Genomic DNA, 144,179 nt, shown 5'->3' on the forward strand with positions numbered 1-144,179 from the left:
GGGTAGAGTTATTGATAGCCATCTTGATGCTTGTGAATTGAAATGGCAACTTAGATTAAACGCTTACCACTACCCTGGGTTGAATGAATTTATATCTTTAAAACCCTTATTAAAACTTTTGACAGGCTGATGCTAATTTCATTTATATGGATTTTTATAAGCCAGTAACATTCTATATACATGTTTTAAATTTCCATTTTCATACACATATTTATTCATAACATATGGTTTTTTGGATGTTTAATGTACACACTTAGCTATATATACTATTTCAGTAGAACATGAATTTCACTTGTTTCATCTGAAGTTATATACATATCTTGTTTTTCATTGATATATTAATTTTTATTTATATTTTCATATTTTTATGTTCATTTTTTATTTTCCGTATATTTATTTTTATTTTTATTTTCAGATCTAATTAGATATATGTTGATTATTTGTTCGTATATGTGTGTATGTGGGTTATGTAATTGGGTAATTGATTAATTGGTTTTATCTTAATCATGTGGGGGGTGTGTGTATATATATGTATTCCATCACACTCTGATTAAGTCATTTGGACGAAACCTAGGTCAGTAGTGGTGGCATCCTGTGTAACTGTTGCAATAAAGTACTTTTTGAGAGCTGAGTCTTCGTGGATTATACTGCATTTCCTACTGTAGTGTTAAGTTACAGGAGAGCTAGGAAATTGTTTGGTAGGTTGTATAGTTTTAGTAACTTGAGGCACTGTAAAATAGTTGCTAAACAAAAGTAGCAAGCAACTGGCTGTACTGTAATTGTCCACTGTATGCCATAGTCCACTACTTTGCTTGGAAATGTTCATATCTGATGTTAGTAGTCTTCCCATTCATCACTGATGGGTGGAACCGAGTCGACCTAATACCACGCTCGCATACACCAAAAACTCTCGAGCTAAACTGCTACCTACAATGCCCTTCTGCCAGTTATCTCTGATCTCATTTGCTGCACAGCCATATAGCAGCATTTCACCAAGCTCTCCAGCTAAGTGTCATATTTTTTTTTTACAAATTTTGCTCCAAACTCTACCCTATTTCTTCATTTAGCTCTACCCTTCGGGTATTTCGTATACCATCATTGGTAATGCCCTCTGCAACCCTTGTGGTATCGATTGATACCATCGTTATCCCTTTTTCTACTTTTCTATACTTTCTATCAGTAATTTGTTTGGTGCTTTTTTGTGTGTTGGATATGTCTGATAAAAAAAGGGACTTCGGGGTTCAAGCATTGCACTTTCTGCAATGGCAAACTCCCCAACAGCAACTTGCATGATTGTGCCTATTGTCTGGGGCTTTCTCACCTCCCTGAAACCTCCTTGCCATATTTGTCTGAGTTTGTCAGTGGACGCTGAATGAGAGAGAGAAAAAAAAAAACGTATCTTGAAAGGCCTGTTATCCTCACCTTTCTCAGTGGTCTTTTCTGTGTCTGAGGTCTCAAGCCCTCCAGTGAAGGACAAAAAGTCCATATTCTGACCCCTCTTCACCAGCTGGTGATAAGGGTAAGTCCCACAAACACAAGGCCTAAAAGTCTTCTATGGAACACACGATTACTTCCTATGCTCCGAATATTCCGGTTGCTTCTATTCCGAGCTCCGCTCCAGTTGCTTCTGTGGACATTGCAATAACTTCGATGTAGGCGCCATCTATGGCACCAGCCTTAACTACAGTAACGACTGCGGCTCCAACCTTATTGACTTAGTCTCGACAGACTTCACCTCTCACCACACAGAAGTCTGTTCCAGCGATCCCCTTGGAGCCGTTGACTTCTACTCTGTTTTTTTCGGCACAGTCCTTTCTCAGCACCGTTATTTCATATATTGCCTGTTTCCAAGTTAGAATCTTTGGTACTGACAATTCAAATACCACGGATCCAGTACTCCCCTTCATTGGAACCATTCTTAGGCTAGGCTTATAGCCCTTTTTTGGACTGGCCTGACTCCCCTTCCAGAGTGTTTGTAAGGTCCACCAAGTCGGTCTGAATTTGATGTACGCCTGCTGGACCAGCTGTTGACAGCCAGAGGGATAAACATTCCTAAATCTCATCCCACTTTGGGGGTTTGGGTCTAATGCTCCCAGGACTCCTCTTATTCTCCTTCCTTGGATCCATCGGTTCCGAGGTCCATAGCTCCGACATCCTTGGTGGGAACCCTTTCATCGGCACAGACAGTGACATTTTCTGAGGCTCAGAGGCCTCCCCCTACAGAACCGTCCCTTCCTCAGTCTCATGGTTGGGGGGGGTGGAACCCTCTGTTCCCAGTACAGTTCCAAGTTTATCGGTTCCATCTTCGGATCTGGGAGCAACTCCCCCTAATCTTGCTTGAGGCTCCATCCCCGGGAGCAGGCTGCATGGAGTGGGATGTGACCCCAGTTCCGAGATTCTTACTTGGTTCTGGGATCCCATTCCTCTTCGGGCTGGCCAGCTTTCCGGGTGATGGAGAGGGTGCTTGCTTCTGGAAGCACTCCTACATCAGATCTTCCTCCTGCTCCCACTGAGCTACAGCTACCACGGGCCACCTCCCTAAGACACCGAGAGCACAAGCCTGAGGAAATCCCTGTCCAGGGTAATTTCCCTTCAGAGTCTTCAGACATTTCCACTGAAGAGCCCCCTTGGAAGAAGGCATGTAAGAGGAAATACCTTGACTCTCCAGAGGAGTCTGTCACAGAGGGATACAGACTACGATGGTGAAGGGTCCCCATGGTTGCCCCCTGACTGTCTCCTTAGGAGACATCTTGGAAATATTAAAACAGAGGGGTGGCTGGAAGTCCTCCAATCCTTTGGAGGAGTCCGTCTTCCTGCAGGCTTTCTGCTGTCTGCCTTCTACTTCTTTGGTGACCCCACCTGCCGACGAGTTAGTCCAGCTAGTTGTGCAGTGTACGTTGAAGAACCTTGATTCTATTGAGGCCATTCCCCAGAGACTGGACAAGATTCTTTCTCCACCAGAGGAGCATCCCCACTAGTCTAGAAGCTTGCTAGGTGCTGTGTGATGGTGGCAGCAGCCACAAAAATGGACCTTGCAGAGGAAATTCCTACTGTTCACCCAACCAACAGAGTCCCGAGCTGTGGACAGACTAGGAAAGTGAGTTTTTGCTTCAGCGACCTTTGCAGTCAGGTCTCTGAATTACTTGGCACATTTTACGAGGCTCCAAAGGGATCTGATCTCCGAACTTTCTGGAGCCCTCGCGGGTCAAGTTTGGCGGGGCACGTGACAAGGTTGCTTCTCAACTTGCCACCCTTGAGTATCTCCAACTCGTCCATGAGGTTGCTCTCCCATGCAACTGAAGAGGTGGCTAGAGCTGCAGGTGTAGGCATAGCCATTAGACGCCATGCCTGGATGTGCATCTGTGACCTTGTGGACTCCCAAGTCCTCCTTTTTGAATGCCCCTATCACACCATCCGCCTCGTTTCCTTTTAAAGTAAAGGAGACACTGGCCAGGTGCAAACAGGACAGAAAGACCTTGGCTGCCATTTGCCTACATTTTTCCAAACCTCAACGTTTTTTTTCCAGGAACCAGAGGAGTGGGAAAATATGGCACAACAAAATCTCAAGGCCCTTTCCGCAATGCACGTGGTGGGGATTCCCCCAGAGGCAAAGGGGTTCCAATGGTGGAAGATACCCCTTTAGGGGCAGAGGGGGTCCCCAAAACCAAGACTCCAGGTATTCTTTCTCCAGACTATCTTAACGCTTCTGAAGCGTTGCCAGATTGCTTTCCTCTGGAAGCAGTCGGGGCTTGTTTTTCCCTGCACCAAACTGCCTGGCACTGTATTACAAACTGTCGGTGGGTGCAGAGAATCTACAGAGGCTATTACATCCCTTTATTTTGCCCAAAACCTTCAAAGTATTTTCCCGATTTTCCACCCAGTCAAAGGGAAGAAGTGGCTTCAGAGAAGAAAGCTGTCCAACCAGTCCCCCCAGACCAATGCGGATCTGGTTTTTACTCGTTCTTTTTGGTGCCAAAAAAGACTGGGGACTAGAGACCCATTTTTGATCTCAGCCAACTAAACAAGTCAGTGGTTCAAACCAAATTCCGCATGGTCACTATACAATCCATTCTCCCTTTTCTACGGGAGGATGTTTGGATGTGCTCGATAGACCTCCGGGATGTGTATTATCACATCAAAATGGACAAATGCTCCAGGAGTCTCCTTCGCTTCTGGCTAGGAGCCCATTACCAGTTCAGAGCCCTGCCGTTCGGTCTCTCGACGGCCCCCAGAGTGTTCACGAAGTGCCTAGCAGTGGTGACAGATTATCTGAGACTTCAGGGATTCCAGGTGTTTCCATATTTAGACTATTGGCTCCTGTCTGTCCCCACCAAGTGCCTACTGACCATCACAGTCCATTGGGAAAAATCCAATCTTCATCCTACCCAGCAGTTGGAATTTATAGGAGTATTCAATACTCTAACAAGCCTGGTTTCTCTTCCACCTCACTGGCTTCAGATTACAGGTACGAGTGATACTCTATCAAAGAAAGGTGTCAGCAAGAGAAGTTCTCCAAGCTCTGGGGTCTATGGCTGCAGCCATTCTGATTGTTCCTCTGGCAAGATTACACATGACTTACAATGGGTGCTTTTGTCCCAGTGGTTGGCAAATCTTCACCCACTAAACTCAGATCCTCATTTCCTGCAGGCAAGATCTTTGGTGGATGAGGACTGACTAAATTATTTGGTGTCGCCCCTTCCAGGTCCCTCAACCCAATGCCACGGTGACCACGGACGTTTCTCTGATAGCGTGGGGGGGGGCCTTTCAGGGGAAGACAGTCCAAGGCATGTGGTCTGTCTTGGAGGCCAACTTGCATATCAGTGTTCTGGAGTTCAGAGCGGTGCTGTTGGCGTTGCAGGCACTACATCCGCTCCTTCCATCGGGAGCGATTGTGATCCATTCAGACAATGTCAGTAGTCTGGTACATAAACAAGGAAGACCAAATCCTACCCCCTGTGTCGAGAGGACATGAGAATTTGGCATTGGGCAATAGCTTCCAACTGCTTTCTTATAGCAACGCATATGCTGGGTAGCTCACACGTGATTGCGGACAGGCTGAGCAGATGCATCCTCCTTCCACACGAGTGGTTTCTCAATCCGAATGTGACGGCAGAAATTTTCAGCCGTTGGGGCCAGCCTTGCTGCCATCTTTTTGCTTCCCCCTCAAACAAATGCAGCAGCTTCTTTGCCCTTTCCCCCCCCAGAAGGGGGGGTCACCAAGAGATGCTGTGACTCACGATTGGCCCACGAGTCTCCTCTATGATTATCCTCCAATTCCCTTGATACTTCTATTTTTAAAGAAAGCAATTAGGTTGAGATGCAAGGTGGTCCTCATTGCCCCATTCTGGCCTCGACAAGTGTGGTTCCCCTTTCTCTGGCCTCACCTGTTACAACCTCCATGGATCCTGGACACTCATCAGGGCCTAATCTCTCACCCCCAAGGGTTGACTCCCCCAAGTCTGTCCACTCAAGCTGACAGCTTGTATTCTCCACTTCCGTTAGTTACCAGGCAGGAATCCCTCTCCTCACCTGTTCGCGATATTGTTCTGGCCTCCCATAAACCATCCACCAGAAAACTCTACAGAGATAAATGAAAAAGGTTCGCTCTCTGGTCTAAAAAAAAACAGATACTAGACCCCTCTCAGCTCCTGCATCTGTTATACTTCAGTACTTTTCTGAGTTTTTTGACAATGGACCTTCAGCTTCCACTATTCAAGTCCACTTGGCAACTATTTCCAATTTTCATAACTGTCGAAGGCGTTCCACTTACCTCCACCGGCATTTGCAAGACCTTTCTCAAAGGAGTTTTCAATAGCAGATCCTCAATCAGGCGGCCTGTAGAGACGTGAAATCTATCTCTGGTATTAGTCTCTCTCTACCCCCTTTTGAGCCTGTTGCAAAATGTGACCTTAAATTTCTTTCATGGAAATCCCTCTTTTTGGTAGCAGTCACATCAGCTAGACTGATATCGGAACTACACGCCTTATGCAGAGTCCGTATTTAATCTTTCATAAAGACAGCGTATCTCTCCATACTAATCCTTTTTTTCTCCATAAAGTAATTTCTGATTTCCTTGAAGTAATTTCTGGTTTCTCTGTCAACCAACCAGTCCATTGAGATCCCAGTGTTTCCCAAATTATTCTACTAAAGGAGGATAAGGTCTGCACTCATTGGATGTACATAGACAATTGTGTTTTTACTTAGGACTAAATCTTTCCACAAGTCAGATCAACATTTCATTTTCTTTTCTGAACCAAAAACGGGATGTGCCGTATTAAGTCACTTTATCAAAATGGCCTAGAGATTGTATTACTTTTTCATACTCACAAGCAAATAAACCTAAACCTGTTAATATCAAAGGTCGTTCAACGAGAGCCATTGCAACATCAGTTGCTTTTCACTCCAGAACTTCCATGGATGACATTTGCGCAGCAGCTATTTGGGCTAAACCTCATACTTTCATCAAACATTACAAGTTGGATTTGTTCTCCAGGGGAAGAGCGGCCTTCGGCTCAGTGGTTCTCAGAAATGTTCTTCCATAAGGGCCACACAGGTTTTCAAGTAGCTTGGGATTCTGTCCCATCAGAATTGGAAGATGAACATCAGGTAAAAAAGTTGTCTTACCATAATGTTCCATTTGTGTTCATCTTCCATTCATCACATCCCTCCCTCCATCCCCCACCAAAGGCTCCTGGTGGATCTTACGGGTCCTTGTGATGTTTTCAGGGTTTTTGCGCATAAATGGCCTCTGCTTTTACTTTTATATGTTGCATGCAAACTCTATCTGAAGTAACTGGGATAAGGGCATTGTGGGTAGCAGCTTAGCTTGAGTTTTTAGTGTATGCGAGCTTGGTATTAGGCCTACTCGGTTTCGAGGGCTTGGAACCGAACTCATCAGTATTAATGAAACAAGATCAACAGCGCAGATGGAACATGGTAAGACATAACTTCTTTTTTTCTTAGTTTTACTGGATTCGTCATTCTCTCTGCTACAGTAGTAGCCTTTGGCTTTATGCATTGTATCCTGCTTAGGATACAACAGCCAGCCAGCTTTGCAAAGCCCTGGCTGTCTCCCAATATATATTGAGTGTTGATTGGCTGGTCCCTTTGAAGGAAATCAGTCGAGTGTAGAGAATTTCATTACGTTCTTGCTGCCTCAAGTGGATGCATCTCTGAAGTTTTACATAAGCAACAGTCAGCTTCAAGCTTCATTTCTGAAAGAAAAGCTCTCCTAGGGGTGCCCTTCCTCACAGAAAATAGTCCTTTTAAGAAAATATAAATTTTCTGACTAAAAGTTGTATTCCCCTTTTATACAATGTCAGAATTTTCCCATCAGGGACTGCTGTTATCTGGCTTAGGGCTTTTAGGGGTTTTTTATTACTACTACTAGGAGCTAATTAAAAGCTGGAAGTTGTACTGGGGTACAAAACTTTCTAACAACTTACCTGTTGTATTTTGTCAGTGCACGTCCCTAAAAGGTTTTCATAGGTGTTTACTAGGTTAACGACCACAAGTCTTTTAAAACCTAGTCATGCATCCCAAATTGCTGACATGTTCTGCTGTCCTTTAAGTGTAAGCGGGGGCTTGGGAGATGCGTTTACAAGCAAGGGCCTTGGAGATGAACCATTTATAAGCTGCCTCTGTCCATCAGGAGCATAAGTGCCAAATTAGTGACACTTGAACTGGGTTAGGGATGAACTCTGTTTCATGTGGATGGTGACCTTGTTCCAGAGAAGTCATCTCTGGCATACATAACTGTCCAGATCTTTTTTCATATCACAGGCAAGGTTTAAGTCTTTAGAGCAGGTAATTGTGGTGCTGTTTGTTTTGCAGATATGCTGGAGGTCCATCAGGGTGTAATTAGACGATGCCTTGTATGCCATACAGATTCACTATACAATCTGGACATACTGAAATATTGAATTTCAGTATCTCAAGACTGTATAGTCAAAAGTGCAGTTAAGTGAAACTGCACTATATCAAATGCAGAAATGTCGAATCTGCTGATGTTCTTCATGTTTCACTGTTGCAGTCATTACATTTGGGTAATCCTGCTGGCAGGTGTCCCTCAGTCGGCCTGAATTCCAAAGTCCTGGGTCCTGCGTCGGCCCTTCCCTAACGTCAAGTCGTCAGGGGTATAAAAAAAGCAGCTGACGCCATTTTCTTTAGTCTTTCTTGCCACGCGGTGCCCGAAGCAGATGTTCATAGTGTTTCACTGCTGCAGTCATTACACTTGGGTTATCCCCACAGTCGGCCTTAATTCCAAAGTCTAAAGTCTTGGTCCGGTGTCGATTGCTGTTGCCTCTTCCCTGACGTCAGTGCACCAGGGTTATATAAGAAGCAGCCGACGCCATTTTCTTCAGTCTTTCTTGCCGCGTGGTGCCCAAAGCAAAAGCAGTTCGCAAGTGCCAGTCGGCAGACTCCTGAGATTTAAAATTCGATTTCAGAACCGAAGTCTTCAATAAAGCTAAGTACCCCGTTGGGAAACTTTTTCTTGCCTCAGACCGATGTCAGTAAAAGTTAATAATTGTATTTCTTGTGGGAAGCAAATACCTCATAAGGATTTTCATTCTTACTGTATTCCATGCCTAGGCCCAGATCACGACGTCATTATTTGTCGGTTTTGTGCTAGATTTAACAAACGCACTATTAAACGTCTGTTTGATTTTGCTTGCCATTACTTTGGCCGAAGGTTTAATTATACAATGCTGTCGGAACAACCGACGACTGGAATGCACAAAAACACAAAGATAAAGATAAGGAAAGGCATCCGAGGCCCAAAACTGACAAAAGCCTCTCCTAGGCCAGTCGCCGGTTGTCAGTGAGGTGCTTTCGCAGCCCCTGACACCCGCTACCTCAGAACCACAGGCCGCGACCGACTCCCACGTGGAGGTGCCTAGGCCTCTGGATACTCAGGGTGTTGGGCCAATGGAGGTTAACCCTTCAGATGGGTCCTGAGCTGCTGAGCAGGCATCGGCTTCTGAGGGTGTTTTCAGGCCTACTCAACTTACTATTGCAACTACAGCCAAGGCTAAACCTATATTAAAGATAAAAGCAAGTACAGCATTCACCTGGCAGGCCTCCATGCCTAAAAAACAGATGCTCAAAATGGCCGAAGACTTGATAACTCTGATCAGGGGTTCCCATCCCCCTCCTGATAAAAGGCCTAGGCAGGATACAGACTATGATTCCTCTGACCAGGTTTCAATATATTCTGATTCCTCTTCAGACCAGGGATATTCTTTACCCCCCTATGAGGATTCTGATGCTGAAGAATCAATTCCTTCAGCCTCTCCTCCTGAGTTTACTCTTTTGGGGAAACTTACCATGAGGGAGCATTTCCATTGGGAGGGCCAGGATTACTCAGAATCCAAGAAAAGGCTCAGACTTTCTTTTACTGCCTCAGCACAGGCCCCTTGCTATTCCGCCAGTGTTGGACATAGTGGATGATGTGTTCTTTGAATCTAGTTTAAATCCTGATTCTTTACCACCAGCTCCAGTCAAGCCAGACAGGTACTACAGAGTCCCTGACTCTCTCAAATTTCTTTATAAAAACCCTGTTGCTGACCCAGAAACTATTTCCCAGGGTCCCAAAGGGGTTAAGGCTTCCACGGCTAAGAATCCAGTTCCCTCGGATAGGGACTCAGGGCATTAGACAGATGGGGAAAGAAAGTTTACACCTCTGCAACTTTAGCAGTGAGGGCTCTAAATTGCCAGTTTCACATGCTTAAATATCAACAATACTTATTGTCTCAATTAAAACAGAAAATTAGTACAAATGCAGAACAACCTGACTATAAGGAAATGCAGGATTTATTGCATGCAGCTGAGAAAGTGGGAAAACATACTTTGCAATGTGTTTTTGATTCATTAGAAGCTTCTTGTAGAGCAGCAGTTACAGGATCTGTGATTCAAAGGCATGCTTGGTTAAAAGAACAAAGTTTACCAGATCACGTTAAGGCAAAATTATTGGATGCTCCTTTGCAGCAAGATAATTTATTTGGTATTAAGGCAGAAGAGGTATTAAAGAAAATGGAGAATAAGGCAAAATCTATGCAAACAGTGAAGGATTTCTTACAGCTACAGCCACCACGATTTAGCAGAAATTGGCCTACAAAGAATTGGTCCTTTCCAGTGTCAGACAGGCCACAAAGAGGCAGATATCAACCACAAGGCTCTTACAGACCACGACAGTGGGGTGCTTCAAACCCAAAAGGAGGTGAGGACAAGTCACAACCTTACAGGAAACGGTCCCAGTGACTTCCCCCTTCCAATGCCAAACTCTTCCCTTTTGGCAGCTCCCTTAGGGGAGAAACTAGCACATGTTAAGTTGTCAATCTCGCCTTCATTCTTGCTGGATGGGTTCGGAGCCGAACCTCGGCTCCGACTCGGCCAATACTAAAGCTCGAGAGCTAATTCCACCGGCTCGAGGCTCCCCTATATCCCACAATGCTAGGCGGTAACTACTCAGATCTCGTTTGCCGCTTAGCTGACGAGGTGCTTCTTCTACCGGCTCTGGCAGGTTAGTAAGTTTTTTAATTAGAAACTTCTATTTCAACCCCTAATTTTTTCCCTTTTACTATAGTTTTATTTGTAGTATTTCAGTAGTTTAAATCGGGTTTCCCTCTAGTGTCTAAAACCCCTTTTATTTCCTTCTTAACTTTTAGGCCTTTGGCCTATCCCTCTCCTTCCTCTTCCCCTAGTCCTTCAGTGTGACTGAATTTTTATATTTTGTTTAAGGGTGTGTTTGTGTGTTGTGCTTGTGTTTTTTCACACTAAGTTACGATGTCTAAAGACTCCAAGGTCTCAGGCTTCAAGAAGTGTGATTCGTGCTGTCAGAAAATGTCTCTGACAGACGGTCACACTTCTTGTGTATATTGCCTGGGACCTTTGCACCTGCAGGACTCATGTGCTGTATGTCATGCATTCAGCCCTAGAGTCCTGCAGGAACGCAAAAATAAATTGATTTTGCGTGGCTTGTTAAAGCCTGAAGGCTCCCCGACTCAGTCTGTGTCGGGGAAGACTTCTAAGACTTCCAGACCGTCGGCTCCAGTTTCCGAGCCGTCCCCTGGAAGCATTAGGTCGGCTTCGACATCGACTCCGGCTAGAGCCGATGTTTCCAAGTCTCATACTATCGCCTCGGCTCCGGCTGGAGCCGAGGTTGACAAGACTCAGCCAGCTCCTATAGGCTTATCGGAGCCACCTGCTAAGAAGAGGTCTAGGTCCCCTTCCATCGGCTCCATACATTCAGCACTGGGATCTCCTCTTTTATCAGAACGGAGCCATAGGTCTCACTCCTCTCGGTCCTCCAGGCTATCCGACCATGATTTACAAAGGGTGGTGAGTAGACTTCTCAAGTCCGAGGCACTGGCCCAAATGCTGCATAGCCCTACTCAACAGTCAGCGGCTATTTCCATCCCTGATTTTATTCCTCCTCCGACTCCATTGAGTTCGGAGCCGGGGCTCATTGGAGCCGTGGCTGTCGGTGCTTCGGAGCCGATACCTTCCCTTTCGGCTCCGTCGTCTGCTCCAATTTCCTCATTGGAGGGATCTCGGCGCCGAGCTTCTCTCTTCGGCTCCAAGGGGCGAGTGGCATCGGACCCCTGTCCGACCACGTTCTCCCTCTCGGAGCTTCGGCGCTGGTGAGTTCAGCTCCGACATCGGCCTCGGAGCCGTCTCTGTCAGTGCCGGGAGGGGTCCTTGTCTCCTCAGAGCGGGGACCTCCGGCCTTGCATGATAGGGGCGCCTTCAAGGTCATGCAGAGTGTGCTAGACCCAGTGTCTACCCCACAGTCGGCTCCGTCAGCTCCTCCCTCTTCAGTGCCTGCGGTGATTTCTACCCATCCCCTTGTATCAGACCGCAGAGAGTCAGCTCCACAGGTTTCCCCATTGGGAATTTCCTCCTCTTCTGAGGCCTCTCCTGATCCGGTAGGAGAACCCCTTTGGAAGAGACATTGCAAGAGGAAGCACATTGACTCCCCTGAGTCTATCACCTCTGACACTGACTTGGAGGAATCTGAAGGTTCCCCTCGATCCCCCTCTGAGGATGTCTCCTTTGCTGACATCCTTGAAATCCTGAAACAGAGGGGGAACTGGCGCGCCCTTAACCCTTCAGAGGACGAGTCAGTTTACCTTGAGGCGTTTGGCTCTCGCCCTTCCACCTCCTGGGTGTCCCCTCCCTTTGACCCCCTTATGGAAGTGGTGGCAAGGAAGGATTGGACGGCCCCTGATTCAGTGGAAACTACCCCAAGGAGGCCGTCAAAATTTATTACTGCCCCTAAGGACAAGGACTTTCTATCAAAAGGTGTCTCTGTTGATACCATGGTGGTGGCCGCAGCCACTAAGAAGGAGTTAGCCGATCCTTCGTTACCTGTCCATCCTCCTAATAAGGAGTCTAGGACCATGGACAGGTACGGTAAGCAGATGTTTTCCTCAGTGACCTTCTCAATGTGGTCGCTGAACTATTTGTGTCACTTCACCCGTCTCCAGAGAGATTTGCTCAAAGATATGGGTGAGGCTATACAGGATCCAACAGCTGAGGGGTTCCAAGACAAAATGAACTCCCAGTTGGCAACCCTGAATTCAATTAACTCCTCCATGCGGCTTATCTCATACGCTGCTGATGGGGCGAGTAGGGCCGCAAGCACAGGTGTAGCTTTACGGCGTCATGCCTGGATGTGGCTTTGCAATTTTGCGGACCCTTTCAAGGCGTCCTTCACCAATTCCCCCTTTGATGGCTCAACACTGTTTGGTCCTCAGGTGAAGGATACATTGACTAGGTGCGAGGTGGAAGGTAAGACTCTCTCTGCTGTGGGAGTCCGTTTTTCTACCCCTTCTAGACCTTATCCAAAGGGTCAGAGGGGAGGAAAAATGTGGTTCTGCAAGCCTCAGGGAGTCTCATCTGACGCACAAGGTCGATTCCCCTCTAGAGACAGAGGGGGGAATAACAATAGACACCGCCCTAAAGGCAGAGGAGGTCTGCAAAACCAGGGTAGCAGAGAAACTTTCTCTGATAAACCCTTTCAGCATCCCTGAGGAGCTGCCCAGCTGTCCACCTTCGGAGGCAGTCGGGGGAAGATTATCACTGTACCCAAAAGCCTGGCTTTCCCTCACCCAAGACAAATGGGTACAGTCAATCATATCCGAGGGTTGCAAAATTCCCTTTATTCACACCCCTTCCCAACCCAAAGGATCCCTTCCAGACGTTCCACCCAGTCTAAGGGAACAAGCAGCACTATCTAAGCTGCTATCAAAAAGAGCTATCCAATCAGTCCCAGCAGACCAGCAAGGATCCGGAATCTACTCCAAATTCTTTTTGGTGCCAAAAAAAACAGGGGACTGGAGACCTATACTGGATCTCAGCAAGTTAAACAATTATATCAAAAAAACAAAATTCCAGATGGTCACGCTACAGTCCATTCTACCCTTCTTGGGCCAGGACAATTGGATGTGCTCGATAGACCTTCAGGATGCGTACTACCACATCAAAATGCACAGACGCTCCAGGAGGTTTCTCCGCTTCAGGCTGGGAGCCAGTCACTACCAGTTCAGGGCCCTGCCCTTTGGTCTCACTACAGCCCCCCGAGTGTTTACCAAATGCATGGCAGTGGTCGCGGCTCACTTGAGACGTCAAGGATTCCAGGTGTTTCCATATTTAGACAACTGGCTCCTTACTGCCACCACCAGACATCAACTGCTTCTAGCCAGAGACTTCACCATCCAAACTTGCAAAGCTCTAGGCATTTCAATAAATTTAAAAAAATCTGCCTTGTCAATCTATTACGTTTATAGGCGCCACCTTAGACACACTCAATCTTTCCGCCAGACTTACAGAGCAAAGTGTGTTAGATATCTGCAAACAAGTTTACCTTCTACTACAAGGGTAGTCTTGAAGGTATTAGGACTCATGGCAGCTACTATCACCCTTCTCCCCTTAGCTTGTTTCCACATGAGGATCCTACAATGGATGCTGTTTACTCAATGGTCTTTCCAACAGCTCCCGATGTCTCACATCATATTAATAACTCAGTCATGCAAGAATCACCTGTCTTGGTGGGTCACATCACCTCAAGTTCTCCAAGGCAGACCTTTCGTTGTCGTCCCCCAGTCGCCACGGTGACAACGGATGCCTCCCTGATCGGGTGTGGAGGGGGGGGCATTATCAGGGCAGGACAGTCCAGGGAACGTGGCAACCTTTCGAGTACCCCTTGCACATAAATGTCTTAGAGATGAGAGCAGTGCTTTTAGCGTTGCAAGCCCTTCAGCACTCTCTTCCCACTGGGACTATTGCAATTCAGATGGACAACATGTCCGTAGTGTGGTACATCAACAAACAGGGCGGAACCAGATCCTACCCCTTATGTCGAGAGGCACTCAGACTTTGGCAGTGGGTGATTTCTTCTCAGTGTTTTCTGATAGCAACGCACATTCCCGGGAAGTCCAACGTGATTGCGGACAAGTTGAGCAGGGCCATTCTGATGCACCACGAGTGGTCTCTGAAGAAATCAGTGCTGGAAGAAGTCTTCAAAAGATGGGGCCAGCCTTGCTGCGATCTTTTTGCTACTCCCCAAAACAGCGTCACGACTTCTTCATTCTCTTCCCGTTACCAGGCCATCCCACCAGAGACGCTCTAGTCCACGATTGGCCCTGGGGACTTCTGTATGCTTTTCCCCCCTTTCCACTGATATCTCAATTAATTCAGAAAGCTATCGCCTTGAGAGTTACAGTGATCCTCATTGCCCCTTACTGGCCTCGACAGATATGGTTTCCATTCCTCCATCATTACCTATTGGAGCAGCCTTGGCATCTGGACCCGGTGCCAGATCTGTTGACCCACCAGTCGGGCCAGCTGCACCACTCCCTTCAGTCTCTCAACCTCACAGCGTGGTTTCTCCAATTCCTACCCTAGCCAGGCTTCCCTCAATCTCTCATTCGGTCAGGAACATCCTGATAGCCTCTCACAAATCTTCCACCAGGAAGATTTATAATAGTAAATAGAAACATTTTTCCTTCTGGGCAGCATCAAAGAATATAGACCCCTTCACTGCACCTATCCAGTCTATCCTAGACTTCCTGGCAGAGCTCTTCCATTTAGGCTCTTCTTCATCTACCATTAGAGTACAACTAGCTGCCATATCTAATTTTCATGTAGGAGTCTCAGACTCCAGTATCATGTCCCATAAGCTCTGCAAAGCCTTTTTAAGAGGTATTTTTTTGCTCAAGCCCCCAATCAGATATCCCCCACCTCAATGGGACTTGAATTTGGTTCTGGCATCCTTGATCCTCCCCCCCTTCGAACCAGCGGCTTCATGCCCTCTTAAGCTGCTCTCATGGAAAACACTTTTTTCTAGTAGCCATAACTTCAGCTAGAAGGGTATCTGAACTTCATGCTCTGTGCAGTCATCCTCCTTATTTAGTTTTCCACAAAGATAGGGTGTCCCTCCGGACTAATCCATCCTTCCTAAAGTTTCCTCTGAGACAAATCTGAACCAAACAATTGATCTCCCAGTATTTTCCCCTGACTATTCCAACAGGTCGGAACAAAAGTTACATTTTCTAGATGTTCGCCGCCAACTTAGATATTATTTAGACAGAGCTAAACAGTTCAGGAAATCTGATCAACTTTTCCTGTCTTATGCGGAAGGGAAATTGGGCCTTCCAGTTACTAAGGTGTCCCTCTCAAGATGGCTTACCTCTATAATTACCTTCATCTATGAAGTCAGACATCAAAAACTGCCTTCAAGACCTAGAGCTCATTCAACTAGGGCATTAGCTACATCTGTAGCTTTTCAGGACAGGCTGCCTATAGATTCCATTTGTGCAGCAGCCACTTGGGCTACTACTCATACCTTCATTTTACATTACAAATTGGATATGGCCTCCAGAAACTGTGCCAGCTTTGGTTCCACTGTTCTAAAGAGTCTGTTCTGATCAGCCACCCGGAATAAGGTGCTAGGGACGCAGTCCCATCCAGCAAGAATGAAGGCAAGATTGACAACTTAACATTAAGAAGTTATGTACCTACCATAACGCTCCATGTTAGTTGTCTTCTTCTAGCCTTCTTTCTTGCGTCCCACCCTCCTTCCCCCTAGCCTGGACAGACCGATAGGAAATGTTGAGATCTTCCTTTGGAGTCTCCTTCCCACATGTTCTACCACCTCTATTCCCCCTTTTATGTTTGTGTAGCTTACATTCAGGTTTATATAGAGGTGGGTTCTTTTTTCTCCATACTATGGAGACCAGAACTGCTTGGTTTAGCTATCAAACGAGATCTGAGTAGTTACCGCCTAGCATTGTGGGATATAGGGGAGCCTCGAGCCGGTGGAATTAGCTCTCGAGCTTTAGTATTGGCCGAGTCGGAGCCGAGGTTCGGCTCCGAACCCATCCAGCAAGAAAGAAGGCGAGAAGAAGACAACTAACATGGAACGTTATGGTAGGTACATAACTTCTTATTTTTTTCTCAAAACTGGCAAGCAATCACCCAAGACAAATGGGTGCTGAATATTGTGCCTCAAGGTTACAGGTTCCACTTTCACACTTCCAAGGCTAAAAAGAATGCCAGACCTGCCACAGAATCAATGGGCAGAGGCACAAAAACAAATACCACAGCAGGAAAAAGGACAAGGATTTTACTCTAGACTCTTCCTGGTACCCAGAAAGGACAAAGCCTGGAGACCCATTCTGTACCTTTTCACTCTAAACACTTACCTGGATGTTCCGAAATTCAAAATGCTGATACTACAACAGCTCCTTCCCATGTTGGGCAAGAAAGCTTGGCTTGTTACTTTGGACCTCAGAGGCATACCTTCATGTCCCTATCAGACAAAATTGCAGAAGATACCTCAGATTCATAGCTGATTCAATGCACTACCAATTCTCTGCACTGCCCTTTGGCTTATCTACTGCGCCCAGGGTCTTTACCAAGTGCCTGGCACCAGTAATTGCATTTTGCAGACAAAAAGGAATTCAAATATATCCATGTCTGGACGACTGCCTGATTCAAGCAGAGAGCAATGACATTCTTCTACAGCATCTGGGGTTCATAAAAAGATTAAGTTGCCTAGGGTACACAGTAAACGAAAAGAAATCAAAACTAGTGCCCTCACAAGAGATAATATTCCTGGGTGCCAGCTTAAATACAACAGCCCAGATGGCTTATCTCATGCCAGACAAACAAGGACAACTGACTCAGTATTTTCAATTGATGGCAGCAAAGTCCCAACTCCTTGCAAGAAAAATTCTGCAGGCCTTGGGATTCATGGCATCCTGCATACTACTAATTCCATACGCAAGACTGCATATGAGGAAATTATAATGGTACCTAAAAAGTGTTTGTCTCAACATTCTCACAGCTTGGAGACAGTAATACCACTAATTCCCTGCCTACAACAGGAGTTTCGATGGTGGGCACAGACATGTCACCTCAACAAGGGTCAGCCTTTCACTCTTCTCACAGCCAGGCAGACTTTAACAACAGACACCTCGGATTACGCCTGGGGGGGAGCACACATGGCAGGAAAATGTATTCAGGACAAATGGACCACAGACCAAATGCATCTTCACATCAATCAAAAAGAGATGTTGGCTGTACAAAATGCCCTTACAGCTTTCAGGGATCTTCTGCATCCAGGACAATTACTATTAAAGACAGACAACACCACTGTAATGTGGTACATAAACAAACAAGGGGGCAGTCATTCTTACCTCCTATGCAGACAAGCCATGACCTTGTGGAACACAGCTCTAACCTATCAAGTACATCTGCAAGCACAATTCCTGCCAGGAAAGAAAAACACTCTGGCAGACGACTTAAGCAGAAACATCATGGATCCTCACGAGTGGAAATTAAATCCACAAGTCTTCAGCATGATAATGCAAAAATGGGGGTGCCCGGATATAGATCTTTTTGCCTCACCACTAAATTACCAACTACAAAAATTCTGCACAAGGACTTATCACACACAAGCATAGAAAGTGGATGCTTTTTCGTTCGGCTGGAAAAGCCTAAATGTTTGCCTTCCCACCTCTGCCTCTCCTTACAAAGGTACTCCTAAAAGCCAGACAAGAAAAACCACAGATGATTTTGATTTCCCCAGACTGGCCACGCCAGCATTGGTACCCAATCTTAAAGAACTTAGCTCAAGGCCCACCTTGGATTTTGCCTCAAATTCCACACCTTCTGACTCAGCAAAACAATCAGATACTGCACAGTCAGCTCAAAACCTTAAACCTGGCTGCATGGCAGATTCATTAGCCCAAACGGACAACTTCTCTCTAAAGCTGTTATGTCATTTTGGAGGCCAGGAGGCCTAGCACCAGGAAATCTTATTCAGAAAAGTGAAAGAGATTCTGTGCCTGGAACCAGGCTCAAAACCTTGATCCTCTGGTCCCTAACATTTGTCAGATACTACAATACTTGACTGAGAATGCTGGACAAAGGATTATCCTTCTCATCCATTAAGATTCACGCTTCTGCCATCTCGGCTCATTACAACACAGATCCCCCTATTTTCTCTCACCCATTGCTAAAGCAGTACCTCAGAGGGGCTAAAAACATAAGACCGCCCCGGAGAGCACCAACTTGGGACCTCAATTTCGTTTTGGAAAAGCTCACTTTGCCTCCTTTTGAACTAGCCAATTCAGCAGAGTTAAAATATATTTCATGGAAAACTGCTCTGCTTCTGGCAATAACCTCAGCACGAAGAGCCTCAGAACTGCAGGCACTAATGGCAGTGGAGCCTTTCATCATTTTCCACCAAGACAGGGTTTCTTTAAGAACAAACCCTACCTTTATGCCTAAGGTGGTATCCGGTGTGGCTCCTAACCAAACTATTCACTTGCCAACATTTTATCCAAATCCCCAGAATAAAGTGGAGAAACTTCTACATTCCTTAGACATACACAGGCAATTGCGCTTCTACTTGGACAAAACAAAAGCTTTCAGAAAATCTGAACAATTGTTTGTATCATATGCTGCAGGATCACAGGGAAAGGCTATTTCAAAGCAGACCATTTCAAAGTGGATAGAACACTGTATCTGGTTCTGCTACACACAACATGGGAAACCTGTACCTAGTAATATTAGACCACATTCCACCAGGGCAACTGCCACTTCTACTGCCTACCTTAGAGGAGTACCTACCAAAGATATCTTGGAAGCTGCAACTTGGAGTTCAGTGCACACCTTTACCAAGCATTACCATTTGCCTCTTTATTCTAGATCCAGAGCTGGCTTTGCCACTGCAGTGTTGCAGGGCCTCAGCCACACCAAATCCACTATAGAGCCAGCCACCCAAACTCAGCTTTGGGATTCTACCCAAGTGTAATGACTGCAGCAGTGAAACACTATGAATATAGTACAGTTTTGTACCCACCATAAATGTAGATGTTAGAGTGTCTTCACTGCTGCAGTCCGGGTTACCCACCCGCCAGCCCCTCTTTGTTATCTGGGACTAACCTATACTACCTATGTGGTGTATTTGCTGGTTACTGAAGGTTTGATTTTTACCTTTTTTGTATGTTTTATTAGCAATATGTATTGCCTACCATTTTGGGGGGCATCTGACATCTGGGGCAAGAAAAACTGAAGAAAATGGTGTTGGCTGCTGCTTATTATACCCCTGGCGCACTGATGTCAGGGAAGAGGTGACAGCAACTGACGCCGGACCAAGACTTTGGAATTCAGGCCGACTGCGGGCCTGCCTGACGGCAGGGTAACCCAAGTGTAATGACTGCAGCAGTGAAGACACTCTAACATCTACATTTATGGTAGGTACAAAACTGTACTTTCACAAGTGCCAGTTGGCCGACTCCTGAGATTTTCGTGTTCGAGTTTCAGATCTGAAGTCTAAAGCTAAGTACCCCGTTGGGGAAACTTTTTTTTTTCTTGCTCCAGACCGATGTCAGAAAAAGTACATTTTATTTCTTGTGGAAAGCAAATACCTCATAAGACTTTCATTATTACTGTATCCCTTGCCTAGGCCCTGATCACAACGTTTCTGGTTGCCGGTTTTGTGCAAGATTTAACCAACGCACTATTAAGCTTCGGTATGATTTTGCTTTAGGCTATTTTGGACGCCAGTTTAATTATCCAGAAATGTCGGATAGCCATCTGACTACCGGAGGTCACAAAAAACGCAAAGAAAGAGAGAGACAACCGAGGCCCAAAACCGACGACGAAGCTTCTCCTAAGCCAGTCGCCCATTCGCCGGTCCCAGTGAGGCGCTTTCGCAGCCCCTGACACCCGCTACTTTAGAGTCGCAGGCCACTACCGACTCCCACGTGGAGTCTGCCATGCCGCTGTAAACTCAAGGTATTGGAGTCTCAAATGGGTCCAGAGCCACTGTGCAGGCACTGGCTTCTGAGAGTGTATTTAGACCTAAACATCTTTACATTAAACCACCTTCAGCTTCAAAGGCAAAGACTAAAGCACCTTCTAAAGCAAAGAAACTCAAGAGCCACGTGGACAGGCCTCTATGTCCAAAAAACAGATGTTCAAAATGGCCAAAGACTTGATTACCTTGATCAGGGGTTCCCATCCCCCTCCTGATAAGAGGCCTAGGCAAGAGACACTATGAATCTTCAGATCAGGTTTCCATTTCTTCTGATTAGGAATATTCTCTTCCCCCCCTCATGAGGATTCTGATGCTGAAGAATCTATTCCTTCAGCTTCTCCTCCAAAGGACTATTCTTTTGGGGAAACCTTGCATACCATGAGGGAGCATTTCCACTGGGAGAGCCAAGATTTTTCAGAATTTAAAAAGAGGCTCAGGGATTTCCTTTTACTACCTCAACACAGGCCTCTAGCCATTCCATTGTAGATGTGTGTTCGGAGTCTAGTTTTACCCCTGACTCCTTAGCTCCAGCTCCTGTTAAGCCTGACAGATATTACAGGGTTCCTGACTCTCATAAATTCATTTTAAAAACCCTGCTGCAGACCCAGAAACCATTTTACAGGGTCCCAAAGGAGTTGAGGCTTCCACTGCAAAAAACCCTACCCCCTCTGACAGAGATTCCAGGGCACTGGATAGATGGGGAAAAAAGGTTTACACATCAGCTACCTTGGCTATAAGGGCCTTAAACTGTCAGTTTTATATGCTCAAATATCAGCAACATGGCATTGCTTAAACAGAAAATGTCGTTAAACTCTGTGCAGAAAACAAGGAAATGCAGGATTTATTGCATGCAGCTGAACAAGTTGGAAAGCATACTTTGCAATGTGGCTTTGATTCTTTGGAGGCCTCCTGCGGGGCTGCAGTTACGGGTTCTGTAATTAGGAGGCATGCTTGGATAAAGGAACAAAATCTGCCTGATCATGTCAGTTAAATTATTAGATGCACCTTTACAGCATGATACATTGTTTGGTGTTAAGGCAGAAGAGGTGTTAAAGAAAATGGAGGACAAAGCTAAATCTATGCAAACTGTCAAAGATTTTTTTTACAAGTACAGCCACCTAGGTTTAGTAGACACTGGCCTACAAAAACAAAATTGGTTCTTTCCTGTGTCAGACCTCAAAGGGGCAGATCCAGACGCCCTAGATGCAGATCTCAGGCGCAAGGTTCATACAGGTCAAAGCAATGGGGTGCTTCTACCTCCAAAGTTGGAGAAGATAAATCCCAATCGTACAGGAAACAGTCCCAATGACTTCCCCCTGCCTGCACCAAGCACTTCTCTCCTGGCAGCACCCTTAGGGGGAAAATTAGCACTTTTTCTGGAAATTGGCACATTATAACCCAGAACAAATGGGTTCTAAATATCATGTCACAAGGCTACAAGTTCCATTTCCATACCCTGCCAAAGGCAAACGGCTGGCCAGATCTGCCAAAAAATCAATGGGCAAGAGGCACAAAAACAAGTCTCATCCCTCATGGACATGGGGGCCATTCAACAAGTACCAGAGCAAGAGCAGGGACAAGGATTTTACTCAAGACTGTTCTTCGTACCCAGAAAGGTCAAAGCCTGGAGACTAATACTTGACCTATCTATTCTGAACACATTCCTGGATATACCAAATTTCAAGATGTTGACTTAGCTTCTGCCCATGCTGAGCAAGAAAGCTTGGCTTGTGACTAGACCTAAAAGAGGCATACCTGCATGTCCCAATCAGATAATTATGCAGAAGATACCTCAGATTCAAGGCTGGCTCGATGCATTACCAATTCTCTGCACTGCCCTTTGGCTTATCTACTGCGCCCAGGGTCTTGCCTGGCACCAGTAATTGCATTCTGCAGACTGCCTGCAACAGGAGTTTCGATGGTGGGCAAAGGCTGGTCACCAAAACAAGGGACAGCCATTCACATTACCCCCAGCCAGGCAGACACTAACAACGGATGCATCATATTATGCCGGGGGGGGCCCACATGGCAGGAAGATGCATTCAGGGCACATGGTCCTCAAACCAAATGCATCTACATATCAATCAAAAAGAGATGCTAGCTGTTCAAAATGCCCTGACAGCCTCCAAGGACCTACTTCATCTGGGACAACTGATACAGACAACACCACAAGACCATGGCCATGTGGTATATAAACAAGCAGGGGGGTGCACATTCTTACCCCCTTTGCAGACTAGCCATGACTTTGTGGGACGCACAGCATTGACTTACCAAGTACATCTGCAGGCACAATTCCTGCCAGGAAGGAAAAATACTCTGGCAGATGAACTAAGCAGAAACTTCATGGATCCCCACGAGTGGCAGCTGGATGAACAAGTCTTCAGCATGATAACAAGGAAATGGGGATGCCCGGACATAAATCTATTTGCCTCCCCTCACAACTACCAACTGAAAAGATTCTGCAAAAAGGATCTATCACAGACGAGCATGGAAAGTGGACGCCCTATCAGTATATGCCTTTCCCCCACTGCCTCTCCTCCCCAGGGTACTCCTAAAGATCAGACAGGAGAAGCCAAAGATGATACTGATTGCCCCAGACTGGCCCCACCAGTACTGGTATCCAATCCTAAGGAACTTGTCTCAATGCCCAGCTTGGACCTTATCTCAAATACCTCATCTACTGTCCCTGCAAAACAATCCGATCCTGCACAGCCAACTCAGGACTTTAAACCTGGCAGCACGGTGGATAATGTAGTTATACAAAACACACCTCTCAGCAAAGCTGTGATGAATGTCATTTTGGAAGCCAGAAGGCCTAGTACTAGAAAATCTTATGCTGGAAAATGGAAGAGACATGCACAAGGAACTGATACAGCTGTCACAAATATTCCTCAGATTTTGCAATACTTAACTGAGATGCTGGACAAAGGCCTATCTTTTTCATCTATTAAAATTCATGCCTCTGCCATTTCAGCTTATTACAATACAGAGCCACCAATCTTTTCTCATCCCTTATTAAAGCAGTACCTCAGAGGAGCCAAAAATTTAAGGCCCCCAAGGAGATTACCAATACCTGCATGGGCCTCAACTATGTCTTGGAAAAACTCACCCTGCCTCCTTTTGAGCCAGCTGCTACTGCTGATATTAAGTTTTTATCTTGGAAAACAGCTCTGCTCCTAGCAATGACTACTGCAAGATGAGTCTCAGAGCTACAGGCACTCATGGCTGTGGAACCTATTATCATTTTTTATCCAGACAGGGTCTCTCTGAGGACAAACTCAACATTTATGCCTAAGGTGGTGTCCAGTGTTGGCTCTTAACCAAACTATTCATCTGCCAACTTTTTATCCAAATCCACAGAACAAGGGTGAGAGAATTCTGCATTCTTTGGACGTACACAGACAGCTTAGATTCTACTTGGACAGAACCAAAGTTTTCAGAAAAACAGAGCAATTACTAGTGACAAGCTGCAGGATCACAAGGAAAGGCCATCTCAAAGCAGACCATTTCAAAGTGGATAGGCTACTGCATTCGTTTCTGCTATTCACACCATGGCAAGCTAGTGCCTAAGGGTATTAGACCACATTCAACCAGAGCTGTGGCCACTTCAGCAGCCTTTCTCAGGGGAGAACCAACCAAGGACATTTTAGAGGCTGCTACTTGGAGTTCAGTGCACACCTTTACAAAGCACTATCATCTGCCACTCTACTCTAAATCCAGGGCAGGCTTTGCCAGTGCAGTTCTGCAGGGCCTCATAGCTGCTCCTAATGCTGTTTAGCTCCAGCCTCCCAACCATAGCTTTGGGACTCTACCCAAATCTAATGACTGCAACAGTGAAACACGAAGAACATAGTACAGTTGTGTACACTTACCATAAATGTAGATGTTCAAATGTATTCACTGTTGCAGTCCAGGTTACCCACCCGCCATCCCCCTTTTTCTTCTGATGGAACCTATCTTTCCTTCTCTGATTTATACAACCTATGTGCTGTATTTGCTTGTAGATGAAGGTAAAGTTTATATTGGTGCATGTATTTATATATATATATATATATATATATATATATATATATATATAAATTTTGGCTACCCTTTTAGTGGGCACCTGACATCTGGGGCAAGGAAAACTAAAGAAAATGGTGTCTGCTGCTGCTTTTATACCCCTGACGTCAGGGAAGGGGCAACAGCAGCTGACCCAGGACTTTGGAATTCAGGCCGACTGAGGGCAACCTGCCAGCAGGATTACCCAAATGTAATGACTGCAACAGTGAATACACTCTAACATCTACATTTATGGTAAGTGTACACAACTGTACTTTATGTTGTCTGATTCGTGTGGTGTGTGGATTCAGCTGGGGATTCGGGTAAGTGGTGATCTGAATTAGTTAACTTCATTTTATCTGCAGCCTGTGGGTATTTGGATTCGAGCCGGCAACTTTTCAAGCATCTGCTCCAAGCTCCTCTCCCTTACCCATAACCCATCACCATCTCCTACCTTCCCCCAGATCTCATTTGCCGCTTTGTGCATCGGCGTCGTGATCTCTGTAGCTCCAAGTGTTGGGTGTTAGTGACTTTGGTCAAACCTTTGTTTCGTGTGTGATCGTTTAGTTCCCTTTACCTCCCCCTTTTCGCTGTTCGGATTTATACAAAAAAAAAGTTTGCGGTAAAGTAGTACAGTAAGGCCTTCCCTACCACTTAGGTGTGTGTTAGAGAGTTGTTTTAAGTAGGTTGGCTGTGTTAATAGCATGGCTGATCAGCCAAAGCTTACTTTTAAAAAAATGCACAGTGTGTGGCCATAAGCTTTCACCAGCCGATGGCCAAACTCTTATTTGCCTGGGAGTTCCCCATCGTTCCATGCAGTGCAGCGTGTTTGCTGGGTTTAACCTCAGGGCCTTAAAAGAACAGAAGGCCAAACTGGTTGCAAAGGGCCTTCTACCAGTTTCCCCTTTGGCTGCATCGGACTTGGCTCATCCAGCAGTTGCTCAAACGCCCCCCCCCTCAGGCTGGGACTCAACCTCCGACTAAACCTGTCAAAGGGGAAGCTAAAGAAAAGGGCGAGGAATAAGGACAGAGAAAAGGGGATAGGCCTCGCAAGTGGTCTCCAGAGCGGAAGCCCTTCACTAGCCCCCCCCCCCCTTCCGAGGTGTGTAGACCTGCATCTCCTCGGCTCCACTCCCTGAGGTTCTCCCCGGAGCTGACGGAGCCCTTGGATCAGAGGCCTTCATCTAGGTCATCGCAACGACCAGCCAGATCAGAGTTGGTCACCTCCTCGTGCTCAACTGAGTCTATCGGACTTGGATATGGACAGGATGATGATTTATTCAGACCCAAATCCAAATGGGTGTCTTGCCAGGCCTCTCTCTCTGGAGGGGGACTTCCATGCCCTTCTTTCATCCAATTTCTACGTCCCCAATCCAGTCTGTGGTTTCTGGGTTTATAGATCCAAGGATCCTCTGAGCTGGGGGTTTGGCGCCGACTGTTCCTTCAACCTCAACGCCAGCGATTACCTTGAGTTCCTCTGATCAGACCAGTTCAGATCGGAGCAACCCTCTGGGTCAAGGAAGGGGAGTCTGATCCAAGGGGATTGAGGTGTCTTCGGCTCCGACTGTTGGATCCGAGCCATTCCTTCGGAACTCTGGCTACTCCTGCCTCTGCCCCAATCCTTATGGTGGACCTGGGGAGAGCTTCCTCCTTGTTGGGTGCCAAGGAGGTACGCTCTCCATCAGCGTTCATGGTGGAGAGGATTCTCTCCCAAGGATAGAGACCCCAGCCTATTTCCTTGGATTCCGTCCAGGCTACCTTGGATTCGGTTATGACTCCCTTCAGCTTGTCCTAGGGACAGCCTGTGCTAGAGGACCCTCAGGCGGTTCCCCTGGAGGAATCCCCAGTGGCTCACTAGCCCTCTTCAGTGAGTCCCACTGAAGAGGGTCCCCCGTAAGCACATGTGTAAAAGGAGGCACCTGGACTCCCTCAAGTCCTTGACAGAAGACACTGATTTAGATGGAGTAGGTTTCCCCAGGTCACTTCCCGAGGATGTCTCCTTTGGAGACATCATAGAGATCCTCCGGCAGAGGGTGGGTTGGTCAGCCCCAAAACCTTCTACAGATGAGTCAGTGTTCCTGGCGGCCTTTGGCACGTGCCCATCTACATCCTGGGTGTCCCCTCCTGTGGATCCCTTAGTGGATCTTATCACCACATGGGCATTGAAGGAGCATGACACCATGACGCCGATACCAAAACGCCCAGACAGGATTCTCTCTCCACCCACAGACAGACAGGCCTGGTACAAAGGATCCCCGGAGGATGCTATGGTGGTTGCAGCAGCCACCAAGAGGGAACTGGCACAGGAGAGTTCCTCGGTCTACCCTCCAGACAAGGAGTCCAGGGCAGTGGATCGATTTGGAAAGCAAGTGTTTTCTTCGTTTTTCCATTCGTGTGCTGAATTGCCACACTTCATACAACTGTAGCGAGACCTAGTCTCTGAGTTCGCTGAGTCGCCCCCAGAGTCTGTCACCGGAGGACAAGCGCCTGTTGACTTTCAAATCAGTATTGAACACGTCCATGCATCTCAATTCCCATGCCACGGAAGGAGCTGTGAGGGTGGCTGTGACCGGTGTGGCTGTGAGGCGATGCGCTTGGCTCAGACTGTCAATTCGTGGACCCTTCAAGGTGTCTTTCACAAATGCTCCCTCAGATGGTTCTTCCCTTTTTGGGAAGACAGTACGTGACACACTGGTCCAGAGCGAAAAGGGCGGGAAGACTTTGTCTGCCGTCAGAGTCCGCTTCTCTAGCCCTCGAAGATCCTTTTCTAGAGGGCAAAAGAAAATGTGGTTCTGAAAATCAGTTTTCCCAGGACTCTCAGGACAACTCATCCCCTAGATGCAGAGGGGGGACAAGACCGATGCCGCCCCAGAGGCAGAGGGGGGCCGAGGAACTTTAGGTCTAGGGAGACCTTCTCAGACAGGCACACACAGCAGCTCTGAGGGGTTGCCTGACTCTCCTATTCTGGAGACAGTTGGGGGATGATTATCATTGCACCCAACGGCTTGGGAGTCCATAACTGTGGACCGTTGGCTGCTTCAGATATCCAGAGGCTACACCATCCCATTCGTTACCCCTCCTGTCCAACCAAAGTGCCTCCCAGATGTCCCACCCGCTCAAAGGGAGGTGGCAGCACTAGAGATTTCCAAGCTGCTTCACAAACGAGCCATAGAACCGGTCCCCCCAGATCAGTCCGGATCAGACATTTACTCCAGGTTCCTTTTAGTGCCAAAATAGACAGGGAAACTCGGGGCCCATTTTGGACCTGCCAACCCTGAACTTGCTGTAGCCAAGCAGAAATTCCAGATGGTCACCCTGCAGTCCATTCTCTTCGAGAATGCGACTGGATGTGCTTGCTAGACTTCCAGGACGCTTACTACCGCATCAAGATTCGCAGGAGATTCTTTCGCTTCCGGCTGGGAGCCAATCGTTTCCAGTTCCAGAGCCCTACCCTTCAGTCAAACCACAGCCCCCAGGGTGTTTACCAAGGTAATGGTATTCGTAGCAGCTCACCTGAGGCTTCAGGGGATTCAGGTATTTCCTTACCTAGATGATTGGCTCCTCGCTGCTTCCACCAAGCATCTTCTTTGCATGGCCAGAGCCTCCTTCCTTCATCTTGTAATCCAGCTAAGGATTACTATCAAAGTTTCCAAGTCCCTCTTGGACCCAGTGCAGATCTTGGACTTTATTGGGGCAAGGCTGGACACCCTCCAATTGAAAGTCTTCCTAACTCTAAACAGGGTCCAGAGCCTGTGGGCCCATATATTAATGATCCTTGGCCCCAGGCTACCAAAGGCGGGTGACATTCTCTGAGCCCTAGGCTCTATGGCCACAGCAGTCTTGTTCCTTCCCTGTGCACATCTTCACATGAGTGTTCTTCAGTGGACTCTGGCAGTACAGTGGTCTTGGCTAAATCTCCCCATGGACTATCCAATTCAAATCAGCAAAACCTGCAGGGCGTCTCTTATCTGATGGTTCCAATCGCTGGAGATCTTAGAAGTACGGCCATTCATTTGACCCACAGCCCAAGCTACAGTGACCACTGATGCCTCCCAGCTCGGGTGGGGGGGCATTATTTGGGGAGGACAGTCCAAGGCACGTGGTCCCAGACAGAGACCAGATTGCATGTCTATGTTCTGGAGATGAGAGCAGTGCTTTTAGCGTTGCAAGCCTTTCGCACTTCTTCCCCCGGGGATGATTGCAGTTCAGACATGTTGGTTGTCTGGTACATCAACAGAGGGGGGAACCAGATCTTACCCTCTCTGTCGCAAGGCTGAGTGTGTGGGAGTGGGTGATATCCACCAGTCAATTTCTGATTGTAACGCACATCCCGGGATGCTCCAACATTTTAGGGCACAGATTGGTCGGGCTATTTTAATACCATACAAGTGGTCTCTGAAACAGTCGATAGCGGAGGAGATCTTCCCTGCATGAGGTCAGCCTTGCTGTGATCTCTTCGCATCTCCTTCCAATGCGAAGTGCAGCGAGTTCTTTGCTCTGATCCCCCCAGAGATGCTCTAGTCCATGCTTGGCCTCCCGGGTTACTGTATGCTTATCCCCCATTACCTCTCATTCTGAAGTTTCTTCAGAAAGCTTGCCAACTGGGGTGCAAAGTGATCCTCATTGCCCCATTCTGGCCTTGTCAGGTGTGGTTCCCCTTCCTTTGGTCTCATGTTCTAGCTCCTCCTTGAATTCTGGATCCTTTCCCAGATCTTGTCTCTCATCCCTCAGGCACTTGTCCGCCCAGCCTGGGCAGCCTCAAGCTGACTGCTTGGTTACTCCAGTTCCCTTGATTGCCAGGACTCCAGGACTTTCATCTTCAGTAAAAACTATTCTGGTGGCTTCCCACAAGGCTTCCACTAGCAAGATTTAGCTCAGCAAATGGAAACTATTCTCTATTTGGCTTCTCAGAGGAACTTGGATCCCTTTACAGCCCTTGTTCCTGCAGTGTTGGATTTTTTAGCCAATATATTCCAACAAGGGGCTAGTTCCTCCATGGTGAAAGTGCTACTGGCAGCCATCTCGAATTTCCATGTCGGCGAAAACATGAACGCTCTGGCCTTTTCAAGACTGTAAGGCCTTTCTTAAAAGCATCTTTCTTTTTCACCCATCAATTAAGGACTCTGTTCCTCCTTGAGACCTTATCTTGGTTGCTCCTCCCTTTGAACCTGCAGCATTAGTAGATTTGAAGTTCTTATCCTGGAAGACGGCCATCCCTAGTGGCCATTACGTCAGGTAGGAGGGTTTCTGAGATTCAAGCTTTGTCTGCCATGCCCCCTTACTTGATTTTCCATAAGGACAGGATTTTGCTCTGCACAAAACCCCTTCCTTCTTACCAAAAGTAGCTTCTGAATCAAACATTAACCAGACTATTAACCTGCCTGTTTTCTTTGCAAATTTTCAGAACAAGGGTAATATAAGCTGCATTTGCTAGATGTTCATAGACAGCTTTGTTTTTATTTACACAGAACAAAGCTCTTTCACAAGTCTGACCAGATATTCATAGTGTTTCACTGTTGCAGTCATTACTCTTGGGTTATCCTGCTGGCAGGCTACCTGCAGTCGGCCAGAATTCCAAAGTCTAGGTCCAGCGTCTGTTGCTGTCGCCTCTTCCTTGACGTCAGTGCGCCAGGGGTATAAAAGATACAGTCAATGCCATTTTCTTCAGTCTTTCTTGCCGCGCGGTGCCCGAAGCAAAATCAGTTCGCAAGTGCCAGTCGGCCTACTCCTGAGATTTTCAAAGCTGAATTTCAGAACCAAAGTCTTCATTAAAGCTAAGTACCTCTTTGGGGAAACTTTTTTCTTGCTCCATTCCAATGTCAGAAAAAGTTAACAATTGTATTTCTTGTGGGAAGCAAATACCTCATAAGGATTTTCACTCTTACAGTATTCCTTGCCTAGGCCCTGATCACAACGTTGCTAGCTGTTGGTTTTGTGCTAGATTCAACCAACGCACTATCAAGCGTCTGTTCGATTTTGCATTTCATTACTTTGGCCGAAGATTTAATTATATAATGCCGGCGGAACAGACGACAACCAGAGTTTACAAAAAACGCAAGGACAAGGATAGGCATCTGAGGTCCAAAACCGACGAAGCCTCTTCTAGGCCAGTCGCCGGTTCTCAGTGAGGTGCTTTCGCAGCCCCTGGCGCCCGCTACCTCAGAGCCACAAGCTGCTACCGACTCCCACGTGGAGCCGACTGGGCCTCTGGAAATTCAAGGTATTGGACACTCTGAAATCAATCCCTCAGATGGGTCCGGAGCCGCTGAGCAGGCATCTGCTTCTGAGGGTGTCTTCAGACCTACACAACTATATATTAAGCCATCCTCAGCTTCAAAGACATAAGACTAAAGCAGCTCTAAAGACAAAGAAACAAGTACAGCATTCTCCTATTCAGACTTCCATGCCTAAAAAACAGATGCACAAAATGGCTGAAGATTACTTTGATCAGGGGCTCCCATCCCCTCCTGATAAGAGGCCTAGGCAAGAGACAGACTATGATTCTTCTGATCAGGTATCTATTTCCTCCAATTCCTCTTCTGAACAGGATTACTCCATGCCTCCCTATGTGGATTCTGATGCTGAAGAATCCATTCCTTCAGCCTCTTCGCCTGAGGACTATTCCTTTGGGGAAACACTGCATACTATGAGGGAGCATTTCCACTGGGAGAGCCAAGAATATTCTGAGTCTAAGAAAAGGCTCAGAGACTTCCTGCTTTTTCCTCAGCATAGACCCCTTGCCATTCCTCCTGTTGTAGACATTGTAGATGTATTTTCAGAGTCCGGACTATCCTCTGACTCTTTACCCCCTGCACCTGCTAAACCAGACAGATACTACAGGGTCCCGGATTCTCATAAATTCCTGTATAAAAACCCCGCTGCTGACCCAGAAACTATATCTCGGGGTCCCAAGGGGGTTAAGGCTTCCACTGCAAAAAACCCTGTCCCCTCTGATAGGGATTCTAGGGCTCTAGACAGATGGGGAAAAAAGTATACACTTCTGCCACCCTGGCTGTAAGGGCTTTAAATTGTCAATTTCATATGCTTAAATATCAGCAATATTTAATGTCACTACTTAAACAGAAAATGTTGACAAATACTGAATGTTCAGAGAACAACGAATTGCAGGATTTATTGCATGCAACTGAACAAGTGGGAAAGCATACTTTGCAATGTGGTTATGATTCACTGGAGGCTTCCTGCAGGGCCGCTATTACAGGTTCTGTTATTAGAAGGCATGCTTGGTTAAAGGAACAAAATCTGCCTGATCATGTTAAAGCAAAATTATTAGATGCACCATTACAGCATGATACTTTGTTTGGTACTAAAGCAGAAGAGGTGTTGAAAAAAATAGAGGATAAAGCAAAATCCATGCAGACAGTCAAGGATTTCTTACAGGTACAGCCACCCAGGTTTAGCAGGAACTGGCCTTCTAAAAATTGGTCCTTTCCAGTCTCAGACAGACCACAAAGAGGCAGATACAGGTGTCCCAGAGGCAAATCTCAGCCCCAAGGCTCATATAGGCCTAAACAGTGGGGTGCTCCTACCTCCAAAAGCAGAGAAGATAAATCACAGCCTTACAGGAAACAGTCCCAATGACTTCCCTCTACCAGTTCCAAGCAGTTTTCTTTTGATGGCCCCCTTAGGGGGAAAACTAGCACTTTTTTCATCAAATTGGCAAAAGGTTACCCAAGACAAATGGGTTCTAAACAGTGCCCCAAGGCTACAGGTTCCATTTTCACACCCTACCAAGGTCAAAGGGCATGCCAGACCTGCCACATAATCAATGGGCAGAGGCACAAAAACAAATTGCAGCCCTCATGGACATGAGGGCCATTCAACAAGTACCACAACAAGAACAGGGACAAGGATTCTACTCCAGACTTTTTCTAGTACCCAGGAAAGACAAAACCTGGAGACCAGTTCTGGACCTATCTATACTAAATACGTTCCTGGAAGTTCCAAAATTCAAGATGTTGACTCTTCAGCAGCTACTGCCCATGCTGGGCAAGAGGGCTTGGCTAGTAACTTTGGCCCTAAAAGAGGCATACCTGCATGTTCCAATCAATCTTGCAGAAGATACCTCAGATTCATAGCTGGCTCAATGCATTACCAATTCTCTGCACTGCCCTTTGGCTTATCTACTGCGCCCAGGGTCTTTACAAAATGCCTGGCACCAGTAATTGCATTTTGCAGACAAAAAGGAATTCAAATTTATGCTTACTTGGATGACTGCCTAATTCAAGCAGAGAACAAAGACACTCTTCTAAAGCATCTGTCATTTGTAAAAGGATTACTAATTGGCCTAGGATAACACGGTACACGGAAATAAATCAAAACTAGTGCCCTCTCAAGAGATAATATTCCTGGGTGCAAGCTTAAATACAACTGCCGAGATGGCTTATCTCACGCCAGACAAGCAAAAACTGACTACTTCAAGAAATTGGCAACAACAACCCACTTATCTGCAAGGAAAATCCTGCAGGCCTTGGGTTTCATGGCATCCTGGATTCTACTAATTCCATATGCCAGACTGCATATGAGGAAACTACAATGGTATCTGAAAAGTGTTTGGACTCAGCATTGCCACAGCCTGGAGACAGGAATTGCACTCATTCCCTGCCTACAACAGGAGTTGCAATGGTGGGCAGAAGCCTGTCACCACAACAAGGGTCTGCCATTCAGTTTACCCACAGCCAGACAGACACTGACAACGGATGCATCAGATTATGCCTGGGGGGCCCATATGGCAGGAAAATGTATTCAGGGCACATGGCCTGCAAACCAGATGCATCTTCACATCAATCAAAAAGAGATGCTAGCTGTTCAAAATACTCTGACGGCTTTCAAGGACCTGCTTCATCCAGGACAATAACTGATAAAGACAGACAACACTACGGTCATGTGGTACATAAACAAGCAGGGAGGTACTCATTCCTACCCCCTCTGCAGACAAGCAGTGACCTTATGGGACACAGCATTGGCCTTTCAAGTTCACCTGCAAGCACAATTCCTGCCAGGAAAAACAAATGCTCTGACAGACAAACTAAGCAGAAACCTCATGGATCTCCACGAATGGAAACTGCATCCAGAAGTCCTCAGGATGATGATAAGGAAATGGGGATGCCAAGACATAGATCTAATTGCCTCCCCTCACAACTGTCAATTGCAGAGATTTTACACAAGGATTTACCACAAGCAAGCATGGAAAGTGGGACGCCCTATCATTCAGCTGGAAAAATCTAACAGTATATTCTTTTCCCCCACTACCTCTCCTTCCCAGAGTACTCTTAAAGGTCAGACAAGAGAAGCCAAAAATGATTGATTGCACCAGACTGGCCATGCCAGCACTGGTACCCAATCCTGAAGAGCTTGTCTCAAGGTCCAGCATGGATATTGCCTCAAACTTCTCATTTGCTGACCCAGCAAAACAATCAGATCCTGCACAGCCAGCTCAGGACCTTAAATCTGGCAGCATGGCGGATAATGTAGCCATTCTGAACACTCCTCTTTCAAAAGCTGTTATGGATGTCATCTTGGAGGCCAGTAGGCCCAGTACCAGGAAATCTTATGCAGAAAAATGGAAGAGATTATGTGCTTGGAACCAGTAACAAGGCCTTGACACGTCTGTACCAAACATTTCTCAGATTTTACAATACCTGACTGAGATGCTGAACAAAGGCCTTTCTTTCTCATCAATTAAGATTCATGCCTCTGCCATTTCTGCACATTACAATATGGAACCACCTATCTTTTCTCACCCTTTAATAAGGCAGTACCTCAGAGGGGCCAAAAATATTAGGCCTCCAAGGAGAGCACCAATTCCGGCCTGGGACCTCAATTTTGTTTTGGAAAAACTCACACTGCCTCCTTTCAAGCCAGCGTCAACAGCGGATATTAAATTTTTATCCTGGAAAACAGCTCTGCTCCTAGTCATTACCTCTGCAAGGTGAGTCTCAGAGTTACAAGCACTCATGGCTGTGGAACCTTTCATCATTTTTCATCCAGACAGGGTTTCTCTGAGGACAAACCCTACATTTATGCCTAAGGTGGTGTCCAGCGTGGCCCTCAATCAAACCATTCACTTGCCTACCTTTTAGCCAAATCCACAGAACAAGGGTGAGAAAATTCTGCATTCTTTGGGCATACACAGGCAGTTGCGCTTCTACTTGGACAGAACTAAAGCTTTCAGAAAGACTGAGCAACTTCCAGTGTCAATTGCTGCAGGATCACAAGGAAAGGCCATCTCAAAACAGACCATTTCTAAATGGATAGGCCATTGCATCCGTTTCTGCTATTCTCAACATGGCAAATCAGTGCCTAAGGGCATTAGGCCTCATTCCACCAGAGCAGCAGCCACTTCAGCAGCCTTCCTTAGGGGAGTACCAACCAAAGAAATCTTAGAGGCTGCAACTTGGAGTTCAGTGCACACCTTTACAAAGCACTACCACTTGCCTCTCTACTCTAAGTCCAGAGCAGGCTTCACCACTGCAGTTCTGCAGGGCCTCATAGCCTCTCCTAATCCTAGTTAGCCCAGCCACCCTTCCTCAGCTTTGGGATTCAACCCAAGCGTAATGACTGCATCAGTGAAACACGATGAACATAGTACAGTTGTGTACCTACCATAAATGTAGATGTTCGAGTGTATTCACAGTCAGGGAAGAGGCGACAGCAACCAACGCCGGACCTAGACTTTGGAATTCTGGCCGACTGCGAGTAGCCTGCCAGCAGGATAACCCAAGAGTAATGACTGCAACAGTGAATACACTCGAACATCTACATTTATAGTAGGTACACAACTGTAATTTATTTGTGTCCTCCTCTAAACCCTTTCTGGGCAAAGCCATCTCCAAGGTTTCCTTAGCTAGATGGATTACACAATATATTTTGCAAATTTATAAGGACAAAGGTCTGTCCCCACCTGGTCCTGTTAAAGCTCATTCTACTAGATCTATGGTGACTTCTGCTTTTTGGTCTAGGGTTTCACTGGATATTTGTGCGGCAGCAACTTGGGCAAGGTCACATACCTTCATTTCTCATAAGTTGGATTTGATCTCCAGAGGGAGAGCATCCTTCGGCTCTGCGGTGCTCAGGAATATCCTTCTATGAGGGCCTCCCAGGAGTTTTAGTAGCTGGGGAATCTTGTCCCACAGGTTGCAGATAAAATGAAGTTAACTACTTCAGATAAAGAAGTTATGTACTCACCATAACGTTCCATCTGAGTAGTTATACTTCATCTTTCTGCAACCATCTCACCCTCCTTCCCCCAAACCTGTTCAAGGTTTGTGATAACATTGAGCTGCTGATAGTAGCAAACTTGATCTGAGGGGAAGGTAGGAGATGGTGGTGGGTTATGGGTAAGGGGAGGAGCTCTGAGCAGATGCTTGAAAAGTTGCCTGCTCGGATCCGATATGGATCCGAATACCCACAGGTTGCAGAAAAATGATGTATAGCTACTCAAATGGAATGTTATGGTGAGTACATAACTTTTTATTTTTTGTAAGGGTATTTGGTAGGGATTTTTGTGTCTAGTGGTGGGTTTTGTGTTTTTGTGTTTAGTGTGACCTTTGAGTTAGTATATATTAGTAGAGGGGGTGGAGGGTGCAGTCCCCCACATGGGGCTTGCCCCCTACTTATAGGTAGGGTAAGTGTGTTTGTATGTTATGCATGTTTTGTTTCTTGTAGTGTAGCTAGGTGTCTGTGTGGTGGTGTGTGTATGGTCGCAGTTTTGATTTTCGTGGTTGTGGGTTTTCGGTTATGTGGATTTTCGGCTGTACAGTCTTGAGATACTGAAATTCGATATTTCAGTATTTCGAGTGTATATAGTGAATCCATGCATGCCAGACATAGATCTCCCTTCAGCAGCCTATAGGAGACAAAGTACGGGGTTTGGGCCTTGAGGTGGTGTGTGCAGGACATTTACTTACCCTCTGTATTCATTTGGGTGATGAACTGCTGTGGACATTCCAGTTAGATGCATTGTTACATACCAAAGGGGGGCATTGGACTCTATAATAGGACTGATGAATGCCAAATATAGTGGGACTACTTTTGGCCTAGATTTCATACCTTTGTTTTATAAGTTGCACAACATAGAATGATTTTCTCACTGCTGTAGACGTGGTTGTCAAAGGCTAGATTACTATCTGTGCATGTATCCCCAAGTCCCTGATTACTGGGCAACTGTCAGTATGATAGTTACAAGGGGTGGATGACTTCCCAAAGGATACTGTTATGCATTTCTTGGCATTTAGTTTTAGTCCATGGCTCTGACACCAGTTATTTGTCTGTCAGCCCTTCTTGTAGAATTTGTGTTGGTGGCAGATTCCATGACTGCTGCTAATTTGCAATCTTCTGCAAATTTAGTCAGTCAGAGGGCATTGACATTGGCCTTTACTTTAGAAAAGTATGTTTAAAAAAAAAAAGTCCCAGGACCTGTTCCTGAGGGACTCTGCTTGTGCCTGGCCACTTTATAGAGGTGGACTCCTTAATTCTAACTGCCTGGGTCCCATCTATGAGCCATCTGGCTATCATCAGGTGATACGGTTTATACCTAACCTCTTGAGTTTTTCAACAATGCCTGAGGAGTTTGTGTCGAATGCCTTGGCCTGGCTAAGGTAGGAAGTGTGAACAGTTTTGCTGTCATTCACTGCTTAGGTGACCTTCTCAAAGAAGTAAATCAGGTTGAGTTGGACATCATTGCTGGAAAGCAGTACTGGAAAGTCAAGTCAGGCTTAATTGGCTACAACATGGATACTTTGGTCCTGACAGTTCTTTCCCCACTGTACCTAAAAAGAAAAAAAACAGTCAATAGCCCTTGCTGCCAGCACAGGGACAGAGTGCTCTCAGCCATTAGCTGACTCTGACCAACTGTTGATCCTCAAAGCACTCATTTTCTGATGTAGCCCTTCAGCCACCATGGACCCAGGTGGTCAGGTCTTCTATGGCTGTTCCAGTGTCCAATCCGAGCATGGGAAGAACTATTTTTTGGTTAAGAAGATACTCTGGGAGGTGGTTCTTGGAGTGGCCAAAGAAAGACACTACTTTTCAAGTGTGAGATGACATCTTCTAGTTGTCTCCTTCCAGGGTTGTCCCTGCAAAGAAAACTGATGGTTTCTGTTCATAAATGAATTTTTACCTTGGTCAGGAAAATGTCTGTTTTGGAACTCAAACCCTTGCCAGATTGCAGTCTCAAAGAAATTTGTGAGGAAAGTTTGTCAGGGGATTCTGACATTGACAAAAGAGCCTCTCAACTTCTCTTGGAGACTCCCAGGCCCAGAGCTCTGATTCTGAAGAAAGTTGGTCCTCTCAACATCCCTTGGAGGAATTTTCCTTTTCACAGGCTATTTCCAGTATGAATGAGGTGCTATTGTGGGAACAAGTGAGCGCTCCCCCTGAACTGAGGCAATGTGTATTGCAAGTAGCTATGCATCATTCTACGTCCATATCCACTGCTTTGCCAGCCTTGGATGGTGTGTAATGCTGCCTGCAGTAACCCTGACTCTCAACCTTCAGTCCTCAAAAAAGGCAGACTTTATAAAAAAGTACTGCAAATTAAGAAATTCTTGATACAATGTCTTTTCCATCCATCTTGATCTGCGAGTTATCTGATCAGACTCTGATCCAATGCCAACATTCAAGTTTCAGTCCAAGAGGCAGAGCTCCTCTACCCAGAAATCCCTGGTTTAACAGCCTCTCCTTAGATCGTTTCAGACCATAGAGTTCAGATCATGGTCTGAGCTCCAACAAAAGGTGTATCCTTTTTGCAAACTTACTGTGCCTCCTTTACGTTTTTTTTTTTGTGTGCGCGCGCGTGTGGGGCAAGTTTAGCTAGTGTTAGAACTTTAGTTAGGGAGATTCTTTTTCCCCAGTAGGTAGGCGGAATTAGGTGTGTTCTGTTAAAGCTAAGTAAAAGCTTTCCTTTCCATTTCTGTATAGTGTTTTATATAGCAAGTGTTACTATTAGGGGTTTTTCTAGTAGTGTGGTTTAGTATTTGTTTCTCAACAGTTGATCAAAGTGTTACAATTTGTGGTAGTGTTGGAGGTAGCTGTTACTGAAGTTTTGTGGTGATTATTGTACTTTCATCACTCGTTTTTCAGATAAGATGGACAAAGCTTTAGGGTCCAAGAAGTACATTGCTTGTGGGCACAAATTGCCCCTACAGGATGCCCATGACAAGTATGTATTGTTTAGGCACTACACACTTCATTGTTGAGCATCAGGCTTGCTTTTTGTTTGGCGCCAGAGCTCTAACTGGAAGAAGAGTGAAACTGGTTATGAAGGACTTTATCTAGCCCTCAGCTTGCTGCTGCTTCCTCTCCCACTCTGAGTAAAATGCCAGATGCAAGAGAGGGAGAAAAAGGATAGTCTTAAGACTAAAGGGAAGAACACCAGTGCTCTTCCACTGAGGACCAGCTTGAGCCGAAAGTTCATTGACCTTCAGCACCTCTGATTCCATCCACTTCCTGTACCGATTCCCTGTTAGCACAGTCCTGGAGTCAGTCATCCAGCTCCCCTAATCTTAGCATTCCCAGCACTTTCCTGTCCAAGGACTCTTGCCTCTTCAGGCAGGCTTCATCCCCCCTTTTGCCTGATCACTCTAGCAGAATTTTCTTCAGGAACCTCAACCTCTTCCTCTCCTACTTGGGTTCTGGCCTTGCCATTCTGGAACTGAACATCAGGTCTGACTGAAAGATCTAAGCCCCTGTCTGTGTAATTTGACATCTGCTAGGTCTGTTGGGAGCCTTTTATGTCATTGCATCTAGAGCAGTGGATTATGTTCCTTTCTTCAGGCTGAGATGGACCTAGAGATCATGTTTGTCTCAAAGGCCCAAGTCTGTAGCTCTTTTAGCTCACTGTCTTGTTTCCTCTCCTGTTCCTATTGTTCTGGGGCTGTTGGGTCAGACTGTTCAGCAGCTCTCCCCTCTGCTGATGGCCTGACCACTTCCAACACTGACTTAGCCCTTGGCATACTCTATTCCATTACTGTCGAGGCTGACCTGAGTTTTGGGAGTAGTCTACTCCTCTGTTTCAGGTCTCAGTAGCTTGTCTCCAGTCTCTACATTGGGGAAGGCTGAGTGGAAACTGGGCACTCATGTCTCATTTGGGTCCAGAGTGTAACAAGTCTGGTTTTAGTGTTGATATTGTGGACAGGATCCTCTAGTTTGTAGATGGGAACCTCTGCAGCTGCATACGAGCTATCCTGATCCCTTTGCCTTTCTGCTGCCTTGGATACACATTAGTTGGCTACAGGTTACCCTATATGGAGTGCCCACCACACACACACCTATTCTTTCTCCACCCACTTCATTCCAGGAGGTGCATGAGAATAAGTGCATGAGGGAGCATTTGTATCCCCCGTGGAATTTCTCACTAAGGAAAATTACCTCTGTGAAGGGGAAGGCTCCCCATGACACGACATGAAGATGACTCCTTTGCTAATTTGATCAAATTATTGAAGCAGCATGGGGATGGACCACCAAAGTCCCTTCCTTTGAAGTTGGATTTTGTTGAGGCCTTCTGTGCAAGCTCATCCATGCCCTGGGTGGTCCTCCAGATGCCCTTTGAACCTGGTTTCTCTGAGGGTGTGGAGAGAACCTGACATGGTGGAATCCAATCCCCAGGAAACCTGATAAAATTTTATTCTCCCCAAAGACAGGCTCCACTGGAGCAAGGTTCTGGCAGATGCTGTTTGGGTTGCAGTGGCTTTGAAAAAGATCTCCAAATAGTTCCTCACTCCATCTGCCCAACAGAATATCTGGTGGTGGATTATTTGGGAAAGGGTACATACGCTTCAGCCACTTTTGTGTGAAAATATTTGTCATATTACCTTGCCCATTTGACAAAACTTCAGTGGAACCTTATGTCTGAAGTGTCAAAGGTCATTGAGAATCAGAAGCCCACAGATGTTCAGAAGACCTTTGAGGCTGTTGTTGATGATGCAGTCTGTTTTCACTAGGCTGTTCCGTAAGATGACCAATGGAATATTTTGGATGGCAAGCACAGGTATAACCATGTGCACTCATGCCAGGATGTGCTTATGTAATTTTGTTGACTGTTTCAGCTTGTCTTTGTAATGCTCCATTTGATGCATCCTCCCTTTTTGGCCCCAAAGGTAAGAGAGCTGTTCATTTGAAGTGAGCAGGGTGGAAAGATGCTATCTGCCATTGGAGATTTTTCTGCATCCAGAGGTCCATCTCTATGAACCAGAAGGGTGGAAAGTGTCCTCAAGTCACAGCAGCCTTCCTAAGGCTTCCCTAGTGACTGTCCTCATGGCAGAGGGAGAAACTACATTGGACGCGTAACAGGGCAAGTATGGACATCAGAACCAGGACTTCTGTTGAGTTTTTCTTGGGGAAGCCCTTTCAGAGCTCCATAAGGGTTGCCCAACTGATGCTGTCTGGATGCAGTTTAGGTATGTTTGGCTGTCCACCCAGAAGCTGTTTTGTACTAAAAAAAAAAAGAAACTAGTCAGACCCATTGGGATCCCAGTAGATTGAACTGATTTGTCAAAGTTCCAAATGGTGACTGTTCAGTTCATTCTACCTCTTCTGAGGAAGGACGACTGGATGTGCTTGGTGTAGATCTCAAGGATGCATACCATCACAAAGATAGCATGGTAGTCTAGGAGGTTTCTTTGCTTTCATGTGGAAGCCAGTCATCAGTTTTTTTCACTCTGCTTTTTGGCCACACCATCGTTCCTGCTTTTTCACTAAGTATATTTGCTCCAACTGTCTGTCTTTGGGTATAACAATAAATTATGAGAAATCCAGCGTGGAACTGGTTTGTGCTGGAATTTATTGGCTGCCATTCAGATAGGGCACAAAGATGGCCAAACTACCAGCCTTATGGCCAAATTCTCTTAATTTGCAGGATTTTACATCCTTCAGCTTTGCAAACCCCCGACGTCCTCAGTTCATAATTGCCTTGGGCATATGCCCAGCTCTGTTTGTCTGATTGCTTTGATCCTCAGTTCATCACCACCTTGGGCATATGGCTGGCTCTGTTTGTCTGATTGCTTTGATCAGGTTCTACATGCAGGTACTACAGTGGGCTCTGACACTGCAGCGGTCTTACCTGGCTTATTCTGAGAATTTTCCAGTTTCTCAAGGGTGTTGACTCGACATTCACTTGTGGCCAGACTCGCCTCTGGTCACAGCAAGTCAATATTTTTTTCAACATTCTCGAGCCACTGTGACCATGGATGCTTTCTTGCTGCAGGAAGACTGTCCAGGGCACCTGGCTTCAGTACAAGGCAAATCTTAACATTGGCATCTTGGGGATGAGTGTGATTCTAACATTTCAGGACTTTCAGGACCTTCTCCCCAAGGGTGATTGCCATCCAGACCAAAAATACATTGATGGTATGTCATCTGAACAAGCAGTGAGGAACCCTGTCCTATCCTCTGTTGAGAAGCCATAAGAGTTTAGCAATAGACAAATGTCCTTTCAATGATTTTTGTTTGCAGCACGTATCCTGGGGAAATCCATCATTCTGGTGGATAGAATGTGTCTCCAGAGATAGTGGTGCAGATTTTCAGCTGCTGGGTCACCTCTTGCTGCTATCTATTTGCTTCCCTGTCCAATACCCAGTGCAGCAGTTTGTGCTCTAATCCTGCCAGAAGGATAGTCACCAAGGAACGCTCTTCTGCATGCTTGGCCTCTGAGTTTACTTTTACACGTGTCCCCTGACTCCTTTGAAAAGCAGCATGTTGCAAAGCAACTTCATCCTCTCTGCCCTATTCTGGCAGGTTTGTTTCTCCTTCCTTTGACCTCCCATTTTACATTCACAGTGGGTTCCGGATGCTGTCCCAGGTCTGATTTCTCATTCATTTTCTCCTACTAACTGCATGGTTCTTTTAATTCCTGTGATGGTCAGGGATCCCAAACTCAAAGGGAGGGTGCTATTCATATCCTTTCTTCCTCCCAGAAGCCTTCAACCAGAAAGGTGTACAGTAGTAAGTGGAAGAAGTTTTCCATGTGGGCCTGTTCCAAGAGCTTAGATTGTTTTTCTGCTTCTTTGGATACCATCCTGGATTTTTTGGCTGTTTTTTTCACTTTGGTTTTAAGTACTCTAAGCACAGTTAGCTGCCATGTCCTCAATGGAAGGGAATACAACTTCCTTACAGTTGGCTACCCTACAATCAATATCTAATTTGTCCATGACGTTAATTTAACACGATGCAGAAGGTACCTCACATCCATTAGGAGACATACCTGAATGCGCAAGTCTTCTTTTGTCAATGCATCCTTTGACTGATCTTTGCTTTTTGGCCCCAAGGTGAAAGTCGCATATTCCAGGTGTGAACAAGAGGGCAAAGCTCTGCTGTAGGTGTACATTTTCTACTCCTCAAAGGTCTTTCTCTAGAAACCAGTGAGGCAGTTAGGAAAATATGGTTTAGAAAGTTCGAGACCTTTCCAGAAGTCACGTGGAGATGGTTCCCCTGGGGGGGGGGTGACTCAAATGGAAGATGCTGTCCTCGATGCAGAGGTGGTCTGCACAACCAGGAGACCAGAGATTTTTTCTCAGGACCAAACTGACCATCTGGAGGCAGGTTGTCTAGCCTGGCTGGATATTGCAAAAGTTTCATGGCTGTGGAGGAAAATATCGAGAGGTTCCCATCCCCTTCCATCTATTCAAAGGAGAATTGCCAAATATTGCACCCAATCAAAGGGAAGCATCTTTTCTCATAATCAAAAAGCTGCTAGAAAAAGTCATCAGAGGTCAACCCAGACCAGAGATAATCCAGAACATACTCAAGATTCTTCTTGATGCCAAAAAGACAGGGAACCCAAGGCCAATTTTGGATCTTGGCAAATTAAACCAGTCTGTGTAGTACACATGGTTCTGTACAAGGACAACTTGATGTGCTCAGTATTTCTTCAGGGTGCATACTATCGCATCAAAATGAACAGGTGCTCCAGAACATAACTTTGCTTCCAGCTGGGAGCCAATCATTGCCAGTTCAAAGCACTGCCTTTTAGTCTCGCCACAACCCCCAGGGTATTCAAGTGCATGGCAGTCGTAGCAGCTCACTTGATGCTGCTTGAATTCCATGTGTTTCCTTAGCTCTATGACCGTTTCCCGACTGCTCCAGCCAGGCATCAAGTTATTCAAGCTAAGGGATTTAGTTATGCCAGCTGTGCTCCCATCTGGGAATATCAGTTACTGCAAATCTTAACTCTCACAACTCAGAATCTGGAATTCATAGATGCTTGTCTGAATATAGCCCTCAAATAGCCTCTCTTCCTTTTTCCTTGACTAGACACCGTACAATCTAGGTCAAGAAAATAGTTCAGAATTCTTCTCTTCCAGCTAGATTGATACTTCAAGCCCTGGGTTCCATGGCAGCAGCAGTCACCCTTGTACTGCTGGCTAGGTTTCATATGAGAATCGTTCAGTGGACTGTGATCACTCAATGGTCTATTCTCTGACAGCTATTATCCATGCCAGTCAAAATCACTCGTGTACAACAATGACCTTCTTTGGTGGATCCAACTCCAGTCTGCTCTACGGAGGCTTTCCTTTTGTTCTCCCTCAACCGAAGGTCACAGTGGCCAGCAACACCTCTCAGCTGAGGTGGGGGAGCATTTCTTCAGAAGGATGGTCCAAGGCACATGGTCCCCCAAAGAGGCCAAGATGCATATCAATGTCCTGGGGATGAGAGCTGTTGTCCTAGCATTGCAAGCCTTTAAAGACACTCCTAACTGGGATTATTGTGATTCAGACCGACAATACATTAGTCTAGCACATCAAACAGGGGAGAACCAGATCTTATCCTCTCTGTCAAGAAGCTGAGAGTTTGACAGTTTCCTTCTTCCTCACATCCCCATTCCCCTACCCCCTTTAATTCCTTCTAGAGAGAGCAAAGCATATTCTAGGAACCTCTTTTCCTTGTTTGAGCTCCAGCTTCCTTCCTTTTATAATCTGTAATCTGTCTGTTATGTCTAGGGGCAGCAGACTTTATCTGAGGTATGTTAGTTTGGTGGGGTATTATGGGTAAGGGAAGGAGCTCAAGATTTCCAAGATCCTGTGATCTGGAAGAAGCGGCATTCAGATCCAAGTATCCGATCTGAACCCATCAGTTAAAGAATGAAAATGGACAACACAGATGGAATGTTATGGTGAGTACATCACTTTTTATTACATACCCAGTTTTCTCAGATTCTGTGTCTGGGTCACATTATCAGATCTCTGCATTACCCTTTGGAAAACCTGCAGCTCCAAGGGTATTTGCAAAAGTGTCTTATGTCCAGTGATAGCTCATTGCAAATCATTCACACGTCATTATTTACAAGAATTGTCTTCTCAATGTCTTTTCTCAGGTGTCAAGAGCCCTTAACATGGGATTCTTCTCTCCCTAACGATCGAGGGTCCATACATGAATGTTCAAAAATCCCCCTTGACTCCATCACACAGGGTTATATTTCTGGGATTGCCTTCTAAACACTTCTCAGCAAAAGGCTTATCTTACAGAGAAAAAGGTTGATTTGTATCTAAACTTTCCAGAGCTTCCGCAATGTCAGACTTCGAGATATCTCAGGATTTTAGGGTTCATGGTTTCTATGATTGTCATAATTCCTCTTGCCAGGATGCACATGAACCCAACGTTCTCATCCTGTGGAATTTCAGATTCCAATTTTAGGTTTTGTCACAAAGGAACTGGACTGGTGGAGACGTATGGCTCAAAATCCACTTCTCCCCTTTCCTTCTGTCCGGAGTCTGTAACTACAGAAGCCTCAAACTTTGGAGAGCAGTTTATATGGGGCAAAGCTGCAAGGCCAGTGAAACTTAAGACAGACCAAAGTACATAAATATCAGTGATGTTGACTGATCCATGCCATAGGATCTGTAAAGGTCATTACAAACAGCACAGTGATGTGATAAAGAAACTGGGGCACCCAGTCTTTCTGTGCAACTTGGCTTGGGAGGTAGTTCTACAGCACCCCTTCACCCTCCATGCACCTTGCTTTCTGTCGGAGCAAACTGGAATGGCAGATGAGCTGAATAAGACCAAGACAGACCCTCTTGAATGGCAGTTGAATGAGTGGTCTTCCAAGAATTGATCCATTTGTGGGGTACCCCTTAAATAGATCTGATATTGTCAATTTTGTTTTTATCTTCTCCCATGTGGGTTTGGATCCTGGCCCTCTGATCTGACTCTGCCATTAGCAAGCTCATGACAACCAAAAAGCTCTTAGTTACACCTCCCCCTTACCCACAATGCATCTCTCCCTATTACCTCAGATCTCTTTTGCTGCTCTGCGAAGATGTAGTCATTCCAGCTAGCTCTTGGTATCGGGTTGTGATTTTTCTTCAAATTTCTTAAAACTCTCGCATACCTTTGTATATTTTGATAATGCAAGTCTTCTCTGTCCCTTTCCTAACTGTTGCTGTGTTCCAGTGTTGCTCACTACTATATTTAACTTACTTTTACTTCCTTTTCTTTCCTGCCAGTAACTGTTTTTGCATAGGTTACTTCCTCCCTTTTTACCCTTGGGTATTTCTTGCCTACTGTTAGTTGGGTTTTCTTTTCCCTCTGGCTGTTTAAAAAAACAATTTCCTCTGTTTTCTTCTTGAGTGGTCTGTGTGTGTTGTGCCTCTTGTCCTCTGTTATGGTGGAGAAACAGGAAAAGCCAGCTAGTTTCAAGAAATGAAGTGCAGGCGTAAGATCCCATTTAGTGACTCACACTCCTTTTGTATATTGTCTTGGGCCTCTGCAGTTACAGGAGGACTGTGTGATAGGTCACCCTTTCAATAACAGAGCCTTAATAGACAGAAGGAACAAACTCGTTTCAAGGGGGATGTTGCCTCCAGCCTTTGACAAAGCCATTTCTGGAGCAATTTCTACCTATAAAACAAAATCGGCTCATTCTAGCCCTGCTTCATTCTTGTCCTCCAAATCTTTGGACAAGTCCAAGAAAAGACACTTGCCACCAGCTGATTTTTCGGAGCTGAAGTTTAAGAAGACAAAATCTCCCTTGTCTGGGAAATCTTGAATCCATTCGGAGCCTTCTGCTCCAACCACTATATCAGATCCAGCTTCTTCACCACTGACCTCATCTGGCAAGGATGGGTCAGATCTGACATTTATCCTTTTCAAGCCAATGACCTTGCCATGAACACAGTACTCTCCCTTATACGACCCAGCACATTCAAGGGTACTGTCCCCCTTCTATCAAGGTCAAGATCCCCTTCTGCTATGTCCTATCATTCGACCAGGAGTATTACTGAAGAACTGGAACGGATGGTACAGAAAATCTTTGGGAGCAGAGTATCACTAGGTCCCCCTCGGCCCTTTCAGCTCCAGGTCAACTTAAACCATCCGCTACCCCTCTTTCTCCTCCCCTGACTTAGAGCCAAGTTTCGGAGCTTATGGATTCGGTATGACCGGTGCCTTTGAGTTCAGATCCTAGGTTATCTTCCTCTGATTTGGACTTCACTCAGAGCTTGTCAGCCTTTTCAGAGCAGGAGAGCTCCTGGAACCAAAATGAGCTTTGCAAACCTCTGGTGCAGTTGACTCCCAGATCATCAGAGTGGTCTATGCCCTCTTGGGGATTTGACAAGTGAGCTAAGCTTTGACCCTGGGTGAGCTGTCTTCTAGACTGGAGGGGTCTCTTTCCCAAAAGCATGCTTTGTTGGGCCAGAGTCTGCATCCTTCCAGGAGTAGTCAAGTTTTTGGAGCTTTGGAGAGGGCTATGGTTGCCACTGCACCAACAGTTGCACTCCCCTTCGGCTCCATTATCCCAGGCAGATACCCAGTGCTGCTCTTCGTCCCATCTTGTTCCACAGGGACAGTGGGAATCTAGGTTCTAGGATACCTGTCAGGGTATCCCCGACTCTTCCAATACCTCCCCGGACTATCACACTGGGGGGGTTCCTCAGAAGAGGCTATGCAAGAGGAAGCATCTGGACTTCACAGAGGAGTCAGCTACTGAAGACACCGACCTTGATGAAGTTTGAGGGTTTCCCACTGTCACCCCAGAGAATGTTTCCTTTGGGGAGATTCTAGAAATTCTCGAGCAGAGGGGTGACTGAAGTCCAGCAACCCCTCACCCGAGGAGTTGGTGTGCCTGGCTGCCTTTAGTTCCCACCCATCAAACTCCTGGGTGACACCACCCACTGATGAGCTTATAGACCTAATCTCATGGTGGGCATGGGAGACCCCAGATTCCATCAAGCAGATTGCCCGGAAACCAAATAAAATCATAACTGCTCCTTCTGTTAAGGCTTTCTGGTCTAAGGGGGTTGCAGTAGATGCCATGGTCATGGCAGCAGCAAACAGGAAAGCACTTTCCAAGGAGAGTTCAACTATCCATCCTCCTAATAAAGATTCTAGGATGATGAATAGATGTGGGAAGAGCATGTCTTTTCCTCAGCAACCTTTGCCCCAGCGGTCACTGAATTTATCTAATTTTACCAGGTTACAAAGGGATCTGATCAAGGTGCTTTTGGGTACCCTTCAAGGAGTGGTAGCTGAGGGAGCTAAAGAAAAGGTAGCTTCCCAGTTAACCAGCCTGCATTCAATTGCCAATTCTTCCTTGAAGCACATTGCCCATGAAGCCATTGGAACAAGCAGAGCAGTGGATTCCGGCATTTCCATGAGGAGGCATGCCTGGATGTGCCTTTGAGATTTTGTGTAACATTTTAAGTCTTCGTCATTGCTCCATTTGATGGCACATCTCTAAGTCAAGGATATGCTATCCAGGTGTGAGAAGTACATAAATTGGATCATCCAGTCTTTACTCTGTGCAACCTTGCTTAAGACATAGCTCTACAGCACTCCTTAACCCTCCAAGCATCTTGCTTTCTGTCAGAGCAAACTGGAATGGCAGATGAACTAAATAGGACCAAGACAGACCCTCATGAATGGCAGTTGAACGAGTCATCTTCCAAGAATTGATCCAGTTGGGGGGTGCACCTTAACTAGATCTGTTTATCTAAGAAAATTCTGCACTAGGATTCTATGCAGGCCTGGAAATGTGTGTTCTCATTCCCATGGTTAGGGATGCTGTATCATCTCCGTTTGCATCAGATGGTATACTGATATCCACTTTAATTCTGAAGGTTCAGTACGATTCTCCAAAAATCAATGCGATGACCTTTTGGGGGCAGGTAGCATTGGATCTGATGTTATCCATGTGACTATTCCTCACTCTTGGGTCTTGGATCGGACATCAAATCTGAGCTGGCACTTTACAGGCAGCTTCTAGGCTCGAGCTCCTCCCACTTCCATGATCCCTTGCTGCCCTCTAACCTCTCCAGATCTCATTTGCTGCAATCCGTTACAGATATAGGTTTCTTGGCTCAGCTTGCAGTGAGATAAGTGGACTTTTTCTTGTCTTTTTTTCCTCCCTTTTGATAATTTCTTAGGTTAGTAGTTTTGTAGTTGGAGTTCTCTTTAGTTATCTGTACTTAGCCTCCCCTCCCGTTTTAGGTCTTTGTCGGTTCTGTTTTGGTGCTGCTTAGGTTAGCTTTCTAGTAGTTGTACTGTAGTTTTTTTGGAAGTAGCTTTTATATATTTTTTCTTTTTTTTATAATTCTTGTAATTTATTATTATTTTTTTTTTTTTGTAAGTAGTTTTCCAGCTGTTTTTTCTGGTACCAACCTCTGCCTTTTTCTCTGTTTCGGATTTGCATGAAGACTGCCTTTATTGTTTAGGTGCCGACCACATGGAAGTCGAATGCGACAGTTGTGCCGCATACAACCCCAGGGCTTTGGTCGAGTGCTGAAACAAACTCCTTTTGAAAGAATTGGCTCAATGGGATCCCTTGGCTCAGTCCCCTGCCAAGTCCTGGACCCTCAGAGCACAAAAGGAAGACCCCCATCAGCCTCTGGGGTCTTTCTCCTCCAAAAAAGCGAGGCTGTCTGATCCATGTGCCACGGATCCAACTCCAGCTTCGACTCAGTCAGGTCCTGAAGCCCTTGGATCCTAAGATCCGTGACTCTCTCGAATCCTGGGCTTCTTTGAGGCCCTCATATTTGAGGTCATGGGAGTCCACTCCCGGCTCCAAGGTCTGCGGTTCAAGTCCTTCAGATCCAGTCGGACCCGGACCAGCCACGGATCTGGCTTCCTGGGATCCAAGCACTCAGATCCTACTTGTCTTTGGATTCGAGGAAGTTGAGTCCGGAATCAGTGTCGATCCCATTATTGTTGAGGATTCCCCCTCGGGCTCTGGCTTGGGGTGGTCCACTTTTGCCTCCAAAGATCTCATTCTTTAGAGGCGAGGACCATGGGATCTAGGCACCATACCCATCTAGGTCATCTTCCTCCTCTAGTTCCTCCAGGAGTCTACTCCCTTCTGATATGGACAGGATGATGTCCTTTCTCAAGCTCAGATTGAGTTGGGGCTTCTCTCTTCTTGTCTTTGCTTTTTCAGGCTAGAGCTAGCTTTTCGACTATCAAAGTGCAGTTGGCAGCTATTTCCAACTTCCATGTTTGCGGATAACCTGCCTTCTCAACTCGCTTGTGTAAAGCTTTTTTAAAGGGAGGTTTTCTGCTCCGACCCCCTGTCAGGGATCCTTCTCCCCCTTGGGATCTTTTCATTTTGCTGCAGTCCCTCACACACAGTCTGAGACCACAGCCACATGTGATATCAAATTCTTGTCATGGAAGATGACTTTTCTATTAGCCATAACGTCCACTAAAGGGGTTTCAGAGTTGCAGGCTCTTTCTAGTAAACTGCCTTTCATGGTTTTTCATAAAGATAGGGTGGCTCTTCGAACTAACCAGTCGTTCATGCTTAAGGTTGTCACAGAAGCGAATCTGAACCAGTCAGTCCAATTGCCAGTTTTCCCAAATTTTGCTAACAAAGGGGAATATCTCTTGCATATGCTAGATGTGCATAGACAGCTGCATTTCTAGGACAGAGCTTCCACAAGTCTGATCAGCTCTTTGTGGTCTCTGTTAACAGGAAGGGTCAGGTGGTGTCCAAAGTAACTATCTCATTGGATTTCGATGTGCATTTCCTTCGCTTATTCATCCAAAGATTTATCTTTATCAGGGCCAATTAGAGCTTATTCCATTAGGTCAATGCCTATGTCAGCTGCCCATCATTCCATAGATGACATTTGTGTGAAAGCCACCTGGTCTTCACACTTTTTTGTTAGTCACTTCAAACTTGACGTGTCCAGAAACTGGGCTTCCTTCAGTATGTCCTTCCATGAGGCCGCCCAGGGTTTAGGGCAGCTGGGGTCTCTGACCCAAGAGTGAGGAATAGTGACATTGATAACGTCAGATAGAACTGGCATCTGTTATCCTATATCACTATTAATTCTCTCTCCCTTCGTTCCCTGTCCTGTAGGATCTAGAGGATGTGAAGATGTCCTATTTGATGGTCAAGGTCTTCCTTAGCTGCTTTCTAGCTTAGGGCAAACTCGATCTGAGGGGTTAGAGGGCAGCAGGGGATCATGGGAGTGGGAGGAGCTTGAGCCTAGACGCTGTCTGTAAAGTGCTGGCTTCAAGAGTGATTAATAGTGACATAGGATAACACAGATGCCAAGTTATGGTAAGTACATAACACTTTTTCTCCTCTGTTTGGGGAATTAGCAAAGGACAATTAACCACCAGCTTCCCCAAAGAGTGGATCTACTCACGCAAGAAGAGAAATTTGATGCATCCAAATCTCAGACAACTTCAGCTAACTGCATGCATGATTCAGTTTTGATACCTATTGGGCATCTCTTTATTGAGAACATGTAATATGTACTAATGGAAGGAAGAAAGCCTACTACTAGGAAGTAGAGTGTAAAAGGTTTTCTTATTGGTGCCTTGCCAATAACCAGGTCCCTATTGAGGATTATGTAAGACTGGTTCTTAAATATTTGTGAGAGTTACTATCCTCTGGCCTTTCTCATTCCTCAGTCAAGGTTCATTTATCTGTTTTGCTGTGTCTGTTCATGGATCCTCCCCTTTTCCTTCTGTTTTTAGTAAGTTTCTGAAAGCGGGGTTTACATCTGAAGGCTCCTAGAAAACAGGTGGCTCCTTCTTGGATCCTTTGTGCTGGAAAAGTTAAATCTGGTCTCCCCTTGAACCCACCTCATCATGTTGATTTAAGGTTCATTGTATGGAATACAGTACTACTTACTGCTCTGATCTTTGCAATAAATGTTCAAGTTGCAAGTTGTCATGGTGGCTGAACACCATCTGGTATTCAGTAGAGATAGGGCCACATTAAGAACAAATCCTTCATTTATGCCCAAAGTTGTTTCAGAGTTTACATTGAATCAAGTCATCAATCCCCCAGTATTCTATCCAAATCCTTAGAACCAAGGAGAAAGTATTCTACATAGTCTAGTTGTGCATAATGCCTCTCAGATATATCTCACCAGAACCATCTACTTTAGAAAAGCAGACTAGCTATTTCTTATGATGGAACAAAGAAAAAAAACAGAACAGACTATTTTAAGATGGTTGTCCTCCACTATTGCCTTTTGCTGTTGCCACTGTGTTGTATTTGTTCCAGGCAGTATTGAGGCACATTCTACTAGAGCTTTGGCTTCTACAGTGGCATATTTAAAAGGGCTAGACTCTAGAAGCATTATAGAGGCAACAGCTGTGGTCCTCTGTATTTTTACAAATATTATAAATTGGATTCCTTTTCCAGGTACAGGACTGGCTTTGCTAGGATTATTATCCAGCCTGAATCTTTATCCTTCCTCATCCCAGGTTGGATGTGTTTTGGTAATCAACTTAAAATTATGAGCATAGTACAGTTGTAAAAGTTGTACTTGCCAACATGCACTTCCGTTGTGTGCCACTGATGCCTTTTCCCTTCTAGTTCCATTGTTTCTTAACTTGCTTCATCTTGTATGTGTATGCCATTCTGTATCTTGTTTATCTTGCTTACTGAGATCTTTTTTGTAGTTCCCTTTTAAGATTGGATTCCAGCTTTACTTGCTTGTTCAGTACTGTTTATCACTTGATTGTGCTTTCTAGTTAGTACATTGGTCTACTTTGAAGGTTGTAGTTACTAAAACAGTGCAACTCTTTTTCTCAGTAATTTAGACATTTTTATACGCTGACTGTAATGATTTTGCATAAGTCTGGAGTGTATATGTGAAGCATCTTGTTTGAAGACTTAATTTTTTATTTACATTTTTATGGTAATGATTTTGAACATTTACATGTAATAAGGATGCAAAAATGTTAAAAACTTTAACCCTTTTTCTCTGGCTTTCTATATTTAATTTTGCAGTCATAAAAATGATTTTAAAGTCTAAAAGTACTCTTCCACCCTCACACTAATATTAGGTTACTTGGGTTACAGCATTTTAACAGAGTACTAACAAAATACTAAAGCATATTCCTCTGGCTGACAGTAGATTTGAGATGGCATGCCACTAATTAGCATGCCATCTTCCTTCTGTCCCCGACACTGATTAGCAGATCCTGTCAAGCCAGTCTTGTTAGCACCTGAAGTAGGCACTGGTATGTTTGCATGCTGATGTTAGTGGTAGTCAGTTTCAGAAAGATTGCTGAGCAAAGTATATGCACCAAGGAGAAGGTAGTTTTTTTCTTTGTTTTGCTGGCCACAAGATGCTATGTCTGCTCAGTGTCAGCAGCAATGAAGCATTGCTTGCATCATTTTTTCTCAACTAAACAGTGACTGAGGAGACTAAATACTCAGCACCAGCACATGTTGCTCCTGCTAAATGTTCATGTAATTATATTTGTTGGCAGTTAGCTTCCAACGCCAAGTATTCTTGTGGTCAAAGTGGGGTTTCAGGAGTGATTGCTTTAATAAGATCATGATGGTGAACCCATCGAAGGATATACTTTGTCAACATGTTGTTCAAAAGCTTATAATTTAGTTTACACACCTGCATTTCAGTCTTAGATGAAGCGACAGTTCAAACATGTAGTTTGACTGCTACACCATAATGAACCAATAGGTTTTTCAGCTGTTTGTTAATATGACTATCAATTACATTTTTTTCTCTTCAGTAAAACAGTAATTATAACCAAAATCTGTCAGAGAGGAATGCAGAGTGGATTGTGTTCTCTGAAAAGGAAGAAACAAGCCAGTTTCATTTAATATGACAACATAACTGACTTTTACAGACACCTTTGTAACTAACAGCTGCAACTGTGTGCATTCCCTCTATATTGTCTAAACTCACAAACGTCTTAAATACCCACTGAACTAATTTTCAGGGAGCCTTATGTGTTACTTAGCAGATGTTCATTTAGACCACTGTTAGAGTAGTTTTAACTATTTGGACTTTGCTACAGGCATCCCTGTTTGCGTTTGCCCATGCCAGCATTAAGAGCTCAGAACCCTTTCCCAGCAGAACACTATCTGCCCCCCCTTAGGATGTTTGGAAGCTTCCAATATAAAGTCAGATTCTAGTTGTACCACATTAACTTTTTGCTATAGTTCACATACATCATAAAGTCATAGCAATGAGAAAATTGACCATCTTCCTGATATGGCTTGGCCTCCTCCTGTTGTAGTCAGGTAGGTACCCACTAAGTCATGAATTATTGTGAATTTTGAAATCTGCATTTTTATTTGAATAGTGGGGCAGCCATGTGTGTGGGATAAAGAGAGAGTCAGGTGAGGTTGTGGTAGTCCTATTTCTCCTTAGAGATTGCTGTAGTAGTACCTTTTTCTGGGTCCAGAATACGGCTTACAGGAATGTTCCACCTGTCAGCAGTGTGCTCAGAAAATGATCCAAAGTAGGGAAAGTTCTGTGAAGGATTACCTCATAGGTATTTCTTCCCACACTATTTACTTCCCTGGACCCCTGTCTAGCAGAGCGACTGACGTGATCCCCGGGGTGAATTTCCTTTCTCCTATCCAATTATCAAGGTTCCTTTTGAAGAGGGTCAAAGAGGTGCTCTGCTTGGCATGTATGGGCAGCCTATTCCAGAGTCTGGGGAGTCTCTGGGTCAGGAACCTATCCCTCCAGCATATTTTGTTTGTTGTGATGACAAGGTTTAGATCCCTGGAGCATGTGGCTCTGAGGGATTAGGATTTCTTTAAGTGTAACAAGTCTAACAGCTCTGAGTTTGACATGGCCTTGTATGTTAATCAGAGATCGCCTCGGAGTAGACTATATGTGACAGAGTATAGCTGGAGTTTTTTAAGGCGGTCAGCATATAGGGCATCTGCTTTAGGTCTGTGATTCTTTTAGTGAGGTATTTCTGTGGCCTTTCCAGTTTCAGATATCTTGAGAGGTACATACCAAAGTGGGGCGTTGTGTTCTATAGTGGGTCTAATGAGGGATGAGTACAGTGGGACAATGACCTTTTTTCTGGATGAAAAGCCCTTGGTGATGGTGTTTATCATAAGATAACTTGAAGCTTTCACTCAGTTTGTTGTGTCATCCACAGGGTCTTTTTGTTTTATTTCAGCATCCCTCATAAGGAAAAAGTGTGTGCAGAAAGGGGATGCATGATTTGTGAACCAGATGTCTGCCAGTATAGTCCAACTGTGCCTATCACAGTGAGGCATTTTCACAGCACCCAGACTTAACACCTACTTTTCCTGAAGCCTTTAACTCCCCTTTGGGGGCTGCTTTGCCGGTGGACAGTGATGCATCTGAAATGGCCAAATTTTGGAAGGCTGTATCTCCAGACACCCAAGCCTGGGTACACATTAAAGAAACACAGTTTATCTCTGAGGAGGAAATGAGGCCTGCCGCATGTTTAGTTCATGGATGTGGGACAAGGAGTGGAATTCTTGATTCTTCTGTTCTAAGGCCAGGGCTTCCACAGCAGGCATTTCCAATGTGTGTAGCCTGAGGGTGAAACAGATTTTGTCTCCCAGTGGGCATCTACTATATGGATGTCTGGTGGGTCTGCCACCTGTACTGGCTCAGGGGATTATTGAAGGCTTTACAAGACCCTACAGACAGGAACTGAACCTTTAGTGTCTGTAGTCCCATATGCTTAAAAGGGAAGGGCTCATTCTCCTAGGGTAGAGGGCTTCCCTGGAAAGTGAGGGGAAACGAACTAGACTGCTTAAATGTCTTTACCCCACATGTATGAAATGGACAGTGAGAGCACCATCTCCTTTGTCACCCATGGTGGACATCCTCTTTGGAGAAATACTTGTTAGGATGAAGGATTCTGTCAAATGTGGAGGGATACATTAGATGCACAAAGTATTTTGACTTTAGTCTGGATTCCCCAAACTTTTGTCTGTTCCTCAGGAATCTGACTCCATCCCCTGCTCCTAAAAAAGATTGATTCACAGTTTTTACAGAACACATAAGACCTCTGTGGGTTTTATAGGGCATGAGTCCCATGAATGTTTACAAAAAACATGTGGGACAAATTCAGCAGTTGTGTCCATGAATCCAGAAAGGTTCCAGACTTTGGATCCTGCACCCAACATGCTCCAGAAAGACAGATTAGGACTTTGAATAATTTGGGAGGTGCTATGATAAGGGACCAGAGGGCACCCCCTAGATTGTTTAGGTTAGGTGAGAAAGTCAGAGATATCTAAATATAATGGGAAATTTAAACACCCAGGTAGTTCAGCATAAACTCTACAATAAAATAAAGTATACAGAAGGCCTAAAGACCCATCATATCAAGGATAGCATCAGGAAGTTGGCTAAACTATTAGGGATATGAAAGCAGCCCATGAACTTTTAGGTTGTCATTTAAAGCTGACAATTACAAATCCACTTTTTAGCTTAGGAAACTAAGAAATAAAACCCAATAGTGATCTGAACTTGTTCATAATGTTACCACCTACTCTGATTCAGTAGACATTGCCAATATTCTAGCAAAGAAATTCAGTGCAAATTTTACTCCAGAGGTGACTGCCAAAAGACTATGTATCCCCGAATGTCTTGGAGCCTGATTGCTAAAGAGCATGTACTGAAGGGGCTCTCCAAGACTAAAAATATTTTCTGCATGGAACCTGACAGTATACCTGGCTAATTAAACAGTACAAAATAATCTCTTGCACAGCCACTCCTTAAACTGTTTAACCTGGACTTAGCCACTGGCTTTGGCACATAGTATTAGTGATGTCACTCCACAAGGGTGGCCCCACCACTGACCCTGGAAATTATAAGCCCCCCAGCCTGATAAGTCTTGTTTGCAGAACTATAATACTTACAACTGACTGGATAAACTATCATATTAAAAATGTCATCAGGCTAGGCCCACAGCAGTTAGGGTTTGTCAAGGGTAGATCTTATCTAATGAATCTTGTTAGCTTCAAGTGGGCAGTAGACTGACAGTGACCATGCTGCCCCCCACAGCAAGAGCAAGTTATTCACCCTCCATTAATTCCTTTCCACAGAGACTTCCTTCACCATTCTCTGAGAGACCAAAATCGCCCTCTGTGATGTCACCCTGTTCTAAAAGATGATGTGGAGAGACTGGCCAGAAAAATCCTTTGGGCACAAGGTATGGCAGAAGCCATCTCCCAGCTGGTCAAGAATTCCATTCATCAACTACTCCCCCTTTACTTCCTCCACTAACTTCACATGAAGGCTTAGAGACTGTTTCTGAGCTGGCCAGTGCTGTCTGCATCAGAACAGAGGATATTTTTATATTCAGAACCGATTATTCCTCTGAACTCTTTGGTTCAGTTGGAACCAGAGACGTCTCAGGGCTGTATCTTTCCTGTCAGTTCTGAGAGGCTAGAATAGACTCGTATGTTTTCAGAGACTTCTCTGCACCTCAGGGGTTCAGCACAGATCAGATCAGCTCTGGCTTCTGCTTTAAAAGCTATCTCTTTGGAGCAGGAAGTACCTCAGTTTCCAGACATGCCCTTTCGGTTCTGGGGTCCTTTCCTTATCTGGTGGATCAGCTTGTGAGGCTGTGAAGAGAGCTGTGACTGTAAGAGCCAGTCGGCGCCTTCCTACTTGGAACACACATCTCTGACACTACTACATTCAGAGTCTCAACCGTTGCCTCCACAAGGACAGCGAGTACCAAACCCTCAGGAGTCCCAAAAGGGAATACCCTCCTCTTTTGATACTTCCCCAGATCATCCCAGTGAGGAGTTCCCTAAGAAGTAGTAGTACAAGAGGAAGCACTTGGATTCCCCAGAGGAATCTATCATAGAAGAGACAGACTCCAATGAGGGCAAAAGATCCCCATGATCACCTCCTGATGATGTCTCCTTTGGAGACATCCTAGAAATCTTAAAACAGATATGTGATTGGAAGTCCAGCAATCCTTCATCTGAGGAGTCAGTGTATCTGCAGGATCTGAAGTAGTTACTTCATTTGTTCTGCAACCTGTGGGTCTTGGATCCGACCGGCAGCTTTCCAAGCTTCAAGATCTGAGCTCCTCCCCTCTACCCACAATCCCCTGTCACCACCACACTACCTCAGATCGTTTTTGCTGCGGCTTGAATCACAAGCATCTTGAGAAGAGCTCCTGAGCTTAGTAACAGGGAAGTGAATTTTTTTCATGAGATTTTCTTAAAACTTATTAAGAAGAGTGTTGAGAGCGTTTCTCTGCCCTTTTTTATTTTTGGGATTGCGTTTTATTCAGTTAACCCTCCCCTAGGTGTTTGGGCGTGTGAGTGTGTGTGTCAGGAAAATGGCCGAAGGCCATAAAGCTATTTTTTCAAAGTGCACTGGGTGTGGCCATAAGCTTTCCCCAGCTGATGGCCACACTCAGTGCATTATATGCCTGGGGGTTGCCCATTTGTCTTCAGACTGCCAGGTTTGCGCAGCCTTCAACCCCCGGGCTGTGAGGGACAGGAGGAACAGGCTTATTCTGGCGGGATTGCTTCCCCTGGAGGAGGCCTCTTCCTCCTCTCCCTCCAAGGTGCAGGCTGCCCAGGTAGCTTCGGCACCCCTGATTCCCTCGACTCAGGCTGGGACTCAACCTCCCACTACTGCCTTGAGTACGAGGGAAGTTCAGTCTTCTCCTTCTAGGGAAAAGCACAGGGAGAAGCACAGACACAAGAGGCGAGCCGAGCCTCATCCCTCGGCTCCGCCTTCAAAAACTGTTAAATCGCCTCCGAGGGTGTCCGGACCTTCTCCTTCTCGGCTCCGATCTCCTTCCTTCTCACCGGAGGAGGAGATCCTATCACCCTCGAGGTCATCGAGGCGGCCTTCCAGGCCCGCCTCTACGACCTGCTCTAGATCTACTAGGTCTCTCTCCGACGCCGATATGGACAGGATAATGCGTCAGTTTTTGCAGACCCAAATGCAGATGGGGGTGCTCCTGCCCCCCCCCCTCCACAGGGGGGGAGTGCAGCTTCAATATTTGCCCCGATTTCTCCTTCTTCAACCCGGATCCAGGTTTTGGAGTCTTCGGATCCAGGCCCTTTCGGTGCCAGTGGCCCAAGCCTTCTCGACGCCGACCATACCCTCGTGTATCTCGGATCCAAGCTCTCTGGGCCGTGGGCCGGGCGTCAGATCCGTGGGAGCGGGTGCATCTTCGACACCACCTATGTCGGAGAGCACCTCCCTTTCAGATCCGATGGCTTCGGCTCTGACCCCGATCCCTATCTCGGAGCCAAGGAGACTGCTCTCGGGGCCGGAAGAGAGTAGTTCTCCCTTGGCGTTCAAGGTAGTGGAGAGGGTACTGTCGAGGTCTTCCAGGTCCCCGACTCGGGCTTTGGATCCCTCCGCTCCCCCACTGCATACGGGTCTAACTTCCATCATCCTTCCATCGGGACAGCCTGCTCAGACCCTCCAGTTGGTTCCCTCGGAGGAACAAGAGGCCATTGATGAGCCCTCTTCTGATAGTCCCACAGAGGAGGTGCCTCGTAAACGGATGTGTAAAAGGAGGCACATGGACTCCCCCGAGTCTGTCACCACAGATACGGACTTAGAGGAAAGGGAAGGTTCCCCAAGGTCACCCCCCGAGGATGTCTCCTTTGGAGACATCATGGAAATGTTGCATATTAGGGGGGGTGGTCTGCCCAAAAACCTTCCTCGGATGAGTCCGTATTTCTGGAGGTGTTTGAAGCGGGCCCATCTACCTCTTGGGTGTCCCCACCGGCAGATCCCCTGGTAGATCTCCCGACTACCAGGGCTTGGCAGGAACCCGACACCCTGGAGCCTATCCCACACCGACCGGATAAAATCCTTAGTCCCCCTTCAGATAGGCAGGCTTGGGCCAAAGGGTCTCCAGTTGATGCCATGTTGGTGGCTGCTGCCACTAAGCTCTCTCCCAGGAGAGCTCCATGGTCCACCTGCCGGACAAGGAGTCCTGGGCGCTGGACCGTATAGGGAAACGGACCTTTGCTTCAGCAACCTTCTCCGTGAGGGCGCTGAATTATATGACGCATGTCAGTCTGCAACGGGATTTGATCAAGGAATACACTGCAGCTCCACCAGAGTCCATGTCGGTCGAGGACAAAACTGTGTTCTCGACACGTATGGCCACTCAAGTCCATTTCAAATACGTCCATGCGACTACTATCTTATGCTACGGAGGGAGCCGCAAGGGCCAGCGGGGCAGGTGTTGTCGAGACGTCACGCCTGGCTCCGTCTTTGTAATTTCGTGGAACCTTTCAAGGCGTCCTTCGCAAACGCACCCTTTGACGGCTCTTCGCTTTTTGGCAAGACCGTACGCGATACACTAGTCCAAAGCAAGAAGGACGGGAAGACGCTGTCTGCCATCGGAGTCTGCTTCTCGAGCCCCCAACATTCCTTCTCAAGGAATCAGAGGGGGCAAAAGAAGCTGTGGTTCCGCAAGTCTCAGCAATCCTATCCAGCTTCGGACTCCGCACCCTCCAGAGGCAGAGGAGGGCAGGGTGGACGCTGGCCCAGAGGCAGAGGGGGACCGCGTAACTTCGGGTTTAGTGAGCCTTTCTCCGAGAGACCCGTGCAGCAGCCCTGAGGGCTTACCCGACTGTCCAGCTCTGAAAACAGTTGGGGGGGCGTTTAACGAAGCACCTGTCAATGTGGGAGTCCATCACGAACGATCGATGGGTGCTCCGAATTATATCCAGAGGCTACAAAATTCCCTTCCTATTTCATCCTCCCTCAGGTGGTCGCCTCCCCAATGTCCCACCCAATCAGAGAGGCGGCGACCGTAGAGATTTCAAATTTGTTAGAAAAAAGAGCCATCCAGTGGGTCCCCCCAGACCAATCCAGATCGGGCTACTACTCAAGGTTCTTTTTAGTGCCAAAAAAGACGGGGGACCTCCGGCCCATTCTAGACTTGTCCGCCCTGAACATGTTTGTCCCCAAAGAAAAGTTCCAGATGGTCACTCTACAATCTGTTCTCCCCTTAATGCAGGAGAATGATTGGATGTGCTCTATAGACCTCAAGGACGCATACTACCACATTCTAATGGACAGACCGCTTCCGGCTAGGGGCCAGTCATTACCAGTTCAGGGTCCTTCCATTCGGACTCACCTCAGCCCCCAGGGTGTTCACCAAAGTTACGGCAGTGGTTGCGGCCCACCTGAGGCTTCAGGGCATAAGGGTCTTTCCGTACCTAGACGACTGGCTCCTCACAGCAACCAACAGGCATCAACTTTTTACCGCGAGAGATTATGTGCTGTCTCTTGCCGACAGCTTGGACATTTCAGTCAACATACCGAAGTCCTTTCTTCATCCTGTGCAAGCATTAGATTTGATAGGAGCCAGGCTAGATTCCCGATCTTCTCAGGCCTTCTTGACCTCGGACAGGCTGTCCAGCCTCACTCCAGGTTTTGGCTCTTCTTCGCACCAAAGCTCCACCGGCAGAGTTGGTCCTGAGAGCACTAGGCTCGATGGCAGCGGCTATCGGCCTCTCTCTCCATGCTCGCCTAAGGACGCGTATATTACAGTGGACACTCCAAGTTCAATGGTCACTGTTACTCCACCCATTGAACACTCCTATCCCCCTGAGCAGAGTTTGCAGGGAATCCCTCCTTTGTTGGCTTCACTCCCCAGAACTCAGGCAAGGGAGACCCTTTGTGATCCCCCCAGGCCACGTTAACCACGGATGCTTCTCGCCTAGGGTGGGGGGGCACATTGTTTGAGCAGAAACGTCCAAGGTACGTGGACCTTGTTGGAGACCGCCTTGCACATAAATGTTCTGGAGATGAGGGCGGTGCTTCTAGCATTGCAGGCTCTCCAAGACCTTCTACCTCTCGGAACGATTGCAATACAGACGGATAATATGTCAGTGGTCTGGTATATAAACAAACAAGGGGGAACCAGATCCTACCCTCTCTGTCGAGAAGCCATGAGAGTTTGGGAATGGGCGATATCCACCAACCACTTTCTGATAGCAATGCACATTCCGGGACAATCCAACATTCTGGCGGACAAATTGAGTCGAGTAATTCTCAGTCCTTACGAGTGGTCTCTCAATCCGAAAGTTGCGAAGGAAATTTTCCACAAGTGTGGTTGGCCTCGCTGTGATCTTTTTGCTACCCCCCAAAACACAAAATGCAGCGAGTTCTTCGCAATTCTTCCCCCAGAAGGGTAGAGCCTCAGAGACGCTCTGATTCATGCTTGGCCTCCTGGTCTACTCTATGCTTACCCCCCACTTCCGCTCATGGTGAAATTCATTCAGAAAGCCGCACAGTTGGGGAGCAAAATTATCCTCATAGCCCCATTCTGGCCTCGTCAAATCTGGTTTCCATACCTGCGGTCTCACAGTCTCTCCTCCCCTTTAATCCTGGATCCCATTTCAGATCTGATATTGCACCCAGCTGGGTGCCCAACACCGAACCTGGTAAACCTCAAGCTCGCGGCTTGGCCCCGTCCACCAGGAAAATCTATAATAGCAAGTGGAAACGATTTTCTGTCTGGGCTAACAGGCAAGGTCTCAACCCCTTTACTGTTCCGATTCCTACAGTCTTGGATTTTTTGTCCATGATTTTTGAACAAGGGGCCAGTGCATCAACGGTAAAAGTACAGTTGGCAGCAATATCCCATTTTCATGTGGGAGACGGATTAGGATCTCTAGCATCTACAAAATTGTGTAAGACATTCTTGCATGGCGTTTTCCTTCTCAAGCCACCAGTGAAATCCATGACTCCCCCTTGGGACTTAACCTTTGTTCTGCAAGCCTTAACGAAACCTCCTTTTGAACCTGCAGCTTCTGTACCCCTTAATTTTCTGTCCTGGAAAACAGCATTCTTGGTGGCCATAACTTCTGCTAAAAGGGTTTCAGAGCTCCAAGCTTTGTGCATGAAACCTCCCTATCTTATTTTCCACAATGACAGTGTCTCTCAGGACTAACCCGTCTTTCTTACCAAAAGTGGCATCTGTGGCAAATATCAATCAGACTATCAATCTGCCAGTGTTTTTCAAAAATTTTCAAAATAAGGGAGAATACATGTTGCATACACTAGACGTACATAGACAGTTGCATTTTTACCTGCAGAGGACCAAAGACGTTCATAAGGCTGATCAACTCTGTGTCATTTGCTCCTTCATCCATGGGAAAACCTATATTCAAAGTGACACTGGCTAATTGGATTTGTCAATGTATTTCTCAGGCTTATAAGGCATCAGGCAAAACAACCCCATTTAAAATCCGTGCACATTCCACAAGGTCCATCGCAACTTCTGCAGCCTTCTGGTCCAGGATGCCGTTGGACGACATATGTTCAGCAGCCACTTGGTCTTCTGCTCATACGTTTATTTTTCATTATAAGCTGGACATATCTAGAAAGCAGGGCATCCTTTGGCTCCGCGGTGCTTCAGAATATCCTCCCATAGACCACCCAGGTTTCTTTGTTTAGGTAGCTGGGGACTCTGTCCCACAGGTTGCAGAACAAATGAAGTAACTACTTCAGATTTAGAAGTTATGTACTCACCATAACGTTCCATCTGAGTAGGTACTTCATTTGACTGCAACCATCCCCCCCTGCCATCCCTTTAACCTGTATCGGGTTTCTAGGATCTTTATGATTCTTGAGAATATCTGAACCTGTTTATTACAGGTTTTTTCAGGTGATACAGCAAAACCGATCTGAGGTAGTGTGGTGGTGACAGGGGATTGTGGGTAGAGGGGAGGATCTAGGAGCTTGGATCTTGAAGCTTGGAAGGCTGCCGGTCGGATCAGAGACCCACAGGTTGCAGACAAATGAAGTACCTACTCAGATGGAACGTTATGGTGAGTACATAACTTCTAAATTTTGGTACCCACCCATCTGCCTCCTGGGTAATTCCGCCCACTGATGAGTTCATTAAATTGATCTTCTGGTGGGCATGGAAGGCCCCTGACACCATTGAACTTATTCCCCTGAGACCTGACAAAAAACTGCCCCAGAGGATAAACAATTCTGGCCAAAAGTTTTGCCTGTTGATGTAGCAGCAGCAACAAAGGAACTAGTTGAGGAAAGTTCCTCTCTCCATCCACAAAACAAGTAGTCTCAGGCGATGGATAGATTTGGGAAATAAGTTTATGCTTCAGTGACCTTTGTGTTACAGTCCTTGAATTTCTTGGCAGATTTCACCAGACTGCAGAGGGATCTGATTAAGGAACTTTCAGATACCCTTTCAGGATCTGTCTCTGAAGAGATTCAGGAGTCCGTTGCCCTTCAACTGGCTGCCCTACAGTCCATACCCAACTCATCCATGAGGCTCATTTCTCATGGAGCAAAGAGACGAGCAGTGGGTTCAGGCCATGCCATCAGGAGACACGCCTGGATGTGCTTATGTCATTTTGCAGAGCCCTTCAAGTCTTCATTCATCAATGGTCCCTTTGACAGCACATCCTTGTTTGGCCCTAAAGTTAGAGACTTTGTCTAGGTTTAAAAAGATGAAAGACCCTGTCTGCTGTGGACATGTTTTTCTGTTCAACAATCCTTTTCAAGGAGTCAGCAAAGTAGTAGAAAGATGTGGTTCAAAAGTCCCAAGGGTCTTTTCAAGACACACATGGAGGTGGTTCTCCTCAGAGCAGAGGGGCGAACTTCAATGGAAGATGCCACCCTTGCTGCAGAGGAGGCCCACAAAACCAAGGGTACAAAAATTCTTTCTTTGATAAACCCTTTCAGTGCTCCAGAAAGAGGCCTGATTGTCTTCCTCTGGAGGCAGTCAGTAGTCCCTGTTCAAAAGAGCCTGGCTAGAAACAACATCAGATACCTGGGTGCAGAGGATCATTTCCAGAAGTTATATCATTTTCCCTTCCATGCCCTCATTTCCAAAAGAATCCCCAATATTCCACCCGATCGGAAGGAACAAGCAGTACGAAAAATTCAAGAAATGCTAGAAAAAGTCATCCAAGAAGTCCCGCCACACCAGAGAAAATCCGGAACTTGCTCAAGATTATTTTTAGTGCCAAAAAAGCCAGGACTGGGGACCAATTTTGGATCTCAGTGTTTTTAAAATGTCAGTTTGACAAAGTTCCAGATGGTCACAGTTCAGTCCATTCTTCCATTTTCTGGAACAGAACAAATGGATGTGCTCAATAGACCTTCAGGATGCATACTACTATATAAAGATGGACAGGCGATCCAGAAAGTTTCTCCTTTTCCAGCTGGGAGCCAGTCACTGTCAATTCAGATTTCTTTCCTTTGGTCTCACCACAGCTGCGTGTTTACCAAGTACATGGCACTAGTAGCGGCTCACTTGAGACTGCTGGGATTCTGAGTGTTTCCATACTTAGATGACTGGCTCATTACCGCTTCAACTAGGCATCAATTGTTAGAGGCAAGAGAGCAGGTTCTCCAGGCATGTTCTTATCTGGAGGTAACCATAAACTATGAAAAATCTCACCTTGAACCAACTCAGACCTTAGTGTTTATAGGAGCTGTTTCAACCACAAAGACAATAGCCTCTCTTCCCCGACTTTGACTAGAGAAAATCACATCACAACTCATGAAGATAATAACAAAAGTATCTGCAAGCCTAATTCAACAGACCCTAGGATCCATAGTGGCAGCTATAAATCTAGTTCCCTTAGTCAGATTTCACATGAGAATTTTACAATGGCTGCTTGCGACACAATGGTCAATACTATACCAACCAATGTCAACTTTGATTTCATTTGCCAACATTTGCAAGAGATCTCAAATTGTGGATTCAGTCGGATCAAATTCTGCAATACCATCCTTTTACCCCCTCTCAGCCAAAGGCCACAGTGACCATGGACACTTCCCATTTAGGGTGGGGAAGCATTATCTGGGGAAAACTGTCCAAGGCACTTGGTTCCCCATAGAAGCCAATTGGCATGTCAGTGTCTTAGAGATGAGAGCAGTGCTTTTAGCATTGTAGGTCTTCCAGGATGCTGTCCCTTCAGGGACAATTGCGATTCAAGTGGACAGCATGTCAGTAGTTTGGTATATCAACAAGCAATGAGGAGCCAAGTCCTATTTGTGTTGAGAAGGTCTGAGTGTGGCAGTGGATGATCTCATCCAACTGCTTTGTCATGATAATGCACATTCTGGGGGAGTCCAATGTGAGAGCAGAGAAATTGAGCAGATCCATACTCCTGCCTCACAAGTGGGTCCCTCAATCCAAAAGTGTCTGAGACAATATTCCATCAATGGGGCTAGCTTTGCTGCAATCTTTTTGCCTCTCCCCTTAACAACAAGCCCAGCAACTACTTTGCCCTAATCCCCCCTCAGGGGGGAATCACCGAGGGATGCTCTTCTCCACAGCTGGCCTTCTAGTCTTTTTTTTTTTGCCTTTCCTCTGATTCCTCATTGGCCTTCCGATCTTTCTTTTGCCTTTCCTCTGATTCCTCATTGGCCTTCCGGACTCTTTTTTTGCATTTCCTCTAATTCCTAAGCTTCTACAGAAAGCAATCAGGCTGAAAAGAAAAGTAATCCTCATTGCACTTTACTGGCCTTGACAAATTTGGTTCCCCTTTTGGCCTCATCTAATTCAGTAACGTTGAATTTTGGACCCAATTTCAGATCTGTCCCATCTGACAGGCATGATCCATCCAGACATCTTTTACCTCAAGCTGACATCTTAATTTATCCAATTCTATTAATAGCCAGACAATCTATGCTCCCTTCCCCTGTGCAACACATACTTTTGGCCTCTCACAAACCATCTACACGTAAACCTTACATTAGTAAATAGAAAAGTTTATGTTTTGGGCACATCAAAATAACATTGACCCTTTTTCATCACCTTTTCATAGGATTCTTGAATTTTTAGCCTCACTATTCAATGAAGGGGATTTGTCTTCTACTATTAAAGTGCAATTAGCAGCTATATCCAATTTGTGTATTGGATTTGAAGAGTCATCACTTGCTTCTCATAAATTTTGTAAAGCTTTTTTGAGAGGCACTCTTCTTTTAAAGCTTCCTTACAAAGATCCAACTACTTCTTGGGACCTAAATTTGGTGTTGCAAACAATTCTACAACCTCCTTTTGAACTGACAGCAGATTGTGATCTCAAGTTTCTGTCCTGGAAAACTATTTTCTTAGTGGCTATAACTTATGTATACCAAACCAATAACCGACAAATAACTCAAACCCTCTGTGAAAAGTAGCAAAAAAAAAAAAAAACTGAAATCCACTTTTTTTTTTTTAAAAACAAACATGATTGATTTCATAAGTTTATATCACCAAGCGGATGAAAAAATATTGTTATATAAATGTTTATTTTTATTCATAAATTATATTACATACAAAAAAATTTATTTAAATATTTGTTTCTAAAAATGGTTTTATATGTTTTTAAATATGTGTTATAAATTTGTTTTTATGCACAGGGCCAATGTATCTAGAATATGGATTTTTATGTGCCTGACTTCTCTCATGATTATAATGAATGTAATTAACCAGTTTCATTTCATTGGACAGATCATTATACTATTAATTGGATAGAGTATATAAATTATCAATTAATTGTTACTGATGTTTTGTTTCTGAGGAAGAGGTTTGTCGAAAACGTACAAGGTTATTTGCGTTAGTCTGTGGTTTTTGTGGAAGCGTACATTTCTGAACCAAATAAAATATCATCTTTTAACAACAATATTTTTTCATCCGTTTGTGTTGCAGGCCCTCCATAGGAGTTTCTAAGCTAATTTTTTGAGTTTATTTGTGACAGTTTTCGCCTTCATCTCTTTTTTGTGGATTGGGTTTTTTGTGGAGATGGCTGAAACCCCGGGGGCAGCGACCGATTCAGATTTCCACCAAGATGAAAGAGGAGAATTGAGGAAGGTTATTGGACAACTTTCCCAATTGGTTGAGTTACTGACGCCGGCTTGTCAGTCTATTGTTTCCCTAGCTTCTGGGCTGAGTACCGGCTCACAGAGAGAAAGAGCAGTACGAGTAACTGGGCTAGCTGGACTGTGTTTTAATTCCAGCCCATCATATCAAACGGACGATCCTGCTTTCAAAGAAGATAAACCTTTTTTTGATTTTCCAAGGCTCTTACATTCTGGTACACCAGCGATATGTGGCAATGGACTGGGACAGCCTAACGACGCTGTTTGTTTTTCCGACGCTCATAACCAAGGTGACTTTTCCGTTGACAAACAGAACTTTGATTTTCAAGGTTTTTTAGATAAAAATTATGAACTGCACCAGGTTTCTATTAATATTATTCCTGGTGATAAGGTTGTTAAAACATATAGGGAAAGCCTAGATGATTTATATTTTTATTTAGATAAATATAAAAGATTGGAATGTGATCGTACTTACCTTAAGGAATGTTTGAACAAGCAGGTGGTTCCGAAAGGTTTAAGGTTATCTAAATTCCCCAATAGGGTTGAGGAGGGGTCAGAATTTCATGCTGATTTACTAAAAATTTTTGATAATTGTGGCTTTGACGTTATTAAAGCCATTTTAAAAGAAAATGAAAGTCATGGCAGCAATTTTAATTGAGATGGAGAGTATCAATACCAAGATTGTGAACGATCTTTTGTTTCAGGTCGACCAAGGGAAAAAGTTGTATTTACAAATTTTCTCTCAGGTCGACTCTGAGTGTATTGCCAATATGAATAGGAAACGGGGGAAGCTTGAAAGAGATGTTGAAGAATATAGGGAAAGTAAAGCATACCCCAAGCCTAGATTTTTTACCTCCTTGTTTCACAAGCGTAATATGGGAATAAACAGAAGGGATTTTCAGCCGCAGAATCAAGTAGTAATTGAAAAGGGATACCATGACAGCAATTATGTTGAAAGGGATTTCCCTTTAGACCAGGGGACCCCCAGTTTGTCGGTCCAACAGAATTCGCAATCAGAACCCAGTACAATACAACTACTGGGGCTACAACAGGAGGTAGAAGTTATACCCAACACCATTTGCACTGGCAAAACATTAGAACTTAACTACAAAATATTCAATTTTAGCAGTATAGATGTACAACCTGAACATTTTCAGCTTTTTTCCAAGGGTTATAAATTTGTTCCCAGTAGGAAGGCAAGTATACCTAAATCTATAACTGATCTTAAATTGTTTTTGAGAAAACAAAATTTGTTCCTAATGTTCCAGGATCAGGAAATAGGTACATCTGGTGCTTCTATACTTAGGAAAAAAAGCACCTTTAATCCCCCTTTGCATCCCCAATTAAAGAAATTTGGGAATTTATTGGAGAAGGAGATTAGAAATACTATTTTGAAACATTTTGTTCCCCCAAACCTGACCCATTCTGAGAAGAAAATACTAAATGATTTAAAGCAAGATGGAAGTGTAAGGGTGATGTATCCAGACAAGGGAGGGGGGGCAGTGATTATGGATAGCATTACATATGAATCTAAGATGAAAGATTTACTTCATGATACTTCAAAATATTCCAAAGCTTCGATCAACAAAGTTAATATTGCCAAAAGTAAAATACATTTAATGCTTCAAGATTTATTATTGGATGGCTCCATTAATCAAGTGCAATTTAAATTTTTGTTCAACAAACAACCACATGTCCCTTCCATCTTTGGTATACCCAAAGTGCACAAAAATGCCATGGATCCCCTTTGAGGGTGATTGTTTCCTCAGAAGGGTCAGTGACTACCCCCCTGGCTAAATTTGTAGATGAGAAACTCAAGATGTTATCCTATTCTGGTGATACAGTTTTGAAAGACTCATGGGACTTTTTGAGACTTATCAAACCACATTTATTAACACCTAATCTTATTTTTGTCACAGTGGATATAGTTGATTTGTTTGGTTCTATTTGTTAGATTTTATGAATATAAATCTGAAATTAATTATGTTGTAAATATGCTGAAAGAAAAGGCTTGCTTAAATGCAGAAACAAAGTTTAAGTAAAATGTGATCAGCAGTCATACTAAATGACCATGGCTTGGAAAAGGAATCTGCTGAATGGACATTCTTCCCTTACAGACTCAAAATAGGATGTATGCAAGAGCAAAAATGCAAAATCTGCTTTTTAAGAACAATGACATGTTATTCTGCATGGAAAAACAGGATGACAGATATTTTTATACAAAGATCCAAATAAAATACAGGATGTTCACACTGTCAGAAAAGTTGATCTCTGACAATGTGTTTTCTCAAAAATATGTTTTTCTTCATAAAAAACAGGATATGCTTATCAGCATTGACATAAGAACACATGTTTCTATACACAGATTCAAATAGAATACAGGACAATGTGTTTCCTCAAAATATGTTTTTCTACATGGACATCAGGACACTGTTACAGCATATTCACACTGTCAGAAAAGCTGGTCTCTTACAAGACATTGTTAAACAAGGAAGTTTAGTATTGTTTCTACAGGATAAGCAATTCTCCAAAATATGTTTATGCATGACTAAAAAAGAGTATATAAAGAGCTGTATAAATCCAGTTGTTTAGGGATATGGTAGGAACACATTTGGTGTTCTGAGGTAAATGTTATATCTCTCACATCATCTGTACTATATGAGAAGTAAAGTTGGAACAGTACTTTTAAGCTGCAACGTGGTTTCGTTTGATTTATTATAAAAAGTTATTTGTTACTGCTCTTTAAATTAGTGCTGCAAAGTATATTCTCTCATCAGTGTATATTCTGCAAGTTTCTGTATGCAACAGACTGTGAATGCAAATATAATCAGACTTTAAATTTTAGCAAGAATCCAGCCAGCAAGACTGAGTGTCATAAGAACACTGCAGATCCATCACTCCAAGCAAGTAAAATCTCAAAATATTTTGGTACTTTCTCAGTTTTACACTGACTGTATAAGAGGGAGGGGCACTTTCTCAGTTTTACACTGACTGTATAAACAGACTGTGACAAGGGTCTGAAATAAAGCTACATAAAAATAAATAATAAGGGTCTAAAATAAAGCTACAGGAAAAAATATCTCATTCCTTCTTGACAATACTCTTTTAGGGAGAGGAAAAAACAGGTATTAGTGTATTAGAAATACTAGTAAACTGGATTAAACCTGACAGGATAAGATATTTTACAAGTTGTTAATAGCTATCATAATGGTTATTATTGTATTGTTTAGTATTAAATTGTATTTACAACCTGTTAAACTGTAAAGCTATATAAGAGATAGTTAAAAAAAACAAGAGATGGCTTAAAACTGATTACAGCTATACAAAAGAGTAAAGATATGTAAAAATTGAGCAAGAATGGTCACTATTTTTAATAAGTTTTTGGCAAAACAATGTTGGTATAAAAAGCATGAATATTTTTAATAATTGTTGAGTATGTAGTTTAAAATAACATGACATATGCATTTGGTGTCAATTCCACTAGATATTTCTAAAGAGACAAACATTTTCCAAGATTTTGTTTAATATTAATGTTATTAAATTTGTAAGATTAGACTAAATGTACTTTATAGTCATTGTATGTACAAATGCAGAATAATTCAGTACAAATGAGATTAATGTCTAGTAATAAATGTGTGAAAACCATATTTAATAAAAAATGGGTCCAGGATACCTACTAGATTGAAATGCATGAATAGCAAACAGTCTGTGTAAATACATACTGTACAGGATACATTGTAATAAGTTCAAAAGTAATTTGTCAAGTTGTAATATCACTGGTTTACCCCAGTAAAGTAAATTGCTTTCAAATATTTATTATCTAAGCCCAGTTCAGTGTTTTACCAAGATGTTATTGAGCAGTTCAAAGACATGACCACAATGTTATGGTTAAAATGACATTGAAATTGTGTGTTTTCAGCAGTGTATAAATGCTTGCAGTAGCACATGGTTACTGTCTCTTATAGTTGGTTCAACAGTTGCAAAGAGTTAATGAAACAGTTCTAAGTCATAAATGAAATTCTATGATTGCAAAAGAATAAATTGATCAAGTTAAAAAAAAAATAACATTAAAGCAGACAGCTCATAACTGATAAAAAATATTTTCACAGAATGGTCTGCAAAAGAAAAAGTTGTTAAATACATTCAGTTTTGGTAGTAATACTTAATATCATTGTATTAACTATGTAAAATTGCATTTTGATTTGTTGTATCAAACTAAAGGTTTGTTTCTTGTGTTTTCTATATAAAATGTTTTGAGTATGTTTAAAAACAGAGGGAATTGTTAGATTTTATGAATATAAATCTGAAATTAATTATGTTGTAAATATGCTAAAAGAAAAAGTTTGCTTGAATATATGTATAGAGTTTACACTGTGCATTCATACTATATGTATAGCAGACAGGCTTCTCTTCACAGCATCAGGAAATGCCTAAGAAAGCAATACTGGAAAACAAGCTATAAGCACAGTCATAGATAACTTATTTTATAACAAACCACACATGATTTTCTCATGTTTGTAACAGACATCCTTTTTTATAAATTCAGCAATACGTGATGTTTTTCTAGTAGGAACAGCTTAAACAGATGTTTCCTTTCAGAATGGCATCCTCGCATCAGCAAAAGTGCTTACATCACAAAAGGACAATAGAAAAGTCTAAAAACAGACATTATGTGACTTCCCATAGAAGGCCAGAAAAATATACTGAGGAAATAACAACCTCTTGTGTGTGACTAGCTCTGTATTTAGCTATTGTAGTAATTCAGTTATGTGAGAGAAGGACAGAGAGAGGTATTTTGTAGAAGTCATCATTCATATCTGTAATGAAGGAAAACTTTGTAAATATATGCTACAAATCTGACAGACTACGTGTGGTTTGTTATAAAATAAGTTATCTATGACTGTGCTTATAGCTGCAAAATATATTTCTTTATCAATGTGCAATTTGAAAGGCTTGGTACTTTAAACAGACTACAGATGGAGTCATGATGTGTCTCTGATTCAGCAGTAAACAGCACAGCAAGACTGTGTGTCTTAAGAAGACTTCAAATCCCACAGCAAGCAGTAAGCAGAGCAGCTCAATATAATTTTTCAATGGTGACCCTGACGTGATACTTTGGATCCAGTAAGCTCAATATAATTTTTCAATGGTGATCCTTTGACAACGTTCCTAGCCTGTATCCAAAAACAGGGGGAGTGAATGGGTAATGTCACTCCTGTAAAAGCACAGTAACGTTTATGTGAAGTACTTCAGATTTCTACAGTTTTCAACAGTTTGTAGCAATACAGTTTAATAGACGTCTAAATCCGGTGAGACTGCATTGCAGGAAGGTGGAGCAGTTCCATAAATTCTCCAGAAAAAGATGTAAGACTGAATCTGCCAGTTTTGCTGTACCAACTTCACAAGTGACTACAGAAACTTTTCAACCATCTACAGTAAAGCAGCTTGGCCATCTGCCTGTCTGTTGACTGGTAAGAAAATTATTCTGTGTTACATACAGTATGAATGCCATAGAGGTAATAATAATAACAGAATAAATGTATATACAGCATATTAGCAAATGTAAAACCTTATTAGGGCAAGTTAATAGTAAGGCATTATGCAAATGGATTGCAATTTGATAGTAAGGCATTATGCAAATGGATTATATTTGACTGGTATCTGAAATAAAATCATGTGTGGTATAAAATGTTTATTGTGTGTACAATGTCATAAAAATACAGTGCATGACATTATCCAAAGGTTAGACTGTACAGACAAAAATTGTAAAGGTAAAGAACCAAGAAAAGTTAATATGTTGACATTATATTCAAATGTTAGACAGTTATGTTCTGTCACCAGATATAAAAGGTTTATTTCAGAGTTGCAACAACAGTCAAATCAGTTACGGATAGAAACTCTAGTACATTTTGTTACAAAGAAATGTAATAAACTTCTAAAAGACAGACACAATGAGTTCAGGAAGCTTAGACAAGTTATACATACATCTTTTCAAAAGTGCATAGGAGTTTCAAATTCAGCAGAACAGCTTACTAAAGAATGTCAGAAAGACCATGCAACATCACAGGAAATTCAACAGAAGTTGCAGGGTAAAGAAAATAAATTAGCTGAACTGACAAAGACTGGGAACTTCCTGCATACACAGTTAATCTGTGCAAAAGAAATATATTTTATAATATGTTTATGTTTTGAAAATGGTTAAACATACATGGTAGGATGGTAGGATCTGATGTCTGGACAAATCATTTTTAAATGTTTTACTTTCATTCAGTTAAAGCAAGACATCTATCAGTACTACAGTAAAGTAAAGCATATGAATACCATTTATTAGCATAGTCAAAAGGTAAACAAAACTGTTCTAGTGTATAAAATTAAATAAAAATAGTTAATAAGAGTAAAAATTTAAAGTCACAAGACATGACACAGACATGCATGTGTGTTCTTTTCATCTAGAGTACATCTGTTACAATACACAAGAATAACAGGCAGACAACAGCAAATATATAAATGTGTTGGTTAAACTAATATCTATTTTGTTTTTTACAATTTGTTTATAATTATATAGTAACACCAAACAGTTAAAGTTCTGAATTTTAAAAAGAAAATCACAGATGGTATTATTCAAACAGTTTTTGTAAAATTAATGGCAGGACAGTTAAATAGTTAAATAAATAAATAAATAACAAATACTGAAATCCATGTAAGGTAATTGTAAAATAATGTCTATTTATAAATGCATAGTTATGCAAATCACAATCACATTAAAGGAAAAATGCTAAAAGAATTAACTATAGTTTACAGAGTATGAAATGTGAGCTCAGACCTTCCTAGACTGGATGAATAGTTACAGGAAATGCTGGAAAGATAAGATAAACAACAAGACTGATTGCCAGATAAGTAGCTTGAGCTTTTCTAAAGCATCATTGTTATTAAAACATAATTGTTAAAATGTTTACAGGCAACACTATTTAGTAATTGTCATAAAATGCCACAATTGTACATGGATGTCACTTATAATCTGTTTGCAAGTAAATGTTAAAAGGACAAAAAAGAAAAAAACCTCAGTTGCATCAAGTACAGCCAGCAAATGGGCTATAGTATATATACAGTTCAAATCAATTATGCAGGAGGGTGTAAATGCCTACTAGTGGTAGTAAACAGCAAAAGCTTTATAAAAAATTATCAAATCAGACAAAAGTTCATAATTTAATAAAATAAATGTATAACCATAGTGTTACATTCTATTCTCACAGCACAGGGCAGGTAAACAGTGCTGAAGTACTACAGGGGGAGGGGTACTTTCTCAGTTTTACACTGACTGTATAAGAGGGAGGGCCACTTTCTCAGTTTTACACTGACTGTATAAACAGACTGTGACAAGGGTCTGAAATAAAGCTACATAAAAATAAATAATAAGGGTCTAAAATAAAGCTACAGGAAAAAATATCTCATTCCTTCTTGACAATACTCTTTTAGGGAGAGGAAAAAACAGGTATTAGTGTATTAGAAATACTAGTAAACTGGATTAAACCTGACAGGATAAGATATTTTACAAGTTGTTAATAGCTATCATAATGGTTATTATTGTATTGTTTAGTATTAAATTGTATTTACAACCTGTTAAACTGTAAAGCTATATAAGAGATAGTTAAAAAAAAACAAGAGATGGCTTAAAACTGATTACAGCTATACAAAAGAGAGTAAAAGATATGTAAAAAATTGAGCAAGAATGGTCACTATTTTTAATAAGTTTTTGGCAAAACAATGTTGGTATAAAAAGCATGAATATTTTTAATAATTGTTGAGTATGTAGTTTAAAATAACATGACATATGCATTTGGTGTCAATTCCACTAGATATTTCTAAAGAGACAAACATTTTCCAAGATTTTGCTTAATATTAATGTTATTAAATTTGTAAGATTAGACTAAATGTACTTTATAGTCATTGTATGTACAAATGCAGAAGAATTCAGTACAAATGAGATTAATGTCTAGTAATAAATATGTGTGAAAACCATATTTAATAAAAAATGGGTCCAGGATACCTACTAGATTGAAATGCATGAATAGCAAACAGTCTGTGTAAATACATACTGTACAGGATACATTGTAATAAGTTCAAAAGTAATTTGTCAAGTTGTAATATCACTGGTTTACCCCAGTAAAGTAAATTGCTTTCAAATATTTATTATCTAAGCCCAGTTCAGTGTTTTACCAAGATGTTATTGAGCAGTTCAAAGACATGACCACAATGTTATGGTTAAAATGACATTGAAATTGTGTGTTTTCAGCAGTGTATAAATGCTTGCAGTAGCACATGGTTACTGTCTCTTATAGTTGGTTCAACAGTTGCAAAGAGTTAATGAAACAGTTCTAAGTCATAAATGAAATTCTATGATTGCAAAAGAATAAATTGATCAAGTTAAAAAAAAAATAACATTAAAGCAGACACAGCTCATAACTGATAAAAAATATTTTCACAGAATGGTCTGCAAAAGAAAAAGTTGTTAAATACATTCAGTTTTGGTAGTAATACTTAATATCATTGTATTAACTATGTAAAATTGCATTTTGATTTGTTGTATCAAACTAAAGGTTTGTTTCTTGTGTTTTCTATATAAAATGTTTTGAGTATGTTTAAAAACAGAGGGAATTGTTAGATTTTATGAATATAAATCTGAAATTAATTATGTTGTAAATATGCTGAAAGAAAAGGCTTGCTTAAATGCAGAAACAAAGTTTAAGTAAAATGTGATCAGCAGTCATACTAAATGACCATGGCTTGGAAAAGGAATCTGCTGAATTGACATTCTTCCCTTACAGACTCAAAATAGGATGTATGCAAGAGCAAAAATGCAAAATCTGCTTTTTAAGAACAATGACATGTTATTCTGCATGGAAAAACAGGATGACAGATATTTTTATACAAAGATCCAAATAAAATACAGGATGTTCACACTGTCAGAAAAGTTGATCTCTGACAATGTGTTTTCTCAAAAATATGTTTTTCTTCATAAAAAAACAGGATATGCTTATCAGCATTGACATAAGAACACATGTTTCTATACACAGATTCAAATAGAATACAGGACAATGTGTTTCCTCAAAATATGTTTTTCTACATGGACATCAGGACACTGTTACAGGATATTCACACTGTCAGAAAAGCTGGTCTCTTACAAGACATTGTTAAACAAGGAAGTTTAGTATTGTTTCTACAGGATAAGCAATTCTCCAAAATATGTTTATGCATGACTAAAAAGAGTATATAAAGAGCTGTATAAATCCAGTTGTTTAGGGATATGGTAGGAACACATTTGGTGTTCTGAGGTAAATGTTATATCTCTCACATCATCTGTACTATATGAGAAGTAAAGTTGGAACAGTACTTTTAAGCTGCAACATGGTTTCATTTGATTTATTATAAAAAGTTATTTGTTACTGCTCTTTAAAGTAGTGCTGCAAAGTATATTCTCTCATCAGTGTATATTCTGCAAGTTTCTGTATGCAACAGACTGTGAATGCAAATATAATCAGACTTTGAATTTTAGCAAGAATCCAGCCAGCAAGACTGAGTGTCATAAGAACACTGCAGATCCATCACTCCAAGCAAGTAAAATCTCAAAATATTTTTTCACTATTCCCCATGAAATAGGATTATAGTGGTAGGAGCAGTCCATGATTGAAAGTGGTACATTTTCCCACAATGATTTTACTAATTGTCTTCTTTTTACTGAAATCATTTTGAAAAACAACTATATGTTTTTTCAGGGGGAATTTTTTAAACAAAATAAAGGAGTGGCCATGGGTGCTAAATGTGCCCCCACGTATGACAACATAGTATTAACTTGGTGGGAGAAGCTATACATTATTGAGTCCTTTTTCTAAGTGTTGGACATTGTATAAAAGATTTTTAGACGATATTGTTATTTTTTGGACCGATACAAAAGAAAAATTTTTAGAGTTCTTGCACTACGTGAAGGGAACAACTAATTTCTTGGATTTTACTTTTGATTTTAATGCTGAACAATTGATTTATTTGGACATTTCATTAAGGAAGGTTGACCAAGGGTTTTTCTCCAGTATACACCACAAAAATACATTCTCTAACTCTTACCTTCATTTCAAAAGTGCCCATCCTTTTTTTCAGAAGAAAAATTTAGTGAAGGGGCAATTGGTAAGAGTGAGTAGAATGACCTCAGATAATCAAGAATTTTTAACAGAATGTGACAATGTGTTGAGTATGTTTAAGGAAAGAGCATACCCAAAGTATTTATTAGATGATGTTCTAGAAGTGGTTGTTTAAGGGAGAAAGGATAGATTTGCTCCAATTCTGGGACAAGACCCACCCACACCGAACGAAGTTTTAAATAACAATTTTACTAGCTGGGATAGAGCATACATTTTAGACTATTCTGGCGATTCAGGACCTATTAAAGAAACGATTTCCAGAGAATGGGGAAGGTTTGCCAAAATTACTGACCTATCATTGAATAGTCAACTCCCTTTAAAATTTATCTACTGTAGGGACTTAAATTTTAAACAAATGTTTGAATTTGGCACTTCCTTTTCCAAATGTACAGGTTCTCGTGGGTTTGGGACATACAAATGTGGTTTTTGTTCCCAGTGTTCCCATATAGGCAATAAAAACCCAGTCTACTTGGAGGCAAGAAATAGACTACTAACCAGTAGGGGTATGTTTAATTGTAACAGTTGTGGAGTAATATATCTTGCCACATGCAAACGATGTACCTCCTTTTATGTGGGGAAGACAGAAAGAAAATTGAAATGTCGAATCTACGAACATTTGTATGAAGTAAGAAAACAGAATAGTAAAAATGCATTATTTAGACACCAAACTACTTGTCCTAACACAGCATTTTCTTTCTTTGTTTTGGAATCTGTCCCCAGGGACATAAGGGGAGGTATGTGGGAGGATAAATTGGAATATAAGGAGTTAATACTGGCAGATTGTTTTGGAATCCAATAAGCCTCCAGGCTTAAATGATTTTTTATCTATTAAACCAGTACTTAAACTGAGATCAGCTAAACTCTGATAAGTTAAATGTATATCCTTCTAATGTCACAAGAGGGCAGTGTTGTAACATATTATATAGGAATTTGAGGCAGGTTGACCAGTTGTTATATGTTTATTTTTATTCATAAATTATATTACATACAAAAATTTTATTTAAATATTTGTTTCTAAAAATGGTTTTATATGTTTTTAAATGTGTTATAAATTTGTTTTTATGCACAGGGCCAATGCATCTATAATATGGATTTTTATGTGCCTGACTTCTCTCATGATTATAATGAATGTAATTAACCAGTTTCATTTCATTGGACAGATCATTATACTATTAATTGGATAGAGTATATAAATTATCAATTAATTGTTACTGATGTTTTGTTTGAGGAAGAGGTTTGTCAAAAACGTACAAGATTATTTGCGTTAGTCTGTGTTTTTTGTGGAAGCATACATTTCTGAACCAAATAAAATATCTTTTAACAACAATATTTTTTCATCCGTTTGTGTTGCGGGCCCTCCATAGGAGTTTCTAAGCGAATTTTTTGAGTTTATTTGTGACAGTTTTCGCCTTCATCTCTTTTTTGTGGATTTAAATACCTGAATACTTAAATCAATTAATCACCTTCCCTAATTAACCCTTAAAAACTTGGTTAAAAATTGTTCATTTAAATACAAAACTTAATCTAGCTGCCAACAGTAATAAATAAATAAATCCACTTACATTAATACCAAAAATTTAAATATATACATACTGTTAGATGAAAAAATTAAATAAATATATACATATATTAATATCAAGATTTATATTATAAAAATGTCACATTTAAACATAGGACCTGAGTCTTAGCACACTAACTATTGAAATGGACTCATTCAAACCAGGGGGAACTGTGGCGTTCAACCTTAGTTGCCAGAGCAACTCCTTATACTCAATAAGGTCATCCCAAGGTCCCCCCAGTATTGCTTATGAACTGTATCTAATCCCACAAATAAAAATCTGTGGCCAGGAAAATTCAAATGACAGAGTTACTAGTTTTTTTTTTTTTTTTACTTCATTTAAATGTTCTTATATCCTCTCTAATTGACAGTTTTACCCACATAAAAACTTGGGGCATTTTTGACAAGTGGTTAAGTATACTATGTCCACTGTCTTGCAATTAAAATGAAAGGAGCTTTTTATATTAATCCTATTAGCAGTAACTTCATCACTTTCAACCAACCAAGAGCACTGATTACAACTTCCACATTTAAAAGTACCACACTTTTTCCTGACTTAAAAAAATCAGAACCTTTGTCATCTGCTTCTAGCATAATTTTTAAACACCTAGCCCACCTAGTGACAAACCGAGGTTGCTCCCCCAGGATTTCCTTCAAAACCTTGAAAAAAAAGATCAGTTATTGATAATCTGACTACAGGATTATCTGCTTCTAGCATAATTTTTAAACACCTAGCCCACCTAGTGACAAACCGAGGTTGCTCCCCCAGGATTTCCTTCAAAACCTTGAAAAAAAAGATCAGTTATTGATAATCTGACTACAGGATAATCTTGTATGTAGGTAGTGATGAAAGAACAAGAGAGGGTGTCACTTTTGTAATCAGTTTAGAATTAAAATCTGTTTCATACATAATAGGTTTAATAATATCCCTATGTCTTATCTGAAATATCACCCTGAATTTGTTTAACAATGTCACCAGGGTAATTTCTTGCCAGAAACATATTGGTTAATTTGATACTTTCCTGTTCAAAAGTTCATTCATCTGTAATCATACGGGCCAACCTTATAAATTGTCCCTTTATTATACCTTTTTTCTGGTGGGCTGGGTGACAACTGTTGTAGTGCAGAAGACTGTTAGAATAAGTACGTTTTCTGTATATGTTGCTTTGTATGACTTTTTACTTATTTAATAACCAATACATCCAATTAGCTAACTTCTTTCTTGCTATATGTGTAAGTAAACTTTAAAAAAGAAGTGGTTGTGTACAAAATAAACAAAATATTTGGTTTTAATGCCACTTAAGTCCCATGCTATAAAGGTGATGTCCAAATACCGGACATAGAAATACCAGCCAGGTATGTTACTTTTATTGAACAAAAAATGCTTCTCCCACTGCAGAAGTACTATAATTGCAAAGAGAAGGGCACAACTTGCCCCCATCACTACTCCCTTTTCCTGGTGGAAAAACTGTCCAATAAACAAAGTTATTTTTTAGAACTGTCTCCATCAATGTGTACATAACATTAATTTCATTATTACTAAAGGCTTTAGTTTCCATTAACAATTCATGGAACATCTCCAGTCTTTCATCCTGAGGAATAATGTTAAACAAATTGACCACATCAATTGTGATGAAAGCTAATTCTGAGCTATAGCATACATTTCTCAATTTATATAAAAAATTTATTTAAACTGAACTTTTTTAGTTGCAACTTGGATTCTGATGAAGTTGTGATATAAACTTATGAAAGCACTCAATCTGTATTTTGTTGGTCAATAAAGTGGATTTCAGTGGATTTTTCCCTCTTTTTTTGCTACTTTTCACAAAGGGTTTGTCTTATTTGTCAGTTATTGGTTTGGTGTGCAAGTTTGCCATGTCCTGTGGAGAAGGAGTGAGTGGAGGGTCTACATCACCTGTACCTAGTCTACAGAAGTTGCACTCTGGTGTTGGACAGTTAACTAAACTGGTACAGTTACTTTTAGAACGTAATGGTGCAGCCAGCACTGTGGGACATTCTAATGAATATTTAAATACCCCGGTTTGTTTAAGGGAAGTTTTGGCCACCAACTCTACAGTCGGTGCTGGTGGAGATGTTGATATGGACAATTGGTTATGCTCTACCATTCATTTAACACAAGGAACAAATGGCACAGGTACTTACAAAGACTCTATTACCCAACTTGAAAATGTTTTATTGAGGTGCAGGAAGTTGCAAGTTGAAAATGTGTTCCTGAATGAATGTATTCGCACCGAAAGAATACCCAAGGGTCTCTGTCTTTGGAAGTGCCATAATGGCATGGTTGCCAGTTCCCTTTTGCATTCTGAACTAATTGAGTTCTTCACTAAACAAGGGGTTGAACTCCTGCTTATTTTGCGTAAACATAACCAGGTTACGATAGATTCACTGGTCAAGGAGGTGGACCAGTTGGACTCTATTATCAAAAAAGATTTACTTTATAAAGTGCAAAGGGATGAATATAACAGGATTTTTTTCTAAGATTGATTGTTATTTGCAATGTACAGAAATGCAAATGCCACAAACTAGAGTGAGACAGATGAGTATCTGGAGGGGAGAACATATCCAAATCCAGCAGCACTAGACCCAATGGTGAATTGAGGGAGGTGGGGGATAGGAGTCAGTCATATGGAAGGTGTGTCAGTAGTGATGACGATGAGGTGGAAGCTGCCCCTTTAGACCAGCCTCTACCAAGAAGGTCCGAAATTATACACAACCATGTAAACGGCACACAGAGGAATTTTCAAGGGGGCCTACAGCAACAGAACTACCATCCCTGGCCCTGGAACCAGGTGAGGAGAAGAGGGAACAGGCAACAGAATTGCCATTAACAGCTGATGTTGACGGACAGGAGTTCCCTGGTGTTTCAGGTACTGATACGGGTTTCTCTCTTAGCATTCTCACTAATCAGAGTGGTGATTTTAAAATTACTCTGATTATGAATTTCAAGATGAACTTGGTTCGCTTCTTAGTAAAGGATTGACGTTTGTGCCAGCAGCTTTTTCAAATATTGAGACTTTAATGATTGATTTAAAACTTTTTCTTAGAAAGCTTATTTTTAAAATATTGTTCAAGGTGTTGAAAGTTCTTACACTTCCAATGTTAAGTTGTCATTCTCGCCTTCATTCTTGCTGGATGGGTTCGGAGCCAATCCTCGGCTCCGACTCGGCCTATACTATAGCTCGAGAGCTATTTTTACCGGCTTGAGGCAGCCCTATATCCCACAACACCATGCGCTAACTCCCCAGATCTCATTTGCCACTTCGCTGCGAGGTTGCCTTTTTTACCGGCTCAGGTCAGTAAAGGATTTTTTCAACAAGTTTCTAATTTTTTGAGGTAGTTTATTAGGTTTTTTTTCCCTACTTTTGTTCCCTATCGATATTATACTTAATAGTGTTTGTTTCGTAAGCCCTACCCACCCCTATAGTTAACTTTTATAATCAGGCCTACAGGCTTTAGTTTTTCTGTTTACTCACCTCTGTGTGTGCGTGTGTTGTTTTTTTTTTTTTTTTTAGTCAGCCCCCTCATCTCCCCCTTGTGTGTAAGTGAGTGAGTGTGTGTGCTGATTGAGTGACTGTCTTAGGGCAATGTCCAAAGATGTTAAGGTCTCGGGATTCAAGAAGTGTGACTCGTGCTGTCAGAAAATGTCTCTTGACAGACGGTCACACTTCTTGTGTCTATTGTTTGGGGCCTTTACACCTGCAGGACTCTTGTTCCGTTTGTCACGGATTTAGTTCAAGAGTCCTGCAGGAAAGGCATAACAAGCTTATTCTAAGGGGCTTGTTAAAGCCTGATGACTCCCCGTCCAAGTCTGGCTCGGGGAAGTCATCAAAAACCGCCAAACCCTCGGCTCCAGCTTCTGAGCCGAGGGCTGGTGTTGTCGAGACGGCTCCAACCTCGGTTCCAGCTGGCTCCGAGGTGAGCAAAGTGGGTTCCACTTCGAAACCATCATCGGAGCCGACCCCAGCGCGCAAGCGCTCTAGGTCCCCTTCTTTAGAGTCCGTTAGATCGGCTCCGAGGTCCCCCCTCCTATCGGAGCGGAGTCATAGGACTCATTCATCGAGGTCTTCCAGGCTCTCCGATCACGACATCGAGAGGGTGGTCAGTAGACTCATAAAATCTCAGATGCTGGCCCAAATGCTTCAGAGCCCATCTCACCAGACTGTGGCTCCTTCGATACAGTTATCCATTCCTCCTCCGACTCATCTCTCGAGTTCGGAGCCTGAGTTCATCGGAACCGTGACCTTGCCCATGTCGGAGCTGATACCCCCTCCTTCGGCTCCGGTGTCGTCGGCTCTGACCTCTTTATTGGTTCCGTCCATGGAGAGGTCCGGGCGCCGGGACTCCATTGTCGGCTCCGAGGGGGCGAGTGGCATCGGACCCTTGTCCGACCTCGCTCTCCCTCTCGGAGCTTCTGCTCTGGTTAGTTCGGCCCCAATATCATTCTCGGAGCCTTCTCTGTCAGTTCCGGGGGCGGTTCTGGACTCTTCGGAGCCGGGGCTACCTTTGGTGTCTGATGGGGGAGCCTTCGAGGTGATGAGGAGTGTGCTGGACCCAGTGTCCACTCCAAGGTTAAGTTCTGCGGCTCCTCCCTCTGTAGTGCCTGTTACGGTCTCTGGCCACCCTTCTATACCCGACAGCAGAGATCCAAAGCTTAAGGTACCCACTGTGGGTGTCTCCTCCTCTTCCGAGGGTCTGAAGTTTCAGGGGAACCCCCTAGGAAAAGAAAGTGCAAGAGGAAGCACATAGACTCCCCCGAGTCTGTCACGTTGGACACCGACTTGGATGAGTCAGAGGGTTCCCCCAGATCCCCCTCTGAGGATGTCTCCTTTTCAGACATCCTGGAGATCCTAAGACAGAGGGGAAATTGGTCCACTCTCAAACTTTCCGAGGACGAGTTGGTTTACCTTGACGCCTTTGGATCTCGCCCTTCCACCTCCTGGGTGTCTCCCCCTTTCGACCCACTAATGGAGGTAGTGGCTAGAAAGGCGTGGGCAGCTCCTGATTCAATGGAACCTACCCCTAGGAGGCCTTCTAAATTTATTTCTGCACCAGATGACAAATCCTTTCTCACCAAAGGTGTTTCAGTTGATGCTATGGTGGTAGCAGCAGCCACTAAGAAGGAATTAGCTGATCCTTCTGTACCTGTTCATCCTCCTAACAAAGAGTCCAGGACCATGGACAGGTATGGCAAGCGGACCTTTGCTTCAGCGACATTTTCTATGAGATCGCTGAACTATTTATGTCATTTCACCCGGCTTCAAAGAGACTTGCTCACAGAGCTGGGTGAAACAGTACAGGATCCTTCTGCTGCGGGGTTTAAGGACAAAATAAACTCTCAGCTGGCTACCCTGAACTCCATTGTTAACTCCTCCATGCGGCTGATCTCTTATGCAGCAGATGGAGCGAGTAGGGCCGCTGGCACAGGCGTTGCGTTGAGACACCATGCTTGGATGCAACTCTGTAACTTTGCTGACCCTTTCAAGGCATCCTTCACCAACTCCCCCTTTGATGGTTCGGAATTGTTCGGGCCTCAGGTGAAGAATACCCTCACCAGATGCAAGCAAGATGGTAAGACTCTCTCTGCCGTGGGAGTCCGTTTTTCCATGCCTTCTAGACCTTATCCTAAAGGACAGAGGGGTGGAAAGATGTGGTTCCGCAAACCACAGGGAGTCGCGCCTGCCGCATGTGGTGAATTTCCCCCTAGAGGCAGAGGGGGGAATAATAACAGACGCTGCCCCAGGGGCAGAGGGGGTCCACAAAACCAGGGTTCCAGGGAATCTTTCCCTGACCAACCCTTTCAGCATCCTTGAGAAGCTGCCCGACTGTCCGCCTTCGGAGGCAGTCGGGGGAAGATTATCTCTGTACCCGGAAGCCTGGCAATCCATCACTCAAGACACATGGGTACAGAAGATCATATCCGAGGGTTACAAAATTCCTTTCACTTTCCCTCCGGTACAACCACCAAAACCCCTACCAGACGTACCACCCGCACAAAGGGGTCAGGCTCAGCTAGAAATAAAAAAGCTGTTAAACAAAAGAGTCATCCAGGCAGTCCCAGCAGATCAGCTAGGATCCAGAATCTACTCCAGATTCTTTTTGGTACCAAAAAAGACAGGAGATTGGAGACCCATTTTGGATCTCAGGAGGTTAAACAACTATGTATTAAAGACAAAATTTCGAATGGTAACACTGCAGTCCATTCTACCCTTTTTGGGCAGAGACAATGTGCTCGTTAGACCTCCAGGACGCGTACTACCACATTAAAATACACAGGCGCTCCAGGAGGTTTCTCCGCTTCCGGCTGGGAGTCAGTCATTTTCAATTCAGGGCCCTGCCCTTTGGTCTCACCACAGCCCCCCGGGTGTTCACCAAATGGCAGTGGTCACGGCTCACCTGAGACAAAAAGGATTCCAGGTGTTTCCATACTTAGACGACTGGCTCATTTCCGCTACCACCAAAGAGGATCTCATAATGGCCAGGGATTATACTATCCATCTTTGCAACAGCCTGGGTATTTCTATAAATTTTGCAAAGTCCTCCTTGTCACCTTGTCAATGTATAAACTTTATAGGCACCGTATTAAACACCACAGAAATGTCTGCAACATTACCACCTCAGAGAGTGACAGACATAAGGCGGAATGTTCAGCTTCTGTTTCAGCCCAGCAGAGTCCAAGTCAAGCTAGTATTGAAAGTGTTGGGCCTCATGGTGGTGGCGTTTCTACTTCCATTAGCCCGCTTCCACATGAGACTCCTTCAGTGGATGCTGTTTTCTCAGTGGTCCTTTCAGCAGCTGCCGATGACCCACAACATTTTGATAACACCATCTTGCAAGAAACATCTCTCCTGGTGGATGGTTTCCCCTCAGCTTTTTCAGGGCAGACCCTTTGTTCTCCCCCCTCCAGTTGCCACTGTCACAACGGATGCCTCCCTGATCGGGTGGGGGGGCATTATCAGGGCAGGATGGTCCAGGGCACTTGGCAACAGTCAGAATGCCACCTGCACATAAATGTCCTGGAGATGAGGGCGGTGCTTTTGACATTGCAGGCCCTTCAGAGCTCTCTTCCCACGGGGACTATAGCAATTCAAACAGACAATATGTCTGTGGTGTGGTACATAAACAAGCAGGGCGGAACAAGGTCCTACCCCCTCTGTCAAGAAGCACTCAGACTTTGGCAATGGGCGATTTCATCTCAATGGTTTCTGATAGCAACGTACATCCCCGGGAAATCCAACGTCATAGCAGACAGACTGAGCAGAACTATCCTCATGCCTCACGAGTGGTCTCTAAATCAAGTGGTAGTAGACGGAATTTTTCGGAAGTGGGGCCAGCCTTACTGTGACCTTTTCGCAACTCCTCAAAACAGCAAGTGCCTCGACTTCTTCACACTTTTTCCTCTACCAGGCCAGCCCCTCAGAGACGCTCTTGTTCACGTTTGGCCCCGGGGTCTTCTTTATGCCTTTCCTCCCTTTCCATTGATCCCACAACTAATTCAGAAAGCAACCGCATTGAGATCCAAAATGATCCTCATTGCCCCGTTTTGGCCTCGACACGTTTGGTTCCCGTTCCTGCACAAATACCTACTGGAACAGCCTTGGCAGCTGGAACCCCTTCCGGATCTGTTGACCCACCTCACGGGCAAGCTGCATCAGTTTCTACATTCCATCAACCTCACAGCTTGGTTGCTCCACTTCCAGCCATAGCCAGGCTTCCCCTTATTTCTCCTCCTGTTCGTGATATCATTCTGGCTTCCCATAAGTCCAATACTAGGAAGACTTATGCGAGTAAATGGAAGCATTTTTCACACTGGGCACAAACTAGATCCTTAGATCCTTTCCATGCACCCATTCATGAGGTTCTAGACTTTCTGGCAGAGCTTTTTCATTCGGGGTCATCATCGGCCACTATCAGGGTACAATTAGCGGCCATTGCTAATTTTCATGTTGGACTCTCAGAAGCAAATATTATGTCCCACAAGCTCTGTAAAGCCTTTCTCAAGGGCATTTTGTTGCTCAGACCTCCAGTCAAAGATCCACCCCCACAATGGGATTTGAATTTAGTTCTAACCACTAATTCTACCCCCTTTTGAACCGGCAGCTTCTCGCTCCCTCAAACTTCTTTCTTGGAAAACGCTGTTTTTAGTAGCTATAACATCTGCCAGAAGGGTATCGGAACTTCAAGCCTTGTCTGTCCGTCCTCTCTATTTGGTTTTTCATAAAGACAGGGTAACTCTCAGAACAAACCCTTCCTTCCTACCAAAAGTGTTATCGGAAGCAAATCTAAACCACTCCATTGATTTGCCCGTCTTTTTCCCAGACTATACCAACAGGGCTGAACAAAAATTACATTCATTAGATGTTCATCGCCAATTTACGGTATTACTTAGACAGGGCAAAACAATTCAGAAAGTCAGACCAGCTCTTCCTCTCATGCTGCAGGCAAGAAAGGGCTTCCAGTATCGTAAGTTACTCTTTCCAGATGGCTGACATCTATTATTACCTTGATCTATGAGTTGAGACACAGGCAACTACCCTCTAGGCCTAAAGCTCATTCAACCAGGGCACTATCAACTTCAACGGCTTTTCAAGCAAGGTTACCACTAGATGCCATTTGTGCAGCAGCTACATGGGCGTCCAAACATACCTTTATTGCCCATTACAAGCTTAATCTAGCCTCCAGAAATAGAGCTGATTTTGGTTCCACTGTACTCAGGAGTCTGCTCCATTGAGCCACCCAGGACTAAGATGCTAGGGACGCTGTCCCATCCAGCAAGAATGAAGGCGAGAATGACAACTTAACATTAAGAAGTTATGTCTTACCATAACGTTCCATGTTAGTTGTCTTCTTCTCGCCTTCTTTCTTGCATCCCTCCCTCCTGCCCCCTAGCCTGGATAGACTCGAGGTTCTGAGTCCTTCCATTTCTGGAGATACAATATGTTGCATCTTTCATGGTATCCTTAGTGTTACTAGCAGGTAACCTGTACTCGTAAAAGAGGATTATAATATTACTTTTTATACTATGTCTTAGCTTCCAAATGAGATCTGGGGAGTTAGCGCATGGTATTGTGGGATATAGGGCTGCCTTGAGCCGGTAAAAATAGCTCTCGAGCTATAGTATAGGCCGAGTTGGAGCCGAGGATCGGCTCCGAACCCATCCAGTAAGAAAGAAGGCGAGAAGAAGACAAGTAACATGGAACGTTATGGTAAGACATAACTTCTTAATATATTATGTAAAAGCAGTATTTTTAACCCTAAATTAGCTATGCCTTTGTTAATGTTTGAGAAGATTTGCAAGTGGAATTTTAGGACCATGTTACAACAATGTAGGGACTCAAATGTATATAACTTGTGTGAAAGCTGCTTAGAAAACTTATGGTTAATAAAGAGGTACGAGTCATGAAGCCTGACAAGGGAAGGATGGTGATTGTCTAAGAGGGAATACCTGGATGGGATGTTTAAACATGTGCTTGACAAGGATTTTTTAATTTTATTAACATTTTACAACAGAATTAGAATGTTTGAAAGATGTTTCATCAAGGAGAAATTTCTTTTGAGCTTTATGAAGTTTTGCAAGTAAAATTTCCTCGTATACCTACCATGTTTGGCATCCCAAAAATACATAAGTGTTTGACCCCCCCCCATGCGACCAATTGTTAGTGGCAGTACGTCCATTAAACACCCTATGGCCATATTTATTGCCCAGAAGGTTAAACCCCTTGTTCAGGCAGAAACTCACCTTATTAGCGACTCGTGGGATTTTTTATACAAATTGAGAAATGTATGCTATAGCTCAGAATTAGCTTTTGTCACAATTGATGTGGTCAATTTGTTTAATGTTATCCCTCAGGATGAAGGACTGGAGATGTTCCATAAATTTTTAATGTAAACTAAGGCTTTTAATAATAATGAAATTAATGTTATGTACACATTGATGGAGATGATTCCAGAAAAGAACTGTTTTTTTTTGACGGACAGTTTTTCCACCAAAAAAAGGGAGTAGCGATGGGTACAAGTTGTGCCCGTCTTTGCAAATATAGTACTTCTGCAGTGGGAGAAGCATTTTTTGTTCAATAAAAGTAACACACCTGGCTGCCATTTCTATGCCCGGTATTTGGACGACATCTTTATAGCATAGGACTTAAGTGACATTGAAACCAAAAATTTTGTTGCTTTTGTACACTTAACCACTTCTTTTTTAAAGTTTACTTACACATATAGCAAGAAAAAAGTTAGCTATTTGGATGTATTGGTTACTAAAGATGAAGTAAAAAAGGTCATACAAAGCAACATATACAGAAAAAGTACTTATTCTAACAGTCTTCTGCACTATGACAGTTGTCACCCAGCCCACCAGAAAAAAAGTATAATAAAGGGACAATTTATAAGGTTGGCCCGTATGATTACAGATGAAGGAACTTTTGAACAGGAAAGTATCAAATTAACCAATTTGTTTCTGACAAGAAATTACCCTGGTGATATTGTTAAACAAATTCAGGGTGATATTTCAGATAAGACATAGGGATATTATTAAAGCTATTATGTATGAAACAGATTTTATTAATTCTAAACTGATTACAAAAGTGACACCCTTTCTTTTCTTTCATCACTACCTACACACAAGATTATCCTGTAGTCAAACAGATTATCAATAACTGGTCTTTTTTTCAAGGCTTTGAAGGAATGAATGAAATCCTTCAGGAGCGACCTAGGTTTGTCACTAGGCAGGCTAGGCGTTTAAAAAATGTGCTAAAAGCAGATGACAAAGTTTCTGATTTTTTAAGTCAGAAAAAGTGTGGTACCTTTAAATGTGCAAGTTGTAATAAGTGCTCTTGGTTGCTTGAAACTGATGAAGATGTTCATGTTTCACTGTTGCAATCATTACATTTGGGTTATCTGCTTGCAGTAGCCCTCAGTCAGCCTGATTATCAAAGTCTTGGGTCCTGCATCGGTTGCTGTCTCATCTTCCGCAACGTCAGGTAGTCAGGGGTATAAAGCATGCAGCTGATGCCATTACATCAGTCATTCTTGCCGTGCGGTGCCCGAAGCAGAAGCAGTTCACAAGTGCTGGTCGGCCGACTCCTGAAATTTTTGTTTTCGAGTTTCAGAACTGAAGTCTTCAGCTAAGTACCCCGTTGGCAAAACGTTTTCTTGCTCTAAACCGATGTCAGTAAAAGTCAGTAATTGTATTTCTTGTGGAAAGCAAATACCTCACCAAGATTTTCATTCGTACTGTATTCCTTGCCCTAGGCCCTGACCATGAAGTACCTCGCTGACGGTTTTGTGCCTTATTTAAGCAACAAACTATTTGTCGTCTGTATATCTACGCTTCTAAATATTTTGGTACTCTGTTCAATTTTCCAGATATGTCTTCGATAAGTCATCCGACTACCGACATTCTGAAAAAATGCAAAGATAAAGACAGAGACAGGCCACCTAGGTCCAAAGCTGCCGATGACGCTTCTCCTAAACCAGTCGCCAGTTCACCGTTACTCAGTGAGGCACTTTCGTAACCCCTGATACCCGCTACTTCAGATTCACAGGCCTCTACTGAGACCCATTCGCAGTCTGATATGCCGCGGGATGCTTCAACTGTGGAACCTGTGGATGGGTCCGGAGCCGCTGTGCAGGCACTGGTTTCTGAGGGTGTATTCAGGCCTACTGACTTGCATATTAAACCGACGCCATCTTTTTCTTCAAGGCCTAAAACTCAAACCATGCCTAGAAAGCCGATGCCCAGACCGCATGGTCAGGCCTCTATGCCTAAAAAACAAATGATAAGAATGGCTGAAGACCTTATTACTTTAATCAGGGGAAGCCAACCTTCCCCCTCTAAGACACCTAGGACTGAATTTGCTTATGATACTTATGACCAGGATTCTGAATTTTCTGTTTCTTCTGATGACCAGGATTTACCCTTATCTACCTATGAGGAGTCTGATGCAGAGGACTGTGTTCCCTCTGCTTCCCCCCAGAGGATTTTTCTTTTGGTGAAACCCTGCATACTCTTAGGGAACACTTTCGCTGGGAAAGCCAGAATTACTCTGATCCTAAAAAGAGGCTTAGGGATGTCTTACTCCTGCCCCAACACAGGCCTTTAGCTACCCTCCTGTACTAGACATTGTTGATGATCCCTTTTCGGAATCTAGCTTGGCCCCCAACTCTTTACCTCCTGCTCCCAGAAAACCTGATAGATATTACAGGGTTCCTGACACTTGCAAGTTCCTTTTTAAAAATCCTACTGTGGATCCTGAGACCATTTCATAGGGATCCAAGGGTATTAAGGCTACTACTGCCAAAAATCCTACCCCCTCTGATAGAGACTCCAGGGCGCTAGATAGATGGGGTAAGAAGGTATGCACTTCTGCAACTTTGGCTATTAGGGCCTTAAACTGCCAGTTTCACGTTAAAGTATCAGCAGCATATTATTGGATTGCTTAAACAGAAAATGATGTTGATTCCTGACTGTGCTGAAAATAAGGATTTAATGCATTCTGCTGAACAAGTTGGAAAGCATACTTTGCAATGTGGTACAGCCTCCAAGATTTGGTAGGCATTGGCCCTCTAAGAATTGGTCTTTTCCTTGTCTCTTCCAGGCCTTCTCAGTCCAATCCCAGAACCAGCAGAACACCCAGGCTTCAGTCCCAGGGTATGCACAGGACTTAGCAGTGGGGGCAGGGTATGCACAGGACTAATCAGTGGGGGGTTCCCACTTCTAAATCAGGGAGAAGTACGACTTCCCCCTATGGTAAACTGCCTCATTGACTTAACTTTAAAACTTCCAAGCACTTCTCAACTGACTGCTTCTTTAGGGGGAAAGATTGCTCTGCAGGCAAAAATCTGGAAACTCATTACCCAGGACAAATGTGTTTTAAATATACTTTCACAAAGATACAGATTTCACTTCCACACATTACCAACCCCAAACGGTTGGCCAGATCTACCCCCAAATCAGTGGGCAGAGGCTCAAAATCAACTATTTTCTCTCAAGCATAAAGGCTATTCAAACTGTACCAGAGGAGGAAAAGGGACAAGGTTTCTACTCCAGACTTTTCCTGGTACCCAGAAAAGACAACTCATGGCATCCTATCCTGGACCTTTCTATCTTAAACACCTTTTTGGTGATTCCAAATTTCAAGATGCTAACTCTTCACCAGTTACTTCCTATGCTAGGCAAAGATGCCTGGTTGGCAACACTAGATTTAAAGGAAGCCTACCTGCACATCCCAATCAGGGAATCTTGCAGAAGATACCTACACTTCAAAGCATGCACCATCAGTTCTCTGCATTGCCCTTTGGCTTATCTACTGTGCCCAGGGTATTCACAAAGTGCCTAGCTCCAATCATTGCATTTTGCAGGCAAAGAAATATTCAAATCAGGCAGAAAGCCAGGACATACTTTTGAATCATCTGGCATTTGTACAAAAGGTGATAACTTTTCTGGGGTACACCATAAATGAAAAGAAATCACATCTGGTACCCTGTCAACAAATTATATTCCTGGGAGCAAGCTTGAACACAACTTCCCAGATGGCTTTCCTCACGCCAGAGAAACAAATTCATTTGACAACTTCAAACTAATGGCCACAAAAACCCTGCTATCTGCAAGGCAAATACTGCAAGCCTCAGGGTTCATGGCCTCCTGCATTCTACTAATTCCATATGCAAGACTGCATATGAAGAAACTACAATGGTATCTAAAAAGCCTATGTATGGTGTCAACATTCTCAAGATCTAGAAGCAATGATTCCCATAATACCTTGCCTACGGTTAGAGTTCCCTTGGTGGGCAGAGGCCTGCCACCAGAACAAGGGACTACCATTCACTCTACCCCCTGCCACCCAAACCCTAACAACAGACGCATCAGACTATGCATGAGGGGCTCACCTGGCAGGGAAGTGCATTCAGGGCAAATGGAACCCAAGTCAAATGCACCTGCATATCAATCAAAAAGAAATGTTAGCTGTACAGAATGCTCTGACAGCCTTCAAGGATCATATTCGTCCAGGACAATTAATGGTAAAGATGGACAACACCACTGTTATGTGGTACATAAACAAGAAGGGGGGTACTCATTCTTACCCCCTCTGCAGACTAGCCATTGCTCTGTGGAACACAGACTTGAGCTACCAAGTGCATCTACAGGCTCAATTCCTGCCAGGAAAACAAAATACACTGGCAGATGAACTAAGCAGAAATCTCATGGACCCACAAGAGTGGAAACTGGAACCAACGACTTTCAACATGTTGATAAACAAATGGGGGAGCCCAGATATAGACCTTTTTGCCTCCCCCAGAACTACCAATTGGACAAATTCTGCACAAGGACACCCCACAAACAAGCTTGGAAAGTGGATGCTCTGTCCTTCAACTGAAATCAGTTTATGCCTTTCCTCCTCTGCCTCTCCTCTCCTCTCCAAAGTACTACTAAAGATCAAACAGGACAAACCAAGGATGATACTGATTGCACCAGACTGGCCACGCCAACAATGGTACCCCCTCTTGCGCAGTTTGTCACTGCTGGCTCCGGGCACCTGCCTCAGACCCCTACCCTGCTGTCACAGCAGGAGAGCCATATTCTGCACCCTCAGCTTCAAACCCTGAACCTGGCAGCCTGGCTAATTACCTAATCTCTCAGTCACCATCCTCAGTCAACAAGTGTTTGATGTCATTTTGGAGGCAAGGAAGCCTAGTAAAAAAATGGAAAAGATTCTGTGCTTGGAACCAAACTCAAAAGATGGGCACAGTAGTGCCCAATTTACCTCAGATTCTTCAATATTTTAAGTGAGATGCTTCACAAGGGCCTTTCTTTTTCCTCCATCAAAATTCACGCCTCAGCCATTTCAGCTCATTACAACACAGAACCATCCCTCTTCTCTCATCTACTGCTCAAGCAGTTCCTCGGAGGGGCCAAAAACTTAAGACCACCCAGGAGAGTCCCAACTACAGCCTGGGACCTTAACTTTGTATTGGAAAAACTCACTCTTCCTCCTTTTGAGCCAGCTGCAAGTGCAGAGTTAAAATTCCTTTCTTGGCAAACAGCCTTCCTTTTAGCAATCACTTCAACAAGAAGGGTATCTGAATTTCAGGCCCCTATGACAGTGGAGCCTTTCATCATCTTTCATGTGGACAGGGTGTCCCTCAGGACCAATCCCTCTTTCATGCCCAAGGTGGTATCCAGTGTGGTTCTTAATCAGTCTATTCATTTGCCAACCTTCTTTTCTAATCCAGAGAACAAAGGGGAACGGATACTGCACTCCTTAGATGTGCACAGACAACTTAGATTTTACTTGGACAGGACTAAACCACAAAGGAAATCTGAACACCTGCTGGTGGCATTTTCTGCAGGGACAGAGGGGAAGGCTATTTCAAAGCAAACCATTACTAAATGGATAGGCCATTGCACTCATCTCTGCTATAAGCACCATGGAAAACCTATCCCACAGGGGATTAGACTCCATTCAGCCAGGGCTGCATCTACCTCTACAGCCTTTCTCAGAGGTGTCCCTACCAGAGACATCCTAGAAGCTGCTACCTGGAGTTCTGTACATACTTTCACCAAGCATTACCATTTGCCAATTTTCTCTAAATCCAGAGCTGGCTTTGCCACTGCAGTCTTGCAGGACCTTATAGCTGGTCCTAATGCTATCTAAATTCCCCCTCCCATCCTTAGCTTTGGGAATCTACCCAAATGTGATGACTCAAACAGTGAAACACAAAGAATATAGTACAGTTGTGTTCAGTTATCATAAATGTAGATGTTTGAGTGTATTCACTGTTGCAATCCTGGTTAGCCTCCCTCCAGCTCCCTGACAACATTTGGCTATACCGCTACTCTCCTTTACTATGCGATGTCACGGAAGATGATACAGCAACAGACGCAGGACCCAAGACTTTGATAATCAGGCCGACTGAGGGCTACTGCAAGCATATAACCTAAATGTCATGACTGCAACTGTGAATACACTCGACAGTCTACATTTAAGGTAAGTGTACACAACTGTACTTTACTGCTGATAGGATTAATATAAAAAGCTTCTTTCATTTTAATTGCAAGACAGTGGACATAATATACTTAGCCATGTGTCAAAAATGCCCAAGTTTTTATGTGGGTAAAACTATCCGCCAATTTAGAGAGAGGATATACGAGCATTTAAGTGACATTAAAGATAAAAAAACTAGTAACTCTCTCTTGTCATGTGACGAATTTTCCTGACCACAGATTTTTATTTGTGAGATTAGATACAGTTCATAAGCAGTACTGGGGGGACCTTGGGGCGACCTTATTGAGTATAAGGAGTTGCTCTGGCAACTAAGGTTGAACGCCACAGTTCCCCCTAGTTTGAATGAGTCTGGTCCTACTATGTTTAAATGTGACATTTTTACAATATAAATCTTGATATATATGTATATATTTATTTCATTTTTCATCTAACAGCATGTATATATTTAAATGTTTGGTATTAATGTATGTGGATTTATTTATTTATTACTGTTGGCTGTTAGATTAAGTTTTGTATTTAAATGAACAATTTTTAACCAAGTTTTTAAGGGTTAATTAGGGAAGGTGGTTAATTGATTAAGTATTCAGGTATTTAAACTGAACTTTTTTTAGTTGTAACTTGGATTCTGATGTTGATATAAACTTAATGAAAGCGCTCAATCCGTATTTTGTTGGTCAATAAAGTGGATTTCAGTGGACTTTTCCCTTTTTTTTTGCTACTTTTCAGAGGGTTTGTCTTATTTGTTGGCTATAACTTCTGTCAGAAGGATTTCAGAAATTCAAGCTTTGTCTTGTAAATTACCATATATGATTTTTCACAAGGCTAGGGTTTCACTAAGAACCAACCCCTCTTTTCTACCAGAGGTGTTTTCAGAAGTCAATCAAGCAATTAACCTACCAGTGTACGTCCCCAGATTTGCTAATAAGGGTGAATATTGCTTACACTTATTAGATGTTCATAGACGACTATGTTTTTATCTTCACAGAACAAACAATATCAGAAAATCTGACCAGTTGTTTATCTCCTACTCAAATACAAAACTAGGAAAACCTGTAAGCAAAGTGATACTGGCTAGATGTCTCACAGTTTGCATTTCTTTCATCTATAACAAATTGAGGATTACTTTATTGAAACCTTTGGAAGCACACTCCACTAGAGCTGTAGCAACATCAGCTGTCTTCCAATCTAGTGCCTCCATGGATATTTGTGCAGCAGCAACCTGGGCTACTCCCCATACTTTCATTACTCATCACAAATTGGATCTGGTCTCCAGCTGAAGCGCATCATTCAGTTCAGTGGTGCTCAGAAACATCCTTTCTTGAGACCACTGAGGATCTAAGGTAGCTGGGGACTGTGTCCCACAGGTTGAGGATAGAACGAAAATTGACATCAAATAAAGACTTTATTTATTCACCATAACATTCATTCTGTGTTGTCCATTTTCATTCTTCCTCAACTCCCCTCCCTCCAGCCCCCATACTCTTGGATTTCTACAGAACGGACGACTAGCAGATTATTATCCTTGGTATAAAATTGTGGTTCCATGAATAGTGTCAATGAATGTCTTATGACTAATCTTTCCTTTTGTCTATCAATAAACTCGCGCTGAGGTAACTGGGACAGGTGCACTGTGGGTAAGGGATAAACTATAGTGTTTTTTGATTACTACGAGTTATGGTAGCAGCTGAGTCGGTTCAGAGGATTGGAACTGAACCTACATGTTGAGGAAGAATGAAAATGGGCAACACAGATGAAACATTATGCTGAGTGCACATCTTTTTTTTTCCTGGTCATAAGAACATTACTGGATAACCACTGATGTTAATAGTCTTTAAACAAGTATTAGTCATGGATATGGATTACAATCAATAGTTACCTTTCTACGAAGTCTACTAAAGTGACATATATAGAAGAATTTTTTGAGTTTTGTTTGAAAAATGTATTTTTTTATTTTTAACAAGTAGTTTTTACAGAAAAGAGAATCCACGATGACAATTTTTGCCCCACCACATGCTAACCTTTTTATGGGCATAGTTGAACAAGATTTCCTATATAAAGAGTTTTTTTCAACAAAATGCTTTAGGATATTATCAATTTATTGATGACATACTTTGTGTATGTACAGGTGACATGAGAAGAAACTAAATTTGTTGAATTGATAAATAATCCATATGTATTAACATTTACAAATAATACTAATAAAAGACAACTTAATTTTCTAGATGTTAATTTAGAAGAGTTCTAGGGTATAGCATAATCACAGAATTGCACAAGAAACCTAGCTCTTCAAATGTTGTTGCATATGAGTTGTCATCCATTTCATCTTAAACTTGCATTACCATATTGTGAATTAAGAATGTTAGGAATTAGAAGGATCTCTAGCTCTAGAACTGATTTCCTGCAAAGTGGCAAGAGAAGTAATGCAAGCAGCTTATATAAATTCCGGATTTAGTAAGGAAGAGATAGCGAGAGCTTACTGTTGTCTTCCAGCATTTTCCCGGTTAGGGGTCGCCACAGCAAAACTCCGGTCTGCTAATGATTGGCAGTTGATTTTTACGTGCCGAGTTGCCAGCCCAGATGCACAACCTTCAACGAAGGTATGCCCATTTACGCACATCTCCACGCAGAAGACGCTCTAGCTGAGAATCGAACCAGACAGCGTCTTACTGTGAAGCTTACTACAAAGTATTATTTTTAAATATGGATGATTTGTTACAACAGACCAGTGATACAGCTAATTATAAATACAATTGTGTTAAAAATTAAAAAAATATACATTCCTTTAAGATGCTTTTGTTACTGAATGTAATAATTTTACAGATGTATAATGCAGCATGTTCATAAGTGCTGGAAATATATATTACCAATGATGTAAGTTTAAACAAAACTATTCAGTGAGGGATTAATTTCATATAGGAGAGGCAGGAGTAGTAAAGACTGTTTGATAAACAGTCGAACTGATAATGTCAATTTTCATTCTATCCTCAACTGTTGGGTTTGGATCTGATCCTCAGATCCATCTCAGCTGTTACTAAAGCTCATGGCAACCAAAAGGCTCTTGAGCTCCTCCCTTACCTTTAATGCACCAACCCCTAACATGCCCCAGATCTTGTTTGCCACTTTTCACAAAAAAACATGAAAAAACATGGTCAGCCTCAGCTCTTGAATTTTTTTCTGTCAGATAACTGTTTTTCTCTTAATGTTTTCTCTGTCATAAATCTTATTAGTGTATTACTCCTTTACCCTTATTACATTTGCTTTAGTTCTTGTTTACTCTTGGTAACTCTCCTTATTTCTTTCTTTTTCTACATGCTAGTGTAGTTGTCCTTACCATTGTTGGTACTTCCTTTTGCTTTTTTTCTTAAAATAAAAAGAGGGTTTCTTTCTTTTCTTCCCTTTCTTTTTTCTTTCTATTCACCAGTATGTCTGAAAAAGGACCTTCCTGTTTCAAGCAATGTCTAAAATGTGAGCACAAATTGCCCCTTTTGAATGCTCATACTCTATTTATTTACTGTTTGGGCCCTCCACATCTTCAGGAGGATTGTACAATTTGTAAAAACTTCAATCCTAGAGCAGTAACAGATATAAAAAAGAAATTTGCTTCCATCTACCTTCAGCGAAGCTATTTCTGGGGCTCAGTCCCCAAAGTAAAAATTAAGGAGTCCTTATCTAAGTCTTCTGGGCCCTCCACTTCCTCGACTCCATCATTGGAGCCACTAAGGAAAAAGCCAGTGACCGATCCAAAACTAATTCAGATCCACTCTTCCTCGAATCCTAAAAATAAATCGATGGATCCAACTTTTTGGATCTGACAAAAAAATCAACGGACATGACTGCTTTGGATCTGATAAACATTCCTAGGACTAGGTATTCACCTACATTTGACCCAGTGCCTTCAAGGTTCCCTCCCCTTTTTTGGAAAGATGTTGATCCAAGTCACCATCCATTGCTTCATCTCATTCTTTCAGGAGTTTGACTGAGGAAGATGTGGACAGAATGATGAGGAAGTTTCTCTAAGTGCAGATTTAGATGGGTGTTTTACTGGCTCCTACCCCCTCGGGTCAGGAAGCCCATCAATCTACCACACTACCACTATTTGCTCCTTCTATGATCCCTCTAGTTGCTTCAGACTCCCTGGATCGGAACCTTCCTGGTCCATGTGGCTTGGCTCCAAAGATTTCTTTGAGTGCATTAGCTCTGACATCTCGGATCCAGATGACTCATGGAGCTGAAGCTTCCTTGTAGGATTCTGAGGCATTGGACTTGACTCTTGGGTGATTTTCAGAGCCATCTGTGCTCCTTGGAGCTTCAGCATTGGATAGCTCAGCTCCAGCTTCCTCCTTGGGGAGATTGCTGTTGGGGGGTGATGTCTTCATTCTCTTCTGTGTGGTCTGCCTTCGAGGTAGAGAAGTGAGTATTCTCTGCTCTGACAGGATGGACAGACCCAACCCTCTTGGATCTCCAATCTAGTTCCCAAATATGTCTGTGCTTGGAGCCACATCATTCTATGCCATAGGGACAGCCAGCTGAAGACCCTCAGACCACCCAAAGGGTTTTACGACCTCTTCTGACACTTCACCAGAGCATCCCACTGAGAAAGTCCCTAAGAAGAGAAAGTGCAAGAGGGAGGCACTTGAACTCTCCACAAGAATCAGTCACTGAGGATACTGATTTTGATGAGGAATAAGGGTCCCCATGGTCACCTATGGAAGACATTTCATTTGGAGGCAACCTTAAGATCCTTAAGGAGGTGGTTGGTCCTCCAGCAACCTTTCACCTGAGGAATCAGTATTTCTGGAGGCCTTTGGAGCTGACCTGTCTACCTCCTGGGTTACTCCACCCACCAATGAGCTCATTGATTTGGTCTCTAGACAGGTGTGGAAGGAACCTGACTCAGTTGAGCCAGTTCCTAAGAGGCCAGATTGGATTCTGGCTCCACCTGTCAGGAAGGAATTCTGGAGGAAGGGGTGCTTGTGGACCCTTAGGTCGCTGAACTGTTTGGCACATTTTACTAGATTACAAAGGGACAAGAAACTTTCAAAATCCCTTTCTATGACCATTACTGCTGAGGCTCAATTGTCTGTGGGCCCTCAGCTGACTACTGTCCAATCCATTTCAAATTCATCCATGAGGCTTATTTTGCATGCAGCCAAATGTGCCTCAAGGGCAGCATGTTCAGGCATATCAATTAGATGACACACCTGGATGCGTTTGTGATTTTCTGGATCCTTTCAAGTCCTCCATCAATGCACCCTTTGTTAGCAATTCATTGCTTGGCCCAATTGTGAAGGACACATTTATCCAGGTGTGAAAAGGATGGAAAGATCCTCTCGGCAGTGGGCATATGCTTTTCGACCCCCCAAAGATCTTTTTCTAGGAATCAATGAGGTGGTCAGAAGGTTTGGTTCAAAAAGTCCCATGGTCCTTTCTAGGACACACGTGGAGATAGTTCCTCTAGCGGCAGGGGGGGGGATTCTAATGGCTGATGATGCCCATTTGGCAGAGGAAGCCCACAAAACCAGGGGTCCATAGATTCTTTTCTGATAGACCTTATCAGCACTCCAGAAAGGAGGCCTGAGTGCCCCCCTCTTGAGGTAGTTGAGGGTCGAATATCCCTGCACCAGAGAGCCTGGCTAGATATAAACAAGAGATACCTGGATGTAGAGGATTATTTCCAGAGGTTATTTTATTCCCTTTTCCCTTCTGCCCCGAACTGTATGCAAAATTCCCAATGTTCCATCTAGAGAAAAGCAGCAGTGCTAGAAATACAAAAGTTACTAGAACAAAGTCATCCAACTGGTCCCTCCAGACCAGAAAGAATTTGGAACTTACTCACGGTTCTTTTTGGTGCCAAAGAAAACAGGACACCAGTTTTGGATCTCAGCACCTTGAACAAGTCAGTTTGACATACAAAGTTTCAGATGGTCATGGTTCAGTCCATTCTAACTTTCCTAGGCAAGGGCAACTGTATGTGCTCAACTGACCTTCAGGATGCGCAGTATCTTATAAAAATGAACAGTCAATCCAGAAGGTACTTATGCTTCTGGCTGGCAACCAGTCACTATCAGTTCAGAGTACTGCCCTTTGGCCTCACTACACCCCCCAGGGCATTCACCAAATGCATGTTAGTGCTACCACTACCATTCACCAAATGCATGGTAGTGGTAGTAGCTCACTTGAGACTGCAGGAATTCCAAGTGTTTCCTTATCTAGACGACTGGCTCATTACCACCCCGACCAGGCATCTGCTAACAAGACCAAGACATCAGGTACTTCAGATTTGTTCTCAGCTGGGCATAAACATAAATTACAAGAAGTCTCAGTGACAGCCTCTCTTCCTCTTTCAAGAGTTCAGACTATCAGATTCCGGGAGATAAAAGTAATTTGCAATACCAAGATTTCAGCCCAGTTGATCCTTACAACCTTGGGGTCAATGTCAGCTGCCATAATTTTAGTTCCACTAGCAAAATTTCATGTGAGAATTTTTCAGTGGTCAATTATTTACCAGTGCATGTCAGCACAAATAAGAATCACTCAAGCATACAAGAGATACCTCTGATGGTGGATTCAGTCAGATCAGGTTCTACAAAGCCATCCTTTTATGTCCCCTCTACCCAAAGCCATAGTGACCAAGGATGCTTCCCAGACTGGGTGGGGGGAGCACTTCCTGGGGAAAACAATTCAAGGCACTTGGTCCCCTGTAGATGCCAATTTGCATATCAATGTCCTAGAGATGAGAGCAGTGCCCTTAATGTTGCAGGCCTTCCAGGATGCTTTCCTGTTGGGGACAATTGTGATTCAAACAGATAGTATGTCAGTAGTTTGGTACGTCAACAAACAAGGAGTAACTAGATCTTACCCCTTGTGTCGAGAAGCACTCGAGTGTGGCAATGGTTGATTTCATCCAACCGCTTTCTCATAGCAATGCGCATCCTGGAGAGGACCTTGTACTACTGCTTATTAACGTCCCCCTTACAAGCTACACTTGACTACCCACTAACATGACTATCTCTTTGACTTTACATATATGATATGCAGTCCTTACTTGTACTTCTGACGCATATGATTGAAATTTACTCTCATGCCTTAACTTTATGATAAATCCAGCAGTACATATATTTATAAGTATTTAATACTCTTGCCACATTACTAAAGTTAAACTGTCAACATGATTTATATTATGCCTCTGTGGCATCTTACAGGTCATTCAACACAATCTGTTATATTTTAACTAATGTAGTTGATAATAACATGTACTGTAGCTAAGGAGCACTGCGGTGGTGGTGCTGTGATAGCGTTGTCTCCTCACAGTAAGACGTCATGTTCGATTCTCAGCTAAAGCGTCTTCTGTGTGGAGATGTGCGTGAAGGGGCGTACCTTCATTGAAGGTTGTGCGTCAGGGATGGCAACTCGGTACATAAATATCTACTGCCAATCATTAGCGAACTGGAGTTCCGCTGTGGCGACCCCTAACCGGGAAAAGCTGAGATACAATAACAACTGTACTCTAGCTAAGGAAGTTGCTAATAACTAGCTTCTAGCATTATTCAACTGTGACTGCATAACTTTTATTATACTGCAATTAATGTAGTTAACTTTTGTTGTATTTAACTGTTAATGAGAATTCTCTAATGTATGTAGTAGTTAGCTATGGCTTACTTTATCAAATGGCTAATCAATTTTTCTATTGTATGTTGGTTTTATATGGAGCTTTTCTCCCTCCACTGAAAATGGGCTCACTATGGCCCAGTGGACCATCCCAATAAACAAACAAACAAATAAATAAATAAATCCAGTGTGTTAGCAGACAAATTAAGCAAGTTCTTTCTCCTACCTCACGAGTGGTCTCTCAACATGAAAGTGACAGAAATTATTTTCTATCAGTGGGGCCAGCCTTGCTGCAATTTGTTTGCTTCTCCCCTAAATAACAAATGCAGCAGCTACTTTGCCCTAATCCCCCATCCAGCGGAATCACTGGGGGATGTTCTACTTCACAGTTGGCCCTCCCAGTCTACTTTATGCTACCTGCCAATTCCCCTAATTCCAAAATTCCTGCAGAAGGCTGTCAGGTTGAAGAGCAGTGTTATCCTCATTGGACCTTACAGATTACAGACTTATTGCGCCTCGACAGATTTTGTTCCCCTTCCTATGGCCTCATCTGCTTTACCAACCTTGGATTCTTGATTCCGTGCCAGACCTCCTGTCTCACCCAACAGGTATGATTCATCCAGATATCTTAAACCTTAAGCTGACAGCGTGGTTTCTCCAATTCCATTAATAACCAGACAACCAATGCTTTCATTCCCCATCTGTCATATTCTTTTATCTTCCCATAAGCCTTCTACAAGAAAACTTTACACAAGTTAATCGAAAAGGTTAATTTGCTGGGAACAACAAAAACACATTGAACCTTTCTCAGCTCTGGTACATAGTATACTTGAACTTTTGGCAGCAAGTTTTAATGAGCAAGCTATTTCCTCAGTGATTAAAGTTCAATTAGCAGCAGTCTCTAATTTTCATATTGGATTTGAGAATTCTTCAGTTGCCTCTTCTAAACTTTTTAAAGCTTTTTTGAGAGGCACACTCCTGCTGAGACCCCTGTATAAAGATCCTACTCCACCATGGGATTTGAACTTGGTACTGCAGGCCTTAATTCATTCCCCCTTTGAGCCAGCAGTTAAATACTGTCTTAAATTCCTGACCTGGAAATTATCTTTCTATTGGCCTTGGTTGGTTCTTGATCTTTCTAGTGGCCATTACCTCTTCTAGAAGAATTTCAAGAACTTCAAGCATTGTCATCTAAACCTCCCTACTAGATCTTTCATAAGGATAGAGTCACATTACATATAAATGCATCTTTTCTCCCTAAGGTGGTGTCAGAATCCAATATGAATCCATTAATTTGCTTGTCTTTTTTCCTAAATTTGCAAAGGTGAATAGGTAGCACTTCACACTTTTAAATACACTTAGTTTGTGTATTACTACAGGTAGAGGGTAACGTTGTTGTAAATATTTTAGTATGTTAGTACATACTACAGGACTACAGTAGCTAGAGATGGTGAAAATATTCTGAACTTCTTGTATTTTTCATATCTCCACCTTTGGCAGGGATTTACTAATATTTGTTCCACCTTTCTGTAGTAACGGATTACTATTTTAAAAATTAATGTGATATCTATCTATACTTTATTGATCATTTTACTGATTATTTTTATTTACATCTTTGAATGATAGTGAAATAGTTGCAGTTGCTTTATAACTTTTTACAAATGTTTTTTTAAAAAGACTGTGTATTAGTGTTTTATGTAAGTTCTACTGTATTATGTTTTAGTTTTATAAGTACTAGTCGTAGTACTGGATTTTTAAATAGATTTATTTCTCTAAGTTTTGGGGAGAATGTTAATTGGACATCCTTTTGGGAATTACTTAAAAAAGGAGGGAGTTGTGTTTGGGAATAGGATCGGAGGAAGCCCCAGTTTTTAGGGAAAAATCCAGTGATTAAGTTAATGCATTTTATTTTTACTGCACTGTTTGTAATAATCCCCCAGATTTAATAAATTCCATGTAGGAATAATGTAATTCCTACACTGAGTGTATCCTGGTATGTCCGCAGCTCCCCCTCAGCAGCACACCTTGCATATTAATGAAGGTGAGCTACTGAGGGAGAGCTGTGTACATGGTTACTGAATCAGTGCTAGCGGGTGTGTTACAGTGCCCGCAAATGTGTAACACACCCCCTGCACTGTGAAAGTGTCATACAGCACTACAACATATCAGAAAGTATCCTCAGACACTTATGTACTGATTAATTTACTTAAAACAGGGTGTGTTACAGTGTAACACACCCCCTGCACTGTCAAACTGCTGAATGGCACTAAAAAAATATAGAAAGTGTCCTCGGACACTTATGTAGTTAATTATTTATTAATGTCACACAGGGGGTGTTAATGTCCATAATACACCCCCCGCACTGTCAAGGTGTCGAACAGCACTAAAAGAATACAGAAAGTATCATCGGACACTTATGCATTTAATTATTTATTAATATCACAAAAGGGGTGTATTAGTGTCCTGTAACACACCCCCTGCATGGTCAAAGTGCTGGAAGGCACTAAAAAAATATAGAAAGTGTCCTAGGACACTTATGTATTTATTTATGTATGTCACACAGGGTGTGTGTTACAGTGTCAGTAACACACCCCCTGTACTGTCAGAGTGCCGTACGGCACGGAAATCAAATGTTTCCCTTTTGTTTATTTTGTTTTATTTTTTTTTATTTTTGTCAAGTTTAAGCAAAGTTGAGCTTGTTTGTACAGTGCGTTGCTCAGCAGTGCTTAAATGTAAGGAAAAGCTATATAGAAATGTATAGCTGAAATCTTCACAGCCAAATTAGCTGAATGGTTAGAGTCACAGCTTTGTGTGCAGTAGGTGCACGGTTTGAATACCACAACAGGCCATTCAGCTTTTACATCGGAAAGCATTCCTATTTATATTGCTATTCTTTTGCCATACTTATTGATATTTGTCAACCAGGTAGTGCAGCTGGTCCAGACTCCCAGTGTCAGTCAAGATATGAGGTGAAAACCTCCAGTTAAACATGTGTCCATCACACACCAAGGTAATATAATTAAAGTACATAGGGTGAGGTCATGTAAAGTAAAATACAAACACAGAGTATCACTAATGAGTAATTAATATCAATATATATTTGTGTTATGTAAAAGTCTTTGCCCTTACCTAAATTTTGCTAAGCATTGCTAAGCCAAGCTAAGCAATGCTTAAACAGGACCTGTCTGAGCAATATTTAGCAACGCTTAGCTCCACATAGCCAGTTTGAGCATTGCTAAGCAGCCCAATTCTAAGCAGTCCTCAGCTGAGCGGATTTGTGCACCGCTAACCACTTTAAGCACTGTTCAACTCAGCTTAGCGGGTTTGTGCACTGCTGAGCTTTGCTTACCATTTTTAAAAATGGTCCAATGGCAACAAAGGGTGGGAAAATAGCCTTATTTAAGCTGCACAGGTGGGAATACAGCCAGATCCTGTTGGAGTTTGACCCATGCAGGAACTATGGCAGGAGCTGGAAAGGGAGTGTGCTTTTGGGCACAGTGCTGGGGCATGTTGGAGTCCAGGGTCATGGCTGGGCTCCTTGTTGAACACCAAGGTGAAAGACTGCTGTGGGGCCAGTACCTGGGCTCTGAAGTCTGAGGCCTGGAACTGCCTGGCATGTGACCTCATCAGTGCCACTGGAATCCCCTGCACTGGTGAAGCAAGTGCATCATCATTATGATGACCTGAAGTGTAGGAAGGGGGCACTCTTGGCCCAATGGATCCAAGATGCTTGGGACAGGAATGCCCCAGAAGTTTGTAAGTTTGTGAACCATTGCTTTACCAAATTCTAGCATGAATATGTGATAGGTACACATAATGATGTGTTTTCCCCCTACAGCTGCAGTGGAGAAGACTCAACTTACAGGCCCATGCGGGGCACATAGCGAGGATGCACCGATAGCATGGTGAGTACAGATCTATCTTGCAGTATATAGTACAATAAATAAGAAAGAGTACATTGGGTATAGTGTGTTCTGAGTGTACTGCAATAAATGTTTTCTTAGACCCACATTGATATAAGTGAGTAATGCCAGATACTGTGCAATACAGATGAAGGCATCAAACAAGCTACTATTGATGAAAGAAAGCTAATACTGTAGTAATAGTATGTAGGAATGACATAAGTATATACTGTATTAATACTAAGAATCCTGTAATAAAGTACACCATGATTGAAACTGTGAAGGTAATAAATGACATTCACTCATCATCTACAGGATATGCAGTACAACTGAAGTCAGAAGATTGAATGTAATAAACCACAGTGTCATGTTACCCTCAATAAAGTTATTTCCACCAACTGTGTTTATTCTGGTATGTTGTTGAAGAAATACAGTTGTACAGGTGTTCCACAGCAAATATGGCTATGACATCATGAAGTGAGTGAAGTTTGGCTGATAAAGAACTGTTATGCTAAAGTGTAGCTGTGCAAGATGCAATGCAATTTGATATAGGTTCTGCACTAAGATCTGAACCTTGAATAGCAATGTGCAATGTTTTATAGTGTTTCCCCTCAAGATTGTCTTGTGTTAACCTTTGCATTTCAGCTGTACATATTCCTGAATTTACATACGCTAATGCAGGCAAGTATGAGACTGTAATAGCTGGAGACTGCAAATATAGCATGTGCAAATGTATATGGGTCGGGTATGCAACCCAGCACCCCAATATGGTTTGTACAGATCACACATATTCACATCCACTAGGGGTTAAATGTGTACACCTGCATTCCAAGTATCAATACGCAGTTCACCTACTATCTCTGTCATGCATTAATCTCATGCATTTATGTTCAAGTGTCACTGTAGTCATCTGTGACATTCTACTTATATTACCAGGGCAGACTTTGTAACCAGGTTAGTTTTGGGCACATGTCAGTCAAGTAACACACAGCAGTGGCTCAGTAGCCCAGTGTAATAAGAAATAGATATGTTGTTCATTTTTGCACACACAGACCAGAGTTTGAATCCAGGGACAGGTACTAAGATGTATTTAAAGTAACAAAAAAGTAGTCCTGACTATTTGTAGAAACAGTCCTGTAGTGTTAACAGATATTTTATCCACAGGGCTTACAGGTAAAGAATTGTTTGTATTAGCTGTATGAAGGGTATAGTAATATATTAGTACATCTGTACACAGTTTATGCCTGGTGTGTCTGTGTGCCGATAGTCCAACCCCATGCCTACAAATGACAGCAGGATAGGTATATAAACCATGCACTCTTCACGATACATGTTTCTCAAGTGTCACATTGTCACGGATAGTGAACACTGTTGCCAATAATCTTGGACACAGATATAAATCCAGTTGAAGTATGCCAGTATCACATTCACACAGTGCAGGATACACCTTGTTAGTCATATGTAACCCTGACATGTATGAGTCCCATGTAGTTATGTACCTATAGTTCTCACAGCTTGGCCCGTACCATTTCAGGTTGACAGATTAACAGGTACGTATGTGCTACAGAAGCTATAGGGCACAGGTAAATGTAAACTAAGTGTAGACCTGTAGAGTACTGAGCAGTACTGTTGTGAAAAATATAACTTATACAGTTGTTAATGGAATGTTTTTCTCTGCCCCCCACCCCTTATCTGCATCACTAATTATTCATATACTATGGGTATGTTCTCAAAGCCTAATGTTGGGACTTGTGTTGTATTATTGTTTATATATTTCAATGGTTGCATACTAACATACCTTGTTGAAATTCTACTGTTGGCCTGTTCCCGTAACTGTTACTGGCATTGTTCTGGGTTAATTGGAATACCCATGCATGCTGTTATAACTAACATTGAAATGTTTAGTTCATGGCTTAACCAATACACTTTGACAACCCTCAACACCATAGCACGTTTGGGTAGGCTGATCCCAGCGGATCTGTCTGTCCTGCCTCATCTGGCTGTGGCAACCTGGACCTGCCTCCTCTGCTGGTCCTGCACCACCCTCAAGTGGAACTGCCTCAGGGGACAGAGCCTGTCCACCCTCTGGACGTGGGTGTGGAGAGGATCCTGTCACCTGTAACCAGCTGTCAGGGATGGTGTGCAGGTTCATCTAGTGGGATTTGGATGACCACCTGCACCAGATAGAGGGCAGACTGGTGCACCTCGAGGGGTAGTCTGGCCCTGGCACCCAGCCACCTTCTGCGCTGTGAAGGGGCAGTAGTGACTGCCCACGGGTGGGGACCTCATTCCCAATATTTCCATCTAGGGACACTTGGTCCTCTGATTCCCAACTACCCTCCCAGTCCAAGATGTTTACCCCCCCCTTATGTGTCATACACCGTCCCTGTCCGCTTCTTCTACCCAACCTGACTCCCCAAATGTATCTACAACCCTTTCCCAACATCCCACTCTCACCTTAAAAAAAAGGGCATCTGTCCCCAAAAAAAATCTTCCCATACATAGTTCTCCATTTCACCCCCACATACACTACCATTAAGCAATTATCTCATCGGTCAATCAACAAAGTTGTTGGAGGGGTGTGAGGCTCCAAATTCCAAATTGTCCACATCATGCACAGCTGTTGCTGCACAAGAAATGTAGCGATATGGTCCTTTCCTACACACATCCTGCACAGCCCTAACTGCCTTTCATATTGTTTTTCCCCATGCTTGCCCCCATTTCACCACTTTCCTATCACCCCTTTTTTCAGAAAATAGCTCAGGTTTAAGCACCACTTGGCATTGTGGCATGTCGCACAAACCTGCTTTAATCACCTTATCTGATTCAGACACTGTTCTGCCCAGCAACAAAGTAACCAGCCCTACCAAGTCTTGAACCTAGGACCCTCTGCACTATAGTCAGAGCAAAGCATCACTAAGCCAACTCAGCTCTGGAGAATTGATTTTTTTTTTAAATATATCATGCAGTACAGTCATGTAACATTAGGGAAAAAACACACTGCTGCCAAGTACTGAACCCAAGACCTTCTGAACTATAGTCAGAACAATGCACCACTAGGTCAACTCAGCTCTGGAGAATTAATGCTCTCTTAAAAATATATCATGCAGTACAGTCATGTAACAACAGGGATAAAATACACCCTTGCCAAGTATGGGCCCCAGGACCCTCTGAACTACAGATCTGAAGTAGTTAACTTTTATCAGCAACCTGTAGGTATACAGATCTGTATCGGATCTGAGTCAGCAACTTTTTTCTAGCATCTGCTCCAAGCTCCTCCCCTTACCCATAATGCCCTACCATCTCCTATCTTCCCTCAGATCTCATTTGCCACACCAGTAGTGTGCATCGTGGTCTCCTTTGCTCTGAGCTCAGGGATAGTAAGTGGCATTTTTTCTGATATCTAGTGTGTGTGTGAGTACATTTATTCCCTCCTCCCCTTATTTAGTGTCTTGCTTGTTCGTCAGTGTTTTAAAAAAAAAAAAAGTTTTGTAGCGAGTAGTAGTTAGGCTTGGCCTTCCCCTATCTGTGTTTGTGTGTGGTTTTTCTGGTAGGTAGTGTTTGTACTTTTGGGTGCAGGACTATGGCTGATCAGCCAAAGCCTGTTTTCAAAAAATGTACAGAGTGTGACCATAAGTTTCCCCGGCTGATGGTTTCACACTGTGTGTAATTTGCTTGGGAGTGGCACATCCATCAACTCAATGTGCTATCTGTTCTGGTTTTAATCTGAGGGCTCTTAGGAATCGGAAGGCCAAGCTAGTAGCCAAAGGCCTTCTCCCTGCTGCCATGCTGGAATCTGCCTTGGTCTCTAGTGTTCCACCTCCCACCCAGACAGGGACTCAACCTCCCTCTTCTTCTGGTGATGGGTCTTCTAAAGACAAATCTTCAGTCAGCGTGGCTGACAGAAAAAGATAAAGAAAGGTGTAGAGAGGATAGGGAGAAGAGGAGGGACAGACATCGTAAGAGCTCCCCAGACAGGGAGCTCTTTCTCAGTCTCCCTTCTAAGACCATGAGGCCTGTTTCTCCACAGCTCCCGTCTCCTCATTTCTCACTGGAGCCGTTGGAACATTCGGACCCGATGCCTTCCTTCCCATTGCGCAGACCAGTCAGTCACCTCTTTGAGGTCGACTCTGAGCCTATCAGACATGGACAGGATTTTGCGGAGATTCATTCAGACCTAAATTCAGATGGGAGTCTTACCAGGCCCCTCTCCCTCTGGAGGGGGGACCTCCTTGCCTCTTTTCCTCCCCATCTCTCCTTCCCCAATCCATGCTTCAGCTTTGGGGCTCTTGGATCCGAGGTTTTTCGGAGCTGGTAGCTCGGCACCAATGGTTCCTCCAACCTCGACTCCGGCTGTTACCTTGAATTCTTCAGATCCAAATTGTTTTGGATCCGAGTGACTCATGGAGTCGCAGACAGGAAGTCAGACCCGGGGTGATGGATTCTTCGGCTTTGACCTTTTCGGATCCGATCCGTCCCTCAGACCTCAGGCTACCCTGGCTTAGGCTCCGGTCCTCGCTTCGGATCCAGGGAGGGCTTCTCCCTCAGCCTTCAAAGTGGTGGAGAGGGTTCTCTCCCAGGGATTGAGACCCCAGCCCATCCCCTCAGATACCACCAAGGCCCCCCTGGATTTGGCGACAACTCCCTTCATCCTGTCTCAGGGACAGCCCATGCCAGAGGATCCCCAGGTTAATTTCCCTGAGGAAACCCCTGCGGCTCATGAATTTCCTTCTGAAAGTCCCACTGAAGAGGGTCACCATAAGCACAAGTGCAAAAGGAAGCATTTGGACTCCCCCGAGTCCCTCACTACAGACACTGACTTAGATGGAGAAGGTTCCCCCAGGTCACCTCTCGAAGACATCTCCTTCGGAGAAATTATGGAGATCCTCCGCCAGAGGGGAGGTTGGTCAGCCTCAAAACCTTCTGGGTATTAGTCAGTGTTCCTGGAGGCCTTTGGCTTGGGCCCATCTACTTCCTGGGTGTCCCCACCAGCAGACCCCTTGGTGGACCTCATCACCATGAGGGCATGGAAGGAGCCTGACTCCGTAGAGCCCATCCCCAAATGCCCTGACAAGGTCTTTCTCCTCCTTCCGACAGATAACCTTGGTTGAAAGGAGCCCCAGTTGATGCTATGTTGGTTTCAGTGGCCACTAAGAAGGAACTAGCACAGGAGAGTTCCTCTCCACCCTCCAGACAAGGAGTCCTGGTCGGTGGATAGTTTTGGGAAGTGCGTCTATTCCTCAGCGACCTTTTCTATCCGTGCACTGAATTATTTGGCACACGTGATTCGGCTTCAGTGAGACCTTGTTTTGGAATTCGCTGAGTCACCCCAGAGTCTTTATCGCCGCAGGACAGACGGTTGTTCTTGGCGAAAATGTCTACTCTGAGGTCAGTCTCAAACATGTCGATGCGACTCCTTTCCCATGCCATGGAAGGAGCAGCTAGGGTGGCTGGGACAGGCATTGCCATGAGGCGTCATGCCTGGCTCAGGTTGTGTCAGTTTGCGGACCCTTTCAATCCATCATTTATCAATGCTCCCTACGACGGTTTTTCCCTTTTTGGGAAGACAGTACATGACACACTTGTCCAGAGTGAAAAGGATGGGAAGACTTTGTTTGCCATCAGAGTCCGCTTCTCTAACCCTCAGTGGCCCTTCTCTAGGAATCAAAGAGGGCAGAAGAAGATGTGGTTCTGAAAATCTCAGTTTTTCCAGGATTCTCAGGACAACTATTCCCCAAGAGGCAGAGGGGGACAGGATCGACGCCGACCCAGAGGGTAGAGGGGGTCCCAGGAATTTTGGGTCTAGGGAACCTTTTTCTGATAGACCCAGTCAGCAGCCCTGAGGGGTTGCCTGACTGTCCTATTCTGGAGGCAGTCGGGGGACGATTGTCCTTACACCCAGCAGCATGGGAGTCCATTACGACAGATCATTGGGTTTTACAGATATCCAGAGGTTACTCTGTCCCATTTGTTGCCCCTCCACATATTACAAATCACCTCCCAGATGTTCCACCCACTCACAGGGGGCTGCGGCTTTAGAGGTTTCAAAGCTGCTTCTCAAACGAGCCATCAAACTGGTCCCCCCGGATCAGTCCAGATCAGGCATCTACTCAAGATTCTTTTTGTGCCAGAAAAGACGGGGGACCTCAGGCCCATTGTAGACCTGTCAACATTAAACCTGTTGGTAGCCAAACAGAAATTCCAGATGGTCACCCTACAGTCCATTCTACCTTATCTCTGAGTGTGCAACTGGATGTGCTCGTTAGACCTCCAGGATGCTTACTACCACATCAAAATACACAGGAGTTCCAGGAGGTTTCTGCACTTCCGGCTGGGAGCCAGTCATTTTCAGTTCACAGCCTTACTCTTTGGTCTCACCACAGCCCCCAGGGTGTTCACCAAGGTAATGGCAGTTGTAGCGTCTCACCTTAGGCTTCAGGGTATTCGTGTTTCCATACCTGGATGACTGGATCTTCGCTGCGCCCAACAAGCATCACTTGTGTCTGGCCTGAGATTATTTCATTCAGTTGGCAGATCTACTGGGAATTAGTCAATGTTCACAAATCCCAATTGCAACCAGTACAAGTTCTAGACTTCATTGGGGCATGGCTAGACACTTTGCAGATGAAGGTATTCTTAACTCCAGACAGGATTCTACATCTCAGGTGCCACATAGCTCAGATAGTGAACTCCAAGTCTCCAAAGGCGAGTGAAGTTCTCTGGGCTCCATGGCTGCCACCATATCGATTCTCCCTTGTGAGCGCCTTCACATGCAGGTTCTTCAATGGACTCTGGCTGTTCAATGGTCTTGGCTAGACCTGCCCATGGAATTTCCGATCAAGATCAGTCACGTCTGCAGGACGTCTTCTCTTTGGTTAAGTTCACTGGAGATATCAGAAGGACGCCCCCTTTGCATCATCTCCAATCCAAGCCCCAGTGACTACAGATGCCTCCCAACTCAGGTGGGGGGGACACTGTTTGGGAAGGACAGTCCAAGGCACATGGTCCCAGTCAGAGACCAAGGTGCACATAAATGTTCTAGAGATGAGGGCAGTGCTTTTAGCATTGGAAGCCTTTCACAAAGTCCTCCCTCTATGATTGATTGCAATTCAGTCAGACATGTCAGTTGTCTGGTATATCAACAAGCAGGGGGGAACCAGATCCTACCCCCTATGTCGCGAGGCTGAGAGTGCGGGAATGGGTGATTTCCATCAGTCAGTTTCTGATAGCAACGCACATCCTGGGGTGCTCCAACATTTTAGTGGACAGATTGAGATGGGCCATTCTGATGCCGTATGAGTGGTCTCTGAAACAGTCACAAGCAGAGGAGATCTTCCTTGCATGGGGTCAGTCTTGCTGCGATCTTAACATCTCCTTCCAACGTGAAGTGCAGCCAGTTCTTCGCTCTGATTCCCTCACCAGGGGAAGTCCCCAGAGACGCTGTAGTCCATGCTTGGCCCCCCGGGCCTCTGTATGCTTATCCACCATTGCCACTCATTCCGAAGTTTCTTCAGAAAGCTTGCAGACTGCGGTGCAAAATAATCCTCATTGTCCCATTCTGGCCTCATCATGTTTGGTTCCCATTCCTTTGGTCTCATCTCTTAGGTCCCCCGTTGGTTCTGGACCCCTGCCCAGATCTAATCTCCCATCCATCGAGGGCACGTCTGCCCAATCTGGGCAGCCTCAGGCTGACAGCCTGGTTGCTCCAGTTCCGTTAATTGCCTGGACTCCCGGTCTTTCATCCCCGGTAAAATCCATTCTGGTGGCTTCTCTTAAAGACTCCACTAGGAAAGTTTATTGCAGTAAATGGAAGCGCTTTTCCATTTGGGCCTCACAGAGAAAAATAGATCCCTTTACAGCCCCTGTTCCAGCGGTGTTGGATTTCCTGTCTGGCATCTTTCAGCAAGGAGCTAGTTCCTCCACAGTGAAAGTGCAATTTGCTGCCATTTCCAATTTTCACGATGACAACATGGCCTTAGCCTCCTCTAGGCTGTGTAAGGCTTTTCTTAAAGGTACTTTTCTGTTACATCCACCTATCAAGGATTTAGTGCCCACTTGGAGGCTGTGTAAGGCTTTTCTTAAAGATACTTTTCTGTTACATCCACCTGTCAAGGATTTAGTGCCTACTTGGAACCTTACTTTTGTTTTACAGGCATTGGTGGCTCCTCCTTTCGAACCCGCAGCTTCGATGGATTTCAAATTTTTGTCCTGGAAGACTGCTTTCCTAGTTGCCATTACATCTGCTAGGAGGGTTTCTGAGCTTCAAGCTCTGTCTGCCATGCCTCCATATTTGGTCTTCTGTAAGGATAGGGTCTCCCTTCATACTATAACCCTTCCTTCTTACCTAAAGTGGCATCTCAAGCAAACATAAACCAGTCCATTAATCTGCTCGTTTTCTTTCCTAACTTCCAAAATAAAGGTGAATACAAACTCCATTTGTTAGATGTTCATAGACAGCTTTGTTTTTATCTTCATAGAACAAAGTCTTTCTGCAAGACTGACCAATTATTTGTTTCCTTTTCCAAAGCATTGATGAGAAAAGCCATTTCTAAAGTTTCTTTGGGCAGATGGATCACTCTCTGTATTTCACATGCCTACAAAGCAAAAGGTTTATCTCCTCCTGGTATTAAGGCTCACTCTACCAGGTCCATGGCGACTTCTGCTCCCTTTTGGTCTAGGGTGCCTTTGGATGATATTTTTGCAGCAGCAACCTGGGCCAGTTCACATACCTTCATTTCCCATTACAAATTAGATCTGATTTCAAGGGTTAGAGCATCCTTTGGCTCTGCGGTGCTTAGAAATATCCTTCCATAAGGGCCTCCCAGGATCAGAGTAGATGGGGACTCTGTCCAACAGGTTGCAGATAAAATGAAGTTAACTACTTCAGATAAAGAAGTTATGTACTCACCATAATGTTCCATGTGAGTTGTACTTCATTTTTCTGTAACATTCCATCCCCCAGACCTTGTCCTGTCTTTCAGGTTTGGTTTATTAAATTGTGTTGCTTATGTTTTTAGGTTGCAGCAAACTCGATCTGAGGGAAGATAGGAGATGGTAGGGTATTATGGGTAAGGGGAGGAGCTCAGAGCTTGGAGCAGATGCTAGATAAAAGTTGCCGTCTCGGATCCGTATACCTACAGGTTGCATAAAAATGAAGTATAACTACTCAGATGGAACATTATGGTGAGTACATAACTTCTTTTTCACTGCATTACACCAGTAAACCAACTCAACTCTGGGAAATTACTGGTGTTATGAAGATATCCTGAGTACCACTGACACTACTTCTACATATAATGTGATAAATGACAGCATACCTGGGCCTGTGATGCAGACACCAAACCAGTACACAACCAAAGACATGTTGATGGACTGACGGGAGGCCTATCATATCAGGTACAGCTGACAACTGCACAGATTGTTGCAGAATGTCCACAGTCATGTCACCTACATATGGCATGGTTGTCATCAAAGCTATTCTGTGTGCTGATATAATGGCAAGGCAGTGCAGATTGATTTAACAAAAGCATGACAGACATGTTAGTGTCACACATCTTAGCCATCCAAACACACATGCTAATGCCAATCCTGTGTAACACACTGTATGCATGCACATATGTCTTGCAACTACACCTCCCATAATAATTACTCTGTAGTTCTATGTGTAACATCCCCAGCATGTCTGACATCTGGACACCCACAGTTCAGGCTCACAGTCCAGTCTGCATGACAACTACATGCTCAGCAATACAAGCTACAAATAGCTGAGCCATGCAATGTCCAGTAGACCTGCTTGCTGCTACCACACTCAGTGCCACCCACAGTAACATGTCAAAGGCCTGGAGGGTGGGGACACGTCACAAATATCAATGTGTGTCCTAAACCCTCCCCTACCACTGTCTGGATGGTATTACTACTTAACATATGTACCAGAGGCACATGCCTTACCTGGACTGTAATTGTACCCTCACCCTGGCCATGCTGTGACGCAACAGCTGACACTGCTTCCTCACTGACATATACAGCTTGCTGTCCCCCCAATGTCTTCACAATCCCCAGTATGACTCCTGCCCAGAATGCAGCATCTGTGGCCTGTCAGACATGCAGCTGTATGTTCAGCTAGCTGCTACAGACCTATAACTCCCAAACACCTAGAATAGGGCATCCACACAACCATACATAACGTGTTGAGGGGGGGTGTTCAGGTGACAGGGACATGTATCACAGTCACCCTCTACAAACATACACAGCTGATACACCAGCATCAACTGCAGCATCATGCACAGTCAGATTAAAAGGATGTATGACACTCACATCTGCCTGTCTCCTTACTGAGCCCAACACACATTAAACAGTAACCTGCCACAGAATCACAAACTCTGTTAATAATGACCATAGTATGGAAAACTGTGGACATAAAACATCAATCCAAACAGTGAACAGTATTTCTGTATACCCTCTGTGATGCTGTAGCTCCCACACCTCATTAATGTCCTCACAGGCCAGGAAAAGGGCCAAGGCCTACATGAAGACCTTAATTATAGGACCGTGTTCCCATCCCATTGGCTAATGGCAATGCAACCCAGTTGTTCTGGATGCAGTTAGCTAGTGGGAGTCACAGATTGGTGCACAGGCAATCATCTGTTCATGAGCATTACCTATAAAAGGCAAGCTGCTGCTTATGGTAAACAGGTCTGACACTTTCTACATGACAGTAGACTGCAATTCTGTAGGTGACTACAACTGGATTTCCTCTCACAAAGGAGTACAGCAATATACCAGGTATGTCAGATAATTAAGCATGTAATGGAATGCAGATGGGATGCAGTCATGGAAAATAGGAATGTATACAGTAGGTCTAAACCACATTCTTTGGACTGACATGTTGCTGTAGTCTGCTGTCCAGCACATATGGCCATCCTTTATGGTTCTGTCTGCAGTGACATAGATCACAGCACTGGCCCTTGACTCACCCCAGCAATGGTCAGCTCCCATATGACTGCTACTGAATTGTCTGTTGTACAATACTGACAGTAAGTACTGGTGGATACAGCTGGCTTATCACATCATGTACTGTCAGTGAGGCCCTCTCAGTCTGTGAATGTCATACAGGCTTAGTTCAAAGATTGTTCAGATGTCCCTGACAGTTCCTGATGTACTCTGGCTAGGTCACTGTGTACTCCACACCTGTATCTCATTGCTTGACAGCTATGGCTAGTATACCTTGTGACCCCCTGCAGCATGACAGCAGGTTATAGGCACTAGTAGTGGGGGGACACTAGCTCTGCCTCAGCAGCAGTTCGTACACATTGAGCATACAATGTAAGGGAATGAATGCAGTGCCAGATATTAATGTACCATAATGTGTTCCCAGGGGTCTGGCATGACAGACACATTCCCCAAACTCTAGGGGCAACCATCACGTATTGTGCAACCGGTGTCCGGAAATCCACATTTCTCTGCCAGGGGGACTACATCTGTCAGGCATGTGTACACATTCTGCAAACATCTGGGTACTGCAGATGTCAGACACCTATGAGGAGGACACCCTACACCACATATGCACTGCTCTCAGTTATTTTATAGCACAGCCATTGCTGGAATGTCCACATGCACTTGTACTACCACTCACCTATTTGTTAGATGTAGGCTGGATGATATGGTACTGTGGTGTTGCCCATAGGGGACACCCAACAGTCAATGGCAGTGTTGGTCGTGGACACAACACAGTCTGTCACAGCACTCAGTCCATATGTGGTATTTCTGGTATCAGATGAGGTTACTAGGCTATGGGCCCTGAGCAGCCATATGCCTAGATCAGATGTTAGCCCATGTATATGCACAGCAGCACCTGATGCCCCAGTCAAACAGGGGCAAAGGTGGTATCCCACAGGTGTATGTGTAGTTAACCATCCAGGTTACGCCTGCAAAAGTGTAAATAACCACCATGCCTGATCTGGACAGGGCGCCCATTCCACCACAGGGTGATTGTGTGGGACACACATCTGAGCTGTCAACATGCCCAGTTCATGTCACAAGCCAGGTTGAGGGTGTGTGTGTGTGTGTGTGATAACAGAGTGGAGCATGACTTGCACTCGTGCAGCAGTCCCAGCAATGTGGAGTCCATGATTGCCTGGTATGCCACACTGAGGTGACCCCTGAGGAGTATGTATGAAACCAGGTAGAGGGTTGCCCTAATAGGCTATCAGTGTATGGTAGATGTTTGATGCCCTGGTATCCCCTGATGGGGAACCTCTGTAATGTCTACAGCTGCTGCATGTGCTGTGTGATGTGAATGATGTTCAGGGAATAAGACACAATAATGGGCCTCATTGGAGGGAATATGGCAATGTGTATATCCCATGTCCCTTGATGACATACCCTTATGTATGACACAGGGCATATAGAAGGTCTACCTTACAATGGGAGCAACATTGTGTTGAAATGTCATGATGTGAAGCTGTTCTATCTCACCGTCCATTCTTTACTGATGGGGGTTCAGAGCCGATCCCTTGGCTCCAAGTCGGCACCTACTGCAAAGCTTGAGGATTTCAAGTAGCTTGAGGCCAAGTCCCTATCCCATGATGCACCCTGATTTATGCAGATCTAGTTTGCTGCTGCAACTGATCGGAGGTTCTACTAGCTCAGGCCAGTATAAGCTCTGTTTTTTCTTCTATTACAAAGTATTTTCCAATATTTCTAGAATTTATAGTTAGTTTGTTAGTAAAGCTCTTACAGCTTCATATTGTAGATTCCCTTTCCCTTGTGTGCCTTTCATTATTTAGTTTTTTGGCCTCGTTTTTTATTAGGCCTATTTTGATTCTGTCTAAATACAAGATTAGTGACTTGGTCTCATTGCTTGTTAATAATATTGTGTGCTTACTTAGTGACTGTTGTCACTGCTTTAGCTTAAAAAAAATTGTAGTTCTTTGATATAATAGAAAAGAAGTGTGTCTGCAGTTTTCTAGGCTTCTTAATGGCTTGTGTGGTTGTATTTAGCCTATTTTATTAGAAGGCTTATTTACATTTCTATTTGTTAGCCTTATTGTTAGGGCTTGTGTGTTAGAATATATATTTAACCTGTTTATTGCAGAGTATTTCATAATTATTACACTAAGTGTGAATATATTAATCTTCTGTTTAAAAGGCTTGTGTGTGCGCATCTGTGGTTACAGTTAGCCTGTTTTTTATTAGAGGGCTTCTCAGTAGCTATAGTTAGCCTTAGTTTAAAAGGCTTGTGTGTCTGTTTGTGTTTATAGTTAGCCTGTTTTTTGTTAGAAGGCTAATCTATTTTTGCTGTTGTTGGGTGTGTCCATTTCTGTTATGGCTGATGACAAGGACAAACACCCCAAGTCAGGGTTTAAAAAATGCCCTAAATGTGGGCAAAAGATGTCGGTTACTGACTGCCATGTGAATTGTGTATACTGTTTGGGTGCTTTGCACTTACAAGAAACATGTTCCATTTGCCATTCTTTTTCCTGTAGGGTCATCCAAGAGAGAAAGAGAAAGCTTATTGACAGGGGTTTATTGAAACCTTCTTTACAGGAAGCTTTGAGTTACCAGGATGGATCTAGTAAGTCATCAAAGTCCTCCAAGACTTCTGTGGAATCAAAAAAATCAAGAGAGTCTGTGACATTGGCTCCACAGGTCTCGGAGCTGACTGCCTTTTCTTTCAGACCCCGGTCCCTGGTTTTGGAGCTGGTACCTGAAATGCTGAAATCACCACTGCTCCAGTCAGTACCACCAGTCCGATTGTCCCAGTCTTCTGTTAGCCCATCTGATTTGGATGTGGATCGAGTGGTGCAGAAGCTTCTACAGGCACCGGCCTTTGCCAAATTATCGGCTCTGACCCAGGTGGCTTTGGAGCTGAAGACCTGTGTATACCAGATATATCTCTTCCTCCTCCAAGCTATACTGGTCCTTTGGAGCCAGAGGAGTCAGACTTGCTGATTGTGGAGCCTTCGGAGCCAATGCCTGCTCCAGTGTCATTGGTTCCATTCACTCTGATGTCCTTTGTGCTGACTGAGGACTCTAGGAACCGACACTCTTTGGTCGGGTCCAGGGAGGATAGTCAAACCGACTTGTTGGTTTTGACTTTGTGTCTCGGGAATTCGGCTCAGATGAGCTCAGCTCCTACCTCAGGCTTGGAGCCCACTGTCCTGGTGCTGGGGGTATCGACTGTTTCCTCGGATCCATCAGTCCCTTCGCATTGGAGCAGAGGTGCCTTCGAAGCCATGAAGAGAATTGTCTCCCAAGACATCCTCAACTTTGGGTCCAGCTTCTTCATCCCCTAAAGTACCTGTGTCTGCTTCTGCCTCACAGATCCTTGCTAAGCGCAGAGACCCAGAGTCTCGGGAAGCACCATTGGGTGGCCCATGCTCTTCCGAGACCTCCCCAGAAGCTCCCACTGATGAGGTTCCCAAGAAGAGATTGTGTAAGAGGAAACACTTGGACTCCCCTCAGGAGTCATTCACATCTGACATTGACTTGGATGAATCAGAAGGGTCCCCACAGTCTCCCTCTGAGGATATCTAATTTGCCAAGATACTGGAAATCCTTAGGCAGAGGAGTGACTGGCAGTCCACCAACCGTACTGAGGATGAGTCGGTCCTCCTGAAGGCTTTTGGGTCTCAGCCCTCCACCACTTGGGTGTCTCCACCCTTCGATGAGCTTATGCAGCTGGTCTCACAAAGGGCATGGGAGTCTCCGGATACTATGGAGCCTGTCCCTAGGAGGCCTAATAAGTTTATAGCTGCCCCCCTAGATAAATCATTCCTGACCAAAGGTGTACCATTTGATGCCATTGTGGTGGTGGCAGCCACCAAAAAGGAAATGTCTGAAACTTCCTCATCTGTACATCGTCCTAACAGAGACTCCAGGATCATGGATAGATATGGGAAGTGCATGTTTAGTTCAGCGACTTTTTCACTTTGTGCACTTAACTATTTAACCCATTTTACGAGACTTCAAAGAGATCTCCTTAAAGAGCTGGTAGAGTAGCTGCAGGAGCTACAGACAAAGTTGCCGCTCAGCTTGCTACCCTCAATTCCATTGTGAACTCGTCCATGAGGCTCATATCATATGCAGATGATGGAATGAGTAGAGCAGCAGGTACAGGAATTGCTCTTAGGAGTCACTCCTGCATGCGCTTGTGTTCCTTCGTGGAGCCCATCAAATCATCCTTCATGAATACCCCCTTTGGCTCGTCCCTTTTTGGGACCAAAGTCAAGGAAACCTTAACCAGGTGTGAGCAGGACAGAAAGACTCTGTCCGCCGTCGGGGTCCATTTTTCCACCCCTACCAGACCCTACTCCAAGGATCAAAGGGGAGATGCACATGGTGAACCCCCATCCATGGGCAGAGGATGGGGCAGTAATGGAAGACGCCACCCTCACAGCAGAGGGGGTCCACAACACCAGGCGACAGAGAGCACTTCTTTGGGAAGTCCTACCAGCACTCCTGAAAGGAGGCCCAACTGTCCTGCTCTGGAGGTAGTCGGGGGTCGCTTATCTTTGTACCCAAATGCCTGGCTCCAAATAACAAATGACAACTGGGTACCAAGTATAATTTCCAGAGGATACTTCATCCCATTCGCCACACTCCTGCCACTGACAAAATCCTGGATGTTCCACCCAGTTACAGGGAACAAGCAACGGCAGAGGTCCAGACGTTGCTAAGAAAGAGTCATCCAACCAGTCCCAGCAGACAAAACAGGATCCGGAACCTACTCAAGATTCTTTTTCATTGAAAAAAAAATGGGACAGGAGACCTAAATTGGACCTCAGCAGACTAAACAAATCTGTAAAGAAAGAGAAGTTTCGGATGGTCATGCTTCAGTCGATACTTCCCTTCTTAGGGAAAGACAATTGGCTGTGCTCTATAGATTTCCAGGATGCGTACTACCACATAAAAATGACCGGGCCATCCAGGTTCATCTGCGCTTCTAGCTGGGAGCCAATCATTACCAGTTTCGAGCCCTGCCCTTTGGTCTCACTACAGCCCCCAGAATGTTTACCAAATGCATGGCAGTGGTCACAGCTCACCTGAGATGTTTGGGATTCCAGGTGTTTCTGTACCTAGACGAGTGGCTGCTTACCACCTCCACCAGGCATCAACTCATTCAGGCCAGGGAGTCCACTCTGTCACTCTGCAATCAGCTGGGCAATACAATAAACTCAGGAAAAATCTGCCTTGTCCCCATCGCAGCATATTGTCTTTATCGGAGCATAACTAGACACCACCACCACCACGCTAAGACTTCCAACAGAAAGAGTCTTACTTCTCCGCCAGCAGGCCTGTATCCTAATATCCAAAAGCAAAGCACCAGCATCAGAAGTTATGAAATTGTTAGGTATGATGGCAGCAGCAATTCTAGCCATACCACTGGGCCATATGCACATGCGTATACTACAATGGCTGTTGTTCACTCAATGGTCTTACCAAGAGCTTCCCATGTCTTACATGATAATGATCACAAATTTCTGCAAAAAGGATCTTCAGTGGTGGTTGACCTCACTTCATGTTATGACAGGATGCCCATTTGTGTTACCCCCTCCAGCGGCCACAGTGACCATGGATGCTTCCCTGATTAGGTGGGCATTTTCAGGGAAAGAGAGCCCAAGGCACATGGACTGATCAAGAGACACAGCTGCATATCAATGTCCTAGAGATGAGAGCAGTACTTTTGGCTTTGCAGTACTTCTAGGACTCTCTTCCTCTAGGTATGATTGCGATTCAGACTGATATGTCAGTGTTCTGGTATTTGAACAATCAAGGAGGAACCAGATCATACCCCCTTTGTCTTGAGGCCCTCAGAGTATGGCAGTGGGCTATTTCTATCCAACACTTTCTGTTAGCAATGCACATCTCGGGAAAATCCAACGTGATAGCAGACAAGTTGAGCAGAGCAATTCTTTTGCCCCATAAGTGGTCCCTCAAGATGGAAATAACAGAGAGGATATTCTGCAGGTGGGGCATGCCTTTCTACAACCTTTTTTGCCAATCACATTAACACCAAATGCAGAAGGTACTTTGTCTGATTTCCCCCTCTGGGAGAAGCCCCAAGGGACGCACTCATTCACGATTGGCCCTCGGGTCTCCTCTATGCATTCCCACCAATCCCATTGATACCCAAGGTATTGCAGAAAGCCAAAGCCCTGGGAAGGACCATCATTCTAATAGCTCCATATTTCATTCCCCTTCCTTCGGCTTCATCTTCTGGAGGACCCCTGTATTCTGGACCCAGTTTGAGACCTTCTGACACACTCATCAGGAGAACTTCATCCCTCTCTGCAGTTCCTGAAACTGACAGTTTGGCTGCTCCAATTCCCATCATAGCCAGGTTCCATAACATTTCCAATGACATGAAGCAAATTCTCCTACCCTCTCACAAATCCTCTATGATGAAGCTGTACCTCAGCAAATGGAAAACATTTTCTATATGGGCCTCTAAAACAATATTGATCCTTACCAAGCCCCTATGGCTTATATTCTAGAATTCTTAACCATGATATTTAATAAAGGAGCTGCAGCAGCAACAGTCCGTGTTCAACTTGCTGCCATTATTAACTTCCATCCGGGGTTTGGCTTTCTGTAATACCTTTTTTTCATCTGCTTTTACTGTATTTGTGTTTCTTCCTACTTTATTTTGCTTTTGCATCATCTTAAAAGTACTCAATTGTATTTATTACTGCTTGGTGTAACTATCATTCTAAGCCTTTTGGTTTAAGCACTTGGGCTTCAGACCAGTTATTTTACATTAAGAAGGTTCGTGGTCTGCACTCTTGTGGAAGGAGAGGCTGGACTTTGCCTTTCTGAGCTGTTAATTTCTGGTTAAAGGCTTATAGTGCCAGCATATTTGAACTGTTTCTTACTGAAATTGGTGCGCCTTGTTTGCTGTAGCATAGAATAGATTCAGGCCTACTGAATCTAGCTTTGTTTGTATAACTTGAGCACTAATCCAGGCCTTCTTTTTTGGAGAAGGTTCCCCTGCACCCCAGTGGCAGGAGTGTGCAGTTAAAACAGGGCTCAGTTTTGAGATTTTTTTACTGGTTAATTGGGTGATTTGTTTAAAAGCCTTTTCTGATTGCTTGTAGTCATCTAAAGCTGTTTTAAGTGTATTTTTTACTGTTTGTAGTTTAATGCTGTTTTAAGTGTATTTCTTTACTGTTTTTGCCTTATCTTAAAAAAAAAAATGTTTTCCTTGTTTCCCACCTTTCTAAGCTAGTATAGTCCAGTTTTCAGGCTAGTGCTGAATTCAGGGCTGTGTTACAATTTTCTGAGTTGCCCATACCTTACTTGGATAGAGGGAGGTTTCTCTGTTCACCTGTGAGAGAGGGAGCTTTGAGCAGCCATCTGTCTCTGGAGGAGTGGTTCCAGCCCAGAAGTTAGTAGTTTATAGGCCATTTTGGGCCAATTTCTATCTCTTTCATTTCCCTGCTGTAAAAACCGCATTTGCATTGGTTTGCACATCCGGGCAGTGCCGGTTAGGTAGGACTAAATTTATCCCAGCTCTACCAAGTCTCCTCTTCACCTTTTCCCCTTGAAAGTAGTCTAACTCTCAACTAAGCACTTAAAAAGCATCTTACAGTCCAGCACTTGCTCAGACCTAATAGCAAGCACTAATATACTCAGGTACTTGATTGCCCAGCAGGGCAAGGCTCATTATTCACCCCTCTCCAACCAAGCAGCTCACCCTACTAATCAGGCATGACACAAGGGCAATTTCAGGTATACTCTCCAGTCCAGCTGGTGAACCTGGGTATCCTGAGGCAAATTTACAACTGCCTCATGTACACAGTCAACCCTCTCCTCCTACCACGAAACATTAACATACGCGAGAGATGCAATTATATAGCTAAATTGGAGGCTAAGCTCTCTCCACCCAAGACTGGAACAGGCAGTCATGAGGAGAAGGTTAACACTTGCACCACACCTCCAGCCTCACATAGACATACTAAACCAGCACTGGCAAAAAATACACATAAGTACACAAAATCATACTCGGAGGCTCTAAATAAAAACCTGCAAAAGCATCACAGACCTCCAAAGCAGACACCCAAAAAACCTGCACCTCCCGTCACAAACCAGACAACACATAAAACACAAAATCAGTGTGCCGCACAATCACAGCCCTTAAGGCGAAATAACATACCTAACACACTAGTAATAGGTGACTCTATAGCCAGGCACACTGACGTCCCACTCACTAGGCTGGACAAGGAGAAGGTTACTGTTAGCTGCCTATCAGGAGCCAGAGTCCGCCATGTAACACAGGCACTCAGGTCACTCCAGAACAAGTACAAATATGACTTTGTCATTGTTCATGTTGGTGTGAATAACGTGAGGCATACCTCCCTGGACTACATGAAAAGAGACATGTAAGAGCTCTCTGATCATGTAGCCCAGGCGGGTATGACCCTGACCCTGAGTAGCATCCTGCCCTCACCAAGAATGATACCGCAGTATAAAGAAAAAAATATCAATTTCAACAATTGGCTAAGCTTCTGGTGTCATTCAAAGGGGATCCAGTGTCTGTCAGCCTGGGACCACATGCTTGACAGGCCTCGTTGCTTTGCAAGAGATGGCTTGCACCTGTCACCCCTAGGCTTTCAAATACTGGCCAAGATTCTTGCTGCCCCCATAGTGCCTTTTTTAGGCAAGGCTCAAAAGTCAAACCCACCTCCGTAAACAGCACAAATTAAAAAATTAGGGTTATGTTACTCAACGCCAGGAGTTTAAAACTCAAAATGCATGTGCTCGAAGCACTCCTCAGTATGGAGAACGTCAACATCTGTGCAGTAACTGAAACCTGATTCAAGGTTCCACAGAGTACCGCAGCACTACCGGGCTACAACTCATACCACACATTTCGGCCACAGAACATGGACCGAAACACAAAAGGAGGGGGTGTATCCATATTCATCAAGGATACCTACACCTCCAGGTTAGTGGCGCAGCATGATACCTCGGAGATCATCCATGTGCAACTAACATCAGGCAAATCTGCAGTGCAAATTGTGGCCTGCTGCAGATCACCCTCCATGAACCGGGACCACCACTCCACCTTTCTGGAGACACTGGAAAACATGAAGGTCCTACCGAACACCCTGATATTGGGCGATTTCAATTACCCTACTGTTAACTGGGAAAACTACTGAAGTACAAACTCCCAGGTCCAGCACTACCTGGAATTAATCAACTCAAATGCCCTAGATCAGCTGGTAAACTCCCCTACCAGAGGTGAAAACATATTGGACCCGGTCATCACCAACATGGGTGACAGGTGTTCCACATCAGAGGTCAATCTGTCACTGGTTAGATCAGACCATAAACTAATCACTCTGGATGTCCACACCGCACCACACCACCACCTCCAACCAAGGAAACCACAGTGAAAAACTTTTCCATAGCAAACTTCACCTTACTTAAGACAGAGGTGGTAAGTTTCACAGTCCCCACGCTAAAGGATAACAGTATCCAAGATGCAGAAACCTTTACAAATGCACTCTGAGCACCTAGAAGGATGCATGGGTCGTGCCATCCCTAGCAAAACCAAAACTCACTCCCCTAAGAGAAGGAAACCAGTCTGGTGGACCCCTGCCATAAACAGGCTATACAATAGAAGGAGGAAACTAGTTCAGACAAAAAGCAAATCCCAAGAAGGAAAGACATCCCTGATCAGTATCAATAAGAAACTAAGGTCCCTCATAAAATCCTCCAAGGCTAACTTCTAGAGAAAAATAGCCAAGGATTCGAAAGTTGACCACAAAGCCTTCTTTAGCTATGTCAAGAATCTAAGTGGCAACTCGTAGATATGCTCTGAGCTAGTGCAAAATAGCACAAAATATACTGAACCCACTGATGTTGCCAACATCCAGGCAGATAGATTCAGTGCAAACTTCACCACCCTCTCACCCCCAAAAGGGCCCACAATAATATTGGAAAAGTGTAGTGTCCCGGAAATCACAGATGAAAACAGCCCTTTCAAAAGCCAAAAGCACAGCGTCAATGGGGCCAGGTAGTGTCCCAGGCTGCGTCTTGCATGAACTACAGAACGAACTAACCCCCCCACCTAAACACACTGTTCAACCTCAGCCTCTCCACAGGCTACGTGCCCATAGAATGGCGCACAGCAACAGTTATTCCACTCCACAAAGGAGGGGCCACAACTGACCCTGCTAACTATCGATCCATAAGCTTGACTAGCCTGGTCTGCAAGGTTGTGGAGCGCATCATCATGGAACTCATTAACAAAGACATTGGAAACTTCGAAACACTTGACTTGACCCAGTTAGGCTTTGTTAAGGGCAGATCATGCCTACTAAACCTGGTTGACTTCTTTGAGACAGTCACCAAGGCCATAGATGAGGGGAAGGTAATTCACACAGCCTACCTTGACCTCGCTAAGGCTTTTGACACCATTCCCCACTCAGGAATTATAGAAAAACTCACCAGCCTGAACATAAACCCCTACGTCATGAGATGGGTTGCCAACTGGCTTACAGACAGAACTCACATGGTAAGAATAATGGGCTCCAGGTCCAACTCTAAACCAGTCACAAGTGGTGTCCCACAAGGCTCGGTCCTGGGACCGCTACTGTTCGGCATATACTTCTCAGAAGTACAGGCAATCACAGGTGGACTATGGCTAACCAAGTTCACCGATGACTGCAAACTGGGAGCCATAATTGACTCTCTGGCTGACATGGACATTCTCCAAAAGGGCCTTACTGAGACGGACACCTGGTGTCAAAGTCATGGTCTCAAGCTAAATGCCAAAAAATGCATAGTCATCCCGTTTGGGAAAAACAAAACACCCATGAATTACTACATAGATGTCAGCCCCCTTAATACAGAAGAGGTAATGAGATCTGGGGACCCAGGTAGATAGTAATCTCTCCTTTGACAATCATATTGCTAAAGTAGTTAAGAAAGCCTTCTATGTAGCCCATCTAATTACTTAAGGGTTCACTTCTAGAAATAAAGAGGTTATAGTGCCCCTCTGCTCATCACTCATCAGACCCATCATAGAGTACAATGCCCCATTTGGGATGTACCTCACAAGACACTTCCAACAGCTGGAAAGACCACAAAGGTACCTCACCAAGAGGATTACTGGTCTCAAACATATGTCCTTTATGTTTTGGAACGGAGTTTTACAACACTAAGATGATCTTGAATAATGTATGAAATGCTAATGAATATTCATGAGTAAGTGAAGCTGATTGGTTATTTTAAATTATGAAAGATCAGCTTTTATTGGTAAATTACCTCCATTGTAAAGGAATTAAGGTATTTAAATGTTATTAGCACAACTTCCTAGTATCTGATGAAGTCCCACATAGTGAGACGAAAACGCAACTGTTATCTGTGTTAGAAGAGCATTTATTTTATTAGTTTTTTGTGTGGTTTGTTTAATAAACTGTGGAATTATCCATTTGGCTGGCTGGAGGTACTTTCGAGCACTTAGCATCACAAACATTGGTATTTCTTGGTGGTTTCGCTGTGGATGCTTTCGCACTATTATGGTTATATGTCCTTTGGAGCCTGACTGGAAAAACTCCAGCTGTACTCAGTGGCATATCGCTTACTCAGAGGTGATCTCTGCCTGACTTACAAAGCCATGTCCAACTCAGAATTGATGGACATGCTCCACCTAAAGAAATCCAAGTCACTGTGAGCCACTCACTCTAATGAGCTAAACCTCACCACAACAATAAGTAGAACATGTTGGAGGGATCGATTCCTGGCACAGAGACTCCCCTTGCTTTGGAACAAAACTCCGATCTACATTAGGCAGAGCCCCTCACTAACACTCTTCAAGAGAAACCTTGATGAGTGGATGGGTAACAGAAAATACACCCCTGGGATCACTTCATTGGCTCTTCTTGACAGTGGCTCAGTTAATTAATCAATGGGGCAGCGAAAGATGACATACTCTGGCTAGGCTTATAAATGCCCTCAGGCAGATAACCTAGTACCTACCTATGAACCTACCCATTTGAAGGACTGAACATTGTGTCACACAAATTATCCAAAGCCTTTCTCAAAGGGACCTTTCGTATCAGACCAATTGTGAAATCTCCCTATTCCCCATGGAATCTAAATTTCATGCTTTCATGCATAATTCTTCCAGCATTTGAACCAGCTTCATGTGACCTCAAATTTTTGTCATGGAAAACCATCTTTTTAGTGGCTATTACTTCTGTCCGCAGAGTGTCAGAGCTTCAGGCCTTATTCATCAAACCTCCTTATTTGATTTTCCATGCTGGCAAAGTCTCACTTCCAACAAACCCGTCTTTCTTACCCAAAGTTTACACTGAAACTAATTTCAACCAAATTATAGATTTGCCAGTTTTCTTCCCCAACCATTCCAATTATTTAGAGTACACGCTGCACAAACTTGATGTTCATAGATAGCTTATATTTTATTTGGATAGCACAAAAGATTTCAGGAAATCAGACCAGCTTTTTGTTTCATTCTCAGACTCCAGGAAGGGTATGCCAGTGGCTAAAACAACTCTAAGTGGTTATCAGATTGTATCACCTTTGTTTATTCAGTTGCCCATATGCCCTTGCAGCATAGAATTAAAGATCACTCAACCAGAGCAGTTTCTACATCATCTGTTTTTTCTGCCAGACTTCCTATTGATAACATTTGTGCAGCAGCCACTTGGTCAAAACCTCATACCTTTATCACTCATTACAAAGTTGATAAGACCTCCTTTGGATCCACGGTCTTGAGAAATATACTGCTGTGAGTCACCCGAGGTTGATGGTGCTTGGGATGCTACCCATCAGTAAAGAATGAACGGCAAGATAGAATTTCACATCAAGAAGTTATGTACTTACCATAACGTTCCATGTGAGTTGTTCATCTCGCCTTCATTCTTACGTCCCTCCCGGGCTTTCAGAATGAGATGCTAGATCCTTCCTGGTCACTCAAACCTTCTATACTTTCTCTCTTTTGGAGTTATAGAATGACATGGTGTTTTTTTATGCAGCAAACAAGATCTGAGGTAAATCAGGGTGCCTCATGTTATAGGGACTTGGCCTTGAGCTACTTGAAATCCTCGAGCTTTGCAGTAGGTGCCGACTCGGAGCCAAGGAATTGGCTCCAAACCCCCATCAGTAAAGAATGAAGGCAAGATGAGCAACTCACCTAGAATATTATGGTAAGTCCACAACTACTTTTTTCCAAAGACCTGTGCCCACAGCTCCCTCACAACTGATTGCATGCCTAGGATGTTGTTCATAGGTTCATACTAGGCTATCTGCCCTAGGGCATTTATAAGCCTAGCCAGAGTGTGTTTGGCTTTCACCACCCATTTTAAATTAATTTTGCTATGCCCTTTTTCGAGGTTAGTATAGTGTGCCTCTGTCTAACAGTGACACAGAAGTGACACCCGGGGTATTGTGATACTATGCAGAGACGTCACACTCTCCCCAAAGGGGTTGACACCATGTCCTGCTATGTGGCCTGAGGCCATGTGTGTGGCAACAGTCATGTATCTGAGTGAGACCCTCCTAGGCAGATGTCCACATCACTAAGGCATCCAGTGATGGCATACAGCATGCAGTCATCCTCAGACATGGTCAGATGTAGGCTAATGGCTATTACATGGACCTCAGGAGTGTACATCACACACGAGGCCCAAACATGGAAAAACAGGTTACACATGTAGTTATGGCTCAACCGCTTGAGGTGGATTCCCCTATGTGGAATAGGTGGGTCATGTCAGCGCACCAGTGTGCTACCCCTATTGTAAAATATATGATATGATGCATACGTGGGAGTGTTGTCTACAATGGCCATGGGGGTTATGCTGTCAGAGTTTGTCTAGGTCAAGGTAGGCAGTTTGCACTGTCACCCCCTGTCCATGGCCTTGGTGACTGTCATACAGGTCAACTGAATGTAACAGACGTGAACCCTTCCTTGACAATGCCTAAGTGTGCATGATGGATTGTGTACAGGTTGCCAATGTGCTTGTTATGGGCTTCACTATAAATTGTGCCACGGCCTTGCAGAACTGCTTATTTAGGCTGTTGGGTCTATCATGTGACTGAGTGGGGGGTGCACCACCTTAGTGTAAAGGGCTAACAGTAGTCATCCATCAAATGGTTGGTATAAAGGTGGTACACAGTCCTCCTTTGAATATGCTTCCTTATTGTGTTTTAAGGTTATGCTTGGAGTCATGTAAGATGCATGCTGTGATGTGATAGGCTCCCATGGCAGATGTATACCATGATGTTCACATGGCAGTGGTGACCTGTTCCCTACATATAGGAGACAGGGGAGGTACTGTGGCTATCCTGATGTACTGATGGGGAAGACAGGGGGTGAGGCCTACACTGACTGTCAGGCATCTAGCATGCTATAGTAAGAGCATTGGTATAGCTGGTGTCCTTAAGTACCTCAAGTGAGCAGCTGCATGTGATTCCTGTGTTGTTGCAGACATATGTGCAGTAGGGGAGACGACTGTCTGTAGTGGATGTAGACAATATAAGCTCTGTGTTTGTTGTGCAGGTTTGTAGGACTGATCCTATTCTCGTACATGATGCTAAGGAGACATTGCTCCAAATTGGGCAGTTGCCCCTACTTTGTATTGGACAGCAGTATGTCATCCCTGTTATGGACAGTATGTATTCCAGATGTCCACCAGACAGGTGTACATATCCTAGCAGAGGATGATGTAGGCCTGTTGGGTATACCTGACTACATGCATCTATACAAATGCACATATAGCACTTGGTGTGTATGTGTAGATATTGGTGCCAGTCCTTAATGAGGGGTTGGGGGCTGTGAGGCTGTGTATTACCCCCCCAGGAGGATGTATTCCATGTTGGAGGAGTATATATGGTTGACCCTAGCTAGATGGGTATTGTGGAAGATGGTGACTGCAAACGTGACTACATTATGGTTGCTTTGCCATAGAGGATAACACTGTAGGTATGTTGCAGTGGTACCCAGTGTTGTGTAATGTCAACTGCAATACACCTTCACCTCGTGTAGGTAGCTCATGGTCACACCAAGGTGTTTGTACATCAACTGTTGATGGCACTCTAGCCATTTGTGTGCTGGCATGGGCACGTCTTACAATGTATGTTAGGGTTTTTCAACTGACCCAGGCTTAGGGTACAGACCCAAGTCCTAATACAGTTGGTAAGGTCCATATAGGCTGAATGGGCTTCCTGGTCACATGTGTTGGCTGGTAGCTAGCTGTGATTTGAATACACATGTGCTGGTGTGGTGACCTGCCCCTGCAGTGCCCCTTGTGCATCTAAGTACCTATACAGTGTGTATGTGTGTATGTGTCTCATATATGCAGAAACCCCATGTACCATGGCCTTACAGGCTTTACTTTGGTGCCTGACTGATAGGATGGCTGACCAGTTAGGCTGGGGTGCTCTCTGCAGCTATGAACCATGGTCTGTGTGACTGCATAGATCTCTGCAGTACCCATGTTAGGACTACTTGTAATGAGGGCAAAGTCATGTGTACACCTCTAGCATTTAGCAGTATAGCTGACAATGTGTGCTGCACTGATGCATGTATGTTGGTAGTGATAACTTCCCCACTTTTAATAATGGAGTCACTATGGTACTGTTGAGAACCAGTGGCAGATGCATGAATACCAGTGAAGACAGATGGCGTCCATCTCTTGCAGAGCATTGTGGTCTGTTTACCATATCATCCCAGACTCCCAGGTACTGGAACCCCTGGAACATCACAGGATAAATGTGCACATGTTAAGGGCAATTATTCCCTGATGGTATAGTGGCATCAGTCTGGGTGACAGCATAATGCAGCGTAAGGCTAGGGACATACCTGCTTGTGACACATAACCGGTGTGCTCACTCATGTCTCACTCCAAATAATCCAGGGATGTACATGTCAGGTCAAGCACACCAACATGTAGTGTGACACACCCAATACAGTACCTATTGGTGAGAGACAGCACTGCATATACAGTATGGTGGAGCTTGCCACGACAAACAAGTAACTCTGACCATCCACATACAGAGCCAGGTCAGAGGCATGCCAGTGTGTCTCCACTGTAGTGTTTATGTATAACATGTTTAAGCATGGGTTGACTCCTGCATGGCTGTGGAACAAAGGTGTGTGTCCATGTGTGTTATGTGCTGTGTGCGGTTGTGGCATTCATGTGCGGCACTGCCTCTCAGATCCACTTTCTTTGTGGATGTGTATGTTGACCACTGCAGACGTGTGTGCGTGTGTTGTGTAGGTGTGGCTGGTGTGTAAGGTGTACTGATTGTGCTTGACAACCTGTTTGGGGAAAGGTATGTGGCCTTGATAGGGACAGAGCATGGAATGCAGGTTCCTACTGCCATTACATTTCTCACACAGTGTGTTCCTTGCTAGTGTTTGCAGATGGCTGTCCATCCATGCACGAGGCAGGTGCTACACACTGCCAAGACACCCATATCAACCACACTGGCTGGGGAAACTGCAGGACATTGTGAGCCATATAGTCCAGAATCTGAGGGAGGAAGGCCAGGGAGACCTGAGGGGTGGGCCTACAGACCATGTGATTACTAATACAGTAGGAGGCTGACAACATAGCAGACCATGTAGACAGGCTATGAACAGGCAATAATAGGTGCAACAGGTACATGCATTGCAACACCTCATAGCACATGCAGCAAGTAGCATGATACATCAGGATCAGGGGGCAATGCATGCTGTATGGCCACTACCAACAGACATACTGTGCTGATAGATGGCAGGGTTATAATGTGGGGGTTAGCGTTGGATAGTGCTGGCAAAAGTGGATGTGCAGGGTCTGTACATAATGGTGAGCAATGTATCCAGTCCTGTGATGTGTTCCCCTGTTCATGTCTGTCGGGTGGGATGTACAGACATCGCAACCCACCCTTCTCAGAAGCTGAGACCACTGCAATTCATGATCCCCTGAGACTCCATCAGTGGGTGCGGTTGTTAAGGTTTTGCCATAACCAGCAACAACGCACTGCACTGTGGGTAGACCTGGTAGCAACAGTGAATGATGTGGGCCACCAGGACAGGAGCTATGTACAGGTCCAACAATGTGCTACTGATGTCATACCACATGCATGGCAAAGGGCTGCAGCTGTGGCCAGAAACCGTGCTGGCACAGGGGGAGGGCCTGCTATACAACCACCACTGTCAGCCACAAATGAGTTTCTGGCACACCTGAGTTCAGCCACCAGCTCACAGGAAACCTTCAATAGTACATATGTCATGGAGGTGGGTGGCACAGATTCCGCAGCTAAGGAGCATCCAGTGGTCATCATGTTAATACTGTAGCATTCATTGTGGCAATCTCTGCATACCTGTATACCTATGTGAAGTCAATCAGCAATTGTGGTTGGAGATTTGTAATGCGCACATGTGCACACATATTGTGAATATCAGCAATATGGGTAATATCCTAGCTTGCACTGTACATGTTGATAAATGCACTTATTACCCTGTACCAATGCCACATGTGTGTGTGTCCTGACAATACCTGTTCCCCACAAATCCTTTAATACCTCTGGTGTGACTGGGGAACATCAACCTGTAGTAGCTGGTGAGCGCGGAACTGTCATGTAAGGGCTCACCTATACCCTAGGCATGTTAAGGGCTGCCAGTTTGCCATGCACATGACTGTTAAGCATATCCATGTTGCAATACGTGGATGTTCACTTGTGGTGGGGTTTACTGCAGTGCATCAGATTGGTAATCACAGTAGCATATCTGCAGGAGTTGTAACATATTATCACGTAATTTTGTATAGGTGTAGCCAGTCTGCTATACAGGGGTGGATTACTATTGTGTAAATGGGTGCATTGTGTGTTAGGTGAAGACCTATCTCATAGTCTGATTTGTCACGTATCTCAAGTGTATAGTACTAACAATATTAACTGCATGTAGCTGCATTGCATGTTATTCAGGGCCTGTCCAGAGTGTGTCTGTTGTGGTCTGATTGTGTGTTGTGCATGCCATCAGTCATAATGTGTGGTATGTATAATGCCTTTGTGGCACCTCACCTGTATCTGTGAATGTGTGTGTGTGTCAGCAAGCATTATAGTGCAAATATTCATGTAATCATGTTGTCTTCCCCTCACAGGTGACCATGGGGGTTGGAGTATGTCCCCCTCACAACCTGATGTCAGTGTGTGTCAGACTCTGATGATGGTGGCCATTGTGAGGCACAAGTGCGTTTGTTGGGTGCTTGATCTGCCCCATTGGTTGACATCACACTTCCAGCCCCAATGTCCCTGCACACGGTCAGTATGCCTACACATACCCAGTCCCCAGCAGCCACAGATATTGGGCAGTCAAAGGGTGGTGGCATCGAACAGGGGAGTGTGGGGACTGTGGCATCTGTGACTGCAGACACTAACCATAGCCAGACAGCTGGTGAGGTCCCACCCAGGCAGATTGCCAGGGGTGCTCAAAGGAAGATTGTTGTCCATTCAGCACCTGTCAGAGGTGTCACAGCACGTCACCTGATGCATGTTTCTGTCCATCATGGAGGCACAGGCACATTGTGAACAGTACACCAGACAGATGCTTAGGGTCATGGATGACACACTGCCTGGCATGCATGCCACCCTCCATGGCATTGGTGATGCCTTACGTCATTTCTCTGATGCAGTAGATATACGGTGGGGTGACACGTTGTCAGTCCTTAAGCGTCCAATGTCTGTACTTGAACATGTGGTGGGAGTAGGGCAGTGGACACAGGTTAGCAGCATCAGCTGAGAGCCCACATGGCCATGCACAATCACATGGCAGTGGCAGTACCACCAGCACTATGGATGGGAGGGTGCTGTCCACACCACAACATGGCAGGCCATGGGCACATAGTCTTGGGTGGTCCCGTACGGGACACAGACCCGGCAGACACTTGTCACAGTCAGAAAGTAGTACCACATCTGGCCTTGGCCATAGTGTTGCCAGTGCCACATCTGGCAGAACCAGTTCCTGTGTTCGTGGCCAGAGACGGTGAGCTGTACATTCTGCCATGTATGGTCCACGGCTGTCCAACATACCCTTGTGTAGGGCTAGCACATGGCTTGACTGTGTGCATGCACACACTCACACATGACTCTCAAATGCAAGTCACCAACAGATGCACACAGCTCCTCTCCATGACCCAGCTGACCATCACCCCTCCAGACACACACACATAGGTTCATAGGTTTATACTAGGCTATCTGCCCTAAGGCATTTATAAGCCTAGCCCAAAGTTTTGTGGCTTACGCCACCCCTTATATGAAAAAATACTGTGCCCATTAGTTTGTTGTGCCTCTGTCCAGCAGTGACACAGAGATGATTCCCGGGGTAAACCTATGATCTCCCATCCACAGGTCAAGATTTCTCTTGAACAGAGCCAGCGAGGTGCTCTGCCTCACATGGACCGGGATTTTATTCCACAGCATAGGGAGTCTCTGAGTGATAAATCTATCCCTCCAGCACATCCTATTTATATCTGTGCTAAGGTTTAAGTCGCTTGCTCTAGTGGTTTTGGTGGATTTGGATTTTTGAGGTGGAGCATGTCCATTAATTCGGGTTGGACATGGCCTTGTATGTCAGGCACATGTCACCTCTGAGCAGATGGTATGCGACTGAATAGAGCTGGAGTTTCTTCAATCTGGCAGCATATGACAGATTTTGGAGTCCTTTATCCTTTTGGTGAGGAACTTTTGGGGTCTCTCCAATTGCTGCAGATGTCGGGTGAGATACATCCCGAATAGGGCATTGTACTCGATCATTGGTCTGATAAGTGAAGAGTACAGGGGAACAATGACCTCACTAGATCTGGATGTGAATCCCTTCATGATCAGGTGGGCAATGTAGAAGGTCTTTCTAACCACTTTGGCAATGTGAGTGCCAAAAGAAAGGCCACTGTCAACCTGGGTCCCCAGGTCCCTGATAACCTCTTCTGTGCTTAGTGGATTGCCACCTATATGGTAGCTTGGGGTTACCTTGTTTTTCCCGAAGGGTATGACTATACATTTTTTGGCGTTTAACTTCGGGCCATGGCTCTGGCACCAGCTATCTGTTTCCATGAGTCCCTTCTGAAGGATATCCGTGTCCGATGGACTTTCCACTATGGGGCCCAGTTTGCAGTCGTCTGCAAACTTTGTCAGCCAAAGTCCTCCCATGTTGGCCTGTACTTCCGAGAAGTAGATGCCGAACAATAGGAGGCCAAGGACCGAGCCCTGTGGGACACCACTTGTGACCGGCTTGGAGTCTGACATAGTGCCAGCAACTCTAACCCTGTGGGTTCTGTCCTTAAGCCAGTTTGCAACCCATCTTGTGACATATGGGTTTACATTTAAGCTGGTAAATTTTTCTACAATACCCGAGTGGGGTATTGTGTTGAAAGCCTTTGCAAGGTCAAGGTAGGCTGTATGGACTACCTTTCCCTCATCAATGGCCTTGGTGACTGTTTCGAAGAAGTCGACCAAGTTCAAAAGGCATGATCTGCCCTTGATGAAGCCAAACTGGGTCGGGTCCAATGTCTGCAAGTCCCCTATATCTTTGTTTATGAGCTCCATTATGATCCTTTCCATAGCTTTGCAGACTAGACTTGTTAAGCTTATGGGGCGGTAATTACCAGGGTCCGTAGAGGCACCGCCTTTGTGGAGTGGGACCACAGTTGCCGTATGCCACTCCTTGGGCACGTATCCTGTGGTAAGGCTGAGATTAAACAGCTGCCTTATGTGTGGGTTTAATTCCTCATTTAGCTCGTGTAGCACACAGCCGGGGACACCATCCGGTCCCATTGATGCTGTGTTTTTAGCTTTAGAGAGGGCAGCTTTCACCTGTGCATTTGAGATGTCTGGGAGGCTACACTCTGCTGGGATAGTTATCTCTCCTTTAGGGGGGGAGAGGGGGTGAAGTTTGCACTGAAACTGTCTGCCAGTATGTTGGCAATGTCTGTGGGTTCAGTGATTTTTGTATCATTTTGGACTAATTCTGAGCATATCTGGGAGCTTCCACCCAGGTTCCTAACATAGCTGAAAAAGGCCTTATGATTGTCCTTTGAATCCATGGCAATTTTTCTCTCAAAATTGGCCTTAGTTGATTTTGAGTGCTCGTATTTTTTTACTAATAATGATCAGGGGTGACTTCCCTTTTATGGATTTTGTTCTATCATGTAATAGCTTTCTCCTCTTATTGTAAAGTTTGTTAATGGCTGGGGTCCACCAGACTGAACGTTTGCCCTTTGTGGAAAGAGTCTTGGTTTTATTTGGGATTGCCTGATCCATGCAGTCCTGGAGGCGTTCATAGAAGGCATTTGTAAGGGCTTCCAGCTTGGGTTGTGGTTTCCACTGGCTCAGGGGCCTTGAAGGATACCACACCAGTCTTGAGTAGTGTGAGGTTTGCTTTAGAGAAGTTCTTCACTGTGGTCTTTTTTGTTTGGGGTGGGTGCGGGATGTGGATTTCCAGTGAGATTAGTTTATGATCAGATCTCACCAATGAGGGATATACTTCCAGTGTGGAGCATTTTGTCCCCATGTTTGTGATAATGAGATCTAGTATATTTTCTCCTCTCGTGGGAACAGTGACTAGCTGTTCCATGGCATTTGAATTTATGAACTCCAGGAACCGTTGGGCTAGAAAGTTAGGGCTTGAGTAATGTTCCCAGTCTATATTCGGTTAGTTGAAGTCACCCAATATGATGGTGTTTGGAGATACATTTATACCCTCCAGTGTCTTCAGGAAGGCTGTGTGGGGTTCCTGAGTTTGAGAGGGTGGCATGTAGCATGCTACAATTTGTAGAGCAGTTTTGCCTATGGTTAGTTGCACCTGGATGGTTTCCAAAGCTTCGTGCGTTACCACCAACTTGGAGGTGTGGGTATCCTTTATGAATATGGATACACCCCCTCCTTTTGTGGTGTGGTCCGGGTTTTGGGGTCGGAACGCATGATATGAGGTAAAACCTAATAGTGCCGGGGTGCTCTCAGGAGCCTTGAACCAGGTTTCAGTTACAGCACAGACATCGATGTTCTCCATACTGAGAAGGGCCTCGAGTGCGTGCATTTTGAGATTTAGACTTCTGGCATTGAGCAGCATTACCCTCAGTTTCTTCCCATTTTTGTTTTCTAGGGTGGTAGGTTTAGAATTTGAGCCTTGCCTAGAAAAGGCACTATGGGGGTGGCAAGAGCCTTAGCCAATATCCGGAATCCCAGGGGTGACAGGTGCAAGCCGTCCCTTGTGAAGCAGCGTGGCTTGTCAAGCATGTTATCCCAGGCAGACAGACACTGGATCCCCTTTGAATGACACCAGACATTAAGCCAATTGTTAAAGCTGATCATCTTGTCTCTATATTGTGGCATCATTCTTGGTGAAGGAAGGATACTGCTCAGGGTCAGGGTCATACCTGCCTGGGCTACATAATCAGAGAGCTCCTCTATGTCTCTTTTCATGTAGTCCAGGGAGGTACGTCTCAGGTCGTTCACACCAGCATGGACAATGACTGTGTCATATTTGTACTTGCCGTGGAGTGACCCGAGTGCTTGTGTTATGTGGCGGATTCTAGCGCCCGATAGGCAGCTTACTGTGACCCTCTCCTTGTTCAGCCTGGTGAGTGGGACGTCAGTGTGTCTGACTATGGAGTCACCTATGACAAGTATGTTTGGTGTTGTATTTGGCCTTAAGGGCTGTGACTGCTTTGCACACTGATTTTGTTGTTTATGTGTTGCTTATGGGGTGTCTTGAGGTAGCAGTTGTTTGGGTGTCTGCTTTGGAGGCCTCTGCTGTTTAGGTAAATTTTTACTCAGAGCCTCTGAGTATGTCTTTGTGTGTTTATGTGTTTGATTCAGTGGTGAGGTAGCATTATGTGAGGCTGGTTTTGTGGTGTGTGTAGTTGCCTTCTCCTCCTGTCTGGTCTTGCCAGTCCTGAGTTGAGAGAGCTCAGCCTCCAGTTTGGCTAAACAGCTGCATCTCTCGCAAGTATTTGTGTTATGGGGGAGGAGGAGAGGGTTGTCTGTGTACATGAGGCAGTTATAACATTGCCTCAAGATTCCCAGATTCACCAGCTGGACCGGAGAGGTGATTGACAACTGACCTTTGGACATGCTAGAATAATATTGGGAATTCCTTAATAAGTGAAAACAAGGGCCAGTGGGGAGCGAGGGTGTAGTGCTTTTAATTTTTAGTGCTGACTTATATAATTGCTTTAGTGAGCAAGTGCCAGGTAACTTGAGTGCAATGTGTTACAAGTAACTAAATGCAAAAACGACAAACAGTAACTTTCTTTCAAGTGAAACAAGGAAATAAGTACAGTAAGCAATGCAGATATCACTAGTGATCCACAGAAGCACTGAGAAGCCGCGTATTAGGTGGAATTAGTGTTCCAGGGAAATAACAAGCAAACAAACAACAAGCATATAAACAAAGCTAGATTCAGCAGGCCTGGATCTAGTCTATGCTACAGCAAACAAGGTGTACCAATTTCAGTAAGATACAGTTCAAATATTCAGGCACTATAAACCTTTAACCAGAACTTCCCACATGTCAACTGTATGGCACAACCTAGACCTTTGCCAACCCCACACCTCACCCTGTGCATGCAATAATATCTGTGCCACATCCTTATACATACCATCAATGCAGGGACATGCTAATATGTGTCTGATGCACAGGGTGAATATAGTACAGGTAATGGCAGTGTGTAGTGTAGTAGGGTTATGGCCTATAAGGTGCTGTCTGCTGGCAGTTGTCATGCGTACACATCAAAGTGTACATACCTTTGTGCCATGATGCTTTATTGCTGTTAGTACTGCTGACTGACTGTTGTCTCACAAACCTTATTCTGTTTCCATTCCAGGTGTCAGCGTGTCTAAGTCGTGGTGGGCTGCTGCCATTACGGGAGCTGAGGATGGTGGAGTGGCAACACAGAGACCTTCTCATCAGCAAAGTACGGCTGTATGTGTCCATGTTTACCTAGGTGTGTACACCTGGAACAGTGTGTGAGGGACAATGGGGGGAGACAGCGTACCTTGCCTTATGCCTTGACACAGCATGCTACTCTTGATACATGTCACCTGGGAGTTCAGTAGGATCACAGGTTCATAGATACAGAAGAGGTTAATACAGTACTGGCCCTGGGTCCCTTAGTAGCCAATCCAGTACTGTATCCCCAACAGAATCATCTATCAGTATCTGTTGCCCCTGCCATTGCTTAACACACTTTGGACCCCTGGGACAGATTTTTTTTTTGACATCCACTCAACCTTGATGCAATTGATGAGGGGCTGCATGGTACTCTGTTTGACATTTTTGGGGAGTACATTCCTAACACAGGGCAGCCTCTGGGAGACAAACCTGTCTCTCCAGCTGTTTTTTTTTTGCTGTCTCATATGTTATTCAAGCCTGTTGTGCAATAATACTGACATATATGGGGCAGCTGTTGAAGGGCTGAGAACAACATTGACATCTAAGTATGCCACAGCCCACCAGTGGACATCCTGTCCAATACCGAGCGGGGCAGTGCTGATTCAAGGTCATCTGCATGGCACAGGTGTTGAAAGCCATGGATGACCTTTGTGGGTATCAACATAGACTTACCATTTGATGTAGATGTATGCTTAGGTACATACCAGACCAGCCATGCTGCTGTCTTATACTGACTGAGGACTATACAAAGGTAATGTCCACCTTTTGTCTGGATGCAGTCCCTTTACCTATGTGGTGAACCACATCCAAGCCTTTTCTGACCACTGCCACTACTTCATGGGTGAATGTAACAGTGTTATCAACCTAAGTAGCTAGGTCTGTCAACAAAGTTTGTGTGTTTATGGGGTTGTCATTGATGTGGGAAATAGTGGGTTCATGTCCTCGCCATGTGGTACAATGGTACTGTTTTCTGCATTTAGCTGGAGGCCAGGACCAGGCTTTTTTTACCATTTCATACTCACTGTATGACCCCCATTGCAGTGTGTTAACATCGGTTTGTGGGTCAACGACAGACAGCACAGTACTCAGTTGCCACAGCTTTAGGCGGTACCTGTATATGTGAGAAGTAGCAGCATTCATGCCTTCATACATGTGGGTAGAAGCTACTTACAGGGCATATACATGTCTACATATTGCGCACACACAAGCAACACAAGGCAGGGTTGCCACCTTCTCAAATATGGACTGTGGGGCATATCTTGTAGTATTGTGACACTTGGCAGGACATTACCACAACCCATGGCAAGTGCACCAGACAGGACTTAACTTTGCCAATATGACTGCTTTTTTGTGTCACATCACCATAGATTATGATATTTCTCATACTAGTAAGGTGCTTCTGATGTAAAGTAACTGCTTTATGCAGGTAGTAGACAACCTTAGAAGATGTTTGTTGTTCTACACTCTACGGACCTCTGTATTATTTGTGTCATTGTTACAGGTTACACCTGGCTAAATATGGACTGCAACCTGCAGGGTGGGACAGGTGGTGGTCATAACCCCCACCTCTACAGATGTCTTCAGAATGTTCTGATGTTTGCCACATATTTTTGTTCTATTTGGCATAACATTGTAGTTTTCTGGTAAAGTTGTGTGAATTCATTAAAGACTGACATTACACAATACTGATAGATATTTGCCTGTCAGACTTCATACCCTTCAGAAAATGCATGCAAATGCACAACCTGTTTTGCTATGTCCTGTGTATGTCTGTCAGAGCAATAAATAAAGATTGACCCTAATATGTGGGCTTTGTCCAACTTTTCTGTGTGGTTTTCTCCCAAAGTTTTTCTGTAAGGGGTCGAGAGGTATGTTTGTGGCCATAACACAGGTACACTGCTGCAAGGGGATATACATATGTATACACACACTCAAGAACACCCCTTGTAGATAGTAGATCCCCCTACCTGGCTAGTTATACATAAGATAGCACAATATACATAGCTCATGAACCACAGAGGTTACACAGTTTTGCATTGTCTGCCACTACTACTACTGTGGAGTTAACAGGGTGGCACAGGCACACAAAATGGTATAGGCATTGCACATGCACACAGGTAAGACAGCCACATTGCTACAGAGGATACACACACACACACACACCGATATTCCTTAATGTAGATGTGTCCAACCTGTGGCCCGTGGGCCGCATGCGGCCCTCAGAGCTCTTCAATGCGGCCCCCAACCTCTAACTGCAACATCGATATACGCATGCCCCAAAACACTTTTTTTGTTTTGTGTTTTTCACGCCCGTGACCTATAACTCTGCTGGTGTGCACATGCACCAAAGCACCATTCTAATAAAGCAAACTTGAGCAAAATAGTGGAAAGTCAAAACTGAGAATACAATCACCACTATCTTCAGGCACAAATAAATCCGGTCCAGCAAAAGGTTTTAAAAGCTTTAATCCACTCAAAGCAAACCACCGGTATGTGCAAACACGCAAAAAAACAGCAGCAGTCAATAACGCTTAACACCAAACGTTTTCGTCTTAAACTTCTTCAGTTACAACTCCATTTTAGAAATTCATACCTTATATAGGAGCC

The sequence above is a fragment of the Protopterus annectens genome, chromosome 8.part0 (assembly GCF_019279795.1).
Source record: "Protopterus annectens isolate FY-2018-M chromosome 8.part0, PAN1.0, whole genome shotgun sequence".
In the NCBI taxonomy this organism is placed as follows: domain Eukaryota; kingdom Metazoa; phylum Chordata; order Ceratodontiformes; family Protopteridae; genus Protopterus; species Protopterus annectens.